This window comes from Akebia trifoliata, chromosome 12 (assembly GCF_017979445.1).
Source record: "Akebia trifoliata isolate Shusen 1 chromosome 12, ASM1797944v1, whole genome shotgun sequence".
Classification (NCBI taxonomy): domain Eukaryota; kingdom Viridiplantae; phylum Streptophyta; class Magnoliopsida; order Ranunculales; family Lardizabalaceae; genus Akebia; species Akebia trifoliata.
In genome coordinates, this window is record NC_141386.1 from 3,416,539 (window position 1) to 3,560,717 (window position 144,179).

Below are 144,179 nucleotides of genomic sequence, written 5' to 3' on the forward strand. Positions count from 1 at the left end.
GAGGCCTCAAAAAGCTTTTTTTATTCAAAGCTGCTACTTAATCATCAAGATTTTCTTATTGTTTAGTAGTTTGAAAATACTGGGAGATTTCTCCAAAATAATCCTAAGGTTTGGAGGGCTCTAGTGGTGGTGTTTAGCTTTTGTCTCTCTAAAAAACATATAAAAAAAAAAAACAGCCTTTTATAATGGTGTATAAATAATAATAGAATAATGATGAATGCACGCAGCTACGAGGCAAAGGTACAGAACTGCACATCTTTTAACATTTGTCCACAGAATTAAGAATGGCTCATGGAAAAAACACAAGATACCAACTCCTTAAATGCAAAATCTATTATTGAGATTTATCCTAGGATAAGTATCTCTGAGATTTGTGTTATCCACACTCGTAAATCTCAATTATTTGGATTTGTGTGTGAAGGGTTGGGATCATGTGTTTTTTTTCCACGAGTCATTCTTAGGAATCAACCAATCCCAACCCATAATAATATATTTAAGAGTAATATAACAGTTCTATTTCTATCATGACATTTAAGAAGATAGAGTTGCTCTCAACTGATAACGTTTAGACATTTTTATCTTTAAATAAAATAATAAAATTCAGGAATAATTCTTGAAAGGAGAATAAACTTCGATTGAGATGTTTGTACATGATTACCATACATTTGAAATTACAACTTCTTTTGGTGCAAAGTTGAAACCAATAGAACAAGTTGAAGACCCCAAAGATGTGGCTTGAGAAAAGAATTGAATCACTTGATGGTTTCTACTGTCTCAAAATATTTATGCCGAGACAATCCAATTTCGAGACCTAAACAAAATATCAAACCTGAACGAGAAATGTTTTGATCAAGTAATGCCCACGATTCTTCAAGGCATACCATCAAAGAAGTTTCATTAACCAATTGGGTAGCTCAAGAAAGGTTTTCATTTTTTTCGGCTTGATAAACCTGTTTTTTATTGATATTAGTTACTCAGTCCATGATGGGAAACCAACACAGGTCTATGGTATCATCACCCAAAGACTACCAACAAAGCTATCTGACACCCACAGTAGATCAAGAAGGCTGCTGTAGCAACTGCAACAAGAACTGAATGTATAACAAAAGTCCTGAAGGCGAATATATGAAAACTAAGTTCCAACTCATGATCCTCACGAGAATTTAAACTGTGTGGATATAACAATGTTTGCAAAAAAAATTCATTCTTACAAGTAGTAACTCTTTTATTAAACAACAGAAACATTACTCTATAAAACCCTTTTAACTCGTACCGACAGGTATCCTGCCATTTGTCAGGTTACGATACATATCAAATCGATATCAATTTGATAACAATCCCATTCGAACCTGATAACTCATGGTCATGGGCAACATCAATTTGATACCAATCCTGTCCAAACCTGACCTACAACGTGACAGGAATAATCTCAAAGTTGGTAAAAACTGGAGCAAATTGCTTGTAGAATTAAGTGTGGCTGTGTACGAGGGACCAATCCGACAGATGCAACAAATGAACTATTGAGACTGCTAGGAATTCAAAATCTATGTGATACTCCTCTTTCATCATGCTACTCTTACATCTAAAGCCCTCATGCTGCTAAAATACCTCGGATTTTGATGGAACACCCAATAATTCAATGGAAAATGGAAAGAGCTTTTGAGAACATCTGAATGTTTACCAAACTATGATGGCAAGAACGAGGTAAAAAAAAAGAAGTAACTGAAAATCCAACTTGCTCCTTTACCCTTCTTTGATAATAAAAAGGTTCAATTAAAAAATATTATTTTTTATGAAGCACTCGCTCTAAAACATAGAGCTGCAACCTGGTGATTCCAGTAACCTAATAATTCAATGGAAAGAGCTTTTGAGAACATCTGAATGTTTACCAAACTATGATGGAAAGAACAAGGGATAAAAAGAGTAACTGAAAATCCAATTTGCTCCTTTTCCCTTTTTTGATAATAAAAAGTTCAATTTCTAATTTTTTTTTTTTTAATGATGCACTCACTCTAAACATAGAGCCACAACCTGGCAATTCCAGTAACAAAGGATTAGAAGCAACAAGAACAATCAAATGGACAAAGGGGGGTACCTCCGGCATCCGACTTCTTGATTCCCAACTCTTCTTCAGTGTAGATAGTAAGCCCATCCACCGTTTTCTTTCTTGGTTGTTGAGGAATATCACCAAACCTATCCTCTTCAGGAACCTTGCGTTTCTTCTTTATTTTCATCGTCTTCGATTTTATATTTGCTTCTTCTTTTTGCTTCCCTACCTGTTCTTTTTCAGGTTTCTTCCTCTTCTTGTTGGAGAAGATCTCATCAATCTCATGACTTGGTTTTTTCTGTTCTCGGGTAACATTCTCCTTCATTGGAGGTGGCATCTCAGGAGGACCCTTTTGCGGCATATGTGAAGGAAAAAAGCTGCGTTAAAAATGCTACTACTATGAGATTTCAGTGCAAACTGAAACAAATAGAAAAAAAATACAAAGAAGGCAAAATATAAAAATAAAAAAAATAAAAAAGAGATCAAAAGCAACCCAATTTTGGAGAACAATTCAACTCATTTGGCTTTCATAATCGCATTCTTAGGGCTTATTCAATAAGATATATGCACTCAAAAAACCGTTGTTTGCTTGAATACCTAGCAAAATGAATTGGGCAAATTTATTTGCAGAGTTGATTTCATTATTCAACCCTGAAATCTACCCAAAGGTTTATTCAAAACTTAAGAATAGCAATAAATTGCCAAAAAAAAAAAGAGAGACCAAAGACAACAAATTTCATCCTCCTCTTTGGTTGTATGACTGACACCTAATAACAGAAAGATGTTAAAGAACTCGTTGTTCATTGAAGTGAGAGGGATTTATTTTGAAAACCTCTTGGGGAGGTGGGATTGGGTTTGTAACCGTATAGGTCGTTCGTAATTGTGTGGTGGTGTTGTTTGGTTGTTTCATTTTTTTATTTATTGCTTTGTTCTCTTTTTGGGGTTTTTGGTCACCTCGACCACCCCCGTTAATAATAAAAAAATTAATCATAACAAAAAGAGAAGGATATTAAGTAAGAAAGAGGAGACATTGTGTGACAGATGGGACAACGGGAACTTTCACGAGGTGCTTTCCAAGTATCCAATGGTGGCAACATATTGTAAGAATAAGCAACCCTGGAAATGGATTGATGAGAGAAGAAGAGAAAGAAGAAAGAAAGAAATTAGGGAGAAATTGTGATTAGGGTTAGAAGGAACCCTTCTCACTTTATTATAAAAGAAATATTCAATAATTACATTTAACTCCACACACTTCCTTACTATTTATATAACCCCCTTACATTAAGAATATAACTAATTACTCCAACACTCCCCCTCAAGTGGGGCATAGATATTAATCGGGCCCAACTTGCACAGAGCGTCATCTAACTTCTTCTTGGTGACTCCTTTAGTTAAGATATCTGCCAATTGGTTCTCAGATTTCACGAACAACAAACATAGGGCTTGAAAATCTACTCTCTCTAATGAAATGTTTGTCTATCTAAATATGTTGTCTTGTCATGTTGAACAGGATTGAGAGCCATATTGATGGCAGCCTTATTGTCACAGTAAAGTCTCATAGGTTCCTTTATTATAATATCGGGCTCCCCCAATAATACCTGAAGTCAAAGAATCTCTGCAGCACCACACGTCATTGCTCGATATTCTACTTCTATACTGAATAATGCAACCACAGTTTGTTTCTTACTTCTCCATGTAACTAGGTTACCTCCAACGAATGTGCAATACCCTGTTGTAGATCTACGATCATCCTTGGCACCAGCTCAATCTACATCAGTAAAGGCTTCTAATCTTGAGATGCCCATGATTAGCATAGAGAATTCCCTTTCCAGGGGCTGCCTTCAAATAACAGAGAACTCTATTTGCAACTTCAGAAGAAGGGACCCTTGGAGCATGCATATACAACCTAATAACACTCACCGCATAAGCAATGTTAGGGCATATCAATGACAGGTATAAAAAGCGACCAACCAACCTCTGGAATCCACCAACATCTAACAATAACTCTCTTTCATTACCACCATCAAGCTTATGATTTGGATCAATTGGAGTATCAGCCGGCTTGGCTCCAAGTTTCCATGTATCTTGTAACAAATCTAGCACATACTTGCGTTGGGAAACAAATATCCCCTTCCTAGATCGAGCAACCTCAATCCCTAGGAAGTATTTGAGATTTCCTAAATCCTTAATCTCAAACTCAAACACTAGACCCTTCTTTAGCTTATGTATTTCAACTGAGTTGTTACCTATCATCACAATATCGTTAACATAAACAATGAGTACAGTTATACTTTTTTTCCCTCTTCACAAAGAGAATGTGATCAGCATGACTCTAAGAATATCGCACTCGTTTGACTGTCTTACTAAACCAAGCCCTAGGAGACTGTTTCAACCCAAAAATAAATTTTTCCAATCTACAAACTTTTCCTTCATTTTGAGGATCGCCATGCCTTAGTGGAGGATGCATATACACTTCTTCCTCAAGTTCCTCATTCAGGAAGGCATTTTTTATGTCCAATGGATGTAAAGGCCAAGATAAACTACAAACTAGAGATAACATGACCAAAATAGTGTTCATCTTTGCAATCGGGGCAAACGTCTAAGTATAATCTATACCTTCAGTCTATGTATATCCATTGGCTACAAGTCTTGCTTTGTATCATTCAACTGTGCCATCAACTTTCTTTTTCACACAGTGAAGACCCACTTACATCCTACCGATTCTTTCCCTTTCAGTAAGTCTACCATCTCCCAAGTATTATTTTTCAGAAGAGCATCCATTTCTTCTTGAATTGCAATTCTCCATTTAGGTATACTTTTAGCCTTTGCAACACTGGGAGGAATAGGAACAAGAGAAATGGAAGAGACAAAACACGAAATGTCGAAGCCAATAAAAAGTACGATATATGATTAGAAATTGGATGTACAGTACAAGAACATGTTCCTTTGCGAAAGGCAATAGAAAGATTAAGATCAGAAGGGCTAACATTAGGAATAGAAATGCTACTACCTGACTTCATAGATTCCAACTAGTTAGTGTGATTAAGGGGAGTCTCTTGTTGAACCATCTTTTGTCATCGGGTATAAACTTGAAGAAGAAGTTGATACATCCAGAATTGGAATTGGAATAGGTAATAACAAAGACGAATGCTCCCTCTCTCCTACACGAGTCTCCCCCTGAAGAGAGGAAGTCAGATGAAAGAAAGGTGTAAACTCACAAACTGTAACATCCATTGTGACATATCGTTTGCCAGTAAAAAGGTCAAGGCAACAATATCCTTTTTGTGCCAAAGAGTAGCCCAAGAAAATACCTTGAATGGCTTTGGCATCAAGTTTGGTACGATATGGACCAAGAATGTGGACAAAATAGAGACATCCAAAAACTCGAAGGGGTAACTGGAATGAAGACTGACCAAGAACCAACAATTGAAGTAAAGACCGAAATTGAAAAACCCGAGATGGCATTCGATTGATAAGATATGTAGTTGTGAGCAAACCATCAACCCAAATTTTCTTAGGGACATTCATAGATAACCTCTAGAAGATTGCAATTTTTCCTCTCAGCCACTCCATTTTGTTGAGAGGTATAGGCAAATGAACTCTGATGAACTATCCCATTCTCCGCTAGATACAATTCCAAATCACCTTCAAAGTATTCTCAGGCAATGTCAAACTAGAATATTTTTATGTTTTTGTCAAATTACGTCTGAATAATTTTATGGAACATTTTAATTCGCATAGGCACTTCATCTCTAGAACAAATCAAATACGTCCAAGTGCATCTACTGGAAAAAGAATTTTCAATGACTAAAAAGACAAATGACCCCAACGGAACATGCCATAGCTAAATCAACATATGGGACTGAATGCCTGGAAAGCTGTACTGCATTGAAGGAGGATCCAAAACATAGAGACCATCCACTTCTCGACCACTACCAATCGTCCTTCCCAAGGCTAAATCCCAAAAGACACAGCGATAAGATAAGAATGAGATAATATAATTTAATGATTTGGTAAGACTACTAACCGGAAGCAAATTGATAGACATGTTAGGAACATGGAGGACAAATGATAGAAGCATATAATCATCACTTTTTTACATCCCCTTTCCAAGAAACAGTAGATAAAGAACCATTTGCAATCTTAACTTTATCCTTCTCCGGTGATAATTGATAAGAAAAAAGTGAAGATGCACCCGTCATGTGATCGGATGCTCTAGAATTAATGATCCAAGAGGGTCGAGAAGGTATAAAATTTATAGTGTGCAGATTGCATACCCGACTAGGTAAAAGAGGAAGAATTGGTAATTCCCTCAAGTTTGGCAAGTAGTTTGCTCAAGCGATCTATTTCCTCTCCGGCAGTGGATAGCTCAAATCAAGTTTAGACAATATTAAAATTGTGCCTCCAAAGATAATCAAGCTATGGGTAGCTGATAAGAATATTTTATAGACAACTCTACATTTTTTTCATTGAGTCTATACCTTTTCATGAGTTGGAATGTTGGTTTAGGCCTTCAAAGAGGTTCTATGTTGGAAGTCCCTTATAGCCCTAAGCTTGATATATCCTATCATGGCCAAGCATGTGTGATGTAGGTGTATTTGTATAATATGATGAATTAGAGATATTAGTAGGTAAAGAAGGCTTCAACTCCCACCATTTCAACCAAGTCAAAGCTCAACCTATAAGGTGTGAGAGAGGGTGTACATTACATCTTAAAGGTTATATAAAACATAAAGGAAAGAGAAGGGGAGAGATAAAAGGGGGAAGGGGATGCCAATGCTTTTAAAATAAAGACAACAACCTAAATCCACCTTGTCCCTTGAAGTTCTTGAATGAGCAATTTGAGTCTTGGATAGAAGAGTTGGTAAGTTGAGGGTTTTAGTATATGGTTTAAGGTTAGAGATTGATCAGGGTTTCTTGTATGAGAGTTTGAGGTTAGAAGATGGTTTAAGGTCTTTGTAGAGAGTTGGAAGTTAGAAGATTGTTGAGGGTTCTTGAGTAGAGTATTGGAAGTTTGGAGATGGTTGAAGATTCTTGAGTAGAGTGTTGGAGTAGGAAACCCTTTTGATTTTCAACTTTCTTGAGGGCAAATAATGGAATTTGACATGGGATCTTTAAAATCAAGCCCTTTGGTTAAGTCATGTGGGTTAGACCATGTTGCACAAATTTCATGGTTGTGTAAAATAGGTTTGGGAGAATGCATGAGGGAAGGACATGTGGAAAGAAGATGAGTTGGGTCTTATGTAAATATCTCGGTTGAATGGTATAAGGGAAGGACATGTGGAAAGGTGATGAGTTGGGTCTTATGTAAATATCTCATAAAATATGGTTCAATGCTAGAATGCTAAAGTGCTTTTGGGAGGATAAATGGGAGAATAGCATGTGTAAAAGGCGATAATTTGACTTTTTGTAAATATCTCATAAAGTAGGGTTAGGTACATATTTTTAAAATAAGCCAATAGGAGAGTACTTAAGGCTTTTCACCTTTTGAGAAGTTCTCACAACTTCAGAGTTTTTTTACCAAAGACCTGGACACTTTTTGGGTTGACTTTACTTTTTGAGGGGTGATTCTTGGGATTTCTAAAGAGGTTGATCATCTAATGGGGTTTGAACTCTAGAATTAGAGTTATTATTATAAATTTTTGCTTGAAATACCCTTACCTCCCTCTTATAAACATGAAACTTAAACCATAAATCATGGTGGGCTTCAAACAATCAAATTGTTGACTATTGGTTTTATTTATCTTTAGTTCCTTTAAACTCTAGGATTGGAGTTATTACTTGACATCATATAAACCATCAGCAAAAGGGAAAAAAAAAAATGTTCTAGGGCAATCATTCAGATTTAGAATCTCTCTATAAACCCTATTAAGAAATTTCCAACAAAAAACCAGGACTTTTCAAACTATAAACATGTAGAAATTATAAACTTAGAACTCATTACAATTTCTTACTAGTTCTTGATGCCAAACAAGGTCCATACACTTTAGATCCAACTAATAATCACAGAAATAAAAAACTCAAAAGAAAAAATTGCAGTAAAAATCTAAGCCAAAAAAAAAAAAAAATAGAGATAAACAAACTTCAATTAACATAAAAGGATTTTATATTAGATTAGATATGAAGAAAATAGGGTTTCGAAGACGAAGATTTCACCTATTTCTTAGGTTACGAAAAACCTTCGCGCCTCACTAAAACCCTAGCTAATGCAATAGATACCGAAATTTCCCAAATTTAGCTCCCAAACAAAATAAATAACATTCATTTACAACACAACCACGTGGAGTTTAACTATAAATATAGTGTCGTATTTGATAAAAACCCTAGAAAAATCAATGGAAATGATGGAGACATGAGTTTTTGGCAGAGATTTTTTTCAGGCTCAAGTGTTTAAACAAAGTTGGAAATCAAGACTTTTTCAGGCTCAAGGTTGAAGTTGAGATTGAATCTTATGATTTTTCAAAGAAAATTAAAGGAGTTTCGATTCGAGGATGGAACCATGGATTTTCTAGATAAATTAATGATTTTTAGGTTTTGAGAGAGAGAGAGCTACCTGAATGTGTCACCAACGAAGAAGGCCGTCGAATATTACCACAACCCTAACTTCTATTTCGTTATCTATTCTTAAGAATTTAGAAAAGAAGAGGAAGTGTGACTATGAGTGATAAAACACTTTGGCCCCGTTTGATACAGTTGTCAAAATCTGCTGTTAGATTCTGCAATAAGAAGCTACTGTCAGAATCAACTGTAAAAAGCTGGAACACTAAAAAGCTTGTTTGATAGAGCTGTGTAAAAGTATTGTGCTATTTACCAGAATCTGGTAATTGTTATTTGATACAACTTCTGGATTCTACTGCATTAAGGTAAAATGACCAAAATACCCTTAAGGTTGATAATGCACCCAGAATTTGAGGTGCAACTTGGTTCGGGTTGGTTTGGTTTTGAGCAAAATCAGAACCAAACCAACCAAGGTCAGTTCCATTATATAGGAACCAGAACCAAACCGAATTGGTGTAGAACCAAACCGAACTGACCTTAATTTGGTTTGGTTCGGTTCAGTTCCATGGGTTGCCAACATTCAAACATTCAAAATTTGCATTGAGTGTAAGTATTTTGAAATCAAAAACATATTTTTTTATATTTGGAGTGTATTTATTTCATTAAGATTTGTTATGGTTTTTGATTGAAGGGAAAGCTAAAATGGGTGAGAAAGAGTGGTATTTCTTCTGTGTAAGAGATAGGAAATACCCAACTGGTTTAAGAACAAACAGAGCAACTGAAGCTGGATATTGGAAGGCTACAGGGAAATATAAAGAGATTTACAGAGCAAAAATTCTTGTTGGAATGAAGAAAACTTTGGTTTTCTACAAATGAAGAGCTCCAAAAGGAGAAAAAACCAGTTGGATCATGCATGAGTATAGGTTAGAAGGAAAATATTCTCTCTATAACCTCCCCAAAACGCCCAAGGTAGAGCAAATTTTCCTCTGTTTTGTGTTATGTTGTTGATTGATTCTATTTTTTTTTTTTCGTTCTATTTTATAAAACGAATGGGTTCTTTCCAGGATATTTGAAAAGGGTTCAGGTGGGAAGAAAACCCAAATTCCAGGTTTGTTGAGAATGAGCTCTTTCGGCGACGAATTGGGTTCGTCTCTTTTGCCTCCATTAATGGATTCTTCTAAAATCAAAGAGATTAAGAGATTTACAACAAGAACAAACGTGTTGTAGAGAGAGGGACAGTCGTACCTCAGTCTTCAACCTTACAAAAGACGAGAGAGAGAGAGAGAGGGCGATGAACCGCCGGCCGCCGGAGTTGAGCCCGCAGCCGCACGTTAGCTGCAAGAGACCAGAGAGAAAGAGAGTAGAGAGAAAGAACCCGAGTTAGGGTTTTATAAAAACTAAAACTCTAATATAAAATCTAATATTTTATTTTAAATTAAAAGTCTGAATCGAGAATCGAAATGAATTCAATTCTTCATCTTTTAAATCCGAAACCAAACTATTATCAATTTAAATCAAACCAAAATCAACCTAAAATTCACAATTTGATTCGACTCTCGGTTTGAACCGAATTAAGTTGCACCCATATCCGAATCCATATAAAATTATTAAAATACCCTTATAAATATTAAATATATATAAATTTAATAAATTTATATTAAAATTTTATAAAAATAATTATTTTAATTTTAAAAATTTATAATTCTATAAAAAATTCGTCAACATATCCTCTTAAAAATGGATATATAAAATTTTCCTGATAAATAAAATATCTGCATAATACACAATATTGATAATGCACCCAGAATACCTTTATAAATAAATAATTACACTAAATATATATATATATATATATATATATATATATATATATATATATATATATATATATATATATATATATATATATACATATATATATAAAATAAATTTATATTAAAAAATTATAAAAATAATTTTTTTTAATTATAAAAAGTTTATAATTCTATAAAAATTTATAATTTTTTTTTATAATTTTATAGAAATTTCGACAGAATCTCAATCCCACAGTAAGGGTGTTATCAATTTGTGACTGTACAGAGTACAGTAATGGATGTGTGTGTGTGAGTGCGAAAGTTAAAAGAAAAGTATACATGTATATTTATGAAAATTATTACAAAAAATATATTTGATTTATTAAAAAAATATTATAAATTTATAAATTAGATTGTTGAATACCTAATAATTTTCAATTCGATTTATAATTTTTTTTTAATAAAATTATAAATTAGATTATCGAATATATTAGAAAAGTACACATGTATATTTATGAAAATTATTACAAAGAATATATTCGATTTATTAAAAAAAATATCATAAATTAGATTATCGAATACCTAATAACATTTAATTCGATTTATAATTTTTTTTAATAAAATTATAAATTAGATTATCGAATACACGATAACATTCGATTATAAATTTATAAATTTTTATAAATCGAATACCCGATAATATTCGATTTATAAAAAAATATATATTATAAATTAGATTGTCGAATATCCGATAACATTCGATTCGATTTATAATTTTTTTTTAATAAAATTATAAATTAGATTATTGAATACACAATAACATTCGATTATAAATTTATAAATTAAATTATCGAATACCCGATAATATTCGATTTATAAAAAAAAAATTATAAAATTATAAATTAGATTGTCGATTGTCGAATACCTGATAATATTCGATTTATAAAAAAAATATTTACAAATTTATAAATTAGATTGTCGAATATCCGATAACATTCAATTCGATTTATAAAAAAAAAAAATTACAAATGTCAAGCGAATACCTGAACGATAACATTCGATTCGATTTATAATTTTTTTCTTTTTATAAATTTATAAATTAAATAATCAAATACCCAATAACATTCGATTTGATTTATAAATAAATAAAATTATAATGTTGAAAGGATACCTGAACGATAACATTCGATTTGATTTATATTTTTTTTTATAAATTTATAAATTAGATAATCAAATACCCAATAACATTCGATTCGATTTATAAAAAAAAAAATTATAAATGTCAAGAGGATACCTAAACGATTGTCACAAGAGAGGTTGGTGTCGAGATCGGCTACTGTCGAAGGTGGGTTGCTGAGGGTTAGGGCTTTGTGAGGATTTGTCGAGAAGAAGAGGGTTATGCTGTGTGAGGCGTTGTCGAAAAGAAGAAGAGGGGAAAATAAAGAGATATGTACGAGAGAAAGAGAGAGAGATCTGTGTGAGAGAGAGACCAAACAACTATGCGCAGCTATGTGAGATTTTTGTCGATAGAAAAGAGAAGCAGAGAGAGAGAGAGCGTTGTGCAAAATAGGTTCTGTCGACAGAGAATAGAGAAGAAAAGGGGCATATCGGTATTTTCACACGAACCGTTTTATCGGTGTTTGATTCTCCCGCAAACGTGAAAAAGAAAAGTGCCTTTTAACAGTGTCTCATATTTGCATTTAAAAGCGCAATTTTTTTTTATCAAACTGTAATTACGAAGGAAAACTCAGAATTTCAACTCAAACGCAATAAAATCTGCATTTAAAAATGGTATCAAACAGCCATTTTGTTATAGCGTCGCGCTATTTGCACACACTCAGGTGGCTAGTTGCACCTAATTTAAATGACTTTTTGTAAAGAAAAATAAGGTAAATTACATTTTTGCCTTTTGCGTGTTTGGTGATTGCACACACCAAAATCATCTACTACTACCTTCTCTCTCAATATTCTACTCCTTTCAAATTTTGTGAGAAGTTGAATCAATGAAAATTAGATTTTTCTTTTATTTTTTTCAATTATCTTATTTTTTTGATTTTTTTTATTTTTATTTACATTTAATCACTAAGAAAGATGAAAAAAATTCACTATTTAAACCTCCAAAACAATGATTTTGAATCGAAGAATTAAAAGATTTTTTGACATATTTCGTTTGATAGGTTCAAATCAAAATTGTTTTAACAAATTAATACTTGTTGGTCTTGGCCATGGTCTAGACCTATGTTACCTGACTCATCAATTCACTCAGTTCAAATTTGGGTTTCTGGTTTGCCTAGTTAGGTAGAGATAATTTGTTTCTTGGTTTGATTTGATTACCTAGATCGGTTTGCTTGTGCATAACAAGTTATAAGTTCAATTACAATGTTAAAAAAAATCCAATTTAAATAGAAACAAATTAATATAATAATCCAAATATTAACTATAAACAGTGGAAAATTATAATAAATTGGTTTGGCTCACTGAACCCAACCAAAATTTGGTGGGTTCATGATTCACTTGATTTTACGAATCGCACTGCAAACTGGTTCAACCCATACCGGTTCATGGTTAGGACTAGAACCAACAAATTGGGTAACATAGGTCCGAACCTTGCACTGCATAATGGCATTATCACCAACCCTTTTAGCTTCTTGTTACAGTCCAAAAGAATGTGATTTGGATCATCTACTGATTAACATTTTGGGTTAGCTATGGTTCATCAAAGAGGTGACAGTTCATTATATTTCACAAAACAAGAGCCCAGTGGCATCAAGGAGGAAATTATGCAATCAAATCAGACAGCAATCACTAACATTTGGGAAACCAATCACAGAGCTGTATTGAGTTCTACACACAATCTCCAGATGTCTTAGAATTCAACATATTTAGAAAGGGAAAGAGAGGATGTGCTTGTGCCCAGTACACTTAGATACCATGCATGGGTCTCTGACCACTTCTGCTATGTACACAAGAAGGCTGATTCACGAGGGAACATGACCCAGAGAACCCCACATTCATGCGGCTAGCAACTTCAAACATTTCTCCATTAGAGCATGTAGGCAGATCCGCTATTAGAGAAGGGAACCAAATCAAGAAGAGCAACAGTTGCTCTTTTCAGCGACTGGCTGCCCCCGCATTTGCACAGTTGCAGGTCTGTTGGCATTCATTGCAGGTTGACTTGCCATCCTACAAAAGAAAAGGAAAAAAATAACGTCGGCTGGGTAACAATTTTGTTGTGATGATCGTTCTACTTCCTCTTTAGAAATCTTGGATCATCTCATTTTGTCAGTTTCTAAGCTGTTATAATGGGAATGCAGGAAGAACTCACCGGTTTTTTATCTCAGCGGCCATGGTCATGAATGCTTGCTCCACATTGGTAGCATTCTTGGCACTAGTTTCCAAGAATGGGATTCCAATCTCATCTGCAAATGCCTTCAGAGAAAGCAAAAAATAAAATATAAAATAAAGCACAAAAGTAGGGAAGAGTTTTTTTTTCTGTTTCTTTTTCGAGTTCAACACTAATAGAAAGAACGAAAACAACCACCACAGAGATGTGGCGTTAGAAAATAGTTCACCTTAGCAGTTTCATAGGAAACCACTTTATTGGCAGTCATGTCACATTTGTTTCCAACCAAAAGCTTGTTCACACTGTCACTAGCATAGCGATCGATTTCATTCAACCATTGCTTGACATTGTTAAAGCTTTCTTGATCTGTAACATCATAGACAATCTGCAAACAAGCAAAATTCATGCTCAGCAATACTTTTATTTTTATTTTTATGGGTAAGCTGGACTTGAACCCACGACCTCAAAGTTGTTTTGCAATGTATCAAACTAACTGAGGTATGGGTCTAAGCCCCAATTCATGCTCTGCAATACTTCCATCATCAATGCAAGGGACAAAGCTACGAAGAAAAGAAGAGGCATATACTTACAATAATGCCATGTGCTCCACGGTAATAACTACTGGTAATTGTCCGGAAACGTTCTTGCCCAGCAGTGTCCCACTATGAGAGAAATGGGGATTCAATCATATCATGAGTGAACACAGGAATTTGATTTCAGAAAAGAACTTAACTGAATACTTACAATTTGAAGTTTAATGGTTTTTCCATCCTGTTCAACCGTGCGAATTTTCTGAAGAGAAACAAATAAAATTGAAGATATAGCTACAGCCAAGTTGCAACCCATATGCTTTAAAACATTGGACTATGCTATTATACTTACAAAATCAACACCAATGGTACTGATGTAACTCTCCAAATATGAATCATCCTACATAGCATAAAAATCACAGTTTCAGTTTCGGGTTCATATGTTGTTTAACTGCTATGTAGAATTCATGCAAGAGCACAAAGATCTCATGAATGACAAAACACGTGGTTACGGACTTATAGTAATTAACTTGAATATTTAAAGACCAGTCCAATCCATGGGGGCGTCAGCCACTTTTTGTTTTGTTTTTTTTTTTTTTTTTCCACTAAAGCATTTCAGCTAAGAGCAATCAGTGGGAACTGATGAAACATGAACTATCAATTCTCAGTAAGAAAATATTAGAAGCATTTCTAATAGAACGGGTAAATGCAAAAAGATAACAAAGTTGCCGAACCCTTTTTCCTAATTATGATCTCAAAAGTAAAGACCAAGCTCAGTGTTTTACTGGTCAGTATCCCCTTTCTAAATAAATATTTCTCATTATTTGATAGGTCGAATATTTTTCACTTTAAATTATTGAAAATATTATTACGCATATAGACCAAAACACAAAAGTCAAATCAAATACTTGCCATTTTCTTCCTTCTTTGATTAGGTATTCTTTACTTGTCAAGATTGTTATCCCACCCACCCCGACACACACAAACACCATTGTGTGGTTTTTGCAATGCATAAGCTAGACATGATAAAAGTCATCCCATTTATAAAGGATGCATGTGTATTGAGAGAAGGATGGCATTGATTGGGCAAAAAAAATGCCCAACCAAAATGGAAGAGAAAAAAACAGATGAATCTTTACCGCAAATCTCAATAGAAGGCATGACTTGCCAACTCCAGAATCTCCAATAAGCAAAAGCTTAAAAAGATAATCACTGCATAAAAAAGAACAGTCAGAATATTCTTTTAATGTGCTTGATTTCATAATATGAAAGATATTAAACATAAACATTTGAACGTACATGAAACCATATGACCATTGAAAAAAAAAGTGACCCAATTTGGCTTTCTAATATGTAGATTATTCAATCAAGAAATCAATGAGGGAGAACCTGTTAAAGATCTTTTGGACTAATTTGAATGTGAATCCATATAAGGTCCCATTTAGTATCATCATATGAAGGAAATGACACATTGTTGATAATGAACCAATTGGCATCCATCAATTTCCATAGTGGAATGGAGGATAGGCATATAGGAACAGCTAAAATATTCTTTTAGGCTATGTTAGGATTGAGAAAAGTGGAGAGAAGAGAAACTCATTAGGAGAAGAGAAGAGAAGAGAAACTCAATTTCTCTCCACCATGTTTGGATTGACAAGAGAGAACTTGGGACAACTTTGGAATTTTAAAATATCATAAAAGAAATCTAGAGGCCGAGTTGGAATTGTAAAATATTTTATAAGGGTTTCTCTCCATTTCTCTCCTCTTCTCTCCACTTTTGGAGAGAAAGAAAACTAACATTATTTTCTCTCCTCTTCCATCCAATTCTTTTCTCCTCTCCCCACTTAACAATCCAAACAAGAGAAATGGAGAGAAACTCATTTATTTTCTCTTCTCTTCTCCCCATTTCTCTCAATCCAAACATAGCATTAGAGAACAATTCCAAACCCAATTTTTTTTCTTATAACACATCAGTTACGTTGCCACACACACACACACACAGTCAACACATCCAAAGCACATTTGGTTAGGGGTTTTAGGCCAAAGCCCTAAGACCACAGGGGCCATGGCTGCATCCCTCTTTAATCTTTATCTCATTCCTCCTCTCTCCCAATCTCTTTATTTCTTTTGCTCTCTTTCCATCTCCCTCTCTCTATGCTTCTCCCTCCCTTACTCTCTCCCTTATGCATTCTTATTGTTTTCTTCTTCTAGGATTTTCAAATCATAACCCTATCTGCTTCACTGGCCCCCTCTCCTGCCTTCGATCTCACTGATTCTAGTTGTAGAGAATGGGGTGGGATCATGAAGAAATAAAAAAGGCAAACCCACACCTTGAAAAGTGTCTAATCATATGATTTGTGTGTTGTAAGAAAAGGTCGGAGTGGCAATAGAAGTTCTCTTCTTTTGTCCATACCTTCGAATGCATATTTGCATACCCATATTTGTAAAGCATTTGTTTTATCATTATCTCCCTAGATCCATCCCATGTCCCCTTTGAGTCTCTTATAAAAGGCCTACAACAAGTTTCATTTACTTTAGCACAGAGGATGCTCTCCTCATTCGATTGAGGCATACTCAAGCATTAGTTAGCATTTGTTGACCAGGGGGACGCAGAGTAATACAAATAGAACTTGGGAGCATTTGCCTTTTATTATGCCATATTAGATTCAACTTTTACACCTTACGGCTGACTATTCAGCAGTATGTAAGACAATGCAATCTTTGTAATACTAGATTGATGATAATACTAAAAGCAACACCAGTCAAGGTGAGAGTGAGAACATCCAGGAGGGAGCTTAGAACCATAGCTCAAATGGTAGACATATTGCAATGCAACTTCGAGGTCATGAATTCAAGTCCACCTTTACCCATCTAAAACACATGAATGCATGCACACACTCGAAGGCCAAATAAACTAAAAACTCACCACTAAATGTTGGACAAGGTCTTGGGTTCAATTGCATTATCTGTTTATAAAAAGAAATATAAGGCATACAAAATTCTCAATAGAATAAATACCACACCTCATTGGCATAGAAAGTCGACTCTCTGGCAGCCTAAGTAGACAACTGTTGGGAAGTCACTAGAGTCAAATTGAGGAGTTCAGCTCAAGGTAGTTTTTTTCCCCGGTTGTGTTGGGTGTGAGAAGAAACTCTAAAGTTTTTTGTCAATTCATCATTCACCGAAACAGAAAAAATGATTGATAGCTCACCAACTATAACACAAGTCACCACCACTTTAGCCGCATTAAGTATCGGTACTCGAAATCTTTTGAGGAAACGAGTGAATGCCATAAATAATGAAGAAATCCATGGCTTTCACCCTCCCTCTTTGAAGAAGACTTCACGATACATTGCAACTAAAACTACATACGCAGGACATTTTCAGCCAAGCATACACCCCCCCCCCCTCCTCCCCCAATCTAGAACTCCACCCATAAGTCACATTAAACCAATAGAGAAAAAGAAAGGATTCCATCCACACTAAACAAACTCCTACTAACAATCTTACTGATAATAAACTCTATCTTTTCTAAAGAAACTCTTAAGATTATGTGAGAACTGGCCATGAATCTAATCAAACAAACAACAAATTACATCTGCAAGTCAACAAAAAATTTCCCAAATTTAGCTCCCAAGCCAATCAAATGCTAGCCAATTACCACAAAATCACATCGAACCCTAAAAAAAATTCTCATTTAAAACAAACAAAAAATTATGAATAAACATGAAGAAATGTACACATTGAAATGTTACCATACACAAGATCCAGATCGACAGAACAGATGGAAACAAAATATTAACTGAACTTGAAATTTCAAACTAAAAAACAAACATCCACACCAAATCAAGCCCTATAAATGGGAAAATCTGCCATTAAAACAAGAAGAAATTGAAACCGGAAACTTACTATTCGGGATTCATGGCAGATATATGTGAGAAAAATCAGATAAAACCTATCTTCGATTGATCAGTCGAGCTACACCTTCGAAACCAGAAATTAAAATGGGAAAAAAGTTGAAACTTGAAAGGGAGCATTTATAGTGTGAGCAATGAGAATGTTTCGGTCTTGATTCACGAATGCTTCGTCAGCAAAACATTCGTGAATTTTGGGTGATTCAGATGTACCCTCCACGTTTTGGTAAATATTTGAGACACAACCTTAAAGTTATATAATTGATGATATACCCTTTGGCCATTGTCTTCTCAGTTAGATAAATAGAAAATGAACTAAATGCCGTTTTCTTTAACTTATTCAGCCTTCTCTAACCTCAAATTAATCAAAATAGGTTGAGATTGGAAAAAAAAAAGGTTTTCTAAGGATCAATAGACGAAAAATGTTTTTCATAGATCCATTTAATTTTGAAATTCCTAAAAGATATCTTCTTGTCTCGGTTGTTTGCAAAATGAAGAGTGTCTTACATGAGATGTTCATTTCGAATCTCAATATTACGATGGTTTTGAGTCAACGCCATTCTTTTTTAGAAATGGGTGTGAATAAGTACTTGAATTAATTTTTTTTTTTGTAAGAAAATTATTCACATGACATTGTAGTGACTCTCGTTCATGGAAAATGTATGATCTACCTAAAATCTAAGTAAGGGAATTCGATTACAGAATGGGGAAAGTGTTAGGTATCTCATTCTCCCCACCTTAGGGTGTTTACTTTCAAAACCTAGTCATTTTAAAGAAAAAGAAGTTAAAAATAAAAAGAAAATTAAAATACAATGAATGAGATGCATGGGGGTGGGTGTGTATCATAAGTAAGCATTGTACCTCTTGAAAAAAGAATTTAATGTTGATGTTGACATGTGGAAATATCTCATGGAGAAGATATGTCATAGATTCATCACTTTTTTACATGACGATGTTGGTTTGAGATTTTAAAGAGATTTTATGAATGTGATTTCCTTAAATCTATAATCTTAATGCATGTATACTTTGCTATAAACTTATTGTCTCAACTCCAACAAGAGGGTGACACATTTTTTTATCATAATCAAACATGTAGTATACATTATGATGCATGTAAAATAAATAAGTCAAGAAGGCTTCAACTCCCACCCCTTTCGATCAAATCGCATCAAGCATTGCATGGCCAAGGTTGAAATCTAACTTACTAAGGATGGAAGATGATGATTCATATCATCCTAGGATTTTCTAAAAGAGAAGTAACAAAAAGAGTTAGAAATAGAGAGAATGCAAGTATTTAAAAGTAAAGTACTTTCTAAACCCACCTTGTGTCCTTAGAATGTTTTATTGAGTTCTTGATTGAGTTTGAGTTTTGAAGTAAATGGTAAGTTGAAGATTATAATATGTGGTTTATGGTAAAAATGGGGTTGAGGGCTTTAGTGTGAAGAGTTGAAGATTGAAAATGGTTGAGGGTTTTTGAGTAGAGTAATGAATTGAGAGAGTGTTGAAGGTGTTGAGTAAAGATTTTATTAAAGTTTTAAGTTGAGATATAAGGGTTTAAGAGCATGAGTTGTTTATAAAAAGTGAGATTATTTATAGAGTTTTTTAAAAACTTTTGAAGATAAAGTGGTCAAATCCTAAAAATAAATAGGAATGACATAGGATTTATGTTGTTTCTTTTTTAATTTTTTATTTTTATGAGGGTAAATGTGAACTTTATGATATGAAACTCTAAAAGCATTTTTTGATATTTGATTGTTTGATAAATAAGGATGACAGACATAAGCATTTTTTGGGAGGTGAATGGGGGAATAACATGTATAAAGGTGATGTGATAGGTAAAAAGTGGACTTTGATATTTTTTTGTAAATAACATAATAAAATAATGGTAGATAAAAAAAATGTGAAAATATATTTTTATGATGATGGGTGAGAGAGTGACATGTCTAAAAGTGACGTGATAGGTAAAAAATTGACTTTAATCTCTTACAAATAGATCAAAAAGCAATGGCAATGATATAATATTGAAATTAAGTAAATTGAGGGTGACATGTGTATATTTTTGAGAAGAGTGTAAGATCATGGTCTTTTAAAGTTTGAACATAGATGTGCTTATAATGGAATTAGGTATTGGTTTTAGAATGAGTTTAGAATGGGCTAGGTATTGGACTTAGGAGGTAGAAGTGAGCTTGAATTAGGATAAGGCGTGGATAATGGATTGGTTTATAGAAAGTGGGTTTAGGTTTGGGCATATTAAATGCTACGAAATGATGTATATATGCATAAGTGTATGAGCAACAAGTGCCAAGTGACAATTATATACAACTTATAGGCCCATAAAAATCCCTAGGTATTTGTTGGAAATTGAACTTAAAATTTTTGAAAGTCTGAAATTTTTGGGTGGGCTCGTGTAAATTAGAGTGTCTACAGAGAGTCTATATTTGAGATTTATGTTTTCCCTCACAAAATCCTTGATTTTCACTTAAAAACCTATTCGTCTCCAACCACTTGAGAAAAATATTGTACTTTCAAACTTAGACTCATAGCTAAGTTGGTTTGACAATATTGCAAAACAACTTTAAGATCATAGGTTCAAGTTTAACTTATCCATCATAAAAAATGTTGTAGTCTCATCTTCTACCTTAAGATTTTATCTTCGAATATTTTTATTTTCAACTTGATATAAATAACAAAATATGATTTTAACCCTGAGGGAGTGGCTCAATGGAAATTTCAAATCCAATAAGTGGTGAGAGTCCGTAGTTTGTGTTCAATACCAGTATGAAAAATATTTCCTCAAGGCCACCCAAGAGAGAGCTCCCTCACTTACTAGGTGTGCGTGATGTACGGGCATTGCATGTGCCTGGGGAGGGGCCCATATGCCTTGGCTTCAACCGTGGCTCATCCAATCCCCTTAGTTGGGCATAAGTCTGGACACCCCCGTTATAAAAATATTTAAAAAATAATAATATAGGATATCTTTTTTTGGAAGTAAAAGACAATAGAATAATTATGAAGAAAAATCAACAGATTTTGGCAAGAGATTGATAACGAGTTTGAACAAATGGATCGAATCAAACCTAAAATCCGGTCTAATTATACAAGGTCTCCCACTTATCTATCACCAACTCATTACATACAAGAACAACCCACCAACACATCAAAGATAAGTCTTATATACATCTTTTAGCACGGCATTGGTAGCCCTAATAATACATATGTGAGGCCACATAACTCATTTTCAAAATCCTATTAAAATACATTTTTATACCCCCATAAACATATTTCACGATCTGAGATTGTCTTGGGAAGATCCAACGGTGGAACACCTGCTTCTAATAACTAACCCAACTACCTCAAGACATTTCATGGTATAAGATGGTGTCGTAAAGATCGTACGGTGGAAAACTCACTCAACTATAACTAACTAAAATGCTTGAAACCAGCTAGAAACTACCCATATCTCTCTTTTAACTTCTACTGTTTTTTAAGACTCTAAACATAGGTACGTCTCTCCCTTCTTCTTATGCCTATTTTTTTTTATTCTTTTTAAATTAACTATTTGAATACTCGGTTTTCATGATTACTTTGTTTTATCAATTTTTTATTTTTTATTTTTTATGTTTTTTTAATTGACAATATTTGATTAATATTTTTTATTTGAATTTAATTAGGAAAGACCCTTGCAATGAATCTGTGTGTAAAAGAGTTTGCTTGGTTTCTCCATTCTTCAATGATTCTCACTTAGATGTGGGAAATTGATAAATTCATAGAAGTTTTTTTATAAAAAAAACTAATAAATCATTTTTTGAAGTTAGATTGTCAATTAATTAACTTTCCAATACATAAGGAATAAATGCACAAAATGACCCGTGGCTTAGTTACGGGCATCCACTAGTCTCTTTATATATAACATGATTTTATTTCAGTCGTAAACATAATCCACGGTGTTAGATGGAGTTGTGAAAATTACTTCCCCCTTATCTCTCTCCTTCAATCACCCACTATCTACACCAATATTAATTAGATCAAACATGCAAAAAAAAAAAAAAAAAATAGATGACAAAAGATGACCTATGAATCAAAAGAAAACAATGAAAAAACGAGGAGAAGGAGATCGAGTGATAGGACTTTCATGGAGGAAGATCAAACGAGAATTTTAATCTCTTTGATTTGTAAAAATCATAAATCTGGATTATTTTTATTTTTATTCAAGTTAAGGTATCTTTTCAGTTTTTGTGATTATAACCTTATCTTCTTGGTTTACCAGTAGATGCTCGTGACACGTGTTTCTTACATGTTGAAAAAATAATTATCTAATTTGATAAAATATAAAAATCTAATTGAGTCAAGTTGATTTGGTCGGTGAATAATTAAATGTAAGTTTTAAGAATTAAAGAACATTCCTAGTGCAAATGTGAAGCAAATTAAAGATGGCAGATTTACCAAAACATGCACAACATTTCGAATATTTATCAAAACGGTTTACTGTAGCAATTAATTCCGAAAACAGTAAATTTACCGTTTTCAAAATTAATTTTTTTTACCAAAACGGTAAAAACAGTAAAATGTATTTTTTTTATACCAAAAATGCCCTTTTTTATTTTTTGACTGAAATTACCAAAATAAAATTGATTTCGGTAAAAAAAAAAATTTATAAATACATATGATTGTTGGATTACCGAAAGAGAGTGAATCTTTTTAGTTGTATTTTCATTTTTTTAAGGTTAAAATTGTAAATATATATGTAAAACAAAGAAGGGTATTTTTGGTATAAAAAAATATATTACTGTTTTTACCGTTTTGGTAAAAAATATTAATTCCGAAAACGGTAAATTTACCGTTTTCGAAATTAATTGCTACAGTGTACCATTTTCGGAATTTATTTCAAAAACTCTACCATTTTAATATATTATTCAATTAAAAATAACTTTGATAAAATTGATGTAGAAGATCGTCATGCTCTTGTTACGTGGCTTATCACAAATCGGTGTCTAAAGGGGGAATTATGTGTTGGAAGTGTACCTTGGAAAAGTCATTTTTATTAGTTTACTAGCGGATGCTCGTGCCTACGATACTGATGAAAAGTCATCTTTTTCCACAAAACTCCGATAGTAAACTAATAAAAAGTAGTCTTTTCAGTTTAACCATGGTATTTTCACTGGATCTCTTTTTTATTGGAATTTATTAGATTCGGATTTCTTGGAATTGAATTGATTGAGAATTGAAACCGATAAAAATTGATAGGAACCTTGAACTAGAATCGTTTAAAGATAATTTTTCTTTTACAGTTTCCATAAATTTGAGAATTGGAACAAGAACCGATGTATAAATCAGAAAATTGATCAAATTTGACAATTCCAATTCTTTTAAAAATCAACACATTGATGGGTGAACCTGCGCCAAGTTAGGTAGAACATGAGTTGAGCTTGGATTAAAAGAACTCAACCCAACCTTAATTCGAGTTTAGGGTTTGGACAACTCAACTCAATTAGAACTTGATGCTATATAATAATTTATAAATATTTTTATATTAATTATATTTTTATTTATTTTTAAAGGTGCTCTTTAATTATTTATTGTTTATATATACATAGGGGGCAGTTCACGGGCCATATGTAAAAACAATGGTTTTTCAAAATATGGGTTAGAGGTTTTGGATTGAGTAGATTTTTTCCGAGGATGGTCACTATGATGAGAAGATCATCCACACAAAAAATCAGCTCAATCTGAAGCTTCTAAATCCATCAAAAGTGATTTATAAATTATTGACAAAAATTGATAAAAAATCGACGGTCCACATTCTATATCACTTTTAATGGCGTTAGAAGTTTCAGATTGGACTGATTTTTTTTTTTTTTTCTAATGATCTTCCCATCATAGAGATCATTCTTACAAAAAATCAACTCAATCCGAAACTTCTAACCCATATTTTGAAAATCTATTAATGTTACATTGTTTTTATATATGATTTTTCATTTGGAGACCACTGATTTATTTATTTATTTACATAAATTATATTTCTTGCTTAAGATATAAAATTAGATTTGTTCAACGAGCCCAACTCACCCAAAATACTTATTATTTTGTAGGTGAGGTATTTAAACGTCCAATGCAAATCATTGGTTAGCAATCTCCAAATGCACAAATATCTCTAATTAAAAAGCAATGTTTTAAACATCGAGTCAAAAATCGGATTGAATATTTGTCAAATTGGTTGGATTTGATTCAATTTGGTTGCATCGATATATGTTTCTAAAATACCTTTATTTATAGTCAAAACTCATAAAAGGATAATACAGGAATAAAAAACATAGTTTATTAGCGTAATTGATTTTATCACAAATTCCAATTAAATCTGATCCAACCACAGTTCAATTCAATTTTTAAAACATTGCTAGAAAGTGATTATCTCTCCCCTCTCTCTCTCTCACTCTTCACAGATATTTTTGAGACTTTATGATATTCATAAAAATACCGTTGGACATTAACGAATTAAGCGAAGATGTTAATTTTCCTACTAAAAAAAATATATACAATGAATTTCTAAAATATTTATTAAATAATATTATGTATTGGACCCTAGCAATTGTGGAGCCCATTTTTGTCCCTACCTATGGTCAAGACACATGTACCTAAAAGTGACATCCAATGAGAAAGATCCAAGATCGATCTGAAAAGAGGTCGTAGAGTCATCACCAAGGACGCCGACTTTATAATTTACAACCACCGGACTAAAATAAGGGACTTGCAAACCTCCATCAACCTTCTTTCCTTCACTCAGTACGATATGGATACGGTAAGGACAATACAAATGGAGCATACAATAAAGTATAACCCTGACAAAAAAACAAGAAGTAAATACGATATGCACAATAAAAGAAAAGGTCAATGAACCCATTTCATACCTTGATATAACATATAGCTTGGTATGAGATGTCTAGCATAATAAAATAAATAGTTAATTTGATCTGAGTTCTCTGGGCATCAAATCCAAGTCATTAAATGCAAGGGCGGAGCTAGGATTTTCTTGTAGTGAGGGAAAACTATGGTTAGTTGTATAGTTGAAGAACTTGAAGATGAATGGTTTTAGGGAGAAATTCAGAGGTTTTTGGTTAGAAGTTGAAGAAAGGGATATTTAGGTCATTTCCAATTAGTATACGTGAAGGCTCGATCAAGAGGCAATGTCATCAACAAAAAATTGAAGGTGGGGTAAGCAAAAATTGGAGAAAGGTGAGGGTGTGAGGGCAAATGGGGAGAGAGGTGAGGGTGTGGGGGCAAATGGGGCATGTAATTAGTTGAAAATATAGGGGTCTCTCAAAGTTCTGTGGGGGCAATTGCCCCCACTAGCTCCGCCCCTGAGAAAATGTGATATCTTTCAATACTTATCAAAAACAAATAATGAACATGACATTCTCGGACTCACCCACCTCCAAATAGTGAAAAATCATCAACTCGACATTAAATACACTAGGACAATGCTAATCTAACTCAAATATAACATTAATGAGGCATGAGCCCCAGAACCAATACAAAATTGGCAACCACCATCCAGCTCATATCCAACTCGAAATGGCATCTGAACAACTAATGTAGTGACACCTGTCCCTAGAATTCAGTTATAAAATCTCCTCTCAAATACTAAGAGAGGGTTGGAAAAATTCGACTATTCAGACATACTACAAAACTACACTTTGTAAGTTCATTATTTATCATCTTCCTAATCCTTTCCAACTTGAATTTTTATCGTGTCCTAACTTAGAACTTCGGAGGACTTTTGGCAGACACCACACCGGGTAGGGCTAGTAACAGATCAGTTAGGTAACAAATCAGTTCCACTCCAATACCAATCCAATTTAAATGGATTAATGCATATATGAATCGAATCCTATCCGTTTCATTTCATTTTTAATTCGAAACCAATCCAATCCGAACACATGCCTTATTTTCAAATTATCAACATTTAAAAAAATTTAAAAATATAAATCATATAAAATTTTAAAAATATACTTTCCTACTACAAATAAAAGGAAAAAAAAAAACTAAATATTTTATTTATAGGTATTTGTATGAAATTAAGAATAACAATAAAATTATCGAAATATGTTTGGATTAGATGGGGGTACATCCGAATTTGATCCGAAATTATTTCGGATATAAGATTTCAATATGAAAAATCGATTTTTCATGTTTTTTTGGGATCAATTCGGACATTAGATATATTTCAAATCATTGCCAGCCTTAACATCGAGGACCCATCCTTCTCACCTTATTTCCTTCTACCGTCTTAGAAGTTACAAAGGAGTAGAGGAAAACAGACCATCGTAGATAAGATGATGAGACTGTTAGATCAAAACCAAGTTCATCATCAAGAGACAGATCACATCTCAAGGAGTGGAAGCCCAAAAAACTCGTCACATCATTTATCATGTTTTTTAAATACAATTAGAAGCAAGGGCAGAGCCAAGATTTTCCCTATATGGCGGTAACTATGAGTATAACTTTTTTTTGCAGGGCAACTAAGAGGGAAAAAAACATATTAGTGGGGGGTAGTTAAGAGTGGAATTTTTTTTTTTTGTAAGGCCAATAATGGTAGATTTTTTTATCCACCGCTAAAATCTATCGCAATAACTCACTAGTCCATAGACTTTGAAAATTATTGTGAGGGCAAGTGTTCCTACTATAAATCCACTCCTAACTAGAAGGTGGCATGTGCAAACACACATATATCAAAAGAACTTTTTTTATACTTTAAAACATTGATCAAAGCTTTGAATATTATATAGTAAAAAATAATTTTTTTGTAATTTTGAAAACTAAAGACATGGTTATAGCATGTGGGATTACAATTTTCTTGATTTTTGATCTAAATGACCTTTGATTATATTAACTTTAAATATAAAAGTGAGGGCATACGTGGGATCTACAATTTGGTGTTGAACCACTTCAACCCGCCTTCTCTCATTATAATAGTAAAGACTAGTAGGTGGCATTTGCAAATGTTCATATATTATAAGGTTTATTTTGTAATTAAAATATTAACTAAAGGGATTTTGAAGAGAAAAAGAAAAAGAATATTTTGTCATTTTAAAAGCCGACGTGACTATGGTGTTGTGGGATTCAAATTTTTCGTTTTTGATGAAAATGACCACACAATATTAGGCTTAAATGTAAAAATGGGACATTTCTTTCCAATCAAATTTAGGTGTTGAACCACTTTTACTCTAAATTCTCTCCTTATAATAATAAAGTTAATTTTTTGTTTAATTTTAAAATCCAATTCGCATCATGCATGTACTATGCACGAGTGAATTAGCTAACGAAACTCACTCTTTTTATATCCTATAAAATTATAGTTCTTATACAATTTTGTGGGATATAAAAGATTAAGACAAAGGAGTGAGGTCTACACAACTTCACTTTATTATCTTTTCTCTTCTCCCCTGCAATTTTATTATATTTTCTCTTATCTCTCCTTTTTTCAATGATACCCCTCTAATTTTATTATCTTTCCTCTTTTAACCTTTTAACTCCAAAAAGGATGCCCGTGCAATAGGTGGACAAAGTCTAGTTCATAGAAATAACTTGAGCATCACTTATCTCTCTCTAGTTTTTGTATAATAAGTTCAAAACAAGGTGTCGATCCTTCTTTCTATACTTTATATTTTGAAATCTTGGCTCACTTGAACATTCATCAATCGAGCCAACTCAATTACTCACGAGTCATCTTGAATGAGTCAAAATATATATTAAATTTATTAAATATTTGAAATTATTTTTTGTATGATAAAATTCAGAATCCTATCAATTTTTCTTTAAAAATTCCATGAAATATATAACACATAACTAGATCAAGTATCTAATCCTATTGAAGAGTTTATGAGTTGGGTCAGTTGAGTTTCCGAGCCAACACGATGAGTTGGTCCAAACAAATTCTAACACTGTATCAACTCAAAATTAAAAAAGTCAAATCCAACAAAGTTTCAAAAGAATAACTTATACCATTTTGTTAAAGAGAAAGGAATAGCTGCCCAAAGAAAACCAACTAACAAAGAACCTATCAACCAAGTTGATTTATTAAATCATGTTGTGTGATTCACAATGAATCAATCCCTAATGTTGGAAGCTAACATCATTTTCATGAATCGATTCGCTAGTATTTGCGAAATTAATATGTCGATCGTGGCAAATTTTCTATAAAGTATAATCTATCTTCACAAGTCAACCTGCTCGATTAATTGTTAATTAGAAAAGAATGTTGAGTGTTTCAAATAGAATCAAATTACTTTGAATGAACGGTCCATTAATGGAATTGGTGGTTCGAATCAATTAAATATAAAATTTTGAAAAACTATACTCTTAAATATTTTGAAATCTTATTGCAAATATTTGGAGGCATCTGAACAAATCGTGTACCTAGACTTCATTTTATTATTCTCTCGTTAGCGGTCCTAAGATTTGTGGGATCGCATAGTCTGTCACATTGTCTAAATAACACCTCAACCCTTTAAAATTCCTGGGCAAAGCTAGTAAGGAGCTGGTGGGGGCAATTGCCCCCATAAAACTTTGAGACACCCTTATATTTTCAACTAATTACATGCCCCATTTGCCTCCACACCTTCACCTCCCTCAAAATTTTGCCCCCCTCCGCCCCTTCCACCTTTTTGTTGATGACATTGCCTCTTGACCGGGTCTTCTCATATACAAATTGGAAATGACCTAAATATCATTTTCTTCAAGTTCTAACTAAAAATCTCTGAATTTCTCCTTAAAATCATTCATCTTCAAATTCTTCAACTATACAACTAATTATAATTTAACCCCACTACAAGAAAATCCTGGTTCCGCCCTGATTATTGAGTTCTTAAAATTTGTAATCTTCTTCAACATAGAGGTGTGATCGAGAAATTGTCTTGATTGAAAAGAATTTGTCTATATTTGATGCTCTTATTTGGGGTTAGATTTTTTTATAAAAAGAAATCTAAATCAATTGGACCAAAATAAGTAAGAGTCCCATCATGGCCCAACTAATTTGATTAGTTATGATCGTTATTTCCGGACCGTTAAACGTGTCCAACATGTCAAAAAGTGATGCAGAAAGCATATTCACGCTTATCGCATTCGCAGACTTAACTTTCCATTTTAAATTAAGAGTAACGATCCTATACTCTTAGAGTTGATTAACATTACTTGACACGTGGTAGTCCCTCTTAGGGCTGTCAATGGATGTATCAGGTCGATTTGGATTTTTATCTCATGAACTAATTCAATAATAATCAGGTTGACTCCAGTTTAGATCAATTCTGATTTGAATTATAAAATCTAAGTAAACTCCATATGTTTAAACAATCTATCTGATATAAGATTAACGTTGGAGTGACCTCAGTGGAAGACACACGGGAAACATCTTGACGAGGTGGCGCGTGCATACTCGTAAATGCATTTCTCCAAGATAGGAGTAAAATGCATATACGGATATGGATGCGTCACCACGTCAAGGTGTCCCCCACTGAGGTCACTCCAGCACGACTCGTAATATAATTTATGTACTTTCTTATATATTATTAGATTGGACTCTTATTGGATTGGAATAGGGTTGATTCAAAATTGGTTCAATAGATTATCAAATAGGGTCCTTATGGGAATTTGAATCCTCAATCCGTATCAAAAGTTATTAGATCTTATGGGGTTAAATTTTGGGTCGCCACATTAATATTTAAATCAGCACCAATCAAAATTAATCTTGATTGATAATTTTTAGTCATTGAATTCTAGAGGTGTTGCTATGTTAGCTTTACGATCAATTAAGTGGGTGGGCCAATATCATAATAATGCTGAAGAGCTCCTCAACATTGTACCTCTTTTCGTAAATCTTGACGTGAAAGTGTGTAGGAACCATAAATGCTTTTCATTGGGATACGAGTCAAAAAGCATCTATGGTTCCTACACACTTTCACGAGAGGATGTGTGATATGAGGTGCAATCTTGAGATACGACTCTAATAAAAATGATGAATCCAGCTACCAGAAATTACCAATCAGGTTGGTGTTTAGATCTAAAGGTTGGCCAATTATTGTTTATGAGATATGAGATATGAGCTATGAAATTTTTAAGTCACTTGGCAGAAATTGACCTGGCGTTGGATGATATTGCACAACACCAAGAGCATGAGATCTCCCCACCCAAGCATATCGCACTCGAGAATCTCTTGATAACGTCACAAGAAATTGTATTGGGTCAATTACTGAAGGCGCTGAGCTTTGCAACCTTTTTTTTATTTTTATGGTAGTGAGGATGATGTCATATTCGTTGACCTAGGTCTCCTCTAATAGACTAAAAAATATGACATAAATATCCTGACCTTTCAAGCCAAATCTTTTATATTTCTTTCCAATATTAGTTTCTTCTTTAACCTTGAGATTTTATCTTTTTCAACCTCCTAATTGCACGAACAAGATATGAAATTTTGGATAAAAAATTAAGTTTTTTTCTAAAAATAGTAAGGTGAGATTGAAAATGATGGTTTGGAGTAATATTAAAAATAATTTATAATAGATGTTGAAGAAGTTCAAGATGATAGGTTGGAGGAAGAAAGATAAATGATTTTTTGCTAGACGTTGATGATAAGGGTATTTAGGCCATTTTCATCGGGTCTATAAGAGAAGACTTAGATCAAGGGATAGGGCTTGCAATGGGTCGGGTAATACTTCTACTGACTCCATACCCTCATTGAAACATACCCATTCATACCCGAATTTTAGGATAATATTCAAATCCTAATTTTTACCTAAATTTAAGATAGATAATAACTACCCACTCGTTTGGAATTTTTTATTATTACTTTAATAACAAAAAATATATAATAAAAACTAATTATTTACATGTAGAATATGAAATTATACTTTTATTGTCGGGTAAACGAGTAATCACATATATATTACAAAACTTTCGGATAAATGGGTATCATGTAATATTACCCAAATTCTTAATTGGGTAGAAAAACCTTGCCCATATTCGATTTATTCAGGTCAAGTGAGTTGGGTGGACAAGTATTATCCGACCCATTGTCAGCCCAATCAAGCGAGGCATGCCATCAATTTAAAAATACAGGTTGTATTACAACCCAAGTGTGAAGAAGGGTTGTGTCTAAATAAATAAATAAATAATAATAAAAAGATAAAATCCACTAACTAAAAAAATTAAGAAAATGAAATTTGGTACTCACAGGAGTAAGATAACTCACTAACTCCTGGTCGCTTTTGTGCTTACGTGTTAATACTTTAGGGCCTAATGACCTTTTTAAACTAACATTGAATTTCTCATAAATCTAAACTTACCATGATTAGTAATTTCTAAGGTTGCAACTTGGATTGATTCAAATCGAGAATCGAACCAAATTGATAACTTTGAATAGGTTTACTTCGATTTGAAACATATAGTGATTTGATTTCGCATAAAGAAAATGGAGAACTGCTCAATTCAGTTTGATTCTCGATTAAAGATTTTTATATATATATATGGGAGCGGTTCGGCAGCCCTAAAGTTTGCCAAGTTTTGTGCCAAACATTTTTTGTAAATCACTTTTGATGGGGTTAGAAGTTTTAGAATAGGCTGATTTTTTTTGAGGATGATTTCTACGGTGAAGAGATCATCCTCACAAAAAATCAGCTCATTTTAAAACTTCTAACCTTAGTTTACAAGTTGAAGAATCGTGGACCGTCCAATTTTTGTAAATCACTTTTAATGGGGTTAAAAGTTTTGGAATAGGCTGATTTTTTGTGAGAATGATCTCCTCATCATAGAGATCATCCTCACAAAAAATCAGCTCATTTCAAAGCTTCTAACCCATATTTTGAAAAATGTTTGACACCAAACTTGGCAAACTTTAGGGTTGCTGAACCGTCCCCTATGTATATATATAATTTTTGGAGTTAGAACTTGAATTAATGACTTTTCTTTTAATATATTAATAATTTATTTTATAAAATCTCATATTTATTGAAAATATATTGTTTCCAAATAGGTTTATAGAATGAAAAATGCTTAAATAACATTAAAATTGACATTTATTCTCACATTACTAATGTGGATGTATGTGCAAAACCCTATATGCTTTTCATCGAGATACGAGTGAAAAGTGTGCATCTCTGCATCAGCAATGTGAGAATACTCCAACACAACTCTCATGGGATATTTACAATCCATAGAATTGAACCAAACCAAATAAAAAATGTGGCTTGAATGGTTTCTATTGGCATTTAAGTTTGAGTTGTGCTACACTGACTTTGTTGGACACTATGTTCAACATTGTGCTCATGTTGTAATGGATAGATAATCATAGATTTCTTTCCTTGAAATATGAGTTAAAAAATCTAATCATGCCACGTCAGTACAATGTGAAATACAGTGTCAAACTATGTCAGTTTAGCGTTTTCTCCTTTAAATTTTGTTCTGATTCTTATTTAGTGGAATCCATCTATGATTTGACCCTAAACTAAAAAAGTTGCACTCTTGTGATTTCTATAATTTCTATAGGGCTAGCATCATCAACTGGATATATAAGACACGTGTCGAACAGAGGAGAAGTCAAGACATAGGGTGAGTATAACTACTTAACACCCTGGTGTACAGGATTTACAATCGAGAAAACAAAAACATTTGTTCCGACTTACTGATTACTTCGAGTTAACCCCATTTTGCTTTTCGAGCATCGAGAGAGAGAGAGAGAGATGGATTTGCTTCCCACAGAGACACCACAAATCGCACAGAGACATGGTTTCAGGTCTCTGAAGCTCGTAAATGTGTCCATGGACGATGTTTTGGAAGAAAACCCAGTTGGAGTAGATTACGGTAGACTCGAAAATGGTCTCCATTACTACGTTCGATCCAATTCAAAGCCTAAAATGCGAGCAGCTCTCTCTCTTGCAGTAAAGGTCGGGTGAGTGTTTCCACTATTTATTATCTTATCGATTATTTATGAGTTTCGTTTGCTTAAATTCACTAACATGTGTTGACTATTGATTGCCATGTAATTAATTCTGTTTTTATTTATTTTTAATTCGTTTCTGATTTTGATGATTTGGGTATTGGGATTTTTCTTTTGAAATAGAGTAATTTTTTTTTTTTTTCATTTGGTGTTTTTAATTGCTTTCTTCAATGGGTTTTGCTAGAAGTAGGTGTTTAATAAACTAATTTTCTACTTGAACGTCAAAAGCTATAACTAGTTTTTTTTTTTTATAAAAAAATTCTGTTTTTATCTAATCTTTATTGAATGGGTTTTTTGAGCATCCATGGTTAGGACATAGGAAGTTCTGTTTCTTGGCTTAAATAAGTAGTTAACCTTAATCTTGTTTTTTCCCCAATATAGATACATTTCAGTTTAGATACATTTGAGTTAGTTTTCTCGTATATGCAATTTGGCCTTCTCTTGTTCTGTCCAAAGTTGCGTCCTTCATTTGGTCGGCTTACCTTGAGAGAATTCTAACTCCGAATAACTTGATTAAGCGTGGTTTCCCAAGTCCAAATTTTTGTTTCCTCTGTAAGATAAATGGTGAAACTAGAAGTCACATTTTATTGCACTGCCCCATCTCTTCCTGTATTTTTTCGTACTTCCTTTCCTGTTTTCAGTTTGATTGGTATATTCCCTAGTATGGTTTTATCTCTTTTCCTCAGGTGGACCCATTACTTAATCTTCAATAGGAAAAGATATTTGTGGACTATCCTTCCCTCTCGGTGTCTCGTGGGTTTGGAAAGAGAGGAACAAAAAGGTATTGTAGGGAGAGGAAAAGATTTCTCAGGAGTTGACTCTGAATATTTTGGGATTACTTTTTCTGTGGAGCAAACTGTGAAAGACTTCGAAAGTTCTTCTTTTGTTGAAGATTTTGTCTTCAAGTGGGATGCGCTTTGTCGTGTTCAGTTCAATCAGGGATTGGTTGTGTTTGGCGTTTGGCTTTTGTATTTCCCCTTTTCTTTTCATTTTTTATTTTCTTGCTGCTCTTGTGTTGGGGCCATCTCGGCCTCTTGCCTTTTAAGTAATTAATATAATATTACACTTACCTCAATAAAATTGATTTTGCTGATTCTAAATTTCAGACAATATGTTGATAATGATGATGAGTAAGTTAAATTGTTGAGAATACTTTATTTACTTTACTTGATAAAAGAACAATCATAAGAAGAAAGCTTGAACAAGCACAGGTGTATACACAGCAAAAACTGTGCAACATGTGCATGTACAAAAGTAAGATCAAAGATGACCTTAATATTACCTATCCGAAAAGGGAAAAAATGAGATGAGAAAGAATGGGTAGCTTGCATGGATCGTAAAAAAGGAGAAGAATGGGTTGCTTGTAGTACAAATGAAGATTATTCTGTTGAGTTTGTCAAGGGAAGAGATAACTAGGAAGCACTGATCAACTGGTTGCTCATCCTTTAATGGGTATTTCACTAACTAGTAATTCCTTGTAAATGACGTTAAGTCAGAATGAAAATTGCAATGATCCATGCCTTTTCATTGTTAACTTTACTTTGTTGCTCTACGTTAAGTTAATCTTAGCTAGTCTTGGGATGGATACAGTTAACTTGAATTCTTGCATGGAATGTATTTGGTTAATTTCAACTGGTTATTTATTTAAATTCTATGTTACGCATTTTTCACTACTTGATGCATTAAGCAAGCCAGCTTATTTATTTCATGGCAGCTCAGTTATGGAAGAGGAGAATGAGCGAGGAGTTGCTCACATTGTTGAGCATCTCGCTTTCAGTGCCACTAAGAAATATACTAATCATGATATCGTTAAGTTTCTGGAAAGCATTGGAGCAGAGTTCGGTGCTTGTCAGAATGCTTCAACATCAGCTGATGAAACCATATATGAGTTACTTGTTCCCGTCGACAAGCCTGAACTGTTATCTCAAGCTTTATCAGTCTTGGCAGAATTTAGCTCTGAGGTAGCAACACTCTTCATTTGTATTTTTAATGATCCACAGATTTTATCAACACTAATTTTTCGCCGGTCTTATTCACCTTATAACGTAGGTAAGAGTTTCATCAGATGATTTGGAAAAGGAAAGGGGTGCTGTTTTGGAAGAATATAGAGCAAGTCGGAATGCTAATGGACGGATGCAGGACGCACACTGGGTTTTGATGATGGAAGGGTCAAAGGTACTCCTTTGTTATGTCTCATAGTTGACTACTCTTACATTCTTTTTGAAGAAAAAGGAAACTTCTCTTATGAGTGCCGGAAACTACTCTTACGTCCTTTTTGAAGAAAACGAAACTTCTTTTATAAGCGGAAGAACATCCTTGTGTAATTTTTTTTTTTAGCCAAACCCAATTTGCATAAATATATGAGAATAAGGCTCATATTTTTATTTTGACACATCCTGACACTTTTTTTTATGAGTATAATTTATTGCAATACCAAGAAGGAATAATTACATGATATAGAACTATAATTGTTTGGTAGTCTTTGCTCTTAAAAATCAATGTATATTTGTTGAATTTTTGGATAGCTTTATGATATATCCATATGGTTTATTTTACTTCTCATATATTTCTTTCCTATAAATAACAAGCATCCTAGTTGTGCTTCATGATTCTTTGGTGTGCACTGTCAGGGAAGAACAACATATATCCATATAATACGTAATCTGTTCCATCAGTTCACTTTGCTGTTTGTACAATGCACATCAATGTTCTTTGGCTGCATTCATTTTCTGAGTTAATCAGAATATTTAGTGGCAGGTCATTATGCTTGCTGATATCTTGCACTTGATAATATTTCGACAACAGTAAGCCAAATAACCCATGCATGATGGTCTTGTCCTTTGAAGAAAAAAAAAACATTTATTTCTTTTCTCATATTCTGAAAATAATTGGGCATTTCTTAATTTTTTTCTTACATTGAATTTAACCATACTAGAAGTGGCATGTGTAAATGCATGTGTATCAAAAGGGATTATTTGTAATTAAAAATATTGATTAAAGGGTTTTTTAAAGATTACATATTAAAAAGGATACGTTTGTAATTTTGAAAACTAAGCAACGTGATTATACAGTCGTGGGTTGCAATTTTTTTTGGTTTTTTACCAATATGACCCCAAATTTTTAAATATAAAAGCGGGGGCATTTAAGGGCTTATGGCCACTCAAATTTTGGTGCTGTACGACTTCTACTCCTTCTCTCATTAATATAATAGTGAAGATGATGTAGCACACCTTTGATTGAATCATTAGTTGTCTTTCTCATTTCTCAAAAGCATTGAATTTAACCATACGATATAGCACACCTTTGCTTGAATCACTAGTTGTCTTTCTCTCTTTAGAGTGGTTTCCATTTTGTCTCATGGTATCCTATTAAAAGTTTGCTAGTTGGTTGCAGTATGCTGAGCGTTTACCAATTGGACTAGAAAAAGTGATACGGACAGTTTCTCCAGAAATTGTCAAGCAATTCTATCAGAAGTGGTACCATCTACACAATATGGCAGTAGTTGCTGTTGGGGATTTTTTGGATACTCAGGTTTACAATTATTATATTTAGATCTAATTCTCAACATCTCAGGTGTAATGTTTTCTTCATTTTTTTAACTGATTTGATGCGCTAAACAATTCTGATCTTTATTGCAGAGTGTAGTTGAATTGATAAGGATGCATTTTGGGCAGAAAGTTTCTCCATCTGGCCCTCCTCCAATTGTACAAGACTTCTCTGTTCCATCCCATCACGAGCCACGGTTTTCATGTTTCGTTGAATCTGAAGCTGGTGGGGTCAGTAATCCTGGGATATATAATCTGCTTATACATGTCTCTGTGTGCGTCAATGCAGTCTCATCTTAATACACGCGCACAAAAAATTAAACATAGCATGGAGAACATCAGTTTTTTAATTGTTCTCTTGGATTTGCCCATTACAGTCTGCAGTGATGATTAGCTGTAAGATGGATGCGGGTGAGCTGAAGACGGTGAAAGACTACAGGGATTCATTAGCAGAATCAATGTTTCATTGTGCTCTAAACCAGAGGTACTTCAAAATATCTCGTAGAAAAGATCCACAGTATTTCTCATGCTCGTCCGCTGCAGATGTTTTTGTTCGTCCTGTGAAGGCTTATATGATGACTGCAACTTGTAAAGAGAAGGGAACTGTTGAAGCACTAGAGTCAATGCTCATGGAGGTATGCTTTTCATCTTGTTATGCTATATTTTATTTTATGGGTAAGCTGGACTTGAAGCCAAGACTTCAAAGTTATTTTGCAATGTGTCAAACCTGCTGAGCTGTGGGTTTGTCTCCTTATGTTAATTCTTTTCTTGATATGTTGACTCTTATTCTTTTATTTCACTGATGCTTTAATTTACAGATTGCTAGGGTTCGACTTCATGGGTTTTCAGAGCGTGAGGTATCAATTGTTCGGGCATTATTAATGTCAGAGATTGAATCTGCCTACTTGGAGCGTGACCAAATGCAATCGACAAGCTTGCGAGACGAATATTTGCAAGTACTTCCTATTTTATTATTATTATTTTTATTATATTTTTAATATACATTTTCTCATTCGAATTTTGACAAGTGCAATCCTTTATGTTCTTTTTTTTTTTGATAAATGAATTTTTTTATTTAAAGGAAGACGAGATGACCTCTATAGAGAGAGTAAAGATCCTTTAAAAAAGCACCTCTAAACTCCTTGAACAGATTACACCACTAGAGCACAAAACCCAAAATACTAATGATGACCACATGCAGAATTGCTCATTCCCATCAAAGATCCTACCATTCCTCTCCTTCTATAGGCCCCAATAACCTACAAGAGAAATAAGCTTCCATAAAATCCTCTCCCTATCAATCACAATAGTGGACCTCCAATTTTGAAATAATTGAATCACTGATTTAGGAAAGCACCAAGAGGTTTGAAAAAAGCCAAAATGAATTAGGAGATGATTCATAGTTTCCCACTAGATTTTGACGTAGGGTAGAACACACAAACCTAGAGTTTATGTTAGAAATCTGGTTGTAGGGTGAAATCCCAATAACTAAGAGTAATGAAGAATCTCTATGTTGAGCAAACCAGACTAGAAACTTCAATCTAGCTATCAATCGTAAACGCTAAAATTAAGAACCAATATCGGGTTCTTATGCTAAAAAAGAACAAAGAAAGGGAAGAAAAGTCTTTTTTTCTTCTTTTATTAATCAATCTTCAAAAAAACTAACTTGCTGAATTTGTTTATGGGAGCTCGTTATATAAATAACTCCTTCACAACAATATAGACATTTTCTAAAATACTAAAAAGTAACTTCCTAATCTATCTATAACATATTACTAACCTTCCAATTCTATTAGAACTCAATTTGGACATCCAAAACGACTTTTAATTATAACTTAAATAATAACTATAGAAACTAACTAGGACTACTTAAGCAACTTAAAAAATAGAAACTCAATAAAAGAAAGAGTCCTAAGAGAAATTGGACTAGGTCTTGTGGATTGGTCAAAGATTGGATTTAGTTGACTCAGTCAATGTTGCTGATTTTTGTCTTTAACGCATTTTAACTTGATCATAGGCATTGAGATAAGTGTCAACAAGTCTATCTACATCAGATTTACACGTAAAAAAATTAATAGAGGGTAATGCCCCTGAATCTAAGGTGCTTTGAGGTTAAGAGTTGGTTCAATGTTGCAGTCCAAACAAAAAAGATCACTTTTGATGGAATTTTAGAGGTCCAAATTGCCAAAGAAGAAAAATTAGGATCATCACACCCGTCATTGGTAATGGGATTCAACAGAAAACCTTCTAACCCAGCTACATGCACATATCCTTTGTTTCTTTTCCTGATAAGCACAAGGATTGGTGGATAAAAGATTGACAAGAGTAGCTACTTCCTAAATTTAGTAGTCGTTAAAGCTTTTCCTAAACTCTTGTGTTGAACTCTTGGAAGCTTTACATTCAACAAACTTAGGTGATCGCAAAGGGGATGATTTATAATTTACAAATTGGGACCCCCTGGCCTTATATAGACTTGAGGAGGTGCAATGGACAACGTGGATCCATCCGCATGGCAACGATCCAATAGCTACAATAATACTTTGAAATTTTCTACAACGCTAGAACTATCCTAAGACATATCGAGGACATCCTGGAACGGGGAAACCTTGTGGTAGGAACGTTAAACAATTGCTTTACCTCTTAAAAAAATGTATTAGGAAAGTTAAGAAGCCGCTTTTGTGGTTTTGGACGCATTCATTTCCTTGCAATTAGGTTGTTACATGGATGTTTAAGTTTTCATATCATGCTGATCTATTTAATGTTTGATTTCGCAGCATTTTCTTCGCAATGAACCTGTTGTTGGGGTTGAGTTCGAGGCAAAGCTTCAAAAGACTATATTACCTCGTGAGTTTGATTTTATAGTGAGTATCTTTTTATGGATCTCATTTATTCATATAGAAATTGTTCTTGACATTTTGTTTTTCAATAGAAATCTTGGCAGCGGAGGTATCTAAGTTTGCTGAGAACTTCCGCACATCATGCAGCTGTGTCATTAAGATGGTCGAACCCCGTCCTCATGCAACAATAGATGATCTGAAAACTGCTATGCTGAAGGTCAACTCTTTAGAGGAAGAAAGAAGTATTTCTCCTTGGGATGATGAGCACATCCCTGAAGAAATTGTCAGCACAATGCCAGATCCAGGGTAAACTTGCTGTAATTTAGGATCATCTGATGCTTATTATTTATCTCTTTAAGATTCCATTTATTTTGTGGATTATGGTGCTGGAAAGACATGTTTGTGTGCCTTGGAGAGGTGGTTGTCTAAACTCCAAACCAATTAGCAGATAATGACTAATGAGTTACCGTTACTTTTTCAAGTCTCAGTGGAGTGATGTAGTTATTCAGATGCACTATCTACTTTTAATTCCATGAATCACATATTTGGCGCCCAGTTGTTTTCGGATTTTTGAGGGGGTGGTTTATCCATTACTTGTGCAATACTGACTTCTTTGTTTTCAAATAATTATTGTCTATTCCCAACTAGCTTCCCTTTATGACCATTTTTGCATAATCTCTCTTTTACACATTATTTATTATAAAAAAAATGTCCCATTTTCTGGGAATCTCGATTATCCTCAGAATTTAGATAAATGGGACAATGAATAGTGCTTCGATGATGATAATGGTATATGGGACAAAAAAGACGACTGCACCAGCTAATCTACACCTCTAAAAGACCTTTTTTTTTTGCTTATCGTGGGTATCCCCACCCTTAGGGGAGACTAATCCCACAGTCACTCGCACCGCCCCATCAGAAAGTCCTATGTTCAACTGGTTGAGTCGAGGGTCAACCGGACCTTGGAGGGTGGCCCCATGGAATGCATTGCTTCGTGGGGTTTCAAACACTTGACCTACCCTTCTTAAGGAGCTTATCAAGGCTCGGCTTGCCACTAGGCCAACCCCTCGGGATTCTAAAGAACCTTATTTATAAACGTCCTCCTTTGCTAAGAGACAACATTGTCATTATCTCATCTTGGAAAGATGAACTAGATGTTCTTAATTGATACCAAATCTTGGTTTCTTTAATAATATGGGATAGTCACTACATTGCCCAACTTCTTTATGGGTGCTCAACTAATAATGTTGTCATCTTCTATTGAAATATTCCCTATGCATCCCATTGTGATTGATGATGATATATCTAATGTTTTTTCCAAATTGTTTTTCTTTTCAAGGAACATTGTGGAACAAACAGAATTTCCTAGTGTTGGGGTCACTGAGTTACTTCTTTCTAATGGCATGAGAGTGTGCTATAAGCGCACGGACTTCCTTGATGATCAGGTACTAGCTTTATGATTTTGGAAAGTGAAAAGATAAACTCTTATTTGTTCATTTGGTAAATTCAGAATAATTTTTGGAACATAAGAGAATAAGTGGAGCTCCATGTCATGTAGCCTACTTGCAAAAGTCGATCATTTTTGGATGTTTAAAATATTGGCATTTAATCTCTGGTTTAATGTTTTATCAGAATCCCTAGCCCAGTAGCATGTTATTTAATTGTTTGTGGATCTTTGTGACATAATTGAATTGATATGTTTTAAAAATCGTTTTTGAAGCTACTTATATGGATAGCTTCATCATAACTATGGTTTAAAATATTGTAATGTTTTGTATGAAACATTCCGATTTTTCAGCAACTTGAGACGAAACACAATGGAATACGAAATATAGATTGTTTTGATTATTTTTTTCTGCCAAAAAAAAACAAAGAATGAGAAGGGAGAGGGAAGAAGAAGGAAAGAAGAAAGGAGAAGAAGAAGAAGAAGAAGAGAGAGAGAGTTAAAGGTGGAGGCCGTGGCTGCTGCTGTTGCGTCTTCACCTTCTTCCCCTTTATTTTCTGAAGGAGCTAGGGTTTTTTTATATCTAAGTTATGCCCTTGACCTTGGTCTTCTCTATAAGATTTGGCTATTTAAATAAAGCGACCCTCTAGACTGGGTTACTTAAATAAAAACCCCTCATTTTATAACTATTTCAATCACCCAATATTTTTTAAATTGATTACATGCCCTTTGACCACAGTCTTCTGTAAAAGACTTCTTTTAAAATTCAAAATAAATGTATTGAAAGTTTCGGGAATGTTTCGGTTTTTGAAAAAATTGAAACATTACATCAAAACGAGATTTTAAACCATGATCATAACAACATAAAAACCTTCAAAAATACTAAAAAGTAACTTTCCTAATCTATTTATAACATAATAACAACTTTGTAAATCTATTATAACTCAATTTGGACACTGCTAAGTACTTTTAATTATAGTTTAAATAATAAAAACGAATTTAGACAAAATAGAAACTTGAAAACAAATTAGAAACTAATAAGGAATATTACTCTTAAAGCAATTATGAAGTAGAAATCCTACTAAACTAGAAAATAGAAACAAATCATACTAAAATTAGGAAACTACTCAAGACTCTCTAACTAGAATTGTAGTTGTCCTACATCAAGAGAGATATTGCTCCTAGGATCCATTGATATTAATTGTTTATAAAGTGATGATTAACAGATCTATTTTATGTCTGGCTGCTCTCTTGCCATGTGGAATACTTCAGTTGCCAAAATTTTGTAAGAGACAACATTGTCTTTCCTTCTCCCCTAAAAAAGTACGACACATTTCAAATAAAATGTAACAAATCTTTTCAATTAGAACAATGCAAACCAAATATCAGAGCAAGGTGGAAAACAAAGCCATTACAGTCCTCTATCACTTGCCTTACAAAAAGACCAGTATATTTCTATTTGTCAGGGGATCCGCTATTTTGTGGCCTTTGCCCATATGCAAAATTGGCTAACCAGATAAAAGGAATCAGTTATGATGTCAGGGTTTGTGGTTAACACTCAAAATATCCAATAGTCATGTACTTGACATAATTTGAATAAATTTCAATCATGAGGAAGGTCAATTTTTTTTCATTTTTTAAAAGCTGTTTTTAGTATATTTAGTGAGCATTTGTTTCAGGTGCAACTTGTTTTTCTTATTCATACTTTATCTTCAACAGGTGCTTTTCACTGGGTTCTCTTATGGAGGGTTATCTGAACTTCCAGAAACTGAGTATTTTTCATGCTCAATGGGCTCAACTATTGCTGGAGAGATTGGTGTGTTTGGTTATAAACCTTCTGTGCTCATGGATATGCTTGCTGGTAAGAGAGCTGAAGTTGGTACTAAAGTTGGAGCATACATGAGAACCTTTTCTGGTGATTGCTCACCTGACCTGGAAACTGCCTTGCAGGTTTGTTTTATTAGATGAACCATTCTCTCTATCTCTCTCTCTCAAATGTTTACATCATCATCAAAGCCTTATCACTAGTATATGGGAAATATTTACATGTATCGGTTCTACAAGAAGCTTTCATTATTTATCCTTTTTGATCTGGTGTGGTTGAATAGGTATGCATCAATTGTTTTTATTTATTTATTTAGGCAATTTACTCTGATAATCAAAGTTAATACAAAAAATTAGTTAAGTCCACTTGATGCCATTTATATGCAATTTATGGTACGTATCACAGTACTTGAACAAACAAGATGGTAATAAAACATCTAAACAACATTAGATGACCAAAGAAACTCTTATTCGAATGGGTGTGTGAGATATGACACACATGAACTTTCATGCAAGTTTCTCTGAAGCTGAGGTGGGTTTCCAATGCATCATGATTTTATTGCATAATAAATAAATTTGTATCCTATTCCACTATCCATATAGAGCCTTGCAACATGTAATGATGGTGTTTTTGAATTTGTTATTTTGTATGCATTATTCTTTACTTTGAGATTTAGTCTTAAATGATTGCTGTTTAAAATATTTATTGAACTTATTTTTTATTGTATGGGGATCTGCAGCTTGTCTATCAACTATTCACAACGAATGTAGTACCTGGTGAAGAAGAAGTGAAAATAGTGATGGAAATGGCCGAAGAAGCAATTCGTGCTCAAGAGAGGGACCCATACACTGCATTTGCAAATCGTGTTAGGGAGCTTAACTATGGGAACTCTTATTTTTTTAAGGTATGTTTGGTCTGAGGGTTCTGCAAAGTAATTCTTTTATATTCGGCTTTGTTTTGCTTATTTCTTAGTGGTTCTTGTCCTGATGCAGCCGATTAGAATTAGTGACCTACAAAAGGTTGACCCAAGAAAAGCTTGTGAATATTTCAATAGTTGTTTCAAGGATCCGTCTACCTTCACCGTCGTGATTGTTGGAAATCTTGACCCAGCGGTGGCACTTCCTTCAATTTTGCAGTATTTGGTAAGATCTACCTCTCTCATAAGCTGTTTAGGTTTTCAGACATTCCAATTAATATGTTGACTTGGTTATTGTTTCTTAATTTAGGGTGGAATACCGAAGCCTCCTGAGCCAATCTTACATTTCAATCGCGATGACCTAAACGGTTTACCTTTCACTTTTCCTGAAACCAAAATTCGGTACATACACGTTTACATTTCTATTTGGTATTGTATTGATGATAATCCTCGAGATTGTGTTGACTTAAAAAAAATAATCTGTGACTGTTGTGCTTGTAGAGAAGAAGTTCGCAGCCCCATGGTGGAAGCACAATGTTCTGTCCAGCTAGCTTTTCCCGTGGAGCTAAAGAATGAATCTATGGTGTGTGTAACTGTTTTATGATATGTTTGAAGTGGTTTTTCATGAGTCCAAATGTTACATTCATCATATTGAAGAATTATTTGTTGTTTTATCTGAATTCTATATTCAAGATGGAAGAGATTCACTTTGTTGGGTTCCTAAGCAAGCTTTTGGAAACAAAAATTATGCAAGTTCTCCGGTTCAAGCATGGGCAGGTACTTTTGGAGAGCTGCTATTGGCACCCTAACTTTTACTTATTACACCCCAATTTCTTAAATTATTTATCACCCCAATTAAAGATTAAAACACACTCTTCAAACATTACAGAGGTTTGACTCTAATTATAATCTCAACATTATAACACTTGTTCAAACAATTTCAGTAGTTGTTTACAATTATGATTAGGCTTGTATAAAATCCTAAACCCAAAATAGAAATATAGGGAAAAAAAAAAAAGTAAAAAGAGAGCTTTTATCGGCACCCCAACTTTTACTTATTCTCAACCATTCACTTATTTTCTTTATTTTTAATCGGGGTGTAATAAGTAATAATTGGGGTGCTAATAGCAGCTCTCTACTTATGTCAAAGTTCTTTGGCAGTTGACTGTTGAGAATGTTTGTGAGACTCGCATTGTTCTTTAGCCTAACTATTTCTTGATTACAATTATGTCTCAGATCTACTCTGTGGGTGTTTCTGTGTTCCTTGGTGGTAACAAACCTTCAAGAACCGGTGATGTGCGTGGTGATATTAGTGTTAATTTTTCTTGTGATCCAGATATCTCGTGGAAGCTGGTGGGTCTTTAGCAAAAACATATAAGCATGTGCTGATGTACTCATGAATGCTTGTCATTTCCTTTATGTTATTTTTGATTAACTAATTTCTATTTGGTAGACTATCAACAGCACTTCTTTACCCATTTAGAGTTCTCTGCAGGTTGACCTTGTCTTGGATGAAATATTGCGGGTTCAGAAGGAAGGCCCTTCAGATGAGGATGTTTCAACTATCCTTGAAATTGAGCAACGAGCCCATGAAAATGGATTGCAGGTCAATTCCATTAATATAATTATTGTTTTGGATATTAGACAGATTACTTTGCAGATCACAAGTCGTCAGTTGCAACCCCCTTAAAAAAAATTTCTTTTTTTCTCTCTCAAAATTTTCATCCCCTAATAGTTGTACCTCACGCGAACCCCTAGGCTTCCCATCATTTGTTCAACTCTCCTGTCTTTAACAGAGATAACTTCACCAGGGTGTCTGCTACCAAGTGAAGCAAGCTCAGGGACTTTCCTACTCTTGTGATCTAGGGACTAAGTGATACCGTGGATCCTCCGTCTCCTCACAATTGAAGATCTTCAAATCTTAGGGAGTGCAATAGGGATTTTTTTAGTGATGGGGTGCAATTGGTGCCACATGATCTGCAAGTAGTTGGTCCTTTTGGATATACATATTTTTCTGTTTCGTTCACCATGTTGTAGGTTCAATACTTCAAAACGCACCTCAGTCCTGATAAATCTGTGCTTGTGTAGGAAAACTACTACTGGCTGGATCGGATTCTCCGCAGCTACCAGTCTCGGGCATATTTTGGTGATGTCAGTGTTTCTTTTGAGGTTGGTACCTAAAATTATGCTTTTCTGCTTCACCTAGAGCATTTTGTTTCAATTTTCCCGTGTGTTCTCTGTTGATTAAATTGTTAGTTTGTATCAGAAACATATCTTCTAGCCAATATGTAAAACCATTGTTTTTGGGGGTCACAAGGCACATAGATATTCATGGGTGAAATTAATTTTAGCTATTTCTATAAGCCTTGAAGGCTTGTTTGGGCTGAAACCGTTTGAAGTGAATGCATATTTCTTCTTCTCACTCTTAATATTCTAATACAAGAACATTGAAATGTGAGGATTGTGTTTTCTCTTGTTATAAAAATTGCCCCACTCAATCATTTTGAGTAAAACAAGAGTAGAAAAAAAATGTTCTTGGAGAATTATAAGGAAAAACTAATACACATAAAAAAAACTTGGTGGCGAAATGATGAGGTTTAGAAGGTCATTAGCGTAAAGGGTTCATTACAAGTCTTGGCAAATGACTAGAAATGAAGAAAGCTTAAAAATAAAAAATAAAGATGCTAAAAGAAGTTAGAGAATGGTAATTGAAGCTAAACAATGCATATGATGATCTATGTAGTAGGTTGAGGAAAAAGATGGTCAGAAAGATATATATAAGCTGATAAAATTTGAGAGAAGTGAATCAAGTACTTAGATCATGTTAGATGCATTAAGGGGACAATGAGATAAAGAAAGTGCCAATTTGGTCAGTTGGTAAAGTTGCAAGTTGCGAAACCACAAAGCAGGCATCAAAACTTAGCCGTCACCCTCTTACTCATCGAAAAAAGGGTGAAAATTGTAACGGAGAGCTAGTATGAAAACTCTGCTGTCACCCTCTTACCCATCAAAAGAAGGAAGACAATGAGATAGCCTTGGTACAGGGTGGAGAGATTAAGGGAAGTTGGTGGGTTATTTTCATAAACTATTGTATAAAGACTACACAAAAGGCTTATTAACTCGGAGGAGATATTTGGAAAACCATAGAGCATACATCATTTAGTAGAATTAGGATATCGTAAGTGAAAGCAACTCTAAAATGGAGGAAGTCAGGTAGGATTTCAGCAACCAAAATCTAACTGGCATATTTGGCTAGACCGTGAATCTGATGGTGTAGTAACATTTATATAATGAAAGTGGGCAATCGAACCTCCCTTAAAAGGTATTCCAATGGATAATGCCATCGTCCGATTAATCTGCAAAACACTGAAATCAGCCTTCGGTTTGTCCTTCTGGAGTCAACCTCTGGTTTGGCTCTATTAGAGTATCCTTTTAGAAAAAAGGAGTTTAAGGGACTCCTTCGAAATTGATGAGAATTCCATCTAACATCATAAGGCTTTAGGACCAGGTCTACTAATAGAGTATGAACATTTTGTTTTGCTCAGTAGAGTATGAACATACATGGGAAATATTTGTTGTCTTGGTTAACTGAATTGTTCACTAATTTTTAACACTAGGACAAGGTTATCAAAAGCACTACGCACACCTAGGCAATTGGGTGAAGGGAGGGGGTCGCCTCACCTAGGTGCACCTTTTGGTTGGCTAGGCTTGTATATGATATATATACCTGATACCTCCATATTTTATTATAATCTAACATAATGTTAAAAGAATATTTTTGGCATACTTTGATAACTGTGAATTGTTCTATTTTATAGTTGGGTTTTAGTGTTTTAAGAATTTTTTTTGTACTTTAACTTCTAAAGATAAATAGTAAAGACTGAAATTGTCAAAATCGTAGAAGATATTTGTAACTGATTTCATTTTTTACCTTTTGAGTGTTCGATGTTACAGAAGGTGGTGGAAAAGATAAGAAAATGGCCAAGATATCCTTAATTGGGTGTGACAAATTTGACTGTAAAATAGAAGAAACAAAATAATAGGAGAACTAGAACGGTTTAGATGAACTTTGTGTTTTTCTTTAAAAAGTAATCCATATAAAATCAAGGATTTTAGGGTGTTTTGATTTTCCAAAGGGATTGTACAAGCGTTTGTTTCTTGTTTTTAGGTTTATATTGCTAATCCTAACGAGAAAAAAAAATGATGTGTTTGTAGGGGTAGTCGAGGCATCGTCTTTCCTAGCCAATGCCCTCGCCTTTTGGTGCCGCCTAGAGAAAGAGAGTTTATTTGGCCTCGTCAATGTTAAATAACATATGCTGCAAGAAAAATATTTTGAAAAAAAATATGCAGAAAATATACCATCACATATTAGCAAATAGCATAATTTGGGGTATGCGACTGTAGCTTATGCAATTTTCACTTTGAAAGTAGCACATGCGACTGCATTTGACAACACCGGGCCTCTCATCGCAATGCCTAGTGCCTAGGAGAGTGCCTTTTGCACCTTTGATAACACTGCACTACGAAGAGAACTAAATAGAGATTAGGTACTGTACTACCTATATATAGGAACGAAGAAACCGAGAGCTTTGACCAATTGCCTGGGCATCAAATATATTAGTCACCCTATGAAACTATGGGAAAGAATGATATGAAAAAAAAAAAAAAAAATGAAGACGAGAATGATGGAAAAGCTTAGAGAAAAGAAGAAGAGAATCTGTATGATTTTTATGGACTTAGAGAAAGCTAGTGGATGTATTGAATAACTAAGTTGGTGTACAATAGGATCAGTCTTAAGTTTGTACATATTTGATCTAGTTATGGTTATAGATGAATAAATTATTCATTTTGAAGAGGAGGTCCTTTGGCATATGTTATTTACTAATGATGTTAGTTCGAGATATCAGATATGGGGTTAATATAAAACTAGAATTCTGGATAGTAGCTTTTTCGTTGAAGGGTTGTAGAGTAAGTCTGACCAAGATAGAATATATGACTTTAGCAACGATATACATAGAGAGGATGCACTAATAAAATTGATGGCTACAAATATCCCAAACAGCTATTTCTCTCTCTTGGGTCTGTTAAGATTGGCGGGATTGAAATGTCATCCAGAAAATTAGAGTTCGATGATTAGAGTGGTGGTGGTGTGGAGCTTTGTGTGACCAATGCATTCCAATCGAATTAAAAGGAAAATTGTATAGGATGATAGTAGGACCAGCTATGCTTTATTGAGTTGAATTTTGGGCAATCAAGAAACAGCTTTTTCACAGATTGAGCGTGACAGAGATGGGGATGTTAAGATGGATGAGTGGAATAGTGTGACTAGAAAAGATAAAATCATAAATGACATGAAGATGTGTAGTAGCCTCAGTAAGTGACAAACGTAAGGAAAGTTGATTTTGCAATGTTTTAGTGACAATCCTAGTTAGAATGAACGTTTAGTTTGAAGGTTCTAAAAGAAGTCAATTAGGAAAAACAGATTTGTATTGAGTTAATGAGGGCAGATTTGAAGACCCTTTAATTAATGGGATTTGGATAGAAGGGAATTTAAGGGAACAAGCTTTGTTCAGTTGACCCGAGATACTTGGCTTTGATGATGATACGGAAATTTGTTACCATGTTGATTGTTGAGTTACGGGAATTGGAATATATATTTTATAGCGCTGCACTTGCTCCTTGTCTTTCTTTCATTTGTATCCAACTATATTCTTATCATACCTGTTCATTTATAGGCTTTGCTTCTTGTTTTGTTAGTTTAGAAGCCGTGCCTTCGAATATATTCAAGTTATTCTCTCCTGAAGGCATCCTACACTTATACCTCTCTTCAAAATCAGATGAGACTAGACTATTTATGTTAAGAGAGCTGCTATTGGCACCCCAACTTTTACTTATTTTACCCCAATTTAAAATAAAGAAAATAAGTAAATGGTTGAGAATTAGTAAAAGTTGGGGTGCCAATAGAAGCTCTCTCGTTTTTTTGCTAGATTTCTATTTCTTGGGTTTAAGATTTTATAGGAGCCTAATAGTAATTGTAAACAACTACTGAAATTGTTTGAACAAAGTGTTGTAATGTTTTGTTATATTGAGTTGATAATTTGGGCCAAACCTTTGTAATGTTTGAATGGCGTGTTTTAATCTTTAATTGGGGGGTGATATATAATTTTAGATTTTGGGGTGTAATAAGTAAAAGTTGGGGTGCCAATACGAACTGTCTATGTAAATTGTATTAAAATATATGTATATTCTTCATGGAGATGCTAACACATCAAATATGTGAAGCATTTTATCATTAGCTATCTAATTATTTTTTTTTTTCCTGTATACAGATTCAAGATGAAGGGCGCACTAAAGTAAGAGAATCTTTAAGACCTCTAACGGCACAATTAGCACTACAAAGACTACTGCCTTTTCCATGCAAGGAACGTTACAGTGTAGTGATTCTAATGCCTCAGAAATCTCGCTTGATGATGCTCAAGTCATTCTTCCCATATACAACGAACGGATATGGTAGAAGTGCCAAGGTTAGTCAGTGATTTTCATTTTATCTTTTAGTACAAAAATATAAAAAAAGAAGATTGTGGGCACTTTTTCTTGGATTACTTAATCCTATTTGGTTACCACAAAAGAAAAACAAAATCCTCTGTAATCAGTCTCTAGTATCCACCTGGCGAATAATGGCGACCTGTTTCGAGATCGTTTCCATGTAATTGTGTATGTTAGATAGAAAATATTTCATTACTTATCAAAAGAAAAGGGTAAATGAGACCAAAATAGATTATTTAGCTTCATATATTCTTTCCTGTTCTGTTGGCACAAAATGTTAGTTTTTCATTGTTTCTGTCTGCAAAAAAATATTAGTTTTTCATCTGGATTTTGGCAGATTTTGGTGGCAGTGGCAGGTGCAGTGGTTTTGGCCCTTAGCTTGCGGAGGTACTCAAGGAGTACTTTGAAATATTAGTTGAAGATGGCTTAAGCAGAAGCCCATACAAGGGGCCATTGAAGATCACCAGCAAGAACTATAGAGGTAACTGATTCTTGTTGAGTGAAGGAAATCGAAAACGCATAATGATCCCAAAAGTGGAGTCCTCGAAGAATGATTTCGCCAACGGATTGAGTCATCCCTCTTTTTTTTTTAATCATGGAAAATATGTATATTTCCAGATAACAGATGAACCCTTCGAGGGTTTCCCAATCTGAGTGATTATTAGACTCATTTCACCCTGTAGCATGCTCTCAATTTTATTTTTTTCATACCAGACTTTTGAGAATATAATCAGTTTAATAGCTGTTGACGTCACTGTCGCAAATTTCACCAATTTTTTTGGGAAATTAGGAAAAAATCATTAAGGAATACCCAAATTAATTAAAAAATCATTAAGGAATACCCAAATTAATTAATCTATAATTCCCCAGACTATTTACCAAACCGTTGAATTGAAAAAAAAAAATAAATAAAAAAATTTGATGAATTGAATTAGTCATAACCTCTTATCTTTCAAAATTGTAATTTTGTATTGCGTTAACTCTTGAAATCTTAATTCTGTAATGCTCGAATTTTATTAATTGAAATATCATTTTTCCAACAACAATTTTCGAATTAAACCAAAATGATCCTATCAAAATAATTGCTGAAACAGAAACACTGAAACGTCTTGAGTGGGTGCGAGATCTTAACAGTTCAATCTGATAGATCCTTATAATCCAAATATGGCCCCACCATTGATGGTAGGATTGATGGTGGTTGCTCCCCCTAATCCCATGGTAAGTTGTTGATGTTCGCTCGTAATGAAATTCTTAAATTGTATAAAAATAAAATAGTTAAAATGTTTAAAATACAAAAAAGTTGTCTGTCAATGTGGATCACAAGGGCACCCTGATTTGAGAATATGACATTCTCAATTAAGGTTCTCTTGATACCCACCCAGATTTCTTATGTGGACTAACCACTTTTCTTGCTATGTGGAATGTGATGCGGACAACACAACCTTCATGATTGGCCATGAAAAAAAAAGTGTATTTTATTTATTTAAATTGAAAAAGAGAAATAAATCACTATTGGCTGCCATATGGCACAGTACGAAATCCAACTTGGTACCACATAAAAAATGTCAAAAAGAAGAGTGAAAAATGTCAATAGTTTATAAAGCATGTATAAAAACTGTAATTAAAATAACATAACTAGTGTGGCCAATAACCCAGCAAATGTGCCACCTCAGGATCAGTTCTTCAAACTGTATTTTTTTGTTGTGTAAGTAGCAGTACTGCAAGAACAGGAAGCTAAGCATTGCCAGAGTTTTTATATGGACAAATGGGTCTGACAATGCCTTGAATCCAGACCAAAAAAAAAAAAAAAAAAAAGGAAAAAAGATTAATGGATTCTTCCGTCAAGAAATGCCTCGAATTGGCATTTGTATGTTCTTTTCCCCGCAAACCGCATCAGCTAGTCTGGAATCTTTATTCCACGTGCGATAGACCTCCACCATTATCAGCCTTCGTCCTGTACAAAACCCAAATTTTAAGAAGTTTAGGGGAGAAAAAAGACCCTCAAATGGAGGACATAGTTCCGAATTCCGTGGATCAAAATTCAAAACAAACTTTGAAATGGTCACAGGAGAACAAAAATGAATCAAGCAGAGAGCATATTTAACACACATTTTTTTCTCCATCTTTGATTACATATCCGTTTAGGTGGACCAAAACTAGTTCCACTGGAAGTATTCTATGGTGCAGACACATCACCTGGACACAACTCGAGGAATAAAATAAATTTACACACAAAATGGTCCATCGGTGCTTAACATATAGTTTCTACACTCAAAAGTTCCAAAGTCTCTATTCTAAGTCACAAGATGTTCAGAAAGTGGTGATGATATAAACCTAAGAAGAATCTTTCTGAAATGATTCGAAACATAAATCTGCTGTCATTTTAAGAAAATTTGGATATTAAGGTGGTACCTTCAGTCAGTCGGCATGGACAAAGGTTACAATGCAAAATAGTAGTTTCAACAATGAAGGAAAAGTGAAATCGATTTTATCGGTTCCTAACCAATGTGCAATAATTGTTAGTACCCAGAAGGGGAAAAAAAGAGCGCTCTAGTTTCCATTTAAAAATCCTTGGAGGCCTGCATTTATCTACTTATTTTATGGCACGGTTACACAGCCCATTCCTTATCTTAAGCTTCCAAGGTTCCAGAGTAGTAGAACAACCTCTGAGGGGACAGAAACAGTGATTAATGTCCTTGCCTCACACATCTACTTAAGACCTATCTTAGTGTTTAATCCTATGTTAGTATAATTGCCTCAAAATATACTTTAAATAGGGCTGAAGAGGAATTTTTTTTCCCTAGATGTAACTAAAGTACCCATACTGGCATGTAAGTGTAACTATATGCAATTTAGCAGCTCAGAAATTAATGAATATAGTTCAAGAGCATTCCGATATGAAGACTGCCCCTCGTTGCCCCTCGCCCTTCTCCAAAAGCGTCCCAATCAGTAACAGGTTACCAAGAAAAAACGAATCCACTCGGCAATCTGTTACAGATTTGTTCTAAATGGGTTCAGTAAGAGGTCACCAAATGGACCCATTCGGTAAGTGGGGTGCGTTTTGTGAATATGTGGGGTGGGGGGAATAAGTGTGAGTCTGATATTAGATTTGGATTCTGCAGATGCAAACAAGACTTACTTGTGATCAGATGGATTGGGCATAACTTCGTAAACAATTGTCGCGACCACATCCCACTTCAACTGTCAATTGATGAGTAGAAAAAGAAATACATGAGAATCATTTAATCATCCGTGAATGGTTCTATCTTCTGAAATATCTTCAACTATGAAAATTACCTGAGTTGCTTCACCCTTTAGGCCAATGTAATGTATCTGAGTCGTATCAGCACCGAAATTCTCAGGGAAATGCAAAGTGAGATTGGCCACACTTTGGAATCTAGAATATCTGATTGAATGTTTCAGCACAACATTAGACAAAGGAAAACCATGGCTAAGGATATAATCACCATCTTTTAATAAGTGCTAATCTGATCGTCAGAAATGTGAGACGTTAGGAGGTTATGACTAGGGTCATTTCTCTTAAAAATTTGTTCTCACCATGTTTACTAACTTATACGAACTCAATAAGTTTTTAAAAGCATGATTTTGTAAACAATGCTCTAGCACTCATGATCAAGTTCTGTTCGTGAAATAAAAAATTTTGGGTCAAACAAACCCAATGTTCACTTTTTTTTCATTGATTTTTAGCATTAGGCCCACACTTTTAGCCCTGCTTTTTCTGTTATGTGCCTTCAACATCCTTTCTATATCTCCCTTTGCTATTTTAGAATAAGTCAATTGACATGTGAAGAAGCACGTTTGACCTCTACAATCCCAATTCTCACCCCTCTTAAAACATCCCTAAAAGTAGTACATTGAGGATATAAGAAATAGTTAAGGTGGAATTTGGGAAGATAAAATATTTGTTTCATTGGTTTGTTGCAACCTAGGTTGCCTTTGTTCATTCATCAACAATACAGCTTACATACATACAAGGTTCCTTACTACATCGTTTCGGATGGATTTTTTTTTTTGCTGGGTATTTTAGAAATACCCCCGCTGTAAAATTGGTGATATTAGGTTTACCTCCTTGCAAAATGCAAGATTTACCCTTAAATCATTAAGAAAAAGCAATCTTGACTTACAGTCAAGCGGGGCAAACCTAAACTTGCATTTTGCAAGGGGGTAAACCTAATAACACCAATTTACATGGGGGTATTTCTAAAATACCCCCCCCCCCCCCCCCCCTTTTTTTTTTTCTTTTTAATTTTTGATGAGACAAGGTGTCCCCACCCCTTTGCAAGTGGGACTAATCCTTGTGGATATGCCCAGCCACCACAAACAGAAGTATGAGGTTGAGGGTGGGGAGACTCGATCATAGAACCTTGGGGAGCACACTCAGGTCATTAAACCACTGCTTCACCACACGTGGTAGATTGAACTAGTTTTAGCCTTTCAAGTATTCGGACAATCAAAACTTTATACCTTCTTTCTTCATTTACTTAATTTCTGTTATACTGTTCACTATTGAGTGTACTAAATGATATTTTATATCAAAGCTGAGCAAGCTTCATGGTCGTGTACAGTGTGGCTATTCATAATCAAGTTTGAGAAGTCAATATATTTGTGTATTTAAATCATTCCTCAGGTAAATTGCAAACAATGATTAGTAAAGAGAGAGAGAGAGAGGTAATGTAGTAAAGCAACTAAAGAATCTCTACCTAGTTTGGTATTCCAATACTCCTTGTAAGTTTTCCGCCAAATCCCACTCCTTAATACAAACAAACAAAATAATTAACATTAAGTCAAAAAGCTTTGGTAAATCTCCATTCCAAGTTGAGATGATAAAGTTACCTGGATAGGTTGCATATTTTGAGCATCTGAAAAGTCAATTCCATCTCGATTAATGAACCTAAAATTCGATTTGAACATTATTAGCATTTTGAAACAAAAAATAATAATAATAAAGTTAGAAGATAATCACAGAAAAGGAATAGGAGTTCGACAAAGAAAATCTAAGCATCATAATTTAATGCAGGGGGAGCTGATATGAAGGAATCTTTTATATAATGGTAGTGAACAATTCCATGGATTTGTTAAATTATAACAACAATGATCATATCTCTCTATTGCAAAAATAATAGGAGCTGCTATGTGGTATCATTTGAGCTTGTTAAATTAGCATAAGAAATTATCATTTGAGCTGGTTAAAAAATCAAGAACCCACATAGGAGCATAAGAAATTTTCATGAAGTTTAAGCTTACGCTCTCATTTTTGCAGGACTTGTTCCATCAGCACCACCAACAACTGAAATACTCTTGATCTTTACATCTGATGTGAACCTATCATGACAAAGTTGGTTTTGCAAATGAATACAAACAGTTTCATTTGAACCCAATAAGCAATTAAAAGTGCAGATGGCAGATAAAGAAAAACTATAAGGAACAAAAATGCCGTAGCCAATCTCTCTTGCCATTTACTTCCTTTTCACAGATGAATTAAATATATTCATAAGAAAAACACACATTGAAGAGCCTAACATATTTTTACTTGAAACTTGAAAACAACTCTCTTTAATTAGAGAGTTCTATTGGAGTTGAACTATTCTGACAAGTACTTTTGCAAATTAATGCAAAATATGTTTCCATAGTGTCTTTCATATTAAATATATGATAAAATGTGCCTATACTCAAAATGGTCTTTCATCACTGGATGCCATCAACATATACAGTTAACAATAGTTATAAGATCATATGATGATAGTGAAAATAATCTAAAATACTATTCTAGAAGCCATTGTTTAAATAGTAAAACCACACTTTAGTAAGAGGAGTCAAGATAAGCTGACTTGAAAATAGTCACTCGAAGTTCACTTGCTGACGTGGCATGTGCACAGAGCCATATATCTTTTTCATGTGGGTGACAATTATTTTTTTGATAGGCAAAAATTTATCAAAAGAAAGAGGATAAGCATGAAGAAAAATATCCTACCACATAAAATTTGTATATGGACAGATCATTTATCCAAAAAATAAATAAATAGGGACAGTAAGTAAAAAACAGATAGATCATTTATCAAAAAAGTTTAAAAGGGATGGATAAAGACAGTTATAAACCTTCAGGGTGGGTAACCAAGTTAAGAGAACTATGGTCAATACAACAGTAATGAGGTTACTTACGAGATGAAAACGAGTAATTCAGGGTCGCCATCATTGCTTTCCAAATGGCCCTGCCATGATGAAGAGGAACATAAGGAAATCAACATAATAGGTAAGAAATTTAAGCAGGCCCAAAGAAGTTCCACATGATTCCACAACTAATTTTAATCTTTCCAAAATCAGAAAATCAAATTGGTGTGAAAAAGATAATAATAATAATAATATACCAGCACAAATAAAAGGTGAAGTTCTTCGCCACAAAAAAAAAAAAAGAAGAAGAAAAGAAACGGTGATCATGATATAGGCTTGAAATCGTAAATATTCTTTATTTGATGAAAATTTGCTTGGCACTCAGTTGAAAATGTAGAAATTCAGCTACAACATAAAAGGAAACAAGAACAAGATAGGTTTTTTTTTTACCGAATGAAGAGCAAGAACATAATAATCAACCAGGGAAATAACAAAACATGTTATTTTAACACTTCTATCTTGAGTAAAATGAAGGTTACCAAGGGACAAAGTGGCCAAAATGTCAAGAATTTAAGATATAACAACTAAGTGATTAGTTATTGTCTGGAATCCTTTGCTAATAAATTTGTTGTCAATTCATATTGTCCAGTGGCCCAAGAGAAGATAAAAGGCGAACATAAATTAATATCTGTCAACAGATAGTATAAACTGTGAAAAACTTCGACTAATATTAAGTATATAACTTGGCAAAAAAATATATCTTTATATTAAAAAAACAGCAAAATGAGTCCTTATCAGTGGAAGATAGTAAGCATGACACCAATTGGCATACCCCTGATGAATCCAAACGTTGCTCCCAAGCTTTGAAAACTGACTTTACGCTTCCTGGAACAGCCTCATTTAAAGCTGATACCTTAACAAAAACACACAAGAAACAGCTAACTTTCATCAATTCTTTAAGGAGTGGTGATCTCATGGTATTGATACCATTAGTACTTGTTAGGGACTTAGAGTAACCATAACCGGCAGTTTGAGAAACTAAAGTGCCTTTTTTAAAAAACTTTTTCATTAGTTTATAATTAGTTTTAGTGAAACAGCCTCGTTTAAAGTGTTGACCTAGAAATTACACAAAAAGATAAAAAAGAACTGCCTTCCACCATTTTTAAAGAGTGGTGATCTCAACTTATTGATACCATGACTACTTGTCATGATAATCATAAGTGGCAGTTTCTTATGTGAGAGAAAAATAAAATAACTTTTCTCACTTTTTCATATAGTTTATGATTATCTTTTAGTGGTTTGCACAACACTTGAGGCAAACCGCTCAAAGAAGAAATTTCCACCTACGGTTATGGGTTGCCTACCACAACCATGGTCGTGGTATTGAGACCACCATTCCTCTAAAAGGAAAAGTGATGTACATAAACTGCAAATGTAAGCAAACAACTACTAATATAGTTGAGATGGAAGTCAACAAAGAAGTGTGCCACTAACATTTACCTTTGCAGAAAAAATATAAGTAATTACAACAAATAAATACGTAGCCTCTATAGGTGACGAACCAAGGGAGAGTCATTGAAAGGTTGATCATTAATGGCTAACATGGCTTTAGATTGAATTAAAAGGAGAAGCCTGGTTCGTTCAGCTGACCCCATGTAGTTTGTCTAAGGCTTCAAGCCTTCAACAATGATGTTGGTCATAAAATTTATTTATTTATTTTTATATTGGAATATGTACAAGCACAACAACCATAAAACTCTTTTAGCTATTAGCAGATAAATTATCATCACCAAAGTCTTATAAAAAAACCGGGTTCGGCTATTATTATTTCTCTAATCAATTATGTCCAAAGCCATGTCTTCTATTGATTTAAGTGTGTTTATACCCACTTCACCACCTAAATCAATGTTCATTTGGGTCTTTCCCATGTTCATTTAAAACCTTCAACTTTCATGTTCCTTCTAACTGGGGTTGTTACCAATCTTTGTTGTACATAACTGAACCATCTCAATCATTTTTTTCCCTTTAGTTTATCACCTCCTAGAGCTATCCCTACATTTCATGAATGCATTTATTTCTAGTTTTTCTTAGTATTTCCACTCATCCATCTCAGCATTATCACCTCTGCTATGCAAAATCTATGAACAGGTTGAATGACACTCAACCCCATAAAGCATAAGCCTGCCTTATTGCCTCCTAAAATTTTCCTTTTAATTTGATTGGGATGTGTCCGTCACATAACACCCAAGAAGAGCACCTACACTTTAACCATCCATCTCTATCATGTCAGGAGATGGCTAAACAAATCTATCGCTAATAAATACTTAACACTAAAAAATGAATCAATTGCTAGCCTTTAGTAACTTTTCGGTGGCAAAAGTCAAAAAAACCCGCAACCAAGGTATGTAATTCATTCCCATACATAATACATCAGAGTATAACGAAAATTTAGAATATCAGAGAGAAATTCATCATGAGAAGTGACAATATTACAAGTCCCAAAAACACATAATAGTATACCAGGTAGCTTTTTTTTTGTTTGGGTAGTGACCCTAGATAAGATTGTAGCTGCTGAGTTCTGATGATAGCAACTCTAGGGATCTTACTTTGATTGATGAATCCTCTCTTGATTCATTTAACTTCACTCGTGGCATTTGGCTCATTTTCACGTCTCTTTTCTACATTCACTAGATCTTCTGAAGATCCATTCTACCTTTAATTCAATATTGGTAAATCCATGACCTTTTCTTGTAGGAAAAGAATCCTTTGGTAGGAAGGCACATGATGTTCTCAAGGTCATCGCCAATATTCTCAGTTTCATGTTTTTTCAGTGCAAGAAAATTGATCGATTTAAGGGGATTTTTTAATTTCAAAGATTTTCATTTTAATTGGAAGTTTGTTTGCAATGAGAACGAAATAGCCGCATGTTTGTTGGAAAAGGGAAAGATTGTAAAGAAACATCTTTGGATATTTTGAGTTTCTTTTTCTTGTGGTCCAAAGTGTTCAAGGAGTTTAGAGGGATTTTCTTTCAGGATTTTGTGGCTAATTGGGATAGAGTTTGTCGGATTACTTTTGACTAGGCTCTTTTGTATTGTTTCTTGCTTGGTTGGTCATCTCGGCCGACTCGCTCTTATGAATGAATCTTTGCTTTTCAAAAAAAAAAAAAAAAAGGACCGTATCTTCGGAGTTTGGTAATTGTTTTTGTGGTAGTTTATTTTCTTCTTTTTTTTCTGTTTTTTTTTTTTTTTTCATTTTTGTTTTCTATTTCTATGAGGAAGATCTTCTCGATCTACTCCTTTCTCTTTTGATAATATCTCTCTCTCACACACACACACATATTTAAGCTATCAAGTTAGCAATATAACACCCTAGAGACGATTCACGATTCTAATACAACACCTTTGCAAACCAAGCAAAGTTTGCAGGCACTCTAACAAGCAAAGGGCTGCATCGTAAAGATTATGAAATTGGTTTTTCAATGTGACAACATGCAATAGATCCTTCAGCAGCCCCAATCCTATAACACATTCACTAAAAACCAACTTAATTGATTTACTAGTTAGCCCTGAATAAAATTAACCCTTTTACACAATAATGTCAACTAATTCTTCATTCAAAACTGCCGATATTTGTAGTTCCCATTATCCAAAATTTCCCCTTTTTTTTCAAACAATCAAGCAAACATCAAATGACCCAATTCACTATGCACAATTGGCTTACAAAAAATCGATCTATGTACTTCAGATAACGCCATAAAAATCCGAAATTGACCATTAAATTGTATGAGGTTGCAGTTCCAGGTAATGGTTCAGCAGTATTTCAATGTAAATAAAAATATTGAAAAATAGATGAAAAGAAAAAGGGAAAAAATTATAGAAATGGACCTTGGAGAGGTCTATATGTTTGTAGAGAGAAAAATCTGATGAGCAATCGTGATCTTCGCAGCTGTGATCGTGTACGCAAGCCATTCTCTCTCTCTCTCTCTCTCTCTCTTTCTCGACACACAGAACGACTGCAAAAGAAAGTAATCGAACGAGAACTCTTTACCTTACTTCAGTGCCACGTACATGTGTTTTTGGAAGGGAAAATGTTTGCTCCATTTTGGGTAGCAAATATTGAAACACCACTCCTTAAAAAATTGCCATGTGGCAGTTTATTGGCCTGCTAAGTTAGGAGTTTGGGGTGTCAATGGGTACTATTTAACCGAAATCAAGAACCCTGATTCTGGATCCTTTTTTGTTGGAACCGATTAGAGCCAGGTCTAAAATGGAACCAAACCAATAGGACCTATAACCGTTAGGTTCTATCTAATGGCTACCCGTGAGTAATCGAAACAATTATTTTGTCATTTCTTTTCGTACTATAAATGATTTAAGGTATTTTTTATTTTAAAATAAAAACATATTCTATACAATTCATCAATTTTTCATATAAATTACTGATTGGAGTTTAAACTAGTTATTCTTCTAAAAATTTATTACTTTTAACAAAGATAAATTTTTACTTATAATCATTAATTTGTATCCTTAGTATAACAAATTATAACTAAATTAATAATTTTGGTGATAATATGTTAATTTTTTTAAGGGAATTTTTTGTTATAATGACTTAAAGTACTTCTTTCCTCATTCAATTCTTGAGAGCCCGAACATATGGGTACTCGTGATTTTTGAATTCCGATTCCTGTTATTTTGAAATAGACCAGGAATTGATAAAAACCGAAGCCAAACTAAATGTAATTGTCATGATTCTAAGTTCCTTAAGAATCAAATCGGAACCAACCCATTAATACCCCCTACGCTAAGTCATGTATACTTGGTAGGTGTTCTCATTATGGGGAGGAGCTGGAAGCTCTCGTGGTAGGGTAGTGTTTGGACTTTGGATCAAATAAAGCTGAATACTCATTATTTAAAAAAAAAAGCATCTCTAAGACTACCACGAATTTTTTTATTTTTGGGATCAATAAGTTTGCCTTTTAAGGAGTTCGATTAATTAGTGCCGGCAGGAATCCCCCCCAAGGTCTATTGTATTATCAATTCATAATCTGAAGACTTTACCAACTAAACTAGTTATCATCTACACGGTTGCACCCGGATTTTACCTCAACATATCTATGTAACAAAAAATCAGTCCGATTGATGATTTCTAACCATTGGATAAGAACTTTTTAAGACATACCCATCATGAGCAATGCTTGAATTAGGAATGATAATTATGGGTCCCTCAGATTTTTGACAAATCCTATAAGATCAGGATTTCTTTTTAACAATATTTTGATATTAAGATCTGAATCCGGATTAGATCTACTCAAATCAGACTGTGATAAATAAATTGTAAGTAAATTTCATTTGTTTGAATATATAATATAATTTACATACTTCCCCACATTTTATTGAATCAGGGCTCTGTTTAATCGAAACCATGTTGATGCAATAGGTCATCAAATGCTACACTAAATATACCAGATCCTCGATCCATATCCAAAGTTATCAGAATGGATAAAATTTTGGATCCGATCCATCGACTGAATTCTTAGTGTTCTGGTCCTAAATGGCCTTGCAGTGAAATTTGAAATGTTTTTCTTCCCAAAATAAAAATTGCAATAAATACATATTCCATTAAAAAGGAAATTTCTACTACAGTTCTGCACGATTGCAATAGATTCTAAGGGAATATGAAATCCCCATAAACTAGGCCTAGGGAAAATAAATTCCACGGTTCGTTTACATCTAAGAAAGTATGAAAAGGCGAGTTGGATTTCATGCAGGGAAATCATTTTCCTACAGAGTGGGTTGGGAAGGAAAAAGATTTTTCAGATAAAACCATTTTCTCACCCATTTTCCATACACAATCACACAGACACTACCATTGAACATCATAATAGAATTGTTTTAGGGAAGATTTTCTTTGGAATTTTTTTAGGGGGAGATAAATCATATCAGATGATGCCGCAAAGGGCCCACACAAGTGTACAAATCATAAGATCAGGCCCATCTTTGAAAAAAGCCTTGTAAAAGGGCGGATCCATTCCATCATGATTTTGGATTCAGAACCTTAACTCATCCATTGTTATGGTATGTGTAATACTGAATAGTTAAAACTGCATGATCAATGTAACTTTGTGGTATGAAATGTGGGTCCTTCCCCTTTATACATATGTCATGTGGGCCGGAAAAATTCAACAATCACAAGCGGAGGAAAAAAGAAAATTTATACAAAATTCAGTTTACCTTGAAGAACGTGCGATGGTAACACTCCGAATCAAGGAAATGGATGCTACCAACCTGCAGTCCAGACTCATAAAAGAGGGAAGGATTGATACCTTTAGAGCTCACATTTCATCCATATTGCAGAAGAGGTAGAAGATAAATCATGCGTACATTTCCAAGTTTTAGGTGACCTTGTAAGCATACATGTACCCACGCAGTTTTCTAACTTCATCCGATGACTCGGAGAGAAGGTAGTCCACATAGAGGCATATGGCGGCACCACTGCAATTTATATGAATGAAAGAACAATTTTCACTTGCTATGAGTAAATATAAATATGTACGCGTGCGAGCGTGTGTGTGTCTGTAGGGGCGGGATCCGAAGATTCATGAAGTGAACTCATATGTCCACACACATTCCTGACAGTGTAAAGATGAAATCCAACGGTCGATAAAAATCTTAGTGATATGTGATGGATTCTTGAGATGCATATCTTGTCCCAACAGTTGGATTTCTTGCTTACACGGATGGGATTGTGAGTGAACATATGAGTTCCCCCTCTCTGAGTCTGCCTATACATATATTGAGAGATGGATGGAGAGGATACCTCAAAGGCCCAAAAGGGAGCCAGATAATATCCCATTGAAACTTTGCCAATCTGCAACAAAAATGGATATTAAGTCAATGAAGATAATCTCATCAAACTAAAATAACCCATTAGATATAAACAAAGAAAAAGGTTTCACCATGCCAAAGCAGGTAGAGCTCACAGCAAATGACACTGAAGGATGCTCTTCCTTGGGTTTTTATCTCATTAATGATTGAAATGGACTCAAACTCAGATGCATCATCACAGACTGGAAATGAATGTATGGTTACCATAATCATGTTGATTGATAAAACATAATGCATATAGATCATAACGAAAACCAAGTTGACGAAACAAACATTAGAGGGGTGATTTGGCAATTCAAATGATCATTTAAAATGGTAGACTGAAGCAAAATTTATACAAGTAATTGAGAGGATGAAAATTTCCTTATCTGATTATGTGATTTGTATTTCTTTTCTTCCAAATGAATGAAATCTTGAACATTTGTTAAAGAAGTAGGAACATCCCAAGAACAATTATAATCCTTGACTTACCTCAGCATGTAATATAACCAGAAGACCGCCAACATGAGGCCAGTACAGCAGGAATACCAAATCCATTGCCGATGCGACTTTGAATTATGAAGTAAACCCTTGATAGCCATCAAGCATGCTAATACGGCTACCCAGTCTGTACAACGTTTTAAGTAATAGCATATTAGATCCATTACAAGTATAACATCAATAAAATAATTGTTTTGTTTTTTTGATAAAAAAAAAAAGAATGATGAATCATCATTCACAATGTATTATCCCAAAGATTTGCGGTCAGCCACACAAATCCTATTTGTTGTTCAATTCAATCTAGAGCTATATCTTCCCCATCAAGGGACTACACTGTTAATCTACATGTTTTTTTGGCCTTCTTCTCCCCTTTATAGTCCCCCTTGACCTGCACCAAAGCACTCACTGTTTCCGCAATGGAGAAACAAATTTTTATATTTATAAACTTCAAGCTCCGTAAATGATTAAGGTGAGAACAGATAGCTGATATTAATAATAACAGTTCAAGGGAAACAAAAGAAACAGTGAAGAGCTCAAGTGTATAGCTCAATTGGTTCACATAAGTGGACTAATAATAGAGTAATTCTAAATCTGTAACATTCTTATGATCCATAACAAGAATTTAAATCAATTGGTGAAGAGTCAAACAAATAGAAACAAGTAAAAGAGACAAACCTGCAGCGATGACAATCCATGAGTCAACCTCCTCCATGAAATAAGCATGATAACGCTGTTAGTTAATAGTGAGAATTAAGTTATCAAACCCTCAGAAAAAAATAAAAATAAAAATAGTGACCTTCATCAGATTTTACAAGCAGCTCACCACTCTCCAATCGAAAATGGACAAAGGTCATTTTCAAATGCTGATTATATGGCATGCTTGATATTTACTGAACCATTCCTTATCATGTAACAGTCTCTTATATGGCCATAAAATACTAAAGGCGGTCCCAATCAAAATTATTATTCTGACTCTATTTTCACAAGTCTGCCCTTCAAATTGGGCCAACTCATTGTGTTAAGGCAATAGCACGACTGTGTCAAATCAAATCATTTCTTCACCCCTTTTATCCAACAGTTCCGTTGGTTCACTTGTCTTATAGTTAGTAGAGGGACACCACCGAGTGAATATGATGACAAATCCCTAGTAACAAGTTGTCCAATTGGGTGTTTTATTGAACTTGTTGGGGTAGAACTACCCATAAAGGTTACAGTCAATTGGCACAAACCAGTTATCTCTTTGACTAGATGGTTTTCATTTTTCTTAGGGGGCCTGATTGGATAAATTGAACAAATTCCCACTTTTATATCACTTATTCTTTTTCTTTTTTTCTTTTTGTATATATATATATTTTTAATATTTTATTGCTAATAATACATCTTGTTCGTTTAATATAGTTTCTCAATTATTCAAATGGAAGTTCTACCCTCAGAGATGCCATGAGGCAAAGGATGCTTACCAATTCCCATGGGAACGAAACTTGATGAAAGATGGAAAAAATGAGGAATGCCACGAAACAACAGAGAAGGGCTGCAAATACTCTCTACAAAAGTCACAGAAAAATAACCAAATTCATTATTCAATAAAATGAACTCATTTCAGGTTTTCTAAAAGGTCTACATGTAAATTATTGAGAGCTGTTATTGCCACCCCAACTTTTATTTATCACACCCCAATTTCTTAAATTATTTATCATCCCCCAATTAAAGATTTCAAACATTACCAAGGTTTTTATAACCTCAACATTACAAAACATTATAACACTCATTTAAACAATTCAGTAGTTGTTTACAATTACGATCAGGCTCATATAAAATCCTAAATCCATAAAATAGAAATCTAGTAAAAAAATAAAAAAGCAAGAGACCTTCTATTGGTACCCCAACTTTTACGAATTTTCAACCACTCAATTATTTTCTTTATTTTTAATTGGGGTGTAATAAGTAAAAGTTGGGGTGCCAAGAGCAGCTCTCAAACTATTTCTTCATTAATATTTTCGTTTTTGGTAGTCAAAGAGTTGAAGGCGGGTTTTGAACCAGGCATCTGGTATTATCACTAACAGACTTTACCAACATACCAAGCTGGCACCTTCAAGTATAAAGAAAGTACTTACCCTCCATATAAGACTCTGTTGAGCTTGTTTCTGTTCAAACGACCGGATCAGCTCCTCTTGTTCTGCAGTCACAAAAAAGCCAACCTTCTAATGACATCAGAATGATTGCTTCTATGATAAATGGACAATGTGCAACCAAACATACTAAGGGGCTATACAATTTGGATTCCAAAAAACAGCAAACCACAGCAGACCAGACTACTCATTTCAAAGAAACATTAAAGGAATCTATTAATCTTTTGTTTCATAAGGTTTTTATCAACTTTCAATTTCCATTGAACTTTGTAACCGATATAGCGATTGATTCTCTTATGTTTTGAAATTTCCAATTATTAGAATGCTTACCATTTGCCTATTTGAGGCATGAAGTCTAACATGACAAAACACGTATTCGTGAAGTACTAAGATGATCTGTTATTGCTCTCAATTTTCGAGAAAAGGAAATCTCAAAGAAGGAAACACGGAATACACATACATATAAATATGAGTTTCCCTTGGGTGAAATAATGTCGATTCAAGCGTCCTAACTATAACAGTTATAGCTTAGGAGGGACCAGAAACCATCGTATCCTAGGAGGCGAGTTTCATGAATCTTGCGACACCAATTGCAGTTTCTGTCTGTTGGTGGCACAACATTGAGATTGTAGGGTTAGGTCTCAGATAGACATGCATAACCCATTCTAGTAGGCCAAAAAAGTCCATCCTTGTGAATTACTAGTAGTAGATGTTTTGAGCAACTTTTGGTAATAGAAAAGTGCGTGACCATATCTTTAACGACTTGCATTGATCCATTGTTATTAGACTTTTCCAAAAACAAAAAATAAAAGTCAACAATGAAATTTGTGGTACTTGATGTTGTTTTCAATATTTTCATTGATATTGAAATGAAATATTTCTTTTTATCAATAAAAGCAATTTGTCTTAAAAGCGTTGAAATGAAATATCAGAAAGAAAGCTTGAGAACATGCAGAAGCAAAATTGTGAACCTATGTAAAAAATGCATTCAATCAAACACGAAGTGAGTTCTTCTCCAACCAGTGGGAGAATGATGCAAACCAAAGTATTGTGCCTTTAAACCACATGATCCAAGATCAACGTTCAATTTTCATTTGAAGCCCAATAAATAAATGTCGAGAAAAGGGGTCCAGTTTCTATGAACCCCTTGGTCCTATCAATGTTAACTCTAAGAAGCACAACTTTTTACTCAGATATCCAATTAAGAAACCATTAGATGAGTTGGAAAGCTAATTTTGTTACGTACAACAGTTATTTCACAATTTATACTGGGATTTAAACATCTTGGATGTCAAAATTGTGTTGCAAGTTTTCGTATAATAGAATCAATGACAATTAAAGATAATTCATCATTATTATGAAAACATTTATGTTGCTTTAGATGGATGGCTAGGACTTGTTAATCAGATCTCAACTTTTGGTTTAGACGTTTGTTTTGTTATAAATATATGTTCTAAGAACCAAAAAAATAAAAAAAAATGATCATCGAATGAATTTTGCCTTTAGAATTTTACCGAGTTCCTTTGTGAACTTTTGTGTTTGTTTGAAGTAGCATATTGTAGGACATTTTTTCCCCAGATTTCCAACCAATAAATCTTGACTTCAACTGTGATAAAAGTGATGGGGGACACCAGGTCCATGGGCCAATCTTAAGGTCTTTTATTTATTTTTACTTCTATTTAGTCCTTAAGTGGGTAGTTTATTTTTTCTGCTGGCGAGGGGTTTGTTTTAATTTTATTATTTTATCTTAGATCCTTAGATGACCCACAAGTAGTTTTGTTTTTTGGATTCCTTTTTAGTAGTCATAAAACACTAAAAATAGAGAATTCTGTAAATTCTTTTAGATGATGAATGAAATAAAGAAAACAAAACTGCATGATTCTTGTGAATAGTTTCCAACAACTGGTTGTGGTGTGAAACACCTCTACTTTTAGTGTGAAACCAAGGTGAGTACTCTATTCTTCTCTTCCTCTTCTCCAATCTCTCCAACATCTTCTAAAGTTTTTTTTCTTCTATTGCTTAACCCCAACCTTCTGTCCCTGTTCTCCGAATAACCACAACACCTTCAAATCTCCTTTCCCATAGCCCTCCCTGTGCTACCCCAGCCCCTAGTGCTGTTGTACCCCTGTCCAGCCCTTCAAACTGCTACCAGACCTTATCCTTACCCCCATTAATTGTTGCAACACCTAATACAGCCACCCCCATTGCAGCCACGCCCTTTCCCGCAACCTAAACTGCTACCAATAAACCTTGAACCCACATCCCAGCCATTGTACATTGCTGTCCAGCCAACTACGTCACATCCTACACAGTGTTATCAAGGCGTGCGCTTGAGGCGTGCCTCAAGGTGATGCACAACAGCAACACCTTATTATAAGTAAGGCAGGGTAGGTTTTTCAAGGAGGAGGGCGGCTCATGCCCGAGCTGCACCTCAGGCAAGGCACATGAGGCGTACGCCTCACTTACATATCAAATAAAATGGGATTTTTTTTTTGTAAATCTCTTTTAATTGGTTGATGTAACCTATTAAGTTCATCATGATAAACCACACACACACACATATATATATATATTTATTTATTTATATATTTCCTTTCTACGGTTTTTTTTAATACAATTTACTGTATATTGATGAGGGTTATGTGTTACCTGATGACAATGATGTGTGATGCTTTGAGGCTTGCTCATAGTCGTTATTTTTGAAACTTATCTTTTATTTATCATACTCTTTGTATAAGGATATTGAATGGGATTTTGTGATTGCGTCTTGAACTTTTAAGTTTTAAATTTCAATTTAATTTATGATCCGTAGTTCCTTATTATTAAGATATTTTATTCACACTTGATTTTATTGTTAGTTTTTTACTTGATTATTGTGGTTTAGTTTAACCTCAGCGTAGTTAAGGGCGAAAGGCGCAAAGGTCTCCTAGTGCTTGAGGTGCATGCCTCAGTGAAGTGAAGCACAATAAAATTATAAAAATGAAAAAAAAAAAAAAAAAATTTTAATAGTGATATATAATAGTTATATTATGTATAAACATGAATTTTATAAACAAGTTAAAATATCAACACTATCAAGAAGAAAAATTATAAGCAGGCAAACAAATAGGGTCAAGGTTTAAAATGTCATATTGGAGGAATTTTTCTCTCAAAGAAAAAATGATATTGTATTGGCTGATACTTTCAATACATTCTTGAAACATTTTCACATTATTGTTTCCTATCATACTTGGTCGATACTGATAGGTATCGGATGATACATTCCGATATTTTGAACCATGACTAAGGTTTTGGGTTCCAGGCAAATAAAATGACAAAATATAAAAGCAAATGCTTTTAAGGGTAAAAATTTATACTTTCCAAATAAATTTTTTTTATTTTTTGTATGTACTATGTAAAGATATTAATCAAATCTTAATTGGTATCTTATATAAACAAAATACATTTATTTTATTTATTTATTAATACGGTGTGCGCCTGGTGTTCTTGTGCCTTCACTGAGGCGCAGTCAAGACATACGCCTTGGTGCGCCTCAATTAAAGTGCCTTGCCTCACATGTATTGAGGCATCTTCGGCATGCCCCACCTTGGGGAGCACTAAGGCGCTTGCCTTGACTATAGAGCTTAACCTAGTTATAGAGATTAAAAAACTAAATACTTGTATATAAATATAAATTTTATATTTATTGTAATTGTAGAATATTTATAAATTTTATAAAGTAGCCTAACCTACTTTCACTTTTTAATTTTTGATTTATATGATCTTTTTAATTTTATTGTGTCTTACTTCACTCAAGCGTGCGCCTCGCCTTGTGCCTCATGCACTGCCTTTCGCCCTTAACTACACTGATCCTAACATTTTTAACCACCAAACCCTATCTAGGGTCCATTTAAACCAACTAAAAATTTACTGACAACGCCTATTTACCCCTAATAGTTGGTTCTAAATTTTTCTTTTCATAATCTTTGAAGGATTAAGATACAAACATAGGATTTGTAATTGAAACCCTAAGCGAGTGGAAGTCCAATCTTCCATTGGCACTCCTTCCTCTTCCTATTTGAGGAATTCAGTTGTGTGGGATCGTGATTGCCTTGGAATTTTAAGATAATATCTATTTGATGTTCTTGTTTTATGGGTGAAGGAGGGTTAGTTAAAAAAATTTAATTGCTTTTGATAATCTTATCTTGATCTCAAACCCTCACTTTTCCATACCATCTTTCCACCTGCCTACATTCAGATTGCACTTATTGTGGCTCTAAAACCATTTAGTTCCAAGGTCCTCTTCTACATGATTACAACAACTAAAGCAAATATACATCAAACATTTTTAATCTAGTGCCACAAGTTATGAGTTGATTCATATGACGGAACATGATCCACAATAGTGTGGGATTTCATATGACATTGCTAATAATGTGTTATCTTGTAATCCAAGAGTAATTATAGAGGAAAGGGCATGGGTTCACTATTCACAAAATTATAAAAACTACGTTGTGTTATCTTGTAATCCAAGAGTAATTACATGGAAAAGGGTATGGCTGATTCATATGACCGAACATGATCCATAATAGTATGCGGATTGCATATAATATTGCCGATAACGTGCTGTCTTGTAATCCAAGAATAATTATAAGTGAAACAACAGAATAATTATAAGGAAACGACATGCGTTCACTAGTTACAAGGTTATAGAACACTGATGGTGAAGCAAAGATTACCCAAGTTGGCCATCTAGAGCTATTATTTTTTACCCAATGAAGGACAAAAGAAAATATAGGATATAGAGTTACATTTTTCTCTAAATTTTCTATGATTTTGTTCGAGATTGCCTTGGGTTATCTAATTTAGATTCATAAGTAATCTGTTAAAGTAGTACTTAGGAAGGGCATGGATCGTTGTATCTTGGGAGGTGATCGTTGTTAAGAATTAATAATTCAATTATTTCCTACAAATTTATCCATCAAATAATTCAACTTCTTTTATACCTAAATATCAGTAAAAATTTCAATTTCATTCCGCATTTTTCAGCCATAAAAAAACTTGCAAAATTATCTTTCAATGGCGCAAAAATGGCAATCAAACAGGACCTAAAGATCAATAGCGTATAAGAAATTAGACCTAATTACAAACCCTAAAGGATATTTGGATTCCCATTTTATAAAGCGTTTATTGTGTTAAAAATGACGACGCAAACAAGCCCTAAAATTCTAAAATTTGAAAATTTAGATGTCAAAACTCAAAAGAGGTTTAGAACGAGAATTTCGTTGAAAACAATCATGATTAAAAAAAGTCAAATCGAAGATTGAAAGTAAATTAAACACTGTGTGGAACTAGAAACCCTAATTTGATTAATTGACAGAGAGAGAGAGAGATAAGAGGGTGTAGTGTGTACTTTGAGTATCGATGGGATAGGAATCGTCTTGAGTCGGATCGTCCCGAGTTGGAAGTGAGAATCTGGCGTCATCTTCTTCTCTGCGAGACTTCCTCCACTTTCTTGGCAGTTCTCTCATCTCTCTCTCTCTCTCTCTCTCCACTCTTGAAGTTTGATGAAGTTTAAACAAGGTTCTGTAATTCCTTTTGAGTGTTGCTATTGCCAAACCAACTTTGCTAACGCCACACCAACTTTGGCTAGGAATTGGTGTGGCAATATCAGCTCTCTTTTTTTTTTCCTAATTTACTCCTGTACTCCAGGGAGTTAGACAGAAAAGCGACTACCCACCTCCTATTCACACACCACATTGTAATCTTTTATCAATTCCTAAGGTACTTAGAATCGGAATCATCATATTTTTTTTCTCGATTTTGAATCAAACTGTAGACACCCCAATTTGCACGAACCCATAGGAAAATCCAAATTTTCTCGAATTAATTTCGATTTAGAACTCAAGTTCTTCGACAGACCCACATTGCTATTTTGCATCATTTTCATGCATACATGCATCATCTCATATCATCGCATGCCCATACCTTGTCCCTAATCCACCTAAACCTATGCCCATCACCCAAACCCAAATCCAATTCCATATCCCAAACCCAAATCCAAGTCCATGTCCTAACCCAAAACCAAGTCCATCCTAAGCCCAAACCTAAGTCCACATCCTTAACCCAAAACCAAGTCCATCCTAAGCCCAAACCCAAGTCCATATCCAAACCCAACACCAAGTCCATACCCAAGCCCAACACCAAGTCCATTCTCTCACCCCTTCACAAGATGACACATGTTGATACCTCATAAGCCTCCAACACCCAATGCATCATCTAATTGGAGAGTCAACCTTTCTTTTGTGAAAACTCAAAAATGCCCTTCTCAAAAAGTTTAGTCCAACCAAAAAGGTTAGTTGGTCTTTGGTAATAATCTATAAAGGTGAGAGAACTTCCCATTATGCCCTCAAAAGGTGGGAATCTTCAAGTACATACATGGAGTCCTCCCATTGGTCCATTTCAAAAATATACTTCTACCCTTGCTTTATGAGTTATTTACAAATGAACCAAAGTCTACTTTTCACCTACCACTTCACCTTTACACATGTCATCCTCCTATTCACCCTCCCAAATGTGCTTTTCTTTTCCCATTGGTCCATTTCAAAACTACACTTCCACCCTTGCTTTATGAGTTATTTACAAATAAACCAAGATCTACTTTTTACCTACCACTCCACCTTTACACATGTCACTCCCCCATTCATCCTCCCAAAAGTACATTTGTTCTCTCACCTCTATTTACCAAAAAACCAAGGATCAAAGCATGCTTTTAGGGTTTCTTCACAAATGTCATCTTTACCCTCATACAAATGAAAAATCCAAAAAGAAATAACCTAAATCTCATGTCCATGTTCTTTATTTTTAGGGTTGGACCACTTTATCCCCAAAAGTTCTCCAAAAACTCTATAAATACCCTCATTTCCTATGAGCAAGGCATGCTCTCAAGCCCCCATCTCTCAACCTAAAACTCTACCAAATTCTCTACTCATCTCTCATCTCTCAACCCTCAACTACATCTTTCAAGTCCTAAGTCCATTACTCAAGTTCAAGATTCATTCAAGACTTCCAAGGGGACAAGGTGGGATAATAGTTATTTATTTGTTTTTGTTTCTATTTTGCATCTTCTTCTTCTATCCCTCTCTTTTTATTTTTAGAAGCCTTTAGGATGTAATGGAGAACCCTCCTTCATCCCGAGTAGATTGAACCTCAACCTTGGGCATGGAATGCTTGAGGCGGTTTGGTCGAAAGGATGGAGGTTGAAGCCTTTTTTTTTTAACCCATTCTCATATCATGCATCATAATGTACACTATGCACACACATCACACATGTTGGCTATGATGAAGAAATGTGTAACTCTCTTGATGGGGTTAAAACACTAAGTTTCTAGCTAAACATGCATGCATTAAGGTTATGGATCTAAGGGTATTCCATCCATGGAATTTCTCTAAAATCCCAAACCAACATCTCAACTCATGCAAAAGTGTGTTGACACCATAGAATGTCTTCTTCCATAAGATATTTCTTATGTCAACACCAACATCAAATCCTCTTCTAATGAGGTACATACACACTATGAGCACCCACCCACTTCATGCATCTCATGCATTCTACTTGTTATTTTAATATTTTCCAAAAAATGACCAAATCTAAAGGTAACCACCTTAGGTGGAGAGAATGGGGTGCTTAACACCTTCCCCATTCTCTAACCGAATCCCCTTACTTAGATCTTAGGTAGACCATACCTTTTCCATGATTGAGAGTCACTACAATGCCATAAAAAAATGGTTTTCAAAATAATCGATTCGGGTGCCCATTCACACCCATTTACAAAAATGAATGGTGGCGACTCCAAACAACGTAGCATTGAGGTTCAAAGGTGAACATTTCTCATGTCTACACAAACCATTAATTCCAATTTTTTATATAGAATTTTTTTTTTCTTTTTTACATCCAACTTTTTTTTTTTTAATCACAAAATATAAGAAACATGAGAAAAGATATTTTTTACAACTCATTGTAAAGTTTTTGTCCTAAAAAATTATTATATAGTAGTGTAACAATGCTAAATAAAAGAGAAGAGAAAGAAGGAGAAGAAGAAGAAAGATAGGCCTATTCGAGTTGGCTGAACTCCTTAACTAAATAACATTTTTATTCTCCCTAATTACAGAACTTCCGACTCCTTTTATCCTAATCATCTCTAACTAGAATAAGAATTCTATGCCTATAAAATAGCAACAGAAAAACAGAAAATAGAAAGATTAGATTCAAATCTGTTCTCCCCAGCAGATCTATGCAAATCTATCCACATCAGCGCCACCTAATCGACCTTGAGAGTCGCAACACTCCTGCCCGCTTGAAATCAACCTTGTCCCCAAGGTTGAAACGAAGGAAATTCACATTGCAACCTCGTCCATGGTACCCAAGTAGCATCTTCCATAGGTAAGTTGCGCCATTGGATTAATAATTCGGTAATGGCTTGGTTATTACGCTTCACCATGCGTCTATCCAAGACCTTGTCGAGTAAGAGTGATATTTGTCCAGAATCAGTAGTAGGTGGTAGCACTATGAAAACAGGAACGGAGTTGCCGAGTCGTTTCTTTAAGCAAGATACATGGAAGACAGAATGTATCTTAGAATCTGGGGGCAGGTCCAAGCGATATGCGACTAGCCTAATTTTTTCAACAATTTGGAAAGGCCCAAAATATCACGGTGCAAGCTTGTTGGAGTGTCTAGTTACAAGGGAGTTTTGACGATAAGGCTGCAATCATAAGAACACTAGCTCACCTACTTGAAATTGGCGTTCCGTTCGATGTTTGTCGGCTTGAGTTTTCATGCGCTCTTGAGCTATTTCAAGGTTGTATTTCAGAAGCCCCAAAACATGATCTCGGTTGAGTAACTCTTCCTCTACATATTGTACATCAATTGTTCCTTTAATGTAACGATCAATAGAGGGAGGTTTTTGTCCATAGACTACCTCATAAGGTGTGGTTTTTGTTGCCTCATGAAACGAGGTATTATACCACCATTCTGCCCACGGAAGCCAACGAACCCATTGTTTTGGTTGTAGACCAACAAAACACCGTAAATAAGTTTCCAAGCATCTATTAACGCGCTCTGTTTAACCATCAGTTTGCGGGTGGTATGCAGAACTCATGAGAAGGTTAAAACCTTGTAGGCGGAAGAATTCTTGCCAAAAATTACTGATGAACACAGCATCTCGATCACTAACAATAGTTTCTGGCATTCCATGAAGCTTGAAGACATAGTAGACAAAAGCTTGAGCAACGTGGACTGCTGTGTATGGGTGTGCTAATGCAATGAAGTGAGCTGCTTTTGACAACCGATCGACCACAACCCAAATGACACTTTTCCCGTGAGAGATAGGCAAACCGTCAATAAAATCCATAGAGATCTCAGTCCATACCTTGGTAGGGATTGGCAAGGGTTGTAAGAGACCCGGAGGAGCTACTGATTCTGTCTTGTTACGCTGACAAACATCACATTCTCTTACATGTTTCTTGACATCATTTTTTATACCTGCCCAATAAAAATGACGTCGAATGCGCTTATATGTCTTCAAAAACCCCGAATGTCCCCCTTCCGGTCCATCATGCAATAAGTTTAATATCAATTGCTTGTTGGAATTAATTGGGTTTATCACGAAGCGCCCTTTGTAAAAAAGGCAATTATTGGCCAAGGAGTATTTAGAAACCGAATTTGGATCATTCTTGAGGCGATTGGCAATGGACTGGAAACGGGGATCATCCATCTGATTTGCCCGAAGTTGCTCTAACCAAGTATGAACTGGGGTGGAAATTGCTATTAGTGACGAGTCTTCCGTCCGCCTAGATAGTGCATCTGCAACTTTGTTATCCGCCCCTTTCTTGAAAACCAACTCATAATCAAACCCAATGAGTTTAGAGATCCATTTTTGTTAAGCAGGTGTAGACACACGTTGATCCAACATATATTTCAAGCTTTGATGGTCTGTGCGGATGACAAAGCGTCGACCAATTAAGTAAGGTCGCCATTTACGAACCGCGTAGATAATAGCTGCCATCTCCTTCTCATAAGTAGACAATCCGCGATCTCTATTGGTAACTGCTTTACTTATGTAGGCTAGTGGTCTTCCTCCCTGCATCAAAACAGCCCCAAACCCGACGTCCGAGGCGTCACTCTCAATCACGAATTTATTGGTAAAATCTGGCAATGCCAAGACCGGTGTGGTAGACATGGCATTCTTGAGGGTGTTGAAGGCATTTTTTGCATCGACATTCCACTTGAATCCATCCTTCTTGAGTAAGGCAGTTAAAGGTGCACTGATTACCCCATAGTTTTGGACGAACTTTCGATAGTAGCCTGTAAGACCAAGGAACCCCCGTAAAGCTCGGACTGATTTTGGAATTGGCCAATCAAGCATACAAGCCACCTTATTAGGATCGGTTGCAACTCCATTGCGAGATATGACATGCCCAAGATACTCGATCTCCTTAGATCCAAAGACGCATTTAGATTTTTTGACGTACAACTTAAGATCTTGTAGCCTAGCTAGAACAACGCGAACATGCTCCACGTGGTCGGACCAAGACTTGCTATAAATCAAGATGTCATCAAAAAATACTAGGACGAACCGGCGAAGGTACTTGCGGAACACATCATTCATCATACTCTGAAATGTTGAGGGAGCATTAGACAAACCGAAAGGCATCACCAAGAATTCAAAGTGGCCATCATGAGTCCTAAAAGCTGTTTTGTGTATATATTCCTGTCGGACCCTAATTTGATGAAAGCCTGATCGTAAGTCTAATTTAGAGAAAAAGGCAGCCCCATGTAGTTCATCCAAAAGCTCATCAATTACGGGTATTGGATACCCGTCCTTTACAGTAATATCATTTAGGGCACGATAATCAACGCAAAAATGCCAACTTCCATCTTTTTTACGAACTAGTATCACCGGGGAAGAGAATGGACTATTGCTTGGTCGAATAATGCCTGATGATAATATCTCTTGGACTATCCTTTCAATTTCACCCTTTTGATAATGTGGATATTGATAGGGCTTTACATTAGTTGGCCCGCTTCTCGGTATGAGATTAATACAATGTTCATGCAACCGTGATGGCGGCAGGCCCATTGATGCTTCAAACACAATGCTATGGTCGTCCAATACTTGTTGTAAGTCGGAGGGAATGGAAGCATCGGTTGAATTTGTTGTTGGTAAACTCATATAAAGAAGGGCGGAAGGCTCCCCTACTTGTAGAGATCTCAAACCAGCAGATGGATCCATTGCGTGTACCTTTAGGGAAGAATCCCCTCGAAGTTCAATCAATTTTTCATCCACATGAAATTGCATACCCTATTTGTTATAATCAAAAGTTACAGGACCCAATGCACTTAACCATTCAACACCTAACACCATATCGCAGCCTCCAATACCCAAGAGGTAGACATCTGCATAAAATACATGGTTTTGAATTGAGATTGGAAGTTGGGAGCACATGCCGGAAGTGATCATACGATGACCATTAGCTACCGTAACATTTAGCTCATCACCCTTGTGTACTGGAAATCCGAGCCTCCGTCCGAGTCGATAATTAATGAAATTGTGTGTACTTCCTCCATCGATGAGGATATTGATGGGCTGCTTCTTCACAAAACCCTGTACATGAAAAGTGCGTGGTGTTTGCTGTCCCCCCAACGCATGAACAGAGATCTCGGCCAAAAGAGGTGGAATGGATTCATCAACGTTTTCTAGGTCTTCCTCAGGCTCCCCAGCTGATTCAGTTGTGCTAACCTCATCTGTCATAACCTCTCCAATGCAACAAAACTGTTGAGCCTTGCAACGATGGTTTGGCCCAAACTTCTCGTCACAGTTATAACAAAGGCCTTTAGATCGCCTTTCTTGCATTTCAGCAATGGTCAACCTCTTGAAGTTGGGATTTGGAGGAGGTTTGATTTTGGCTAGAGGACTAGGTAGGATTGGGTTAGTTGCTGATTTTTGCCCCAACTTAGATCGACGTCGTTGAGAACCCAACTTCTCATCAAATAGTCGAGCAAAAGCTATCGTTTGGACCAATGTGAGGGGTTGTTGACCAACTACATCATATCGAATATCTTCATGAAGTCCACTTAGGAATGTCTCCACCAGATTAGTTTGCGAGATTCCGGTAACATGACAAGATAGCCTCTCAAACTCTCGCTGATACTCATCCAATGATCCGGTTTGTTTAAGCTTAGTGAGCTTGCCAAAATAGCTGACAAACTTGGCGGGTCCAAATCTTGCCAGGAGGGCATCTATGAATGCCGGCCACGGAAGGTATCCCACATGGTGCAACAACCATTCATGCCATTCGAAGGCTTCTCCTTCGAGATGGAAGCTTGTGATTTCCATCTTCATTTCATCAGGGATTTTGTGAAAGCGCATATAACGCTCTACTCGAGCTAGCCATATGGATGGTTGTGTTCCATCAAAGGTTGGAAAATCCAGCTTCATTCCCTTGGAATACATGGGATCGATATGCTGGAAAACCTTTTGAGGACGAGGGTAAGCCGGCGGCGGTGGGTTTTGATCACGAACCACTTCCACAGATTCAGATCGAGTATCCTGATTGGATCCGATCTCTAGTGATTCCAACGAAACTGTTGGTGCCTTGCCCTTGTCTTGTTCCATCATTCCTTGAATGAGGCCTTACAACACCACCATTTGTGCCCTGATTTTTGTGAAGTTTTGTGTGGTCTGTGTGTGTTGATCTTCCATCCTTTCCTTGAATGATGAGAGTTCTGTTTCCAATCGCTCAAACCTCTCTTGCTTTTCTTGCCCACGAGTGGTCATTGCGGATCGGAACGCTCTGATACCAGTTGTAACAATGCTAAATAAAAGAGAAGAGAAAGAAGGAGGAGAAGAAGAAAGATAGGCCTATTCGAGTTGGCTGAACTCCTTAACTAAATAACATTTTTATTCTCCCTAATTACAGAACTTCCGACTCCTTTTATCCTAATCATCTCTAACTAGAATAAGAATTCTATGCCTATAAAATAGCAACAGAAAAACAAAAAATAGAAAGATTAGATTCAAATCTGTTCTCCCCAGCAGATCTATGCAAATCTATCCACATCAGCGCCACCTAATCGACCTTGAGAGTCGCAACAAGTAGTTACAGGAAGTAATCTGCCACTCTCATAGGAGGCCTAAGTACCTCAATTACCATTATAAATAAATAAAAAATAATGGTGACCCCACTTTAAGTTTGTATACATGGTTTATATGAAAATTTGAAGAATTTTATTTAGGGTTGAGATAGATTGACTCGTGAGAAAACCCATAATCCTGACCATATAAACACAAAATCAATGAAAACCTCGATGATAAAATAAATTGATTGTTGATATCCCCAACTACCATTGAGGAGAATCAAATCGATTTTGATTCCTATAAGTTTGAGTCATTTTAGACCAGATATTAATCAGGTATTTTGATTCCGATTAAAGGATATCCACTGACATACCTACTTGAAAACTATTGGAGCTCTGCACTTTTGATCGAGTAGAAGAATTCAGAATCATCCCCTTGTTCACAATTGTAACTCTAACGATATGGGTAGGTGGTCTAATATGATCGCGGAATTGTGCCACTATTGGGAAAATACACAGTATGATCACAAGGTATTTCCCTTACATATCACACGGGGTGTTGCATGGGGTCATGGCAATTGTGGATGTGTTTGACAAAGAATTGTTATAAGATCCAAAATAAATAAATAAGAAAAAATAAATACACGCTTGCAATAACACAAGACAGTTTTATATTGAATTAAATGGAGATGAAGTCTCACTTTTGTGGGATCCGTGATTTTCAAGTTATGTTGAGACCATTGTTTTACTAAGGCCATAAAAGACTGATCTAGTGGGACGGATCAAACTGATTTATTTATTATTATTATTTTTTATAAGTATAAGATTAGTGGTTAGCAAATGAAATTGGATTCAGTAGGAGTTTAAACCTAGAACGTGAGAACACTCCACATGTATTACCACTTAATTAAATTGGCATTTCAACCGATTCAAACTGAATTGACCCGATACCATTATAGAAGAACTCTCTAGAAATTGCTGTCAGTGATCTTCACAAGAGTTCTGGGTGGAGATTCAAATTAGGACTTCAGAAAAAAATAAATAAATAAATAAAATAAGGTACCAACACAACCAAATTAAAGTCATTTTTTTTTCTCAATTTCAAGAAAAAAGTGATGTCATGCTACCATGACTAACCAAAAAAATGTGCACTTCTATGTGTCTAGAAAGTAGCATCTCAGAGAAAAGATTTAATCACCAAAAAAACAAAGACCCTTCTATCATAGCCTTCTTTACACTCTGGTCTGAATATCCCTTTGGTTCAGAAGATCAAGTTGGCTCATCTTCTGCATCCTCTTCAAACAGATCATTATAAGCAACGGGTACCCGTATCCTACTCATGACAGATACACGATCCTGAGGAGCAACAGACTGTTCATGATCATCCTGTGCTTTTGATGTAAGCTTAGAACCATTTGAAACTTGGTCTTCAATCGGATCAGAAGATTCAAGTGCAGTAGTTCTTTGAGGAGCCTCTTTATGTCGCTCAGGCTCTTTTCTAATATTTGGTTGCCTGAATTGCTTCTGCAATAGAGATAAGAAACAAAACTCAATACTTCAAAAAGTATCATTTACCTAAAATTAGGAGGGAACTTTTAGTAAGTAGGAGGGTTTTCTTCCATTCGGACTTCAAGGGAGTTTTCTTTGATGATTTTGTATTTAAATAGGACTCCTTATGAGCTAGTTAACTGTGTACTTTCTTAATTTTCGGTATTTTGTAACTTGACTCTTGTACTATGGCTGGTTACCTCAGCCAGTCCCCTTTTATTTCAATAAAATGGTCCTGCTTATATGGAAAAAAAAGGTTCAACAAAAAATATGAAACAAGTTGATCCACTTCATATGGTGGGGAAGAGATTTTTTTGTTTGTGTTATCTGATGTGAAATAATTTCTATCATTTAGCCTAATGTTAGAAGAAACCAAAAGATGGAAATAAAATTTAACAATTTACAACAAACATGTCCACACCAGCATTTGTAGGGAAGTTGTACCTCTATGAAATGAAGCTTAAACAAAGTATAGGAGAAGTGAAGTTCCATCTTTCTTAAACAAGTTCTATGCCTCATGGACTTTTATAGTTTTTTAAAGTAGGCATAGAGAGTTCTAAGGAAGCCCTACTCCAAGGAGAATCTTATCTCGAAAAATCAAAAAGGAACCTTGAGGCATTGAACGTTCCAAAACTGTGATTACTCCCTGTATGTACTCCCACGTACGGGGATCATCCACATGAATAACAGTTTGGACAATCCAATTGTACAGAGTCAATCTCAAACAATTCAGAAATTTCAAATTCAAATTGACTTTATCAAGGTCACATAATGAATTGAAATCTTGCGAGAATGGACTCCAAGGTTTAGACAATTTTATCTTATATATCTATATAATAAAACACAACTGAGTTGATACAGTTTTTGTGTTTTTTGAGGTGGAAATAAATGTCCCTTCAGCTACAATTTTGTAATTGGACAAATGTCTCATTGACCTACACCACACTTTTTTGTCTTTCCTCTTCACTCCCTCCAACTTTATTATATCTACTCTTTAGCCCACTTTATTGTTTTTCGTTTTTTTCCCTATTAACCTCAATTTTTTTAATAATATCCCCCAACATTTTCTTTTTCACTTTTACCCCCTTAGCTCTTAAAGAGGATTAAAAGAAAACACAACGGTGGGCCACTCTCTTTGTCTTAAGATTTACACCCCATAAACAAACATACAACGTATCTCAAGAGCATGTTTTACATTTTCTCCTCTTCCTCTTTAAAAAAATACCCCTAACTTCATTCTATTTCTTCTTCTATCATTTTTCAATATTACCCCTCTAGTATACATGCACATGGACTGCAAATCCCCATGGCACCCAATGTAGAGCACAAAATTGTAAGTAACTCTATTTTTTTTAAAGAGACTTTTTCACTGTTGGTAAAAAAATTGGGAGTTTAGTGGCCACGCATTTTTAAACCTTTCACCAAGCCAAAAAAAGAACTTTGATTTTTTTTAAACCTAATCTAAATCAAGACATCTAGAAGGCATAGGTATCATTTGGGCCAATGTGGCTGTCCACGTGGCCCAAATGACACCTCATCTCTCTAGGGATCATGGTTTAGATTATGTTTTAAAAAATAAAATATAAATTTTTTTGCCTGGTCAAACGCTTTGAAAATGGACCGCCATAGAACTCCCATAATTAAAATACTTTGACCAATGGTGAAAAATGCCCTTCTTAAAAAAATTCTTACAATTTTGTGCTCTGGTTCACTATATCCACATGGCACCCAATCATGTTTTTGGGTGCCATGTGAATGTGCGGTCCATAAAGTGTACATACAACCCAATCTCATGTGTATACATTTAAAGAATTGATGATAGTGAAAATGATTATGATATATAGTGGTGGAGCAAGAGGAGAAAGATACCTCAAATTCCTTCCCCTTTGCCATTATCTCTTTGTAAGCTCTAGGCTCTCGTGCTTTCATAATACTCCATAATATGCCGCCACCTGAGCGATAGCGCTTACCATCAGCAGTCATCTGACCTCCACAAGCTTGAATCGCATCCACCTGCAATTTGAAGATTCAATAAAAATGATCCATCTGCCGAATGAATTTTTCAGGAAAAAGTAATAAGTAGTAATTTTCTATTTTTGAAAACCCTTACAAGTTATCCAACTAACTGTAATCCTGCTATACCGCAAGGATGTGAACGAGAGATCTAATCTTGTCAGTAAGAAAATACATGCCTTGTGTCCAAATAGCCAAAAACTTATAGTTTCACGGTGTGCTTCTTTCAATCAGCTGTCTTTGTTTTGGGTTAATTTGGTAACTTATTTTGTCTTGTTCTTTGTCATTGAAGTTGAGTCTTTTAACACACTCATGTCTAGTTATGTCTATGATGCACAAATGGGTAAAGAGATCAAACCTAATTAGGATACGGAGTGAGGGATTCAGTTTACTCCAAAATATAGTAGTCATGAACTCATGTATATTAAAAACAATTTAAACAAAAGTAATTATTCTATATAATAATAAAGATAATGGGATTCTAGGAGGGATTATCTTATGATACATATCCTATACCTCCAAAAAATATATATATACATATATAAACGTTTGATTATTGCAAAGAAAATCTCAATAAAAGAAATGGTTGAACTCATAAATTAAGATAAATGCTAATAAACATCTTGAAAAGGGGGGGAAATTAAAAAGTTCTGAAGCATCACACTAGACTCTGTTAGAATCTGGTGCATGTACGACACTAGAAACTGGTACTTTACCCTTTTTAGAAGAATCCATAAATTTGGGCTTAAGTAAAGTGAACAAGAATCACAGTAGGCTTTTTGAACTAGTCCCCAATCAATCAAAACCCCATATTCTCACCTTCTGTTGCAGGACTGAAAGAGGCGATCTCACTGGTCCAAACCAAAATTGAAGGGCTAACCATATTTGAAAGTTCAACCTTAAGAGGTAGCGAAAAGGAGATTATGGGGCCAGACCATCCTTTGATGTATGTACCCAGACAGCAGGCTTTCAGCTATTCTCCTAAGACCCATCATTGAGCCAAGGTAAAGAACAGCCAAAAGCCTGAACCAAAGACAAACGGGGGCAGAAAGTAAATATGTACGTGAATGGGTTTATTTTTGAGAAGGGGGTGGGGGCACAGGAGAGCTGATGGAAATTAAGTTTTTAAAGGGCACAACAACCAACTTACGGCACGTATGAGGACTTTAAGCGGGAATAATAAGGCGTAGATTGAACTTTTGAATGGAAACACAAAAGGAAAGTAGAATTTTTACCGATAACAAAATTACAGCATCTCATAACGAAAGTTAATTGATTGCAAATTACCACATACCTTATTGAACACCATTTGTGATTATTGCATCTGATGTAAAGACATGTTGAAGAGGATGAACACAGCAGCCAAATATTTTCTCTTCCATCTGAAAAGTTGGCTCAAAGAGTTCTTTTCAGGCACATATAACTAAAATCATAAGAAAATCGCTGTCATCATCATCAAAACTTTACCCCAAAATTTTGGAATCAGTAGAACGAATCCTGACCCTCCATTCAATTCTATCTAAAGCCCTGTCTGTTGTTGATTCAAGGGTATTCATAACCATCTTGCTACCTTAATCCATGTTCCTTTAGGTCTTTCTCAGGCTTTGTTAGAATCTAAATCATAAATGCAATCATATAAGACAACTATCATAGAAATTGTATTCTATCATCATCATCATCACCACCACCACCACCACCATCATCATCATCATCATTATCACCAAACGAATCTTATTTCACAATTGAACTCTCTATTGATCAGTATCTTAAAGCACGTCTACCTATATTCACTTAATAAGTCCAACTATGTCATTTGTGATCTCCCTCTCATCACATTCGAGCCCATCATCATCATCAACACCACCACTATCACTATGTGTTATCCACGATACCGGGGTCAGCAACATGAATTTTATTTCACAATTGAACTCAATCATGATCCGTATCTCAAGGCACATATCTTCATATATTCTATCACCAAGTACTATTATGTCATTATTGGCCTCCATCTCACCCTTTTAGAGCCTTTGATTTGCACCAAAATACTATTTCTCACTGATTTGACCTTTCTTAGCTTTAAAACTCATCCATCCCAACATCTACATCTCTACCATACTCATTTTGTTCATAAATTGTTTATTGTTATCTTGTAAATTGTTCTGTTAGTTTAATCAATACACATCAATCACATCACCATCAAAGTCTTATCCCAAAATCACCAGTCACATCATCATCAATCACATAATACTCGAAAAGTGTACCACTAATCCACTCAACACTAATTTTATAGAGCACATCTTCACTAATCTCTCCATCTTTATGAATGAATTTGACCAAAAAAGTTGATCTCTTAATTAAATGGAATTCAAACTTATCCCCAATAGACACACATGACTGAGAAACTTTTGGGTTCCTTCACTACTTAAACACAAGAACTCTTTGATTACTCGTAACAAACTAAAACATGCGTTACACGACAGGGTTACCAACTCCTACATAATTACTTTGCAATCAAATTCAGTAATTAAAGATAGGATGCCTGATATTCTTATTTATTACCTAATAAGTTCATTGGTTATTGAAAGGAACTTAATCAATCAAGGCACTATGAATTTAAAAAACATCATTATTGAGATATCTATTAATTTTTTTCTTCATATATTTTACTCATAGAACACCATACTCAGTATGGGCTGTTTTGGGTCGGTCCCCTCGACCCCCCTCGTTCTCTTTTCTTTCTCAATAAATTTATCTTTATCAATCAAAAAATAAAAGTTTGGTATAGTGTTTTATTTATAAAGCCGCTCCCAGAACCAGAAATAGAAGTTACATCAGGTTGGCAACCAATCTAAAAACTTTGCCAATCATGAACATTCATTTCATTGAGTTCATGTTAAGAATTAGGGAAAATTACTTCAAAAGAGTAAAAATAATTATTAATTATTAAAAAATCTTATTTTTAACAAATTACAAAAAACGATTTAACACGCTGAACCGTTCAGTGTTTTTTGAAATCGCTGGACTGTCCGGCGTTTTGGTCTCTCCGACATCTTCTAACTGCTTCGTGAGTTTGGCTGAGGTTATGTGCATTGTGAAAAGAAACACTTTCTTTACAACTTTGTAGGATTTCAAATCTTACTAAGAGTCCTTGAACTCAAATGGATTACCAAATTGACAATCCAATACCATAGCCTTATAGATTTCATGGCAAAACTCAGATTCAATAAAATAAAATAAATGACTTTTGAGCTTGATCCAAGGTTTTAAAATGGATGGCCACTGAATTCTCACGAACTCCTAATTTTAAAATTAAAATGTAACAATAAAAAATAAATCTTTTTGGAAAGTTCTTAGAATTTTTTCCGCTACATCCCTGTGGCATCGATCATATTTTTTAGATGCAACAAGGTGAGTTTAACAAGCCTTAGTAACTTTTCAAATCTTACTAAGTTAGCTAGGCTAGCTCCCCCTTTCCATACTCAAATATGAAGGAATCCTAACACTCTAGACAGTTCAGCATGCTAAATCATTTTTGGTAATTTCTTGCAAATTGATACTTTTCAAATAATTAGTTAAAAATTTTACCCTTTTTTGATAATTTTCCCTAAGAATTATTGTCAGAACAAGAGCTATCCAGCCAACCCCATCATGTCAGAATAAGGCTTTGAAGATGATGATGACGAAACCATATTTTCACCATTCAACTCTTTCTTGAGCCATATCTTAAGTAAGGGCACATTAAAGAATCTCACCTCTTTGACGAGATCGCTTAAAGCAGAAACACCAAGACAACCCACAGCATTCCATACCAAGTAGGATTTCCTTTCCTTCAATCTTCTACAGGTATCTATAACAAACCTGAAAAGGATAGAAAATGATTGGAAACTTCAATAAAATAAATGCAGGTACTTGTACATGACAGTCTTAGGGTTTCCCAAGTAAATCATACACTAGAGGATAAGTGAATTTGAACCCAAAGAACAAGCACTCCTTTTTTTTTCGAGAGCTGTTATTGGCACCCCAACTTTTACTTATCACACCCCAATTTCTTAAATTATTTATCACCCCTGAATTAAAGACTAAGACTTACTCTTCAAACATTACAAAGCTTTGGCTCAAATTATAATCTCAACATAACAAAACATTATAACAATCGTTCAAACAATGTCAATAGTTGTTTACAATTATTATAAGGCTCATATAAAATCCTAAACTCAAAAAATAGAAATATAGCACACACACAAAAAATGAGAGAGTTTCTATTAGCACCCCAACTTTTACTCATTCTCAATTATTCATTTATTTTCCTTATTTTTAATTGGGGTGTAATAAGTAAAAGTTGGGTGCCAATAGCAGTTTTTGTATAAGTAGAACAAGCTCTTCTCTTCTCTCTATTCTAATCCGAAAGTTATTAAAGCAAAAGAAAGAAAGAAAAAATTATAGCAGGAAGAAATTTTTTATATGAGTAATATTTTGGTCAATCAAAATGAAGCCATGGTCTTCTTCCAACAATTATGTACTAAAAACACCACAATTACGTACAAAACTGATTAGAAGTTTTAAAAGAATGAAACCTGTTTATATCTGTGACATTGGAAATGGGTCCACTCTTCTTCTTATTCTTCTTCTTTTTCGTTCTGCGCCTACGATTTTTACTATGAGATTCTTGATTTGCTATATTTTCATCTTTCTCACCACCCTCAGTTGATTCAATGCATTGATTATGCTCGTAAAACTCTCCTTCTTCAATGGTTTCTGCATCAAGCATGTCAACATCTTCTAGGCTTTCCCCTTCAAGTATGGCTTCTAGAACATTCTCTTTTCCATCCATTACAACCAAAGAACTGAAATGGGTTGACAAATCCACAGTAAGCAAGATAAATGACAAGGAGAAAAAAAGTTAAACAAAATGCATCACAAAAATATTGTGAACATCATGGAACAAAACCCGCTACTTGAATTGCCTGAAATCCACAGAAAAGCAACATTTTCAAGATTCAAAAACCCTAAACAATAAGGCATTAATCAGAAGCATGAGCAAGAAACTAGATGATGCCCATAAAAGAGAGTGGTCTCGGATTCTCGCCTAAGTACTTGGGACATATAGAACAATTCCAGAGTGAAAATTGTACTCTCCAATGAAATGATGAACCCGAAACTATAAAGCATTATCTTAGACCTTGAAATTCCCAACCAATCATATAAAGAGGTTTGACCTCTCAAAAGAGGTGAGGTTACTGACCACACTCAATGCTTGACATTGAACAAGGAGGGTGGGTCCTTGCATTGTAAATTTTGGATTAAGATTATTAAAAAAGGTTGCAAAGCAAGGGCACTCAGAGACCCGTGGAATTTGTACAACCCGTAGTCATCACCAAATTCAGTTATTAATTGAAAGAAAAATAATAAATTACGTATAAGGTGATTTCCCAAAAGATGCGCTGAAAATTGAAAAATTACCAAAATGGCACACTGTTCATTTTAATTTGGTCTATTACCATTCTAGGACTTAAAATGTTTTCGTTAAAGTGGGGAAAAATCCATTGTTTTATAAAACAGTACTTTTTAAAACTGATTTAATGAAATTAAAACAGTGAAAGTATTTACTATTTTATAGAAAAATTATAATTTATCGTTTTCAAAATTAGAATGAACAATGTGCTGTTTTGGTAAATTTTCAATTTTACTTTACCATTTTGGTAATTTTCTCTTAAGGATACCAATATAACTAAAAAGAAAACAATAAATCCTACTCATCCAAAAAAAAAAAACCATAAACTCTGCAACAAATGGACGACAAATACAAAAAAATCCCAACTCGCCAAAAATTGTTTAACCCATACCCTAATTTAAAAATGCCATAAGAAAATTAAAATCTAACTTCAAAAATTTCAAACAAATTCGAAATATTAGAAAACAAAGCAATACACCAAACCCTAACCTAAGAAAAAGTGAAAACAAAACCTTTAAAAACGTTGTATAGTTAAAACCCATAAAAACTAATAGCTCCAAACGATCAATCATGAAAAAGCACCTTACATCACACCTAAGGGAATAAATAAAAACCTAGAGCAAGAGAGAGACAGGATCTTGACTCACATTTACTGATCAGAGAAACTCTAACGAAATTTCCCAAATTTATCTCCTAAACAAAATAAATAACATCCATTTACAACGAAACCACATGGAGTTTAAATATAAAGATAGTGTTGGATTTGATAAAAACCCTAGAAAAATCAATGGAAATGATGGATACATGAGTTTTTGGTAGAAAAATGAATGATTTTTTTCAGGCTCAAGGGTAAGTTAGAAATCAAGATTTGTTCAGGTTCAAGGTTAAAGCTGAGATTGAATATTATGGTTTTTCAAAGAAAATTAAAGTAGTTTCGATTCGAGCATGAAATCATGGATTTTCAAGATAAATTAATGGTTTTTAGGTTTTGAGAGAGACATACCTGAATGCGCCGCCAGCGAAAAAGGCCGTCGTATATTGCCGCAGCCCTAACTTCTTTTTCGTTATCTGTTCTTGAGAGTTTAGAAAAGAGAAGAGAAAGTGTGACTGTGAGTGATAAAACACTCTATTTCAATTGAAATAGCAAAACACTTGTCTTACTAATGTAGTAAGATTTTAATCCTTACTAAGGGTCATTTTACTCATATGGATAATCACACCCCCAGTCCAACACTAGCACAGCCCTCTAAGTTTTATAAAAAACTCAGATCAAAAATATAAAATTCAAAAAATAATTTTTTTTTTTAGCTTGATCCAAGTTTTTGAAAATTGATGGTTACTGAACTTTCAAATAACTCCCAAACTTAAAATTGAAATACAACGGTGAAAAATAATTATTTTTTTGGGATTTGTATTTTCAAAGTTTATATACTTTTGTCCACTACAATATTGAAGCATCCGATCATGTTTTCGGATGTCACAAGGTGAGCCCAAGGTTACTTGGACACAATAAAGTATTTTAGAGAAGTACTTTTCCTACTAACTTGGTAAAATTTGAAATCTTAATCAGGGTCGTTGAGCTCAAATGAATTACTAAATTGGCAATCCAATACCAAGGTTTTCGATTATGAAAAAAAAAAATCCAAAAAGTAATTTATGTAAAATAAATTATGCTTTTTAAATGAAAATGACTTCCTTGAAAATTCAGATAAAAAGTGGAAAATAAAAAAACAATAATGAATAAAAAAAAAATTTCTAATTAAGCTTGAAAAATAAAATGAGGTGTTTCGACTTTTTACTATGAGAGATATTTTAAGATATGTGTTATTGGCATTCCAACTGTTGCTTATTACACCCCAAATAAAAATAAAGAAAATAATTGAATGGTTGATAATAAGTAAAAGTTGAGGTGCCAATAGAAACTCTCTCATTTTTTTATTTTCTTTTGCGTAGATTTTTTTGTTTTAGATTTAGGATTTTATATGAATATTTTTTTAATAGTAAAAAACTAGTAAAATTATTTAAATGAGTGCTATAATATTTTATTATGTTGAAATTGTAATTGGAGGCAAACCTCAGTAATAAATAAAGAAAATAGGCGAATGGTTGAGAATAAGTAAAAGTTGGGGTGCCAATTGAAACTCTCATTTTTTTTTTCCTTAGATTCTTTTGTTTTAGATTTAAGATTTTATATGGACCTTTTTTTTAATTGTAAAAAACTATTGAAGTTGTTTGAACGAGTGTTATAATATTTTATTATGTTGAGATTGTAATTAAAGGCAAATTTTAGTAATAAATAAAGAAAATAGGTGAATGGTTGAGAATAAGTAAAAGTTGGGGTGCCAATAGAAAGTCTCAATTTTTTTTCTTAGATTCTTTTGTTTTAAGTTTAGGATTTTATATGAACATTTTTTTATTGTAAAAACTATTAAAATTGTTTGAATGAGTGCTATAATATTTTGTTATGATGAGATTGTAATTTGAGGCAAACCTTAGTAATGTTTGAAGAGTGTTTTGATCTTTAATTTAATTGGGGTGTGATAATTAATTTAAGTAATTGGAATATAATAAGTAAAAGTTTGTTTGTCAATAGCCCCTCTTTTAAAATATCTCTCGTAGTAAAAAAGTTGAAACACCTGTTTTTATTTTTGCAGGTTAATCATACAAATATTTTTCATTCATTATTATTATTTTTATCTGGATTTTTTGATTTTCATTAAAAAAAATATATAGTTTTTTCTTCATAAATTATCTTAAATTTTTTTTTTTTTAGGAACAGAAACCTTAGTTTTGGGTTGTCAATTTGGTAATCCATTTGAGCTCAATGATCCTTACTAAAATTTCAAATCTTACGAAGTTAGTAGGAAAATGCTTCTCTAAAATATTTTAATGTTTTCGACTTACCTTGGATTCACCTTGTGGCATCCAAAAACATGATCGGATGCTTCGATATTGTTGAGGACAAAAATATATGAACTTTGGAAAAATAAATCCCAAAAAAAGTTATTTTTCACTATTGTACTTCAATTTTAATTTTGAGAGTTATTTGGAAATTCGGTAATTTTCAAAAACTTACATCAAGCTCAAAAAAAATTGTTTCTTGAAATTTATTTTTTTGATATGAGGCTTTCGATGAAATTTAGAGGGCTGTGGTAGTGTTGGACTGATAATGTGGTTATCCATATGAGTAAAAAGACCCTTAGTAAGGATTAAAATCTTATTATGTTAGTAAGACAAGTGTTTTGCTATTTCAATTGAAAATGACGGTATTTGGATTTGAATTTAATTAATAAAGAGTATAAGGATTGTAAACACAATTAAGATGGAGGGACTGTTCCAAAAATATTTTAAGAAATCCTCCAATAGATTTGCATGGTTACTATGCGTCAACAATATGCCCGTCAACAAAATCGCACTCACCTTATAGGGTCGCTCTATTTGCCCACACAGAGATGGCTAATTGCACCCATGTACAATTACATTTTTACCCTTGTGTATTTACTTATTGCACACACCGATACCCACTACTTCTTCTCTTTCTCTCTCTTTTTATATTCATCTCCTTTTGAGTTTTGTGAGAAATTGAATAAATGGAGATTATATTTTAATTTTTTTTCTCTTATTTTTCTTTGAAAAAAAAAAGCATTTTCAATTATCTTGTAAAAATACTTTTTTTTTTACTTTTAATCACCAAGAAAAATGAAAAAATTACTATTAAAACCTTCAAAACGACAATTTTGAATAAAAAACTAAAAGATTTTTTGACAGATTTTGTTTGATAGGTTCAAACCGAAATTGTTTTAGCAAATTAATACTTGTTGGTCTTCACCATAGTCTAGACCTATGTTACCTGATTCATCAATTCACTCAATTCAAATTTGGGTTCGAGGTTTGCCACGGTAGGTAGAGATAATTTGTGGGTATTTTCAATCTTCAACCCTCAACCATCTTAAATCTTCAACTCTCCATACAAGATCCCTCAACCCCCTTCTTACCATAAATCACATACTACAACCTTCAACTTACCATCTACTTCAAAACTATAGCTCAATCAAGAATTCATTTGGTTCGATGTGATTTTGTGGTAATTGGCTAGCATTTGTTTAGCTTGGGAGCTAAATTTGGGAATTTTTTGTGGACTTTCAGATGTAACTTCTTGTTTGTTTGATTAGATGCATGGCCAATTCTCAAGTAATCTTACAGTTTCTTTAGAAAAGATGGAGTTTATTATCAGTAAGATTGTTGGGAAGAGTTTGTTTATTGTGGATGGAATCCTTTATTTTTCTCTATTGGTTTAATGCGACTTATGGGTGGAGTTCTAGATTTGGAGGGGGAGGGGGTGGGGGTGGGGGGTGTACTCTTGGCTGAAAATGTCCTGTGTTTGTATTTTTAGTTGCAATGTATCATGAAATCTTCTTCAAAGGGCCATGGATTTCTTCATTATTTATGGCATCCTTTTCACTCTTTTCCTCAAAAGATTTCGAGTACCCGATACTTAATGGGGCTAAAGTGGTGGTGACTTGTGTTATAGTTAGTGAGCTATCAATCATTTTTTCTGTTTCGGTGGATGATGAATTGGCAAAAAACTTTAGAGTTTCTTCTCACACCCTACTCAACTGGGAAAAAAAGTACTTTGAGCTGAACTCTTCAATTTGACTATAGTGACTTCCCAACAAGTTGTCTACTTAGGCTGCCAGAGAGTCGAGTTTCAATGCCAATGAGGTGTGGTATTTATTATATTGAGAATTTTTTATGTTGTATTTCTTTTTATAAACAGATAATGAAATTGAACCCAAGACCTTGTCCAACATTTAGTGGTGAGTTTTTAGTTTATTTGGCCTTGGAGTGTGTGCATGCATTCGTGCACGGAACGTGTGTGTTTTAGACGGGTAAGGTGGACTTGAATTCATGACTTTGAAGTTGCATTGGAAATGCTAACTAATACTTGAGTATGCCTCAATTGAATGAGGAGATCATCCTCCATACTAAAGTGAATGAAACTTGTTGTAGGCCTTTTATAAGAGACTCAAAGGGGACATGGGATGGATCTAGTTAGATATTGATAAAACAAATGCTTTACAAGTATCGGTATGCAAATATGCATTTGAAGTTATGGACAAAAGAAGAGAACTTCTATTGCCAAAGCAAACCTTTTCTTATAGCACACAAATCATATAATTAGACACTACTCAATTAGGGAAAAAATTGGGGAGGGCAATTAGGGTTATGGTTTGTGGGTATTTTCCTTTGTGGGATGCTTTTTCTAGGGTTTCTTTTGAATATCCTAAAAGAAGAAAACAATAAGAATGTGTAAGGGAGGAGGAATCATAGAGAGAGGGAGATGGAAAGAGAGCAAAAGAAATAAAGAGATTGGGAGACAGGAAGAATGAGATAAAGATTAAAGAGGGCTGCAGCCATGGCCCCTGATGTCTTAGGGCTTTGGCCTAAAACCCCTAAACAAATGTGTTTTGGATGTGTTGCTTCCGTGTGTGTGTGTGTGTGTGTAGCAATATAACTGATGTGTTATTAGAAGAAAAAAATTGGGTTGGAAATTGTTCTCTAAAATAATATTTTAGTTGTTCCTACATGCCTACCCTCCATTCCACTATGAAAATTGATGGATGCCAATTGATTCATTATCAACAATGTGTCATCTCCTTCATATGATGATACTAAATGGGGCATTATATGGATTCACATTCAAATTAGTCCAAAAGATCTTTAATAGGTTCTCCCTTGTAGATTTATTGATTGAATAATCTGCATATTAGAAAGCCAGATAGGGACACTTTTTTTTCAATGTTCATATGGTTTCATGTACATTCAAATGTTTATGTTTAATATCTTTCATGTTATGAAATCACACAATGGTGTTTGTGTGCATCGAGGGGTGGGGGGAAAACAATCTTGGCAAGTAAACAATACACAATCAAAGAAGGAAGAAAATGGTAAATATTTGGTTTGACTTGTGTGTTTTGGTCTATATGTATAATTAAAGTGAAAAATATTCGACCTATCAAATAATGAGAAATATTTATTTAGAAAGGGGATACTGACCAATAAAACACTGAGCATGGTATTTACTTTTGAAAACATAATTACGAAAAAGGGTTCGGCAACTTTTTTATCTTGCTTATACTATTGTTCATGTTTCATCAGTTCCCATTGATTGCTCTTAGCTGAATTGCTAGAGCGGGGGGGAAAAAAGTGGCTGATGCCCATGGATTGGACTGGTCTTTAAATATTCAAGTTAATTACTATAAGTTCATAACAACGTGTTTTGTCATTCACGAGACCTTTGTGCTCTTGCATGAATTCTTCATAGAAGTTGAACAACGTCGAACCTGGAACTGAAACTGTGGTTTTATGCGATTTAGGATGATTAATATTTGGAGAGTTACGTCAGTACCATTGGTGTTGATTTTGGAATTATAATAGCATAGTCCAATGTTTTAAAGCATATGGGTTGCATCAGTACCATTGGTGTTGATTTTGGAATTATAATAGCATAGTCCAATGTTTAAAAGCGTATGGGTTGCATCAGTACCATTGGTGTTGATTTTGGAAATATAATAGCGTAGTCCAATGTTTTAAAGCATGTGGGTTGCAACTTGGCTGTAGCTATATCATCAATTTTATTTGGTGCTCTTTAGAAAATTTGCATGGTTGAACAGGATGGAAAGACCATTAAACTTCAAATTGTAAGTATTCAGTTAAGTTCTTTTCTGAAATCAAATTCTAGTGTCCACTCATGGTATGATTGAATCCCCATTTCTCTCATAGTGGGACACTGCTGGACAAGAACGTTTCCGGACAATTACCAGTAGCTATTACCGTGGAGCACATGGCATTATTGTAAGTATATGTCTCTTCTTTTCGTGGTAGCTTTGTCCCTTGCATTGATGATGCAAGTATTGCAGAACATGAATTGGGGCTTAGACCCATACCTCAGTTAGTTTGATATGTTGCAAAACAACTTTGAGGTCGTGGGTTCAAGCCCAGCTTACCCATCGACAAAAAAAAGTATTGCAGAGCATGAATTTTGCTTGTTTGCTAGTTGTCTATGATGTTACGGATCAACAAAGATTTAACAATGTCAAGCAATGGCTGAATGAAATCGACCGCTATGCTAGTGAAAATGTGAACAAGCTTTTGGTTGGAAGAAGTGGTTTGCTATGAAACTTCTAAGGTAAACTATTTGCTAATGCCACATGTCTGTGGTGGTTGTTTTCGTTCTTTCTATTGGCGTTGAAGCGTTGAACTTGAAAAAAAAAACTCTTCCCTACTTTTTTGCTTTATTTTATATTATATTTTAGTTTATTTTTGCTTTCTCTTAAGGCATTTGCAGATGAGATTGGAATCCCAACCTTCGAAACTACTGCCAAGAATGCTACCAATGTGGAGCAAGCATTTATGATCATGGCCGCTGAGATAAAAACCGGTGAGATTAAATGTTTGATCTCCAATGATTGAGATTAAATGTACTTTTTCATCTAAGGATCGGTATAAAAAGAGATGGCTTGTGGTAGAGATTAAATGTATTTTTTTGCATCCAATGGTTGAGATGAAAAGAGAGGATTTTTTATTGATGAACATTATTCTTATATAAAGGTTGCAACATTATTCATTTTTACTTCACATATTTTGCATTTCTCAAATTTATTGACTATTTCAAAGTTATTTTTAACAACAAGCTTTGGTGCAGACCCTTTTCATCTATCATCACCTTCATCTTCATCTTCAGGTTCTGATGAACGTGAGAATTTTATTCCACATTCCCCTGGTTATACAGGAGAAATGTGAGAGTGGAAAGAAGAACACGCACAATTAGTTCGTTTGAATGTTGCCAACAATGCTATCATAGCACAACTTATCGAAGAAAACGACCGAAACATAACAATTCGTTTCCTAGGCATATAGTAATATGGGAGGGAAGAAGGTCATTCTCGACTTTGGAATGACTACTTTTTTGAGAACCCCACATATGGGGTCAATTTATTTAGAAGACGGTTTCGAATGTGTCGAAATCTCGCCCTTCGTATTGTCTACGCAGTTGTTGGTCATGACAACTATTTAATGCAAAAGAATTATGGTATTGGTAAACTTGGACTATTGGATTTATAAAAAATAACGGTTGCATTTTGAATGTTGGCGTTCAGACCACTATTTAATGCAAAAGAATTATGGTATTGGTAAACTTGGACTATTGGATTTATAAAAAATAACGGTTGCATTTTGAATGTTGGCGTTCAAACCACTAGCAAATTCAACCAACGAATACGTAAGAATTGGTGAGTCCACTGCGATTGTATTGTAGGGCAATTGTAGAGGTATTTGGGGAAAAATACTTGAGATCATTTAATGTTGACGATATGGCAAAGCTACTACAAAAAGGTGAATATCGTTGCTTCCCAAGAATGTTGAAAAGTCGTGATTGTATGCATAGGGCTTGGAAAAATTGTCCAACAGCTTGGGCAAGATAACACTCAAGACTCGATGGATCACCAACTATAATTCTTGAGATAGTAATATCATATGACCTTTGGATATAGCATGCATACTTTGGTTTATCTGGCTCCAACAATGATATCAATGTCCTATAATCATCCAACTTATTCGCGAACCTCGCTCAAGGTATAGTTCTTCATGCTCATTATACCATCCAAGATAAAGACTATAATGTTGATTACTATTTGGCCGATAACATATATCCTAAGTGATCCGCTCTTGTACAAATAATTTCTCAACAACAAAATACTAAAAAACATTTTTTGCAAATTTTTATTGAATTTCATTGAACAATTGATTAAATCTAGGTTAAAAACATTTTTATAAATATTTAATTAAAAGAATTAAAAATACTGAATAATAATAATTGAAAATAAATAAGGAACCAAAAGTATATTTAAAATGTATTTTTATTGAAAAAGGAGATTAAAAATGACATTTATGTAAAATGATGGGGACACAATTGGTATTTGTACAAGATGAATAGTGAAATAGAGACCACCTCTATTTTTTATTTTTTGCTTCATCTCCAATTCTAGAGATGTGAATGATGTTTTAGAGGGTGTGTCAGAAATTAAGAAAACAATTTTTTGCAATTTTTTGTCTAATTTCGTCGAACAATTGATTAAATTTAAGTTTAAAATATTTTTAATAAATATTTAATAAAAAGAATTAAAAAATATTGAATTATAATAATTGAAAATAAATAAGGAAGAAAAATTATATTTAAAACATATTTTTATTGAAAAACAAAATTAAAAATGACATTTATGTAAAATGATGGGAACAAAATTGGTATTTGTACAAGATGAATAGTGAAATAGATATCACCTTTTTTTTTTCGCTTCATCATCAATTCTGGAGACGTGAATAGTGTTTCAGAGGGTGTGTTAGAAATTAAGAGACCTGTTGGAGCTTGATTCGGTGGTCTCTATCTCTAAATATAAAGATGTAGAAATCTATTGGAGTTGCTCTGAAGAACAAGTAATGAAGTAGAAGTTATAGCATCTCCAACGGGTGTCTATATTTTGACATATTCTCTCATTTTAAAAATGATTCTCTCCTCCAAACCTAAACGAATTCCAACAAATCCCAACATTTTAAATCACTATCCACATTAAATAAAATAAAAACTTGTTATTGGCAACCCCACTTTACTTATTATGACCTAAGGGCTTGTTTGGATTGACTTTTCTAAATGCTTCTAGCTCTGGCAGGGAGTCAGAAGCATTTACTTTATCGTTTGGACATTTAATGCTTTGAAAGAGCAACATTTTAAAAGAGTCAAAATAGTACTTTTATAAGAAGTACTAAAATTGGTGCTTATAAATTTCATTTTTGCAAAGAGCCATTTTTTCTGTCAAATTTTTGTGTGTGCAGTTCCTATCATGATTTTTAAACTCGTCTGAGACCAAGATGTATCGCCCGAGTTAACTCGATATCAAAGCTGAATGAGACCAACTCACAAAGTATTTTGAGACGACTGCGTATCGTGAGATAAGCAAATCATCTTAGACGATATTTTCTAATATCTTGAGCGATACAAATGAGATAGCACAGAAAATGATTGACTCACGAGTTAAACGAGACGTATCGAACGAGATTTTCAAAATCTCGTCCGAGTTAATCAAGACAAACGAGTTAAAACCTCAACCCTCTATTCTTTCACCACTCAAATTGATTTTTTTTTTAATTATATATTTTTTGGATTTATTTTTTAATAGGAATCATTTCAGATTTTTTAAATGATTAAAAATCATTGTCTCAATGTCGAACAAGACAACTCAAACGAAACAGGATGTGTTATACGAGTCAACTCGGTATCAGAGCTGAACGAGACGAGATACCGAGTTTAAAAACCATGGACTTCTTATAGTACCCTCGTGAGTAGACACTCTCTATTTTGTTTTCTGAACCCTAACCACACGAAACATAAACATAACCTCAGCCTCTCTCGTTTGGAAGTTGGAACCTCAATCGAACCTCGACAGAGCACTGGTTTTGAACCTCGATAGAACGACAGAACTCTGGTTTGGAACCTCGACAGAACGATAGACCCTCTCTCGTTTGGAACCTCGACAGAACCCTCGAACCCTCCGCCAGTGTCTTCTACCTCGGGCGAATGCGGCGGCGAGTTCCCCCTAAATTTCTGATCTTTGAAACCCTCAACGGAACCCTCGACAGAACCCTCAAGGTATTTTTGGTGTTGTTTCAGATTTATCAAACCAAATCTGTTTTGTAAAAAGTTGAAAGATCTTGAATTCTATCTGTTCTTCAATGAATTGAGTCCAATTTTATATCTATCAATTGGGTATTTCTTCTATAACTGACTCTCTAACCATTCTTGAACAGTTTTAAGGATTTGTGTTTTTTAGTTTTTGGTTTGGGGTTTAGCTTGTAATCAGATTCATTGATCTGGTTTCTTTGATTTCCAATCCTTTTTGTTGATGGAAATCTCCCTATTTCTTTGTTTTGTTTTCTTGTGAAGTGTTTTTTTCTCCAAAAATGTTTTGAGGTGAAGTGGGTTCCTGCTTTGTAGTTCATTACTTGCATGTTTGAGCTGGTATGTTGTGTAACTAATTAGAGTGGTTGAATATTACTTGCTCATGGATGAGATTGAATTTACTTATTTATTTATTTAACTTTTGGTTGAGTTGAGTCAATCTGAAGCCTCCTTTGGGAATTTCAGCAAGGGTTTTGGTTTTAAAGCTGAAATGCGTACATCTAATTTGAGTGATTTTAATCTTGGCTTTTTAACATTCTGTAGATGAGATACCCACTTTTTAGTTCTGAATGATACCCACACTGTGCTTTGTAATTTGCCCGAGTGAATACATTTTTATTTTCATGAGACACATACCATGCATTTCTAGCACTGTTTGTATTTGCATGTTATACATTGTACACAAGAAAGTATGAAGCTCGTGAACATTCATTTTAGCAGTAGAATCATGTTCTTCGTATTCAATATTGTACAGATATGGATCTGTTTAAGTAAGCCCGCGAAGGTTCAAAAGTACACATGCCACAGCAACATTAAATCAAGGATAAAACACTATAAACTCAAAAATGAAACAAAACTAAGAGACTCTGAAAGGGTTATCATCCACAGAACCTTGAGACAAGTGTTCCTAAGACTATTAGGTGAACATGCTGAGCCCACCATATGTAATTTAGTCATTCAGTCCATAATGAAATTCTGATTCTTTAACATTGAGCACTGCCTTGAACGATCAACATTGTGCTTGGATAATCCCATTAACTCAAGCTATGAGGTTGCCCATATAACAATATCTAAAAGGAAGCAGAAAGATAAATCCATGTTAAGCTGAGATTCATGAAAATTTTGGTGAAAAATTCAGAAAAACGGGGGGAAAGTCGGCAAAAATTCAGGAAAAAACAAAAAAATGTACATAATTAATTATGGAAAATATAAAAATATATAACACGATGGATTCTATTGCCACACCAACTTTTGTTAATGGCACCCCAATTCATATGTAAATCACTAAAGAATTAGAACACACATTGGGGTGGCGTTAGCAAAAGTTGTTGTGGCAATAGAAGCTCTCATATATAACACATATTAAACAAAATTTCATAATTCATATCATAAAAATGTATTTTCCATTTTAAACAAAATTTCATACAAAACGTAATATACAACTGCATTCTCAAAACATTGAATGTTGGGACTAAATCACAGATTCTTTGAATTGCAATTTTTTTTTTTTTAAATTGACAATATTTAACACTAGAAAAGGAGGGAGAGTTACCTTGATAAAGAGCACCTTGACGAGTATCCCGGTTTACCTTCTATCCCTATTCACGCTTCCTAGGTCGGTGGAAATCAGATTGGAGAGGCTTATGAGAAACTTTCTATGGAATGACAAGAATGGTAAGAGGAAGTATCACCTGGTTAGATGGAAGGTTGTGTGTATGCCCAAGAAGAATGGGGGGTTGGGGATTAGGGGTCTTAGACTTGCTAATAGAGCACTTTTAGGGAAATGGTTATGGAGGTTTGGGAGGAAAGGGGTAGATTATGGAGGAGGGTCATTTTGGCAAAGTATGGGGAAAAGAGACTGGGTTGGTATAGTGGCGAGGCTAAAGGCTCGTACGGGTGTAGTGTTTGGAAGGGTATCTTGAAAATGAACGAGGAGTTCGAGAAAGGGATTAGGTTCAAGGCGGGAACGGGTAATAAAATCAGATTATGGGAGGATAGTTGGTGTGGCACATCACCTCTAGCAATTCAATTTCCGTCTTTGTACGCCTGTTCTACAAAAAAGAACTGCTCGATTCAGCAGTGTTTGATTCGCAATGAGTTCACTTCCACTTGGGATTTGGGATTCAGGAGAAGCTTTAATGATTGGGAGATAACTGATGTGATATCTTTCCTTGATCTCTTACACTCGTGTCCTCTCAACGAAAGTGAACAGGACAGATGGGAATGGACGAGGGCCAAGGACTTGAGATTCTCTGTCAGCTCATTCTTTAAGTGCCTCAATTCTTATGCCGAGCGATCATTCTTGGGATCTATCATTTGGACCACTTCCATCCCATCTAAAATATCATTTTTTGTTTGGTTGGCTTCCCTTGGGAAAATTCTTACATTGGATAATTTGATTGCTCGAGGGTGGATCACACCTAATTGTTGTCCCCTGTGCATGAAAGATGGGGAGTCTGTCGACCACATCTTAATTCATTGCACATTCTCTCATCAAATTTGGTCATTATTCCTTGGTCTTTTTCATATTCAGTGGGTCATTCCTTGTAAGTTCTCCTTGTTGTTAGAAGGGTGGGCCAATAATGTTTTCTCATCCAGAAAAAGATTCTTGTGGGCTATTCTTCCCTCGGCTATTGCTTGGGGGGTGTGGAATGAGAGAAATAACAGGGTGTTTAACAATAAGATGAGAAGCTCCCACGGCACATTCTTGGAGATTTTGGGCTTGTTATACCTTTGGGCGAAGCAGAACATTGAGTTCAAGGGGATTACTTTTGATGACTTCGTTTTTAGATGGAACTCTTTATGTAGTCTTTGATGCTTTAATTTCTTCTTGATTTGTAGTTTGTTTAGAGGCTTTCTCGGCCTCTTTGTATTTTGTTTCTTTCAATCAATACATTACACTTATCAAAAAAAAAAAAAATAAAAAATAAAAAAAATGATAAATAGGAAGTTTCATTTTGTATTTGTATCCATTGAGAGAAAGGATTTCTCCTTGATCTTTATTTGAGAAATAGACAGTTTCGATTTCCCACAAAGATAGAATTGAATGGAGAGTAAGGAAGGATTCATGTTGCCAACTACAAATAGTTGGGTAGGACGTTGTAAATGAAGACAACGGCCTAGAGGAAGATAGTTGGTTACAATTCATCCATTATGTAGTTGAACTTGACTCTGTGACAAGCCCAAAAACTTCTAAATCACAAGCGGTTTACAGATATCCAAAGGGCTTCTTAGATGTAGATCAGGGACATAAACAACTATCTTCTTTAAATATGACATAAGTGACCTAAAATGCATGTGTTGTCGAGTGTCAGCATATTCACCAAGTTAAGGTTTGAGAATAAGTCGGTATGAGTGTCGACTTTGCTCTAACAACACGAAGAGATGAATTATGTGGTGTTTTAGATCTACTTTGTTTGTTAGCATGTTTGGTGTGACTATTATGTATGGTTTTATGTATGATGATAAAGGTTTTATTATATAATAGTTGTCATGTTTTTATACATGTTTTATTTTTCATATGTCCAATATTTAGGGGAGATTCTATCGAATTTTTAAAAAAATAAGAATAAGTATATTTTGAGTTTAAAATGATATTATAATGTTTTTATTTAATAAAAATAGTAACTGTTACTTTTTTTGAGCATAAGTTGTCGAGTTATAATGTTAAAAACAGTAATTATTAAATATAAGGGCATTCTGTTCATTTTAACAGAATCCAGAATAGTTTCCAAAAACAACTCTGTGAGAAGTACTTCTAGCAATACTTCTTAGATCCTGCATCCAAACGTACAACACGTATCCAACTACTTCAAACAGTACTTCAAAAAATACTTTTGGGAGTATTTATGTTTTACTTATTACACCCCAAGTTAAATATTAAAAAGAAAAAAAGAAAAATTGCTATTGACAATCCAATTTTACTTATTACATCCCCAAGTTAATATAGAAAAAAAATGCTATTGGCAACCCAACTTTAGTTGTTACACCTTAATTTAAATAAAAATCCACCACTTGTATGAGAAATCAAATTTGGGTTTAGTAGAAAAATATAAATATATACATTTAAATTAATTTTATTTATTTCAAAAAAATAAAAATAAATGAATATTTATGATTAAACTGATTTTTTATTACAAATTTTTGTCGAGTTTGGTTGAACAATTGATTAAATCTGAGTTTAAAATATTTTTATAAATATTTAATAAAAAGAATTAAAAATATTGAATCATAAGAATTGAAAATAAATAAGGGATAAAAATTATATTTAAAACATATTTTTATTAAAAAAGGAAATTAAGAATGGTATTTATGTAAAATATCGGGATACAATTAGTATTTGTACAAGAGGAATAGTAAAATAGAGACAATCTCTATTTTTTTTTTTTGCGCTTCGTATCCAATTCTAGAAACGTGAACAGTGATCCAGAGTGAGTGTCAGAAATTAAGAGATCAGTTGGAGCTTGATCTGGAGGTCTCTCTATCTCTAAATATATATAGAGATATAAAAACCGGTTGGAGTTGCTCTAAAGAACAGATAACGAAGTAGAAGTTAGGGCTACGTCAATATCCGACGGCCTTTTTCGCCGGTGGCGCATTCATGTAGCTCTCTCTCTTTCTCAAAACCTAAAAACCATTAATGTATCTTAAAAATCCATGGTTTCATCCTCGAATCGAAACTCCTTTAATTTTCTTTGAAAAACTGTAAGATTCAATCTCAGCTTCAACCTTGAGTCTAGAAAAATCTTGGTTTCCAACTTTATTTTAACCTTTGAACTTGAAAAAAATCATTGATTTTTTTACCAAAACTCATGTATCCATCGTTTCCATTGATTTTTCTAGGGTTTTTATCGAATCCGATATTATCGTTATATTTAAACTCCATATGGTTTTGTTGTAAAGGGATGTTATTTATTTTGTTTGGGAGCTAAATTTGGGAAATTTTGGTATCTGTTGCATCAGCTAGGGTTTTAGTGCGGCGCGAAGGTTTTCTGCAACGTAAGAAATAGGGGAGAAAACACTATTTTCTTCATATCTGATCTAATATAAAATTCTTTTTTGTTAATTGAAATTTGTTTATCTCTATTTTTTCTTTTTGGCTTAGATTTTTACCGCAATTTTTTTCTTTTGAGTTTTCTATTTCTAGGATTATTAGTTGTATCTAAAGTGTCTAGACTTTGTTTGGCATCAAGAACCCTAATAAGAAATTGTATGAGTTCTAAGTTTATAATTTCTACATGTTTATAGTTTGAAAAATCCTAGTTTTTTGCTGGAAATTTCTTACTAGGGTTTATAGAGAGATTCTAAATCTGAATGATTGCCCTAGAACTTTTGTTTTTTTTTGTTTTTTCCTTTTTCTGATGGTTTATATGATGTCGAGTAATAACTCCAATCCTAGGGTTTAAAGAGAGAGCTAAAGATAAATAAAGCCAATAATCAACAATTTGATTGTTTGAAGCCAACCATGATTTATGGTTTAAGTTTCATGTTTATAAAAGGGAGGAAGGGGGTATTTAAAGTAGAAGTTTCTAATAATAACTTTAGTCCTAGAGTTCAAACCCCATTAGATAATCAACTTCTTGAGAAATCCCAAGAATCACCCCTCAAAAAGTAAAGTCAATCCAAAAAGTGTCTAGGTCTTTGATAAAAATCTCTAAAATTTCGAGAACTTGTTTTATGAGATATTTACAAAAAGTCAAATGTATCACCTTTACATATGATATTCTCCCATTAATCCTCCCAAAAGCACTTTTACATACAACTCATTACCTTTCCACATGTCCTTCCCTCATAGCATTCAACCCTACTACTTTATGAGATATTTACATAAGACCCAACTCATTACATTTCCACATGTCCTTCCCTCAAGCATTCTCCCAAACCTATTTTTCCATAACCATTAAATTTGTGCAATATGGTCTAACCCACGTGACTTAGTCAAATGACTTGATTTTAAAGGTCCCATGCCAAATTTCATCATTTGCCCTCAATAAAGTTGAAAATCCAAAAGGGTTTCCTACATATTTCTCATGTCATTTCTTAAAACCCTTAGAGTTGGACCATTCTACCCCAAAAAGTTTCTTAAAAACTCTGTAAATAGCCATATTTTTCATGAGAAAGTTGTGCTCTCAACCCCCCTCCCAATCTTAAATTCTACCAAAATCCATAGGCAACACTTTCAACCCTCTCTCAATCCAACAATCTACTCAAGAACCCTCAACCATCTCCAAACTTCCAACTCTCTACAAAGACCCTAAACCATATTCTTACCTCAAACTCCCATACAAGGAACCCCAATCAATCTCTAACCTTAAACCATATACTAAAACCCTCAACTTACAAACTCTAATATCCAAGGCTGCTCGCTCAAGAACTTCAAGGGACAAGGTGGGTTTAGGTTGTAGTCTTTATTTTAAAAGCATTTGCATTTGCATTCCCTTCCCCCTTTTATCCCCCTCCACCCTTTTTTTACTTTATGTTTTATATAACATTTAAGATGTAATGTACACCCTCTCCTACACCTTATAGATTGGGCTTCGACTTAGTTAAAAGGGTGGGAGTTGAAGCCTTCTTTACCTACTAATATCTCTCATTCATCATATTACACACAGTGCACCCACATCACACATGCTTGGCTACGATGAAAATGTGTCACCCTCTTGTTAGGGTTAAAACATTAAGTTTTTAGCCATGCATGCATATATCAAGGTTAGTGCTATAAAGGACTTCCAACATTGAACCTCTCTAAAGACCTAAACCAACATTCCAACGCATAAAAAAGTATCGACTCAATGAGGGTATGCTCTTTCATGGGATATCCTCTCATGACACACTAACATCAAAACCCTTCCAAGGGTACATTTTCACTTATTGCGCATACCACTCCCAGCATGCATTTTTCATGCATTTTTTACTCATTTAATTTCTTTCAAAGAATGGCCGAGTCTCAAAGGTGGTACCTTTTGGTAGAGAGATTGGATACTTAACACCTTCCCCATTGTCTAATCGAATCTCCTTACCTAGATCTTAGGTGGACCAACATTTTTCCATAAACAAATCATTATGACGAAAAATTGGATTATCAAAATCAACTTGGTTAACTATTTACACCCATGTTCAAAAAGGAATGGTGGCGACTCCAATTCTAGTAAAAGTGAGTTTTCAACGAAAATCTCATGTCTACAAGGTCTATATAGAACTCAGACAAAAGCAACAATTTCAAATTTTACATAGAGACGAGTAAAAAAGAACAACATTTTTTCAAACAAAGTAAGGTTTGGTTAAATCTTTGAAGTTCCATAATTCCTCTATATGAGATTGTTGACAATTTTTTAGGAGGATTTGTACGAACAAGCCAGAGAACATGATTTAACCATATTTATCTTCATGACAATAATAAAGTTCTCTTAGGACCCATCACTGTGGGCAATTGAATGGTTGAAGGATTGCATGTTGTGGATTGGAAAATTTTGTTTGTGTATTTCAGTGGAACTATGGATGAACCGTTAGAATCCCATATCTATTGTGAGTTTGTACCCGGATTGGAGTCATCTTTTGACGGTCCTACGGAAGTTGACCTCAGAGAAAGGTGGCATGCTGTTCAGATCAATTTATTATAACAAACATTTACAGATCAATATAGTTCTGTTGTAAACTCACTTGAAGAGCAATATTGTTCATTATATAATAGAAATGTAATTTATAGATTTTTTTTGGAGATAGTCCCTTGTTAGATGTATTAAAATTGTGTCTTTAAAGATAACCAAGCTACGGGTAGTTGATAAGAATATTTTATATGGAAAACTCTACCTTCTAGAGGAAACATTTTTAAAAAACCATATAGAACCTGTTTACATGTATACGGTGGTTCAACAGTCCATAAAATTTCAAACACGTGGGGGGTTGACGAAAGAGAATAAATTCTCAGAAATAATGGCATTTTAGTAGCAATGGTTGGTATATTTATGTTTTACCCTTTGTAAACTTTTTCCTTTTTAACAAATTTCAAAGATATTAATATATTCTATTTTTTTTTATTATAAATATTTTGTAATTATACAATAGATAATCATCTCAACGGGAGGTGGACTTCAAAAGTCACATTAAAAATAGCTTTGGTAAAATTGATATAGAAGATCAACATGCCCTTGTTACGTAGCTTATCACAACAGGATTTGTTTAAGAAAAACATATCAGTATTTAGGGAAGAGCTATGCGTTGGAAATGTAACTTAGAAATTTTTTTTTTATTAGTTTTCTAGTGTGTGCCCGTAGGAAAAAAGATGACTTTTCTTGAGAGAGGTTGCACTGGGAATCAACAAGGAAATGAAATTCTTCATAAGAGAGTTGAAGTTCTTCAGAGGAGTCGAGCACGCGTTTACAAAGAGGGGGATATTTTTGATGAGTTTGTAAGGTTAGGAATTGATTCAGAATTAGTTGATCATGAGAGGCATGTGTGATACTTGATGATGATGATGAAGTGTGCTGGAGATTCTTGATTTGTTCACTTATGTCATTGATATGACGTATTAGATATTTTTAATGATGTAACTTTGTTTGATTAGTTTTTTTTTGTGATGTAACTGAATTATAACATTGGAGATGTTACGTTGGCGATGCTTTTCAGGACATATAGAATACTTTTTGAAATAGTTGGAAGTCAATATATGTGCTACTTTTTCTTTATTGGAAGCTATTATATAAGTTTTAAAATTTTATTTTCATATATGTTGGTATGATATTTGGTTGGAAGATGAATATTTATCATGTTCTTTATAAATGATTTTAGTTGTTTATATTTTTTTATTGTATAGGTAGAACTTTGTTTTCTTTGCACTATGAAGGGTATAATAGTCATTTGACCAACAACAGTTTCTCTTCTCCTCTTATGACTGTTGACCAAACAGGAGAAACCTAAATTATTCTGTTCTTTCTCTCATCAATCTAAACACGGTGGAGAGAAACTGGATTTCTCTTCTCTCCTCTTAATGAGTTTCTTTTCTCTTCTCTTCTCTCAATCTAAATATAGTGTTAAGGCTTCTTTGAGTGAACCTAAGGAGGGGTTTTTAATGAAATCGAATGAGAAAAATGGTATTTCGGTAGGATTGATGGAAACAATTTAAAGGGTATTCTTTTCTTTGTTGATTTTTGTTAGAACGGTTTTGATTGATGGATTTTTAGAGGTTTTGAAAGGGAATAAAGTGTTGATTTTTAATTTTGAGGTAACCTAGCAAATTTACTGAAGATCTTTCTCTTTTTATAGCTCATCCCCAGTCTCAATTCTTAAACCCTAAGTCCTGATTGGTTGTATCGTTCTTCTCTTGTTTGAAGATGGGATTAGATAGCTTGAGGTAAGATTTTTCTTCTAATTGTTTTTATTTACTTTGATTTCTGAAACGCAAGGAAAAAAAATCTTGTTTTTAATCAGTTAGGCACACAATACAACTCTGCCCATGTTGCTAATTTGATCAATTTTAACTTTTGAAATGTTTCAGGCCAGGTTCTTCAAAGGATAAAGAATCATCAAAAAGTGCTCGCAAATTTGAGAAGAAACTTGAGTTTTATGCTAGTGAGTTATGTTGCTCCTTGTTGGTAATTTGATTCAATGTTAAATTTTCAATTGGCTTGAATTTTATCTCATTCATTTCGGCTTTGAAGGGAATCTGATTTTGCCATTCAATTCTATCTAGATCACGGTTGAGCTTGCTTTTTTTCTTGTAAATTTATTTTTTTGTTTAGTTTGATTGGTTAGCACCAATTGCGTGGTTGAAATTTTACCAATCTCTTCTTCTTTATGTATAACTGAATAAGGATAATTGAAACAGTTGCTTTGGGGGGTATTTTACTTAGCGAAACACTTTCCTTACTAACATAGTAAGACTTTAAGCCTTACTAAGGGTTGTTTTGCTCCAATGGATTACCACATCAGCAATCCAACACCAGAGCCCTCTAAGTTTCATCGAAAAAAAAAAAAGTTCAATTTATTTTTTCTTTTGAGTTTGATCCAAGGTTTTGAAAATGGACGGCTGCCGAACTTCCACCTAACTCCCAAGCTTCAAATTAAAATTCAACAGTGAAAAATAACTTTTTTTGGAATTTTTTTTCTTTCGAAGTTCATAGAATTTTGTCCACTACAACCTTGATGGATTGGATCGTGTTGTTGGATGCCACAAGGTGAGCTCAAGGACCCTTAGTAAGGCTAGTCGGACCCTTCGCTTATTAATTTGTATGAAAGTTTCATCCACGGGAGTCCATAATAAAGTTGCACCACGTATATTCTGTATTTGTCTTACTTATATTAAAATACTAATGATTTATGTATCACTCGATTATTCTAGTTTTAATTCCACTCCACTTCTAGTCTCGATGACCAATAACCCTTTGGTTTGCAAACCTATTCTTTTAGTCATTTATTACTAATTTGTTTTTTTTCTTCCTCGTAGAGGTTAGAGATACTGTCACCTCCCTAAGTGCTACAAAATCTATTAGCAAGGTAAGATTATTTCTTTTAAGATGTTTATCTTGGCTTTGTTTTGATCTGTTTTTTTTTTATGGATTAATGGTCTTATACTTTTTGTATTTACTTTCACCAAGTTTCATTAATTTTATGTTTATTTTGTGCTGTAAAATCATCTGGGGATGTCAAAATTTCTGCTGTCTCAATTTTTATTTATTTTTGATAAGTGAAATATTGTATTAAGATAGGTAGTTCAGATAACCTGCAAAGATTACAACAAAAAGAGAATAAGAAACATGCTTACATGGATAGACAAAGGCCAACAATTACCCCCCTAGAGTCTAGACAAACTCTATCCCAGTTCAAGAGTAGATCTTCAAAATGGACACCCCTAAACTCAATGAAGACCTTGCACCAATAAAATAAAAACCCAAAAATCGACAAAATTATTTGCCATAGGCTGTCAAAAATCCTCCTATTTTGTTCTTTACAAATACCTCAAGAAATGGTGAACGGAGTTAGCTCTCACAGCTGCCTCTTGGTCGAGGTGAAGGATGAACCCATCTGGCTCCAAGAAGTAAACACATCCTTAACTGAGGAAAGCAGCTCCACGCACCAAACAAGAGAAAGGAATGAGACCAGATCTCCCTAGCCACCCAGCAGCATAACAGAAGACCATTAGCCGACTAACATTTGTGCCGCAAAAGCCTCTTCTCCTCAATTGTCCCAAGTAAGCAATTTCCCCTAACCGCTGCCCACACAAAGAACAAAATTTTCGAGGAACCCAAACAGCTACACAAGGCAAGGCAAAGAGTTAGCATCCACGCTTAACATGTCGTGATAAAACTTTCACACCGTGAACTGCCCGTTTCTACTATTGCTCCACAACCTCATGTCCTCCACGACTTCCCACCTAGGAGCTTCATTCAAAAGCGCCAATAAAGTAGCCCCCTTTGGAATTTCCCAATCATTTAGAGCACGTCTGAGACCAAGATCCCAACTAAACTCACCATTAACAAGCTTTCAAAATAAGAAACAGGCACATCCCCCTTCCTATAAATTAAGAAAACAGAAGGGAATTGTTACTTCAAGGGGCATCCCCACACCAAAATGTCTCGTCTGAGACATTTTGGTTTTCAGCCAAGATCTAAATGAAATAGTTCTTCTGAAAAATTCATTCTCTGTACAAATGGACTCAAATTTCTCCTTATTGTGACAATGCCTCAAGATGAAGAGTTTAAACCTCGGTTGTGGCTATCATGAAGTTCTTTTTTATTGTTTGCACAAGACTTCAAATCAATTTGCAAAAATAAAAAGATAAAAAAACAATACATTAATATGAAGATAATTTCAGGTTGATATTCTCTCGAACAGATGTTACTTTTATCTAAATGAGCCCCCGAATTCATATATTTTGTAGTTTAACTGAAATTATTTCAATTAATGAACAAAATATGTAATGTAATGTTCCAGATCAAGCGAGAGATTTCAGAAAAATGGATGGTCAAATATAATTTTGAGCTTTCTTTTGTATTATTGAAGAGAGAGCAATTGGAGCCTAGTCTAGGAATATATTTACACAAGAATACGAAGTTGAGCCACCACAAATATCTAACGGTACATATTTGGTTGATTGCATTAGAGATTATGCTGTAAGTGCAATTACACAATCAAATGAATGAGTGGAGTTCTCTCTGAGGTGCAGAAATCAAATTGAAGATTCACAACTCCCTAACTCAGCTTATATCTCTCTCCCTCTCCTACCAATTCTTATTACTTAAGTTTTTGTATGTTAGAAGAAACCTGAAATCTTGTTTTCTATTATCCTTCATTTCCATAGGGTTTCCTTTTTTAACTCCACTAAGCTGGCTAAGTGCCTTTTGGCCTACTTTAGGGTTTAATTTAATTGCTTCTTGTTCTTGTATGAACTATTAATTCTCTATTTAATAAAATCTTATAATTATAAATAAATAAAAAATTCTGAAGAATCAGTTCTACTAACGAAGTAACACCTGTTAAAACAGAAGAAAAAGCTAAGAAGCCGGCAGAAGAAACTGAAGGCATATGATCTCTCTTCGCTTGCTAAATTCCTTCCTGAGTTTAACGCTCCTCGACAACCACCTACCACAACCAATTTGAAGCTGAATTGCAAATCTAGGCAGAAGCTAGTGTAAGCATCTCTCTCTCTCTCTCTCTCTCTCTCTCTCTATATATATATATATATATATATATATATCTATATATATATATATATATATATATATATATGTAGGGACAGGATTGGCAGCCAACGATATAACCAGTGTGTTTTGAAAAACGTGATTTAGAAGTTTTGGATTGGGCTGATTTTTGGTGAGGATCATCTCTATGGTGAAGAGATCATGCTCACCAAAAATCAGCCCATTGTGAAACTTTTAACCCATCAAAAGTCATTTACAAAAAATGGACGTTCCACGATTGTTCTACTTGTAAACTGGGGTTTCATTATGGACGTTTCATAATGGGCTGATTTTTGGTGAGGATGACCTCATTGCCACAAAGATGATCCTCACCAAAATCTGACCATTCCGACAAAACACGTTGGCTATATATATATATATATATATATATATATATATATATATATATATATATATATATAGGGCTGCAACTTGGGTGGGTTGGATGGTAAACCCGAGCTTGATCTTTTAAAATCGGGTTAGCTTGAGTTCAGTAATTTTGGGTGGTTTGTTCTGGTTGGGCTCGTTGAATAACCCAAATTTCATTTTATTAGCAAATAAATTTATATTTAAAAAAAGAAAAAAGAAAAAAGAAAAAAGAAATATAACATAATTAATAAAATCACATATAACCTTCCAATCCATCATTGAGAGAATATTTAGACAAATCATACTAAACCAAAGCCTGCATTAATAATAGTCGTGTTGGAGTGACCTCATATCAAACATCTTGACGTGAAAGTGGATAGGAATCATTGATACTTTTTCACTCGTATCTTAAGGAAAGCACCTATAGTTCCCGTACCCCTTCATGTCGTGTGTGCAATGTGAGGACCAATCTTGAGGTCACTTCAATATTATTATTGATAATATCCAATTGTCAAATCATAGTAATAAGATGGAATAAAAAAATAAATAAATAAATAAAAAATGTATTACTAATATAAAACATTTATATATTAGTATATAGCATCGGGTTCGGGAGTTGGGTTGCCCAACTAGGTTGCACTCCTATATATATATATGTGTGTGTTTGGTCTAGTGAGATTGTTTTTAATGAGATCAATAATTCAGTGCTGGTGAACTCCGGTCTATGATATTGTCACCTATAGACTTCACCAACTATGCTATAGCTATCACCTGCCACATCTGATTTTATTACAATGGTCGATTCTCATTTTTACTCTCTTGGTGTTCAAAGCTTGTGGGGTTACTTATGGATGTTGGGTTTTATTTGATCAGAGAAAAGGAAGGCAAGCAATTGAGAACAGTCTTTAATCATTCAGCTTTTCAGTTGGATCCATTGGCTGCCATTCATCGGCATCTGGCAAGCACGCAGCCTATTCCAGTTGTGAAACCAAAAAATAAGACGAACAAAAATGGAAACAAGAAGAAAAATAAAGGAAAAAAAATTGGGTGTCAAGCTATGGAAATCTGATGCAAATCTTTTTGATCAATCATCACAAATATACTTCCATGGGGTTGTGTTTCTTCATAATACAACTAATATAAGATATGGGTTTTTTTTATTTTATTATTATTATTTATTTGAGATGTTTTCCTTTCCAATGATCTTAGTTCTCTCTCTCTCTCTCTCTCTCTCTCTCTCTCTCTCTCTCTGAATGCTTAACATGTTGAAGCCAAATTGGTACGTATCCAATAAGAAATTTATTAGAGCCAAACTCGATCTAGATCCAATCGGATCTGTCATCTGATATCCGAACCCAATTGATATATTGATACAAATCTATACATAGGAGAGTAAGGAGTAATATAGTTAAAGTGGATCTCATTTGAGAGATAATTTGTTAGATGTAGTTATTTGATTGTGGGAATTATGGGTGTTGTGTGTGGCTAAAGAGAATGGGTAATTTTAATGTAGTTTTTCAGTTATAAACAATCCTTAGATAATGGGTTTTCTAAGGTTCACCATTTCAAATTGATGTTGATTGATGATTTTCAACCATAGATTGGACTTTTTTTAATGGGTGGTTATAAAACTACCAACTCGATAGTATGTCGGGTCACCATCATAGGGATGGATACTAGTTCCAATTCAGTGGTCGCATTCGTTCATTGTTATTTTAATAACAAGTAGCCAACTAGCCTGATAAATAATATATATATATATATATATATATATATATATATATATATATATATATATATATATATATATATATATATTTGGGTCTCAGGATATATTTGAAATAGTTTGAGTTAGAGTTAGCTTGACCATATAAATCTTTTTATTTTTTTATTTTTATTTTTGGTAAAATCCCTATCTCAAAGATTTAGGATCGGATAAATGAATCTTGTTCTTCTATTATACTTTGTTGGTAGCCACAAGTTCATATCTCGTTGTGGGATTGTAATTTGCGCTCGTTGAATAACCATTTGAGTCCTGATAATTTGACACCCCCCCTTTGACATACGCTCCCATCACAAAATCGTATATCATTTGCCTCAGAAAAAGATTTATGATTCTATGTATCTCGAGATGTATGTTAGTGGGGAGTGTTAGAAAATCATTACTCCAATCATGTTGGTTGATTTGATTTTAGTTTATCTTCCTTTAGAGTGTATCTTACATTTGTTCAAATACATCTATCAGAGACTAATAAAAATGACAAAAATCCCTTGGCTTTTCCTAGAACGGATAGGATTCACGGGGAGGTTGAAGAAGATAGTTTGAAAACGAATTTGAATAATTTACCCAAGAAATTGAAGAAAGTGGGTTTTGGGGAAAATAGATCTCTATTTGACTCGATTGGATTATAAATGGGATCATTTTGGTTTGAGTGAGTAATATAAAATTGGATTTTGATATTTTGATATTTTTTTTCATTTATATCTTTCTTTACTATTATATTCAGATAATGTCGCGCAACATTTACTGTCATTTCGCTAATAAAATCACAACCCCATGATTCTAGAGTCACATTAATTTTCTAAATTATAAAAATATCTTTTTGTTATATCATCTTCAAAATTCCCTTAGTTTATATTTTAAATTAAATTACAAAAAGACTCTTTTAAAATAAAATTATAAAATTTTCAATTTAGTTTCTAAATTTGCAAATAAAAAATATTTTATCATGTTATTTGGAAAATTACCTTATTATTTTAAATTAAGAAAAATCTATTTAAAAAATTGAAATAATTTTTTAAAATAATTATAATAAACTTTAATCTTGTATAAATCCTAATTTTATAATACTAGTGTTTTTTAACAATTTAAATATTTGTTAATGATATAAAAATGAGATTTATCTTTTGAAGCATTTATTTTATCTATTAAATAATGCTCAAGTGACTTCAGTCTGAAACCTCATATCACACTACTTGATGTAAAAGGGTAAGGGAAGCCTAGATATTTTTCATTGAGATACGAGTGAGAAAGCATCTATGATTTCTATTCAATTTCATATCAAGAAATACTTTTCACACGTATCTCGAAGAAATGTGTCTATGAGCACCACATCAATGCAGTGTGAAACAATGTCCCTGTTGAGATTTTCCAGAAAAAAATCAAACACCTATCAAGTCCACCCAAAAACCAAATGATGCCAACAGATTCTCAATCAAAATGTCTCCTTATTATTTTACGCTAAAAGGGTTTATTTTTGAAAAAAAAGTGAGAGACAATGACTGATGGGTACAAGGGGGCAGCCGCAGTGATGATCTAGACATATATCTTGAATATTTGAGATATCCTCTATGTTTTCAAAATGATAACATACCCCTTGACCTCGGTCTTTCTTGTAAATAAATAAGAAAATAACCTAAACACCCTCATTTTTCAACTTCCAATAATTCTTTTTCTTATTCTTCCTTCTCAAAATAAGTCATTTTCAAACATTAATATTAATCTATTCAACTTCTTTAATCTATTGTTTTCAAAATCTCATTAACTCTTCATAGAAAATTCTTTGCTTTTTTTTACACAATTTATTTTTATAATATGTTGTTTAACATGGTAATCGAATTTGGATTCATCAATTATTCGATAGAGGTTAGTTTGGTTAATTGGGATAAATCCAATAACTTTTGAGTGCTTCTTACATAACATAGCCGTACCAAAAAGTATGTTTCTGATTATCAAAGAGGGACAAAGTTATTAGGACGAGAAAAAAAGATCTTTTCTTGTTGGAGGAAGATTTGTTGTTCTAATTAGAAAATGTTTAAAAGAACAAAAATCTATAAAATTTCAAGGATTATATGAATGATGTTTTTTTTTATTTTTGTAATTCTTTTCAAAATACTGTCATTTTCAATCTCCATAAAATATTAACTTTTTCTTGAGATTTGAAAATTGAAGAAGTTAAATTGTGAAGGTGGAAGAGTAAAAAATTTATCCTATTATTCAAAATCATTGATTAATTATTCATAATCATTGGTTTAATTGGCTGATCTATTATTCCATGAATTTTGTGATAAGAGTTCTTGAGGCCTTAAAGTTGAAGTAGCTAAATCTAAGATTGAAAATAATGATTTTAATAAAAAAAAATGGAAGGTTTTTTACCAAAGGTTGAAGATGAGGGTATTTATATCATTTTTCATTAATTTATTAAATAAGACTTAGGTCAAGGGATGTATCACTAATTTGAAAACATAGTCGTGCTCATTACGTATGTCTTAAACGACCTTTGAATTTGATGGAGATGTGACATTTAACACTTCCGTGAACGTCTCCTTGAAATAAGGAGCATGAGACAAACTCTTCCAGATTCAATTTTTTATTTTATTTTAGAAGCACCCCTCAAAAATTGGTGATGTTAGGTTTACCTTACAAAATGCAAGATGAGACTTACCCCCTATATGACCGTAAGTCAACGTTGTTTTGTCTTGACGATTTAAAAGTGAAATTTTAATATTTTTTAAATTTTAATTTAAGTATTTAAGTATTTTAAGAATATTAAAAAAAAAAAAAAAATCAAAATTTCATTGTTAAATCATCAAGAAAATACAATTTTGATTTATATTTAAGAGGGATAAGTCTACTCTTGCGATTAAAAAGGAGGTAAACCTAATATTATGAATTTTATAGGGGATGCTTTTAAAATAGATTTATTTAAACATCTTTTTTTTAGATAAATCTGTATTTAAACATCGTCACCAAAATACTTAACCAACTTAGCTAGTTGTTACTTGCATCAAGTTGCAATGATGCATGATAAAAAAAGTCAAATTACAAAAATACCTACAACTCTGAATGCTATTAGAGCAACTCTAATTGGGTTTCAAATCTCTAAAATCCTTCAAACCAAATCTCGATTGGCATGATGCATGATAAATAAAGTCAAATTACAAAAATACCTACAACTCTGAATACTATTAGAGCAACTCTAATTGGGTTTCAAATCTCTAAAATCCTTCAAACCAAATCTCGATTGGCTCCCATTATGAAGATTTGGACTCTTTATCACTATTCATGTCTTCGTATACAGTGTTCAGAGAGATGAAGCCCATGTTTCTATCATTATTTTTCTTTTTTAAATACATATAATAATATCTCTCATTTTTCATAAATATCAGTTTTGACCTTGTTTGTGAAACATGTTTCAAATATCATTTTTATCGTCACCCTATTATATTTCCCTTTTATTTTTGTGAGTGAGTGACTAGTATTTTAGAGACTTATAGTGATTTTGAAGCCCGGATCAGTTGGGGGTTCAAAAGTGGTTTAGAGGCTTCAAAATAAAGAAAATGCCAATTTGAAGTCTTTGGTCGAAGTTGCTCCTAACGACATGTTTAATAATTGCATAGAAGATATTTTTGATGGAAATGATTATAGCAAAATGGATATTTTTGAAAAAATATTTGATTTTCATGTATGAAAATGTGAAAAAGAGATTCGGATTTTAATTTTAGGGTTATGGTTATTATTGAAGAATAACTTCTTTAAGGGCAAGAAAATATTTTTCTGCCAAAAGGGAAATTTTACTCTATCAAGAAAAAAAAAATGAATTATAGAATTAGATTTTATTTTTCCACAATGGTTTGTGAGAAGATGAAAATCAACCTTGACTAGATTTTAGATGATAATGAAAATAAATTGAATAATGATTTTCTGACGCCCTCCCTTTAATATATGCCCCTTGACATGGAATATGTTATGATCATAGATCTTTTTTCTCGGGATACACAACTACCCCCAATTTATGGGGATGCATAATTGTATATCATGAGGAAAAAGATCTATGATTCTAGCACCTGCCACATTAGGAGGGAGGGGGGGGGGGTATGTTAAAAAATTAAGACTCAAATCAACTTTCTATTGAAAAATCTAATTAAACAATACAAAATAAGATTTTCAAACACACCCTTAGGATATAGTTCAAGGATTTGAGTTTTCGAGAAGGACTTAACATGAGAAGATTCCAATTTAACATCTCATGGGATTGATTTGATGTCAATAGTGACTTGATCCATTTGGAATATGAACCAATAATATTAAAGAAAATACATGAATTATATTCTAGAATGTGACAAGGAAAGCATCTATGTTCCCATACACTTTTCACGTCAGGAGAATGTGAGGTCCAAGCTTGAGGTCACTTCAACATCATTCTTGATAGTATCTAATTGTCCACAAACCATAATAATAAGATGAAATAAATAAAAAATATATTATTAATATGAAATATTTATATATTAGTAATAGCAACGGATTCAGGAATTGGATTGCTCTTTTAGGTGGTAGTCCTATTTCTATCTATCTGTGTGTTTGGTCTAGTGAGATTGTTTTTAATGAGATCAATAACTCAGTACTGGCGAAAAATGAATTCAGATCTATGATATCATCACTTATAGACTTTACAAACTAAACTATAACTATCACTTGGTATATCTCATTTTATTACAATGGTCAATTTTCATTTTTATTCTCTTAGTATTCAAAGCTTGTGGGGTTACTTATGGATGTTAAGTTTATTTGATTAGAGAAAAGGAAGGCAAGCAATTGGAAGCAATCTTTAGTCATTCAACTTTTCAGTTGGATCCATTGATTGTCATTCATCGACATCTGGAGAGCACGCAACCTATTCCAGTTGAGAAACCAAAAAATAAGACTAACAAAAATGGAAACAAAAAGAAAACGAAAGGAAAAAAAATTGAGTCTCAACCATGGAAATCTGATGCAAATCTTTTTGACCAATCATCACAACTATACTTCCATGGGGTTGTGTTTCTCCATAATACAACTAATATAACATATGGGATTTTTTTTTAATGTTTCTTTGAGATGTTTTCCATTCCAATCGACTCACTTCTCTCTTTTTCTCTGAATGCTTAACTTGTTAGAAGCCAAATTGGTATCTATACAATAAGAAATTTATTAGACCCATATTCGATCTGGATCCAATCAGATCTATCATCTGATATCTGAACCCAATTGATATATTGATACAAATCTATATGTAGGAGAGTAAGGAGTAATGTAGTTAAAGTGGATCTCATCTGGGAAATAATTTGTTATAAGTAGTTATTTGATTGTGGGAATTATGGGTGTTGTGTGTGTGTGTGTGTGTGTGTGTGTGTGGGTAAAGATAATGGGTAATTTTAACAGAGTTTTCAATTGTTATAAGGGACTCTTATCATGTATTTAATTCTTATATTATAGTATAAATGAAATTTATGCAGAAAAGAATATTAACAATCCTATTGGATTTTTAAGATTTACCATTTCAAATTGGTGGCTTAGGTGACGATCTAATCTAATAGGCTAATAAGGGACGTAACATATATCCTATCCAAAAAATCAATACAATAACATAATCCGATTCTTATTGGATCGATTCCTTATTGGAATTCAAATTCTTAATCCGGACCCATAGTTATCAGATGGGGATTGGATTTTAGGTATGGTGTGATCCATTTGATTGCCTACCTTTATTCGCTTGATGAACCAAACTCAATCTAGGGAAATAAAATTGATAATGTTCAACCGTAGATTGGATTTTTTTTTTGAGTGGTTGTAAAACTACCAATTCGATAGTATGTTTAGTCATTATGATAGGGATGTATACTAATTCCAATTAAGTGGGCCCATTCATTATTATTTTAATAACAACTAGCCAACTAACCAGATATTATTTTGTCTCAAGATATATTTGAGAAAACCCTATCTCAAAGATTTGGGATCGGATAAATGAATCTTGTTCCTCCAATATACTTTGTTGGTAGCCATAAGTTCATATCTTGTTGTGGGATTGTAATTGGCGCTCATTGAATAACCATTTGAGTCTTGATAATTTGATTCCCCCCGTTAGCATATGCTCCCATCCCAAAATCGTATATCATTTGCCTTGGAAAAAGATCTATGATTCTATGTATCTCGAGACGTATGTTAGAGGGGAGCGTTAGAAAATCATTACTTTAACCATTTTGATTGATTTTATTTTAGTTTATCGTCCATTAGAGAGTATCTTACATTTTTCCAAATACATCTATTAGAGACTAATAAAAACAATAAAAATCCCTTGTTTTTTCTTAGAAAAGATGGGGTTCACGGGGAGGTTGAAGAGATAGTTTGAAAACAAGTTTGAATAATTTACCCAAGAAACGTAGAAAGTGGGCTTTGGGGGAAAAAATAGAGTTCTATTTGACTCAATTGGCTTATAAATGGGATCATTTTGGTTTGAGCAAGTAATATAAAATTGAATTTATTTTGGAAAAAATGTAAGAGAAAATGACTGATAGTTACAAGTGGGCAGCGGCAGTGATGATCTAGACATATATTTGAATATTTCAGATATTCCAATTTGTCACCAATATTAGGTTCAAATTCGGACTAGATGCGTAGCACCTTTACATATCCAACGGTTCATAATCATATGGTACCAGAGCACCTTTACATATCCAACGGTCGATAATCATATGGTATCAGATATTAATTTACTACCAGAGAAACAGATCAAGATTCCTATAGTAAGGAATCTTTATCGAAATTAAAGAAAAAGTTGGGGGGCAATTATGTATTTTCAAACACCTATCAAATCCATCCAAAAACCAAATGATGCCAACAGATTCTCAATCAAAATGTCTCCTTATTATTTTTTGAAAAAAGTAAGAGAAAATGACTGATAGTTACAAGTGGGCAGCCGCAGTGATGATCTAGACATATATCTTGAATATTTTAGATATCCTCTTTGTTTTCAAAATGATAATATGCCCCTTGACCACAGTCTCTCTTGTAAATAAATAAGAAAATAACCTAAACACCCTCATTTTTTCAATGTCCAATAATTTTTTTTTTAATCTTCTTCTCAAAATAAGTCATTTTCAAACATTATCCAAAATTAATTTTAATCTATTCAACTTCTTTAATCCATTATTTTCAACATCTCATTAACCCTTCGTAGAAAATCTTTGTTTTTTTTAATATAATTTATTTTATAATCTTATTGTTTGGCATGGTAATCAAATTTGGCTTTATCAATTATTCGATAGAGGTTTGTTTGGTTAATTGGGATAAATCCGTTAATTTCTAAGTACTTCACACATAGTGTAGTTGTACTAAAAAGGATGTTTATGATTAACGAAGAGGGACAAAGTTGTTAGGATGAGAAAGGAAAGATCTCTTCTTATTAGAAGAAGATCCAATGTTATTAGAAGATTAAAAAAATGTCGATAAAATTTCAAGGATTAGATAATTGATGTTTTTTTATTTTTTTTTAATTCTTTCCAAAATACCGTCATTTTCAATCTTCATAAAAATTATCTTTTTCTCGATATTTGAAAGTTGAAGAAGAAGTAAAATTGTGAAGGTTGAAGAGTAAAAATTTTACCCTATACTATGATTAATCAATAAGTCATTGATTAATTGTTCAAATCACTAGTTTAATTGGCTGATCTATTATTTCATGAATTTTGTGATAAGAGTTCGTGGGGCCTTAAAGTTGAAGTAGCTATATCTAAGGTTGAAGATAATGCTTTAAAAATAAAAAAAAAAATGAAAGGTTTTTCACTAAAAGTTGAAGATGAGGTTATTTATATCATTTTTCATTAATCTATTGGAGAAGACTTAGGTCAAGGGATGTGTCATAAATTTCAAAACATAGTAGTATCTCACTACATTTCTTAAATGACCTTTGAAGTTGATGGAGATGTGACATTAGCGCTTCCGTATACGTCTCCTTATAATAAGGAGCCTGAGACAGACCTGTCGAGGGTCAATTTTTTTTTTTGTTATTTTAGAAGCACCCCTAAAAAATTGGTGATGTTAGGTTTACCCCCATAAGATTAGGCTGAGCCCCTTTGACTGTTAGTCAACGTTTTTTTTCTTGACGATTTAACTGTGAAATTTAAATATTTTTCAAATTTTGATTTAATATTTTAAGTATTTTAAGAGTATTTTGAAAGAAAAAAAAATCAAAATCTCACAATTAAACCATCAAGAAAACGTAATGTTGACTTATGTTCAAAAGGTGTAAGCTTAATCTTGCATTTTAAAAGAGAATAAATCTAATATTATCAATTTTATAGGGGTGTTTTTAAAATAAACTTATTTAAATCTTCAGATAAATCTATTTTTAATAAGTTCAGTGACTCAATGCCGACAATATTTGAATATAGGTATCTAGTATCATTACCAAAATACTTAGCCAACTTAGCTAATTGTTACTCGCATCAAGTTGCAATGTTGCATGATAATTAAGGTTAAATTACAAAAATACCCACAACTCTCAATGCTATTAGTGCAATTCCAATCGGGCTTCAAATATCTATATAGAGATAAAGTCTTTCGAATCAAACTTTGTTGGCTCCCATTTTGAAGATTTTGGCTCTTTATCACTATTCATGTCTTCGTATATGTTGTTTGGAGAGATGAAGTCCTGTTTCTATCGCTATTTTTCTTTTTTAAATACATATAATAATATCTCTCATTTTTCACAAATATCAATTTTGACCATTTTTTTGTTTTTGTGAAACATGTTTCAAATTTCATTTTTATCACCACCCTATTATATTCCCCTTTTATTTTTGTGAGTGAATGAATAGTACTTTAGAGATTTATAGTGATTTTGAAGCACGAACTAGTTAGAGTTCAAAAGTGGTTTAGAGGCTTCAAAATAAAGAAGATGCCAATTTTAAGTCCTTGGTCAGATTTTGCGTAAGAGATGTTTTTAATGGGAATGATTATGGCAAAATGGATTTTTTTGAAAAAATATTTAATTTTCATCCATGAAACATGTGAAAAAGATATTTGGATTTTACTTTTAGAGTTATGTTTATTATCGAAGAACAACTACTTTAAGGGCAAGAAAATATTTTCCTACCAAAAGGGAAAATTTACTTTATCAAGAAAAAAAAAAAAGAAATGAATTATAGGATTTAATTTCATTTTTTCATGATAATTTGTGAGTAGAAGAAAATCAACCTTGACTAGATTTTAGATGATGATGAAAATCAATTGAATAATGATTTTCTGGCGCTCTCCCTTCAATATACTCCCCTGACATGGCATCTGCTAGAATCATAGATCTTTTTTCTTGAGATATACAACTACACAAATTTATGTAGATGTTAAATTGTGTATCTTGAAAAAAAAAATCTATGTCACATTAGGGGGCGTTTGTCAAAAATCACGGCTCAAATCAAATTTCTAATGAAAAATTAATCCAACAATAGAAAATATGAACCAATAATGGAATATGAAAAGATTCCAATTTAACAGGATTGATTTGATGTCAATAGTGACTTGATGCAAATAGAATATGAGCCAATAATGTTAAAGAGCATATATGAATAGCACCTTTTCTTATCCAACGGTTCATAATCATATGGTATCAGAGCACCTTTACATATCCAACGGTTCGTAATCATATGGTATCAGATATTAATTTACTACAGGACAAACAGATCCAGATTCCTACACTGAGGAATCTTTATCGAAATTAAAGAAAAAGTTGGGGGGCTATTATGTATTTTCAAATAGCACCGACCATAATTCTTCCCACCATAGGTTGGACTAATTAACAAAGCTTTCCCATCAAAATTAATAACTTAAAAAACTGAAAAAGAATCTATGTGGAGCCCACTCACGATAGGCCCTAAGGTGATTTAGACATGGCCCCCCACACTTTTTGGCCCATATAAGAGATACCCCAATGTTTTCAATCTGAGGATATGTCCCTTGACCTAGGTTTTATATGATAGATTAATATGAAACTGACCTAAATACCCTTGCCTCCAATTACTATATAATACCCCTTTAATATTTTTCCCATGAAATCTAAGAGGTTGAAGAGTGATTTTTTTCTCATAGATTTTTTGCTAATAGTATTTGCAGACTCTCCCATGCGTGCCACATTAAGCATATCAAAAGTAGTTTTGTAACTAACAAGAATAGTTCTGTAAATTGGGGATGTCATTCAATACACACGGCTCATGAGATTGTTGTATCCCAGATTCTTTGAGCACTGTAAGCAACAATAAATTCGTGATTGAAAATGAGGACACTTAAATTAAATTCATCTTCTTTAATGTCTTGCATGATTTCAAATATCATCTAAAATCAATATAACTCACCTGAGTCAACTTGGTGTCCATTCACCAACAAGATGGATGTACTACGTTTCATGCTTCACATCATCTCATGAGACAAACAAAATGATTTGGATGATATTTTGAAAATTTCGGTTGAACTATCAGTAAAGCTTGGTCGGGTTTTGTTCGTGGGGATTTTTTATTATTTAGATAAAAAAAATTGATCTTGTGACTAATAATCTTATAATCTACCTTAATTTATATTTTAATAAATAATTGTAAATCGACTTAAATAATTTATCTCGTCTGAGATGAAATGAGACGTCAAATCTCAAAAATCCTTGATTTTTTTTGGGTTGTAAAAGGTTAAAAGGAGAAAAAATCTCAAGCCACACAACTTTGTAGTAGATGCCTACATGATGACAATTAGGTCATTTTTCTTAGTCACTGGCAGAAGACCTAAATGTCAAGGGGCATATAATCAGTTTGAAATCACAAGAGTATTTCTAATATTAATCAAAAAATGAGGGGGTATGTCAAAATCATAATAAACCTAATTGAAAGATGAACCATCACCCACGTCATCAATGATTCATTGTCAAATGAGATATTTTAATCGTCATTGGTTTATAAATATATTCCGCTCTGTCTCATCCAACTTGATAGAAATTTCAATCTTCGTCTCCATTGGAGGTTTTCCTCTGACTTTTAGAATGATTCGGTACATCTCCATCGTATTTTTCTTGTTTTTAGTTTCATTGGTTACTGTAAAAAGTCGAAATCTTGGAGAAAATGTGCTGAGATTACCATCAGAAGTTACGAAATTTATCCATGGAGAAGACAACAATGACGATGCAGTGGGGACGAGATGATTGGGATGGATACTAGTTCCAATTCAGTGGCCCATTCATTGTTATTTTAATAACAACTAGCCAACTAGCCTGATATTATTTTGTCTCAAGATATATTTGAGAAAACCCTATCTGAAAGATTTGAGAGCAGAAAATGAATCTTGTTCCTCCAATATACTTTGTTGGTAGCCATAAGTTTATATCTCGTTGTGGGAGTGTAATTGGCACTCGTTGAATAACCATTTGAGTTCTGATAATTTGATGCCCCCCTTACATATTCTCCCATCGCAAAACTGTATATCATTTGCCTCGAAAAAAGATCTATGATTTTATGTATCTCAAGGCGTATGTTACAGGTGAGCATTAGAAAATCATTACTCTAACCATTTTGGTTTGATTTTATTTTAGTTTATTGTGCATTAGAACGTATCTTTCATTTTTCCAAATACATCTATTAGAGACTAATAAAATTGACAAAAATCCCTTGATTTTTCCTATAAAAGATAGGGTTCACAGGGAGGTTGAAGAAGATAGTTTGAAAACGAGTTTGAATAATTTACCCAAGAAATGAAGAAAGTGGGTTTTGGGGAAAAATAGAGATCTATTTGACTCGAATGGATTATAAATGACATCATTTTGGTTTGAGCAAGTAATATAAAATTGGATTTTGATATTTTGATATTTTTCTCTTATATCTTTACTATTATAATGAGAGAATTTCGCGCCACATTTACTGTCATTTCGTTAATAAAATCACAACCCCATGATTCCAAGAGTCACATTAATTTTCTAAATTATAAAAATATCTTTTTGTTATATTATCTTCAAAATTCCCTTAGTTAATATTTTAAATTAAATTATAAAATTTTCGATTTAGTTTCTGAAATTGCAAAGAAAAAATATGTTATCATGTTATAAAATTATAATACTAGTGTTTTTTTTTTAACAATTTAAATATTTGTTAATGAGATTTATCTTTTAAAGCATCTATTTATCTATTGAATAATGTTAAAGTGACCTCAGTCTGAAACCTCACATCGCACTTCTTGACATGAAAGTGTATGAGAATCATAGAGATTTTTCATCAAGATACGGATGAAAAAGCATGTATGATTTCTATCCACTCTCATATTAAGAAATTCTTTTAATGCTTGCTTAACCCTCAAGGTTAAAATACAAGATGAAGTCCGAGCTGAAGTCAAAGTGGACTATGATTGGTTTCCTCCTAGGTGTAATGCTTGCTTAACTTTTGGCCACTCTAATGCAAGATGCACTAGGAAAACTGCTCAGGTTAATACTGACAAGGCCTTTCCAAGAAGCAATTCAGCTGAAGATGTTCAATTGACCAAGGAAGTTGAAGGCCAAGAAGATAAGGAGGGATGGACAGATGTTCAAAACCGTAAAAAAAGCCCAACCAAAGCTCCAGGCATCAACATTAAGAGTGCAATTCATAAAGTTCCTACCAATACCCCTGCTGCTAGCCTAGAAGAAGATGAAGAAGACTCGGAAGATGAAACCATGGAATGGAACAAGGGAGGAGAAGATGAGGGGGACTGCTCCAACCATCCAAAACTCTCAACAGGGGACCTCAGCTCTATCCCCAAGACTCCAATAGGGATTAACACTGGTAGTGCTGGAAGTTCAGGACCTCCCAAGAAGAGAAATAAGAAAAACAAGCCAAGCCCCAATGCTAATCGTTTTCAAGCACTTTCAGGTGCCTTATCTACACAAGGAGAAGGGATTGAGGTTACTACAACTAATCCATTAGCCAACCTAGTCAAGGAAACAGTTACCATTCCTACCAAGGGAGTTTCTGATATGGTTTCAACAATTAGGCCAACCAAATCAGGGGTTAACTTTCAAGACTCGAAGAAGGAGATGTCTCTACCACAGACAGTTGCTATGGGGGAAGGATCTAAATCTAGTTCCCAATGATCCTAGCCACTTGGAATGTTAGGGGGTTGAATGACCCCGCCAAACACAAAGAGGTTAGAGACCTCATCAAGGTGAACAAATTAGCAATTGTTGGATTAATTGAAACAAGAGTCAGAAAACATAATGCTGATAGTATCATGAAGAGGGTGTGCCCTTCTTGGAGGAGGTTAGACAACTATGATAGAGCTGAGAATGGTAGGATCTGGATATGCTGGGACCCTATAGTAGTGAATGTGCTCTTGGTGAGCAAAACAGATCAGAGAATTCATGTGTTGGTGAATTCTAAGGAGAGCAATGACTTCTTCCTCACTGTGATATATGGCGCCAACCTTAGAAATGATAGACGAAGTCTTTGGGAGGATATAGCCGTAATAGCCCAAGTGATGAAGATGCCATGGGTGCTGGCAGGAGACTACAACTGTGTCAAAAATCAGTCAGAAAAAATAGGAGGAAGGAAAGTTAATTTGGCAGCCACGAAGGACTTCTCCAATTGCTTGGATAATAGTTGTCTTATGGATATCAAATCTTTCGGAGCTAAGTACACGTGGAACAATAAGCAAGATTCGGGGAGAATTTGGTGCAAGCTTGATAGGATTCTAGTCAACTCGGAATGGGTAGACATCTTTAATGAATCTGAGGGGCTGTTTCTTCCAAGTGGGCTGTCAGACCATAGTCCTTGCATGGTGAAGACTAACACTTATACTTATGGGGGCAAAAAACCTTTCAGATTCTTTAACCATTGGGTTGAAGAAAGTGACTTCTTTGAAGTAGTTAGGGAAGCTTGGAACATTAGAACTAGATGTCATCCTTTGTTTAGATTCACAATGAAGCTGAAGGCTACCAAGAATTTGTTAAAAGTTTGGAACAGGAATAAAATGGAAACTAGCAACTCTATTCTCATGGAAACAAGAAGCAAACTTGCTATGGTTCAGAGCACAGCGCAAGCAAACCCAAGAGATAATGGCCATGCTCCTGAGGAGAGAAGACTAACTAAGGTGTTTGCTCAAGCTTTACGAGTCCAAGAGGCTGAACTTCGACAGAAATCCAGAATTAATTGGTTGAAGCTGGGAGACAAAAACAATGTTTTTTTCCATCACTCGGTTAGAGCTCGTAGATCAAGGAACATGATAACTAGCCTTTTAAATAGTAATGGCTCTTTGCTCTTTAAAGGAGAAGAGGTGGAAGTAGAGGTTGTCAATCATTTCAAGAACTCTATGGGCTCATCCAAGCAGTCCAACACGATAGGAAATTGGATCGAGATTAGCCATGCCAACCAGCTCAACAGTGAAGATCAGAACTTCCTTGTAGATGAAATCAGAGATGAAGAAATTCATCAAGCTCTCTTCAGCATGGATCCTTCCAAGGCCCCTGGCCCAGATGGGTTCAATGCTTGCTTCTATCAGAAGTCTTGGGAGATCATCAAGAATGATTTACTTAAGGCAGTCAAGTATTTCTTCCGAAGTGGTAACCTTCTAAAGGAGACAAATGCCACAGCCATTTCTCTTGTCCCTAAGGAGGACATGCCTTCAGTTATTTCAGATTATAGGCCTATTTCTTGTTGTAATGTGATTTACAAAATTATTGCTAAAGTTATTACTAACAGAATTAGTCAGGTCACTCACAAGCTCGTGGGATTGAATCAATCAGCCTTCATCAAAGGGCGTAGCATAGCGGACAACATCCTGCTCGCTCATGAACTTGTCAGGAACTACCACAGGAAGAATACCAGTCCTAGAGGGGCAGTTAAAGTGGACCTTAGGAAAGCTTTTGACACCGTGGAGTGGGATGCCATCGAAGCTAGTCTCATTGCCTTCAAGTTCCCCCAGAAGATCATTGATTGGATTCTTAAGTGTGTTTCAAGTGTCTCCTACACCATTTCGCTAAATGGATCCTTTGTTGGCTGGTTTGATGGCAAGAGAGGGTTGAGACAAGGGGACCCTCTATCCCCTTACCTTTTTGTGTTGGTTATGGAGGTCTTGAATCCGTTATTCCAAATGCAAGTTGATCATGGGCGGTTTGATTTTCACCCCAGGTGTAAGAAGCATAGCATTACCCATCTCTGTTTTGCTGATGACCTTCTTATCTTCTCCAAAGGGAATCGCAAAAGTGCTCTAGCCATTCAAAACGTCTTGGAAGGTTTTAGAGAGCTCACTGGATTAGAAGTCAACCTTGATAAAAGTGCTTTTTTCTTGGCAGGTAACAATAGAGGCTTGATTGATGATTTTTCATCAATATTGGGAGTTAGGAAAGGCACTTTGCCTATCAAATATTTAGGCCTTCCGCTTCTTTCCTCAAGACTCTCCTTTAGGGATTGCTTCCCTCTGGTAGAGAAGATGACTCAGAAAATCAACTCTTGGAAGGGAAGATTTCTTTCTTATGCGGGTAGGCTGGAGCTTGTGAAGTCTACTCTTCTAAGCATCAAGGTTTTTTGGTGCAATTGCTTTGTTATTCCATCCTTGGTTGTTAAGGAGATAGAAAGAGTGTGTGCTAGATTTCTTTGGTCTGGTCCGGACAATCTTAAGAGCAATAGTTTGGTTAGTTGGGAAGACATCTGTAGACCTTTCAAAGAAGGAGGCTTGGGATTGGGGAGCATCTCTACTTGGAATTCAGCTGCAATTTCTAGATACGCTTGGATGATTGCCTCTGACAAAGTCACACTATGGAGCAGTTGGGTAAAACACCACCTTGTTAAAAAAGAGAACTTCTGGACTCTTAAAATTCCAAGGGAAGCATCATGGAGCTGGAGGAAAATTCTCAAAGCTAGGAAGTTAGCCTCAGACAACACTCTTCACTTGATCGGCAATGGAAGATCTACTTCTTTGTGGAATGACCCCTGGCACCCATCAGGAATCTTAAATGCTGTTTTTCCTGAAGAACTAGCACATGATTTGTTAGTTGGTCCTAAAGCAATGGTTTCAGCCATCATAAGGAATGGTAGTTGGAGCATTCCTATGGGGAGGGAGTCCCTTTTGTCTGATATCTCTCCTTTCCTTGGCCAGATTCCCATCTTTGATGGAGTTCCGGATCGAGTAATTTGGAAGAGCAATGCAGATGGTTTATTCTCAGTTAGTTCAGCGGTGAAACATTTGTCTACCCATTCTAATCAACCTGTTTGGGAGCACATGGTTTGGAACAGTAGCAGCATTCCTAGACAGAGTTTTATAGCTTGGCTTGCCCTCAAAGGTAGACTAAAAACCTTGAAGAAACTCAAATCTTGGGGCTTAACTGTTGATGCGACTTGTTGCCTTTGCAGAACCCAAGATGAAGACACCAACCACATTCTTAGTGGCTGCCATTTTGCGAAATGGATATGGACTGAAATTCTCAAGAAGTGCCTAGTGAGTAGAGTTGTTGGAGAGTGGGCCGATGAGGTAGAGTGGGCTGCCATAAGCTTTAAAGGAGGTGCTCCTATCCAAAGAATTAAGAAGGTAGCCTTTTGTGCGTTTATTTACCACGTTTGGAGGGAAAGATGTAATAGGATCTACCAAAACAAATTTAATGGCCCGGATCAAGTGCTTCAGAAAATTGTTGAAGATGTTCAGATTAAGTTTGAGGACACCTTGACCGAGGTAGAAGACTCCGACTACAATAGATCCTTCTTGAATGCTTGGGGTACCAATGCAACATTTGTTCACAAGCCTAGTATTTTTTGCTCTTGGTTGAAACCAAATCAAGGAGTGTATGCCCTTAACACTGATGGATCGTATTCAGAAACTAGAGGAGGCTATGGGGCGGTCATTCGAGACCATGATGGCGAGGTGGTAGCTGCTATAGCTGGGTGTGAAGACCCAAAATCGGTTATTTACCATGAGATGCAAGGTATTCTTCATGGGTTACAGCTTGCTAGTTCCAAAGGATGCTCTAAAATCCAAGTTCAATCGGACTCCATTATGGCTATTAAGATTCTAAATGGCAGATGGAACTCCCCTTGGTATGTTCAGCACTTGGTTGGGTCAATCAAGAGCTTATTAGCCGGTTTCAATGATGTTAGTTTCTTGCATGTTTTTAGAGAAGCCAACAAGGTGGCTGATTACCTTGCTTCTTTTCTTTTTTCTTTGGGTTGTTTGGAGATTGTTTGTGGATCTTCGCCTTCCCTCGTTTCTCTTCTTTCCCAGGATAAAAGGGGCTGTCCTTTCCTGAGGTTGTAGCTGGTCTGGGTCTGCCTTAACCCTGTTGACCTTTCAAAAAAAAAAAAAAAAAAAATTCTTTTCACTCGTATCTCGAGGAAATATGTATATGAGTACCACATCAATGCAGTGTGAAACAATGTCCCTATCGAGATTTTCCTGATAAAAATCAACAACCTATCAAGTCCATCCAAAAACCAAATTATGTCGACAGATTCTTAATCAAACTGTCTCCTTCTCATTTTAGGCTAAAACGGTCTATTTTTGAAAAAAGGTGAGAGAAAATGACTGATGGTTACAAAGGGCCAGCCGCAGTAATGACCAAGAAATATATCTTGAATATTTGAGATATCCTTTATGTTTTCAAAATGATAACATGCCCCTGGACCTCGGTCTCTCTTGTAAATAAATAAGAAAATAACCTAAACGCCCTCATTTTTCAACTTCCAATAATTTTTTTCTTATTCTCAACATCAGTCATTTTCAACCATTGTCCAAAATAAATTTCAATCTATTCAACTTCTTTAATCCATTGTTCTCAACCTCTCATTAACTCTTCATAGAAAATCTTTGATTTTTTTTTTACACAATTTATTTTTATAATCTGTTGTTTAGCTTGGTAATCAAATTTGGATTCATCAATTATTCGACAAGGGTTAGTTTGGTTAATTGGGATAAATCCGATAATTTTTGAGTGCTTCTCACATAACGTAGCCATACCAAAAAAGATCTTTCTAATTATCGAAGAGGGGCAAATTCATTAGGATGAGAAAGGAAAGATATCTTCTTATTATAAGAACATCTGTTCTTATTAGATGTTTACAAGAAAAAAAATATTTATAAAATTTCAAGGATTATATAAATAATGATTTTTTTTTCTTTTAATTCTTTTGAAAATGCCTTCATTTTCAACCTCCATAAAATATTATCTTTTTCTTGAGATTTGAAAGTTGAAGAGTAAAATTTTTACCCTATACTACGATTAATCAATAAATCATTGATTAATTATTCAAATCATTGGTTTAATTGGCTGATCTATTATTTCATGAATTTTGTGATAAGAGTTCATATGGCTTTAAAGTTGAAGTAGCTATATCTAAGGTTGAAGATAATGGCTTTTAAATAATAAAAAAAATGAAAGGTTTTTCACTAAAAGTTGAAGATGAGGGTATTTATATAATTTTTCATTAATCTATTGGAGAAGACTTAGGTCAAGGGATGTGTCATAAATTCAAAACATTGTCGTATCTCATTACGTTTCTTAAATTTCAAAACATAGTTGATGGAGATTTGACATTAGCACTTCCGTATACGGCTCCTTGAGAAAGACTCGTCAAGGGCCAATTTTTTTTTGTTTTTGTTATTTTAGAAACACCCTATAAAATTGTTGATGTTAGGTTTACCCCTATAAGATTAGGCTTAGTCCCTTTGACTGTTAGTCAACGTTATTTTTCTTGACGATTTAACTGTGAAATTTAAATATTTTTCAAATTTCGATTTAATATTTTAAGTATTTTAAGAGTATTTTGAAAAGAAAAAAAAAATCAAAATCTCACAATTAAATCATTAAGAAAATGCAACGTTGACTTATGTTCAAGAGGGGTAAGCTTATTTAAATCTTTAGATAAATCTGTTTTTAATAAGTTTAGTAACTCAGTGCCGACAATATTTGAATATAGGTCTCTTGTATCATCAATTTGCAATGTTGCATGATAAATAAGATCAAATTACAAAAGTACCCACAACTCTCAATGCTATTAGAATAACTCCAATTAGATTTCAAATCTCTATATAGAGATAAAGTCCTTCGAAACTCCATCGGCCCCCATTTTGAAGATTTGGGCTATTTACCACTATTCATGTCTTTGTATATGGTGTTCGAAGAAATGAAGCCCTTGTTTCTATCACTATTTTTCTTTTCTAAATACATATAATAATATCTCTCATTTTTCATAAAGTAGTTTAGAGGTTTCAAAATAAAGAAGATGCCAATTTGAAGTCCTTGGTCGGAGTTGCTCTTGACGACATGTTTAATAATTGCATCGAAGTTGTTTTCGATGGAAATGACTTCCTTGGAAAATGATTATAGCAAAATGAATTTTTTGAAAAAATATTTAATTTTCATTTATGAAAGTGTGAAAAAGATATTCGAATTTTAATTTTAGAGTTATAATTATTATAGAAGAGTAACTTCTTGAAGGGCAAGAAAATATTTTCCTACCAAAAAGGAAAATTTACTTTGTCAAGGAAAAAAGAAAAAGAAATGAATTATAAGATTAGATTTCAATTTTTCCTTGGGATACATGATTACATAAATTTATAGGGATGTGCGATTGTGTATCTAAAGGAAAAAAAATCTATGTCACATTAGGGGGTATTTGTCAAAAAGCATGGTTCAAATCAAATTTCTAATGAAAAAACTAATCAAACAATATAAAATATGATTTTCAAACACACTCTTAAGATTTGGGATTTGAGTTTTGGAGGACTTGACATGAGAAGATTCCAATTTAACAGCTCATGCGATTGATTTGATGTCAATAGTGACTTGATCCAATTGGAATATGAACCAATAATATTGAAAAAAATATATGAATAATATTTTAGAATTTGAATATGTGATACGTGTACCATTCCAATTTGTCACCAATTTACGTTTAAATATTGCAAAGTGATCCATTATGGGGTTTGAATCGGACCTAATATGATATGAGATCGAACTTGAATCTTAGTGGTTTGGTTCTAATCTGATTTATGGACTATTTATTAACGTCCTATAAATTATTAAATTGTATTCTTATTCGATCGGATCCTTGTAAGCAAGGGCAGAGCCAAGATTTTCTTATAATAGAGGAAAATTATAATTAATTGTATAGTTGAAAGACTTAAAGATAAATGATTTGAGAGAAAAATTGAGAGATTTTTTATTAAAAGTTGAAGAAAAAGATATTTAGATAATTTTTAATTAATATACGGGAAGTTCCCATCAAAAGGAAATGTCATTGAGGGAGTGAGGACTAATGAGACATATAATTAGTTGAAAATATTGCCCCCACCAGCTCCTTTCTAGCTCCGCCCTGTTTGTCAGATCCAACTGTCTATTTGGATCAATTCGAATGGATCATCTTAGATTTGATCCGATCCATTGACAGTCCTAATCTCCTCAAATTCGGACCAGATGCATAGCACCTTTACATATCCAACGGTTCATAATCATGTGGTATCAAAGCACCTTTACATATCCAACGGTTCATAATCATATGGTATCAGATATTAATTTACTACCAGACAAACAGATCCAGATTCCTACACTGAGGAATCTTTATCGAAATTGAAGAAAAAGTTGTGGGGGCTATTATGCCTTTTCAAATAGCGTCGACCATAATTCTTCCCACCATAGGTTGGACTAATTAACAAAGCTTTCCAATCAAAATTAGTAACTTAAATAACTGAAAAAGAATCTATGTGGAACCCACTCACGATAGACCCTAAGGTGATTTAGACATGCCCCCCACACTTTTTGGCCAATATAAGAGATACCCCAATGTTTTCAATCTGATGATATGTCCCTTGACCTAGGTTTTATATGAGAGATTAATATGAAACTGACCTAAATACCCTTGCCTCCAACTACTATATAATACCCCTTTAATATTTTTTCCCATGAAATCTAAGACGTTGAAGAGTGATTTTTTTGCTCATAGATTTTTTGTTAATAGTATTAGTAGACTCTCCGTGCGTTCCACATTAAGCATATCAAAAGTAGTTTTGTAACTAATAAGGGTAGTTCTGTAAATTGGAGATGTCATTCAATACACATGGCTTATGGGATTATTGCATCCCGGATTATTTGAGTGAGCAAAAATAAATTCGTGATTGAAAATGAAGACACTTTTAGGGTATGTTTGATTGTACATGAAAAATAGGGTAGAAAATCAATTTCAATGGAAAATGACATTTTTCAAGTATTTGATTGCACATGAAAATAGAAAGTCACTTTCCATGCAATCAAACATACCTTTAAATTAAACCCATCTTCTTCAATGTCTTGTATGATTTCAAATATTGTCCAAAATCAATATAACTTACTTGAGTTAACTTGGTGTCGACATTCACCAACAAAATGGATGTACACCACGTTTCATGCTTCACCTCATCTCATGAGACAAACAAGATGATTTGGATGATATTTTGAAAATTTCGATTGAACTGTCTGTTAAGCTTGATCGGGTTTTGTTTATGGGGATTTTTTACTATTTAAATAATAAAAAAATGTTCTTGTAACAAATAATCTTATAATCTACCTTAATTTATTAAAAAATTATATTTTAATAAATAATTGTAAATCAACATATGGGTTTTTTTTTTTTTAATATGTTTCTTTGAGATGTCATCTATATCCGAACCCAATTGATATATTGATACAAATCTTTATGTAAGAGAGTAAGGAGTAATGTAGTTAAAGTGGGTCTCATTTGGGAGATAATTTGTTAGATGTAGTTATTTGATTGTGAGAATTCTGGGTGTTGTGTGTTGGTGTGGGTAAAGATAATGGATAATTTTAACGTAGTTTTTCAATTATTATAGGACTCTTATTATGTATTTAATTCTTATATAGTATGAATGAAATTTATGCAAAAAAAGAATATTAACAATCTTATCGGATTTTTAAGATTCACCATTTCAAATTGGTGGCTTAGGTAACGATCTAATCTAATAGGCTAATAGGGGACATAACATATATCCTATCCAAAAAATCAATACAATAACATAATCCGATTATTATTAGATCGGTTCCTTATTGGAATCCAAATTCTTAATTCTGGACCCATATTTATCAGATGGGGATTGGATTTTAGGTATGGTGTGATCCATTTGACTGTCTACCTTCATTCGGTTGATGAACCAAAACTCAATCTAGGGAAATAAAATTGATCTTGATTGATGATTTTCAACCATAAATTGGACTCTTTTTAATGGGTGGTTGTAAAACTACCAACTCGATAGTATGTGGAGTGACCATGATAGGGATGGATACTAGTTCCAAATCAGTGGGCCTATTCATTGTAATTTTAATAACAACTACCCAACTAACCAGATATTATTTTGTCTCAAGATATATTTGAGAAAACCCTATCTCAAAGATTTGGGATCGGATAAATGAATCTTGTTCCTCCATTATACTTTGTTGGTAGCCATAAGTTCATATCTCGTTGTGGAATTGTAATTGGTGCTCGTTGAATAACCATTTGAATCGTGATAATTTGACACCCCCCTCTGACATACACTCCCATCACAAAACCGTATATCATTTACCTCAGAAAAAGATCTATGATTCTATGTATCTCGATGCGTATGATAGAGGGGAGCGTTAGAAAATCATTACTCTAATCATTTTGGTCGATTTTATTTTAATTTATCGTCCATTAGAGCGTATCTTACATTTTTCCAAATACATCTATCAGAGACTAATAAAAATGACATAAATCCCTTGGTTTTTCCTTGAAAATATTGGTTTCTTGGGGAGGTTGACGAAGATAGTTTGAAAACGAGTTTAAATAATTTATCCAAGAAATTGAAGAAAGTGGGTTTTGGAGAAACATAGATCTCCATTTGACTCGATTGGATTATAAATAGCATCATTTTGATTTGAGTGAGTAATATAAAATTGGATTTTGATATTTTTCCCCATTTATATCTTTACTATTATAATGAGAGAATGTCGCGCCGCATTTATTGTCATTTCGTTAATAAAATTACAACCAAATGATTCCTAGCGTCACATTAATTTTCTAAATTATAAAAATATCTTTTTGTTATATTATCTTCAAAATTCCCTTATTTAATATTTTAAATTTAATTACAAAAATACCCTTTTAAAATAAAATTATAAAATTATAAAATTTTCAATTAAGTGTGGAACCTCATATCACACTTCTTGACGTGAAAGTGTAAGAAAACCAGATACTTTTCATCGAGATATGAATAAAAAAGCATATATGTTTCTGTCCACTTTCATATCTAAAAATACTTTTCACTCGTATCTCGAGAAAACATGTCTATAACTACCAATGCAGTGTGAAGCAAAGTCCCTGTTGAGATTTTCCTGATAAAAATCAAACACCAATCAAGTCCATACAACAACTAGAGATTCTCAATCAAAATATCTCCTCTTATTTAAATATGAAATTACATAAATTACGTAAACTTGTCTCCTTATCATTTTAAGCTAGAAACGGTTTATTTTTGGAAAAAAAGTAAGAGAAAATGACTGATGGGTACAAGTGGGCGGCCGCAGTGATGACCTAGACATATATCTTGAATATTTGAGATATCCTCTTTGTTTTCAAAATGATAACATGCCCCTTAACTTCGGTCTCTCTTGTTAATAAATAAGAAAATAACCTAAACACCCTCATACAAAAAATGATGTTTTTGATTATCGAAGAAGGACAAAATCATTAGGATGAGAATGAAAAGATATCTTCTTATTAGAGGAAGATTTGTTGTTCTTATTAGAAGATGTTTAGAAGAAAAAGAAAAAAGTCGATAAAATTTCAAGGATTATATAAATGATGTTTTTTTGTTTTTGTTTTTTTTAATTCTTTCCAAAATACCGTAATTTTCAACCTCCATAAAATATTAACTATTTCTTGAGATTTGAAAGTTGAAGAAGAAGTTAAATTGTGAAGGTTGAAGAGTAAAAATTTTACCCAATACCACGATTAATTATTCAAAATCATTAATTTAATTGGCTGATCTATTATTCCATGAATTTTGTGATTAGAGTTCTTGAGGTCTTAAAGTTGAAGTAGCTAAATCTAAGGTTGAAGATAATGGTTTTTAAAAAGAAATAAAAAAATAATTTTTCACTAAAGGTTGAAGATGAGTGTATTTATATCAATTTTCATTAATCTATTTGATAAGACTTAGGTCAAGGGATGTGTCATTAATTTGAAAACATAATCGTGTCTCATTACGTAAGTCTTAAAAGACATTTGAATTTGATGGAGATGTGACATTTATCAGTTCCGTGTACGTCTCCTTAGAATAAGGAGCATGAGACCAACTTTTCAAGATTTAATTTTTTATTTTATTCTAGAAGCACTCCTATAAAGTTAGTGATGTTAGGTTTACTCCTACAAGATTAGGCTTAGTCCCTTTGACCATAAGTCAATTTTATTTTTTACAATTTCAAAATGAAATTTTAATATTTTTTAAATTTTGATTTAATAATTTAAGTATTTTAAGAGTATTTTGAAAAAAAAAATATAATAAAACTTCACTGTTAAATCATTAAAAAATCGTAATGTTAACTTATGTTTAAGAGAGATAAGCCTAATCTCGCATTTTAAAAGAGGATAAATCTAATATTATCAATTTTATAGGGGGTATTTTCAAAATAAATTTATTTAAATTTTTAGATAAATCTATTTTTTATAAGTTAAGTAACTCGGTGCCGACAGTTAAGTGTCATCATCAAAATACTTTACCAACTTAGCTGGTTTTTACTTGCATCAAGTTGCAATATTGCATGACAAATAAGGTCAAATTACAAAAGTACCCACAACTCTCAATGTTATTAGAACAATTTCAATCGGGCTTCAAATCTCTATATAAAGATAAAGCCCTTCGAATCAAATTCCAATTAACTCTCATTTTGAAGATTTAGGCTCTTTATCACTATTCATGTTTTCGTATATGGTGTTTGGAGATATGAAACCCATGTTTCAATCACTATTTTTCTTTTTTAAATACATATAATAATATTTCTCATTTTTCATAAAATATCAGTTTTGACCCTTTTTTTGTTTTTGTGAAACATGTTTCAAATATCATTTTTGTCGTCACCCTATTATATTCCCCCTTCTATTTTTGTGAGTGAGTGAATAATATTTTAAAAACTCATAGCGATTTTGAAGCCTGGACTGATTGGGGATTCAAAAGTGGTTTAGAGGCTTCAAATAAAGAAGATGCCAATTTGAAGTCCTTAGTCAAAGTTGCTCTTAACGACATGTTTAATAATTACATAAAAGATGTTTTTGATGGAAATGATTATAGCAAAATGGATTTTTTTTTTTAAATATTTGATTTTCATCTATGAAAATGTGAAAAAGTCATTCGGATTTTACTTTTAGAGTTATGTTTATTATTGAAGAATAACTTCCTTAAGGACAAGAAAATATTTTTCTACCAAAAGGGAAAATTTACTTTATCAAGAAAAAAAGAAGAAAAAATGAATTATAAGATTTCATTTCATTTTTCCATGACAATTTATGAGCAGATGAAAATCAATTGAATAATGATTTTCTAACGCTCTCCCTCTAATATACGCTCCTTGACATGGCATCTGTTAAGATTATAGATCTTTTCCTCGAGATACATAACTAAACAAATTTATGTAGATATGCAATTGTGTATCTGAAGAAAAAAAATCTATGTCACATTAGGGGGTGTTTGTCAAAAATCACAGCTCAAATCAAATTTCTATTGAAAAAATTACTCAAACAATAGAAAATATGATTTTCAAACACGCCCATATAGTATAATGGTTCAAGGATTTGAGTTTTCCAGAAGCACTTAACATGAGAAGATTCCAATTTAACATCTCATGGGATTGATTTGATGTCAATAGTGAGTTGATGCAAATGGAATATGAACCAATAATGTTAAAGAAAATATATGAATTATATTTTTGAATTTGAATATGTGACACGTGTACCATTCCAATTTGTCACCAATATTAAGTTCAAATTCGGACTAGATGCATAGCACCTTTACATATCCAACGGTTCATAATCATATGGTATCAGAGCAACTTTACTTATCCAACGGTTCATAATCATATGGTATCAGATATTAATTTACTACCAGACAAACAGATCCAGATTCCTACACTGAGGAATCTTTATCGAAATTAAATGAAAAGTTGGGGGGCTATTATGTATTTTCAAATAGCACGAACCATAATTCTTCCCACCATAGGTTGGACTAATTATCAAAGCTTTCCAATCAAAATTAATAACTTAAATAACTGAAAAAGAATCTATGTGGAGCCCACTCACCATAGACCCTAAGGTGATTTAGACATGCCGCCCACACTCTTTGGCCAATATAAGAGATACCCCAATGTTTTCAATCTGATGATATGTCCCTTGAACTAGGTTTTATATGAGAGATTAATATGAAACTGACCTAAATACCCTTGCCTCCAACTACTATATAATACCCCTTTAATATTTTTTTCCCATGAAATCTAAGATGTTGAAGAGTGATTTTTTTGCTCATAGATTTTTTGCTAATAGTATTTGCAAACTCTCCCATGCATGCCACATTAAGCATATCAAAAGTAGTTTTGTAACTAACAAGGGTAGTTATGTAAATTGGGGATGTCATTCAATACACACGGCTCATGGGATTGTTGCATCCCGGATTCTTTGAGCACTATGAGCAAAAATAAATTCGTGATTGAAAATGAGGACACTTAAATTAAATCCATCTTCTTCAATGTCTTGCATGATTTCAAATATCATCTAAAATCAATATAACTCACCTGAGTCACCTGAGTCAACTGGTGTCCATTCACTAACAAGATGGATATACACCACGTTTCATGCTTCACATCATCTCATGAGACAAACAAAATGATTTGGATGATATTTTGAAAATTTCAGTTGAATTGTCAGTAAAACTTGGTCGGGTTTTGTTCGTGGGGATTTTTTATTATTTAAATAAAAAAATGATCTTGTGACTAATAATCTAATAATATATCTTAATTTATTAAAAAAAAGGTATATTTTAATAAATAATTGTAAATCGACTTAAATGATTTATCTCGTCTGAGATGAAATGAGGTGTCAAATCTAAAAAATCCTTGATTTTTTGTTGTTGTAAAACTCAAAAATCCAATCTCATATCTAAAAGATTGAAAGGAGAAAAAATCTCAAGCCACAACTTTATGGTAGATGTCTAGATGATGACAATTAGGTCATTTTTCTTAGTCACTAGTAGAAGACCTAAAAGTCAAGGGGCATATAATCAGTTTGAAATCATAGGAGTATCTCTAATATTAATAAAAAAAATGAGGGGGGCATGTCAAAATCATAGTAAACCTAATTGAAAGATGAACCATCACCCACGTCATCATTAGTGATTCATAGTCCGCCCTGTCTCACCCAACTTATTAGAAATTTCAATCTTCGTCTCTATTCGAACTTTTCCTCTTACTTTAGAATGATTCGGTACATCTCCGTCATATTTTTCTTGTTTTTAGTTTCATTGGTTATTGTAAAAAATTGAAATCTTGGAGAAAATGTGCTGAGATTACCATCAGAAGTTTCGAAATTCATCCATGGAGAAGACAACGATGACGATACAGTGGGGACGAGAGAATAGGGATGGATACTAGTTCCAATTCAGTGGCCCCATTCATTGTTATGTTAATAACAACTAGCCAACTACCTTGATATTATTTTGTCTCAAGATATATTTGAGAAAACCCTATCTCAAAGATTTGGGAGTAGATAAATGAATCTTGTTCCTCCACATACTTTGTTGGTAGCCATAAGTTTGTATCTCTTTATGGGATTGTAATTGGCGCTCGTTGAATAACCATTTGAATTGTGATAATTTGACACCCCCTTCTGACATACACTCCCATTGCAAAACCATATATCATTTGCCTCGAAAAAAGATCTATGATTCTATGTATCTCGAGGCGTATGACAAAGGGTAGCATTAGAAAATCATTACTCTAATCATTTTGGTTTATTTTATTTTAGTTTATCATCCATTAGAGCTTATCTTACATTTTTCCAAATACATCTATCAGAGACTAATAAAAATGACAAAAATCCCTTTGTTTTTCCTTGAAAATATAGGTTTCTTGGGGAGGTTGAAGAGATAGTTTGAAAACAAGTTTAAATAATTTACCCAAGAAATTGAAGAAAGTGGGTTTTGGGGAAACATAGATCTCCATTTGACTCGATTGGATTATAAATAGCATCATTATGGTTTGAGCGAGTAATATAAAATTGGATTTTGATATTTTTCTCCATTTATATAGTTACTATTATAATGAGAGAATGTCGCGCCGCATTTACTGTCATTTCGTTAATTAAATCACAACCAAATGATTCCTAGGGTCACATTAATTTTCTAAATTATAAAAATATCTTTTTGTTATATTATCTTCAAAATTCCCTTAGTTAATATTTTAAATTAAATTACAAAAAGACCATTTTAAATATAAAATTATAAAATTTTCAATTAAGTGTGGAATCTCATATTACACTTCTTGACTTGAAAGTGTAAGAGAACCATATACTTTTCATTGAGATACGAATGAAAAAGCATCTATGATTTCTATTCACTTTCATATCTAGAAATACTTTTCACTCGTATCTCGAGGAAACATGTCTATGACCACCACGTCAATGCAGTGTGAAACAAAGTCCCAGTTGAGATTTTCCTGATAAAAATCAAACACCAATCAAGTCCATTCAACAACCAAATAATGCCTAGAGATTCTCATTCAAAATATCTCCTCTTATTTAAATACGAGATTACATAAATTACGTAAACTTGTCTCCCAGTCATTTTAGGCTAAAACGGTTTATTTTTAGAAAAAAAGTAAGAGAAAACGACTGATGGTTACAAGGGGGCAGCCGCAGTGATGACCTAGACATATATCTTGAATATTTGAGATATCCTCTATGTTTTCAAAATGATAACATGCCCCTTGACCTCGGTCTCTCTTGTAAATAAATAAGAAAATAACCTAAACACCCTCATTTTCAATTTCCAATAAATTTTTTTTTCTTATTCTTCTTCTCAAAATCAGTCATTTTCAAACATTATCCAAAAATAATTTTAACCTATTCAACTTCTTTAATCCATTGTTTTCAACATCTCATTAACTCTTCATAGAAAATCTTTGCTTTTTTTTACACAATTTACTTTTATAATCTATTGTTTAGCATGGTAATAAAATTTGGATTCATCAATTATTCGACAGAGGTTAGTTTGGTTAATTGGGATAAATCCAATAATTTCTTAGTGCTTTTCACATAATGTAGTCATACTAAAAAGGATGTTTCTAATTATCGAAAAGGGACAAAGTCATTAGGACGAGAATGGAAAGATCTCTTCTTATTAGAGGAAGATCTGTTGTTCTTATTAGAAGATGTTTAGAAGAAGAAAAAAAAATCGATAAAATTTGAAGGATTATATAAATGATGTTTTTTTTTTTTTTTTTAATTCTTTCCAAAATATCGTAATTTTCAACCTCCATAAAATATTAACTTTTTTTTTAGATTTGAAAGTTGAAGAAGAAGTTAAATTGTGAAGGTTGAAGAGTAAAAATTTTACCCTATACCATGATTAATCAATAAATCGTTGATCAATTATTCAAAATCATTAGTTTAATTTGCTGATCTATTATTCTATGAATTTTGTGATAAGAGGTCTTGAGGCCTTAAATTTGAAGTAGTTAAATTTACGGTTGAAGATTATGGTTTTTAAAAATAAAAAATAAAAAATGAAAGATTTTTCACTAAAAGGTTGAAGATGAGGGTATTTATATCATTTTTCATTAATCTATTTGATAAGACTTAAGGTCAAGGGATGTATCACTAATTTGAAAACATAATCGTGCTCGTTACGTATGCCTTAAATGACCTTTGAATTTGATGGAGATGTGACATTTAACGATTCCGTGTACGTCTCCTTAATATAAGGAGCATGAGACAAACTCTTCAAGATTCAATTTTTTATTTTATTTTAGAAGCACCCCTATAAAATTGGTGATGTTAGGTTCACTCCTATAAGGCTTAGCCCCTTTGACCATAAGTCAATGTTATTTTTGTTATTTTTTCTTGACAATTTAACGATGAAATTTTAATATTTTCTAAATTTTGATTTAATAATTTAAGCCTTTTAAGAGTATTTTGAAAAAAAAATAAATAAATAATCAAAACCCGTTAAATCATCAAGAAATCGTGACGTTGACTTATGTTTAAGGGGGATAAGCTTAACCTTGCATTTTAAAAGAGGGTAAATCTAATATTATCAATTTTATAAGGGGTGTTTTTAAAATAGATTTATTTGAAACTTTAGATAAATCTAATATTTTTTTATAATCTTAATTAACTTAGCTAGTTTTTACTTGCATCAAGTTGCAATGTTGGATGATAAATAAGGTCAAATTATAAAAGAAACCACAACTCTCAATGCTATCAAAGCAACTTCAATCGAACTTCAAATCTCTATATAAAGATGAAGTCCTTTGAATCAAACTCCTATCAGCTCCCATTTTGAAGATTTGGGCTCTTTATCACTATTCATGTCTTCGTATATGGTGTTTGGAGAGATGAAGCCCATGTTTCTATCATTATTTTT

The 144,179-nt window shown here is 33.8% G+C and overlaps 7 protein-coding genes and 1 pseudogene across 16 annotated transcripts; 3 read left to right on the plus strand and 5 right to left on the minus strand.

Annotated features, from left to right (window-relative positions):
* Positions 1 to 13,112: 13,112 nt before the first annotated feature.
* LOC147388644 (ras-related protein RIC1) lies at positions 13,113 to 18,302 on the minus strand. Its single transcript, XM_086418788.1, has 8 exons — positions 18,121 to 18,302; positions 15,351 to 15,423; positions 14,564 to 14,611; positions 14,426 to 14,473; positions 14,272 to 14,343; positions 13,911 to 14,066; positions 13,664 to 13,767; positions 13,113 to 13,521 (listed from the first exon to the last, which is right to left on the minus strand). The coding sequence occupies exons 1-8, from the start codon at positions 18,132 to 18,134 to the stop codon at positions 13,425 to 13,427; spliced, it is 612 nt and encodes a 203-aa protein (XP_086274914.1). The 5' UTR covers positions 18,135 to 18,302; the 3' UTR covers positions 13,113 to 13,424.
* A 14,488-nt stretch (positions 18,303 to 32,790) lies between these two features.
* LOC147388645 (Insulinase (Peptidase family M16) protein) lies at positions 32,791 to 50,975 on the plus strand. Its single transcript, XM_086418238.1, has 21 exons — positions 32,791 to 33,060; positions 34,823 to 35,069; positions 35,158 to 35,283; positions 36,502 to 36,639; positions 36,747 to 36,884; positions 37,031 to 37,288; positions 37,472 to 37,609; positions 39,428 to 39,497; positions 39,583 to 39,796; positions 40,830 to 40,935; positions 42,654 to 42,884; positions 43,499 to 43,663; positions 43,752 to 43,901; positions 43,986 to 44,077; positions 44,177 to 44,258; positions 44,369 to 44,452; positions 44,912 to 45,028; positions 45,171 to 45,281; positions 45,764 to 45,844; positions 50,005 to 50,199; positions 50,559 to 50,975. The coding sequence occupies exons 1-21, from the start codon at positions 32,852 to 32,854 to the stop codon at positions 50,634 to 50,636; spliced, it is 3,030 nt and encodes a 1,009-aa protein (XP_086274364.1). The 5' UTR covers positions 32,791 to 32,851; the 3' UTR covers positions 50,637 to 50,975.
* Positions 50,976 to 51,799: 824 nt separating this feature from the next.
* On the minus strand, positions 51,800 to 60,395 carry LOC147388646 (PITH domain protein (DUF1000)). Of its 2 annotated transcripts, XM_086418239.1 has the most exons (9): positions 60,235 to 60,395; positions 57,183 to 57,263; positions 56,402 to 56,451; positions 55,487 to 55,564; positions 55,076 to 55,133; positions 54,943 to 54,992; positions 53,519 to 53,627; positions 53,361 to 53,422; positions 51,800 to 52,175 (listed from the first exon to the last, which is right to left on the minus strand). In XM_086418239.1, exons 1-9 carry the CDS (start codon positions 60,316 to 60,318, stop codon positions 52,133 to 52,135), a joined length of 615 nt encoding a protein of 204 aa, XP_086274365.1. In that variant the 5' UTR covers positions 60,319 to 60,395; the 3' UTR covers positions 51,800 to 52,132. The 2 variants fall into 2 exon arrangements, with proteins under 2 accessions (XP_086274365.1, XP_086274366.1); XM_086418240.1 differs by lacking the exon at positions 55,487 to 55,564.
* A 1,963-nt stretch (positions 60,396 to 62,358) lies between these two features.
* Positions 62,359 to 71,395, minus strand: LOC147388647 (histone-lysine N-methyltransferase). Of its 4 annotated transcripts, XM_086418242.1 has the most exons (8): positions 71,236 to 71,395; positions 65,829 to 65,890; positions 65,175 to 65,258; positions 64,390 to 64,444; positions 63,706 to 63,841; positions 63,167 to 63,217; positions 62,731 to 62,841; positions 62,359 to 62,634 (listed from the first exon to the last, which is right to left on the minus strand). In XM_086418242.1, the coding sequence occupies exons 1-7, from the start codon at positions 71,351 to 71,353 to the stop codon at positions 62,742 to 62,744; spliced, it is 606 nt and encodes a 201-aa protein (XP_086274368.1). In that variant the 5' UTR covers positions 71,354 to 71,395; the 3' UTR covers positions 62,359 to 62,634; positions 62,731 to 62,741. The 4 variants fall into 4 exon arrangements, with proteins under 4 accessions (XP_086274368.1, XP_086274370.1, XP_086274367.1 ...); XM_086418244.1 differs by having other exon boundaries at positions 62,359 to 62,841; positions 64,390 to 64,420; XM_086418241.1 differs by having other exon boundaries at positions 62,359 to 62,841.
* Positions 71,396 to 77,182: 5,787 nt separating this feature from the next.
* On the minus strand, positions 77,183 to 78,496 carry LOC147388648 (uncharacterized). Its single transcript, XM_086418363.1, has one exon. It carries the CDS (start codon positions 78,494 to 78,496, stop codon positions 77,183 to 77,185), a length of 1,314 nt encoding a protein of 437 aa, XP_086274489.1.
* A 1,487-nt stretch (positions 78,497 to 79,983) lies between these two features.
* LOC147388649 (phosphorylated adapter RNA export-like protein) lies at positions 79,984 to 89,096 on the minus strand. 3 transcript variants are annotated; one of them, XM_086418472.1, is made up of 6 exons: positions 88,974 to 89,066; positions 88,618 to 88,663; positions 87,093 to 87,362; positions 86,271 to 86,376; positions 82,375 to 82,518; positions 79,984 to 80,481 (listed from the first exon to the last, which is right to left on the minus strand). In XM_086418472.1, exons 3-6 carry the CDS (start codon positions 87,347 to 87,349, stop codon positions 80,227 to 80,229), a joined length of 762 nt encoding a protein of 253 aa, XP_086274598.1. In that variant the 5' UTR covers positions 87,350 to 87,362; positions 88,618 to 88,663; positions 88,974 to 89,066; the 3' UTR covers positions 79,984 to 80,226. The 3 variants fall into 3 exon arrangements, with proteins under 3 accessions (XP_086274598.1, XP_086274599.1, XP_086274596.1); XM_086418473.1 differs by lacking the exon at positions 88,618 to 88,663 and adding an exon at positions 87,467 to 87,524 and having other exon boundaries at positions 88,974 to 89,044; XM_086418470.1 differs by lacking the exon at positions 88,618 to 88,663 and having other exon boundaries at positions 88,974 to 89,096.
* Positions 89,097 to 94,632: 5,536 nt separating this feature from the next.
* Positions 94,633 to 95,773, plus strand: LOC147388650 (GTP-binding protein YPTM2-like; annotated as a pseudogene).
* A 2,599-nt stretch (positions 95,774 to 98,372) lies between these two features.
* On the plus strand, positions 98,373 to 112,945 carry LOC147388651 (ribosome biogenesis protein). 4 transcript variants are annotated; one of them, XM_086417715.1, is made up of 7 exons: positions 98,373 to 98,672; positions 103,665 to 103,707; positions 107,960 to 108,051; positions 108,196 to 108,269; positions 109,144 to 109,193; positions 111,182 to 111,327; positions 112,619 to 112,945. In XM_086417715.1, the coding sequence occupies exons 3-7, from the start codon at positions 108,032 to 108,034 to the stop codon at positions 112,812 to 112,814; spliced, it is 486 nt and encodes a 161-aa protein (XP_086273841.1). In that variant the 5' UTR covers positions 98,373 to 98,672; positions 103,665 to 103,707; positions 107,960 to 108,031; the 3' UTR covers positions 112,815 to 112,945. The 4 variants fall into 4 exon arrangements, with proteins under 4 accessions (XP_086273841.1, XP_086273843.1, XP_086273842.1 ...); XM_086417717.1 differs by having other exon boundaries at positions 103,669 to 103,707; XM_086417716.1 differs by lacking the exon at positions 103,665 to 103,707 and having other exon boundaries at positions 107,964 to 108,051.
* The last annotated feature ends 31,234 nt before the right edge of the window (positions 112,946 to 144,179 follow it).

Coding starts and splice junctions, on each gene's coding strand:
- LOC147388644 (XM_086418788.1), bottom strand. Junction 14,474..14,563: donor GTACCATTGGTGTTGATTTT/GTAAGTATAATA, acceptor GTTTCTCTTCAG/AAAATTCGCACGGTTGAACA. Junction 14,344..14,425: donor AAACCATTAAACTTCAAATT/GTAAGTATTCAG, acceptor TTTCTCTCATAG/TGGGACACTGCTGGGCAAGA.
- LOC147388645 (XM_086418238.1), top strand. CDS start 32,852: ATGGATTTGCTTCCCACAGAGACACCACAAATCGCACAGAGACATGGT. Junction 44,259..44,368: donor AGCTAAAGAATGAATCTATG/GTGTGTGTAACT, acceptor TCTATATTCAAG/ATGGAAGAGATTCACTTTGT. Junction 45,282..45,763: donor CCCATGAAAATGGATTGCAG/GTCAATTCCATT, acceptor GTGCTTGTGTAG/GAAAACTACTACTGGCTGGA.
- LOC147388646 (XM_086418239.1), bottom strand. CDS start 60,318: ATGGCTTGCGTACACGATCACAGCTGCGAAGATCACGATTGCTCATCA. Junction 57,264..60,234: donor AACATATAGACCTCTCCAAG/GTCCATTTCTAT, acceptor GTTTTTGTTAAG/GTATCAGCTTTAAATGAGGC. Junction 55,565..56,401: donor GAATTACTCGTTTTCATCTC/GTAAGTAACCTC, acceptor TTGTCATGATAG/GTTCACATCAGATGTAAAGA.
- LOC147388647 (XM_086418242.1), bottom strand. CDS start 71,353: ATGAGAGAACTGCCAAGAAAGTGGAGGAAGTCTCGCAGAGAAGAAGAT. Junction 64,445..65,174: donor TTTCGTTCCCATGGGAATTG/GTAAGCATCCTT, acceptor ATTAACTAACAG/CGTTATCATGCTTATTTCAT. Junction 63,842..64,389: donor ATGGATTGTCATCGCTGCAG/GTTTGTCTCTTT, acceptor AACGTTGTACAG/ACTGGGTAGCCGTATTAGCA.
- LOC147388648 (XM_086418363.1), bottom strand. CDS start 78,496: ATGGAACAAGACAAGGGCAAGGCACCAACAGTTTCGTTGGAATCACTA.
- LOC147388649 (XM_086418470.1), bottom strand. CDS start 87,349: ATGGATGGAAAAGAGAATGTTCTAGAAGCCATACTTGAAGGGGAAAGC. Junction 86,377..87,092: donor AATGTCACAGATATAAACAG/GTTTCATTCTTT, acceptor TATCCTTTTCAG/GTTTGTTATAGATACCTGTA. Junction 80,482..82,374: donor CAAAGGGGAAGGAATTTGAG/GTATCTTTCTCC, acceptor TCTCTATTGCAG/AAGCAATTCAGGCAACCAAA.
- LOC147388651 (XM_086417715.1), top strand. CDS start 108,032: ATGGGATTAGATAGCTTGAG. Junction 108,270..109,143: donor GAAACTTGAGTTTTATGCTA/GTGAGTTATGTT, acceptor TCTTCCTCGTAG/AGGTTAGAGATACTGTCACC. Junction 109,194..111,181: donor CTACAAAATCTATTAGCAAG/GTAAGATTATTT, acceptor CTGTTAAAACAG/AAGAAAAAGCTAAGAAGCCG.